General features: G+C 47.2%; 4 protein-coding genes and 1 non-coding gene across 12 annotated transcripts; 4 read left to right on the top strand and 1 right to left on the bottom strand.

Annotated features, from left to right (window-relative positions):
* Window positions 1-18,746: 18,746 nt before the first annotated feature.
* Window positions 18,747-22,396, top strand: TAC4 (tachykinin precursor 4). The gene is made up of 2 exons (XM_028165018.1): window positions 18,747-18,845; window positions 22,295-22,396. The coding sequence occupies exons 1-2, from the start codon at window positions 18,747-18,749 to the stop codon at window positions 22,394-22,396; spliced, it is 201 nt and encodes a 66-aa protein (XP_028020819.1).
* A 9,242-nt stretch (window positions 22,397-31,638) lies between these two features.
* KAT7 (lysine acetyltransferase 7) lies at window positions 31,639-63,503 on the bottom strand. 3 transcript variants are annotated; one of them, XM_007176418.2, is made up of 15 exons: window positions 63,371-63,503; window positions 60,755-60,902; window positions 58,005-58,181; window positions 56,578-56,817; window positions 50,940-51,022; window positions 47,886-47,975; window positions 46,362-46,460; window positions 43,682-43,792; window positions 41,882-42,073; window positions 39,010-39,099; window positions 38,638-38,778; window positions 37,445-37,538; window positions 34,752-34,898; window positions 33,948-34,054; window positions 31,639-33,318 (listed from the first exon to the last, which is right to left on the bottom strand). In XM_007176418.2, the coding sequence occupies exons 1-15, from the start codon at window positions 63,383-63,385 to the stop codon at window positions 33,217-33,219; spliced, it is 1,836 nt and encodes a 611-aa protein (XP_007176480.1). In that variant the 5' UTR covers window positions 63,386-63,503; the 3' UTR covers window positions 31,639-33,216. The 3 variants fall into 3 exon arrangements, with proteins under 3 accessions (XP_007176480.1, XP_007176482.1, XP_007176481.1); XM_007176420.2 differs by having other exon boundaries at window positions 60,755-60,850; window positions 63,371-63,501; XM_007176419.2 differs by lacking the exon at window positions 47,886-47,975.
* A 13-nt stretch (window positions 63,504-63,516) lies between these two features.
* On the top strand, window positions 63,517-131,734 carry FAM117A (family with sequence similarity 117 member A). Of its 3 annotated transcripts, none has more exons than XM_057536001.1 (8): window positions 63,517-63,644; window positions 113,422-113,591; window positions 122,033-122,128; window positions 123,397-123,507; window positions 123,929-124,063; window positions 125,246-125,447; window positions 126,837-126,987; window positions 130,487-131,734. In XM_057536001.1, the coding sequence occupies exons 6-8, from the start codon at window positions 125,354-125,356 to the stop codon at window positions 130,785-130,787; spliced, it is 546 nt and encodes a 181-aa protein (XP_057391984.1). In that variant the 5' UTR covers window positions 63,517-63,644; window positions 113,422-113,591; window positions 122,033-122,128; window positions 123,397-123,507; window positions 123,929-124,063; window positions 125,246-125,353; the 3' UTR covers window positions 130,788-131,734. The 3 variants fall into 3 exon arrangements, with proteins under 3 accessions (XP_057391984.1, XP_057391983.1, XP_007176574.2); XM_057536000.1 differs by lacking the exon at window positions 63,517-63,644 and adding an exon at window positions 85,781-86,016; XM_007176512.2 differs by lacking the exon at window positions 63,517-63,644 and adding an exon at window positions 86,113-86,243.
* LOC114236981 (U6 spliceosomal RNA) lies at window positions 95,084-95,190 on the top strand. The gene has a single exon (XR_003622812.1). It is a non-coding gene; the product is annotated as a U6 spliceosomal RNA (small nuclear RNA).
* Window positions 131,735-134,087: 2,353 nt separating the features above from the next.
* On the top strand, window positions 134,088-140,497 carry SLC35B1 (solute carrier family 35 member B1). Of its 4 annotated transcripts, none has more exons than XM_057536597.1 (10): window positions 134,208-134,345; window positions 134,788-134,926; window positions 135,026-135,129; window positions 135,733-135,842; window positions 136,135-136,165; window positions 136,757-136,914; window positions 138,257-138,383; window positions 139,128-139,234; window positions 139,402-139,555; window positions 140,253-140,497. In XM_057536597.1, the coding sequence occupies exons 2-10, from the start codon at window positions 134,877-134,879 to the stop codon at window positions 140,303-140,305; spliced, it is 894 nt and encodes a 297-aa protein (XP_057392580.1). In that variant the 5' UTR covers window positions 134,208-134,345; window positions 134,788-134,876; the 3' UTR covers window positions 140,306-140,497. The 4 variants fall into 4 exon arrangements, with proteins under 4 accessions (XP_057392579.1, XP_007176478.1, XP_057392580.1 ...); XM_007176417.2 differs by having other exon boundaries at window positions 135,712-135,842; XM_057536596.1 differs by lacking the exon at window positions 134,788-134,926 and having other exon boundaries at window positions 134,088-134,345.
* Window positions 140,498-141,505: the final 1,008 nt, after the last annotated feature.

Here is a 141,505-nt window from a genome sequence, read left to right as displayed (position 1 = left end):
TGCACACACACGTGCACACAGACACACACCTGTCTGTTCCCTCCTGCTCTTGCTCACGTTCATATATAAACCTGTGTACATAGATCCTCCCGCATCAGAGACCCAAGTCAATTCCCACACACAAACATACACACACACACACACACACACACGTCATGCAATCTCAGGTCTCACGCCGACACAACCCTCTCACTCATTCACATTTGAAATGACCTCACAGGGTTGCAGGCACTCACGAACCACAGCCTCTCACACCCTTATCTACGGAGTCACGAACCCTCGTTCCCAGGCACACAGCATGTGCACACACACACACAGTCACTCATGCTCGTGTACATACCCTCACACTCGCACCCGGAATCACACACTCCCTCGCAGCCGTGCACACACACACATTCACACACACAGCCACGCATGCTTGGGCTGCCAGTTCAGAGCGGGTGTCCCCCCCCCAGCCGCTCGAGCTCCTGATCGCCTGAGCATGCCCCAGGCATGGCCTCTCCTGGGTCCTGTCCACAAATGCCCCAAATCGGGGTCCCTGCTGAAGCCCCTTGACTCATGAGTTTGCAGCCACCCAGTGGGCGCCCATCTTTGCCTAGAACCTAGAACTGGCCAGAACTACCCAGGCCTGAGGGACGTGAGGCCCCAGCCAGGGCCATGTGTCCTGCCTGGCCCCCACTGTCTGGAGCCCGGACTCCCACAGGGCCCTGAGCCCCCAGTCCAGCCAGCTTGCCTTGCCCCTGAGGAGGGGTCCTGGATAGGGCACGTGGCATCCCTGTGCCTCAGTGTCCTCATCTGTAGAAAGATGGGGTCATCTCATTCCACGCCCCTCTCAGGGGTCACGAGGCTCCCACATGACCAGGAAAGGGCACTGTCAGCTGGAAAACGTGGAGTCCAACCTAGGGGTTAGTCATGTCTTTCTTAGTATCACCCCTCCTCATGGCATCCTTGCGAAACAGGCCCAGGGAGGCCCCGGGGCTAGTCCAGAACCGCAGCGTCAAGGGAGGGCTCTGTCAGCCCTGGGGGTCTCTCCACACCAAGACCACTCACTGCCCAAGCCTTGCCCCTCAAGGCCAGTCTCTCCAAGAGGACCTGGGTCTGTGGTACCAGGTGCCCTGGGGTTAACAGTGAGAGGAGTGTGAGCCTCTTCTCTGACGGGGATGAAGCCCTTACACCTGATGGGCAGATGCTGCTAGAGATACCTGGGCCCCGGCAGGGGTCAAGGTGCAGCCCAAGCCCCAGTGCCTTGGAGGGGAGGGGATGTGTAGGGTTCTTAATCCCCTATTTCCCATGTTAGGCCATGGAGAGGCTCCTAGCAAGCCCCGCCCTCTCCCGGGAAAGAGAAGGGACATGGCACTGCCTGCCATAGGGCCACAAAGGGGGCCCGCTGGGTGGGAGGTCAGCCTGGCCAGAAAAACCAGACGCGGGAAGGGCCTGAAAGAAGTCCAGGGAGGGGCAGGAGTCACGGGGGCTGTGCTGGGAGCTGAGGGCACCAACCAGGGAGGAGGCGGACAGCCTGGAGCTGGTCCAGCTCACGGCCCTGCGGGCTTGCACTGGGGCAGTCTCCACCAGGGAGGGGGTGGGGCCTGAGCCCCAGATTCTGGGTGGGAAAGGCCCAGATGAGGACAACCTTCAGGGTGGCGAGGGGATGCAGATCACATTAGAAATAAGGGAGAAAAAAAGGAGAGAGATGGAGACAGAGCTTGGTAGAGATGGAGAGAAGGTATGGCAATAAAGACCGAGAAGTCAAGTCTCCAGTCAGAGTGAGAACACACAGAAGGAGACAGAGAAGGGGAGGATTCGGGGGAGAGAGCGTGCATCCATGGGAACTGCAGCCTGGGGTCCAGACTAGAGCTGGTCCCTGATCTAGACAGAGGATCAGAGACACAGAGAGCCAGAGAACCAGGAAGAGAGGGAAAGAGAGAGATGGAGAAAGAGAGAGAAAGTAGAGAGATAGAGGCAAGACAGAGAGTCTGAGCCAGATCAACAGCAGGGAAGGGAGTGAGGGTGACAGGCAGCCTGAGCCAGGCTCTAATTATGGGCGGGCGGGCAGAAGCAGAGGGCAGCCTGTTTGAAGTCTGTGGTGAGAAGCATCAAAGGGAGAAGGGGGAGGCCAGCAGGCGAGGGGAGACACAGGAGGGGCCACCCTCTGCCACGGCCCACCTGGACCTCCCAGTCTCCACCCTTCCCTGCCCCAGCCGCCAGCTCCCCTCCACCCAGCTGCTCAGGACTGGCCAGAGGTCTGGTCACCTGGTCACCAGCCTGGAGCTCAGGCTCCCACGAATCCCTGCTGCCTTCTCAGCATCCCCAGGGGCAGGGCAGGCTTCTGGCCTCAGGGACTGCCTGGCTTGGGGAGGGGCAGTCTTCCCTTCTGGTTCCTGCAGCTACCCCCTTCCTGTCTCCCCAGAAATATGTCCTGGCATCTCCCAGCTCCCACTTTTGGGATCCTGAGGTGGGCTCCGAACTGCTCCAGCTTCAGCATCCCAGCACCAGTCCCCATGATTGGTCTTTCCTTGGATCCGGAAAGCTCCAGCTCTCAAGACTCCCAACTCCCACCCAGGCCATTTGGGCCTCTTTTGGCTGCAAGAGGATGTCCCAAGAGGACTTCTGGCCACCCCTTGTCTCAATCAGCAAATCAGCTGCGCTGGAACCGCCATAGGTCACCTTCTCCAAAGAATGTATTTTTCTGCCCTTCCTCTTCTGCCCTTTTCAGAGTTCTACAGCCCTCTAGGCCAGAAAGTCCTGCTGGTAGTCTCACTCAAATCCTTCATGCTGCCTCTTATTTCAAATAGAGGCCAGCAGGTCTCTGTACAAGAGCCCTAGAAACACTTAAAGGTCCTTGGCTATAGCCCATCTCCTTGGTCTCGAGCCTTCTCATTCTCTGGGGGCCTCACCTACATCCTTCTGGTGTGTCCTTCCAACTGCTGCTCCTTGAACCCGTTCTAACCAGTTGGACCAGACTGCAGGGAGGGGGTGGTGGGCTCAGACATGAGAGATGGCATGTGGCAGAGAAGTCAGGTCGACTTGAATAGGAATCCTGATTTTATGACCTCCTTGATGGGTAATACCAGGCACATTCTTTAATCATTCCGGGCCTCAGTTTCCTCATCTGTAAAATGGGAGAAATACTCCCTGCCTTGAAAGGATATTGTGAGAATTAAACATGATTACGTATGTAAAGTGCCTGGCATCCAGCAGGTTCTCAATGCGTGAGGCTCCTATAATTGTCATGGAAGCCAGGCCATCCAGAGTCCCCAAGGGAAGATTTTCCCCAAGAGAAGGGCAAAAGAGAATCCTCTTGAAGCCAAGAATAGGCCTGATACCTGGGAAGGGACAGAGAAATGATTCCACAGCCCACCACCCCCCCCAGCCAAGCCCACCCCCCCCCAGCCAAGCACACCCCCTCCTGGCATTTAACCTCCATGTGCCTTGTTACAGCTTCCGTTTGCCTCCTCTCATTTGGGAAAGCAGGTCAGTGTCCACCTTCTGTTGTCAGGGCAGCACTGCCGCTATCAAGTTCATGTCAGCATCCCACCACCTGGCAGATGCCAGGCTAATCTCTGTGGTCCTGGACTCCTCCAGTGCTGACTAAGCCTCAGAGAAACCTGAAGGAACAGCCCTAGACCCTCAGGAAGTCCAGCCACTGTCCCTGACCCTAGAGAAGGAGTGAGCCCACCAGAGAGCTACAGGAGAATCACAGCACACTGACTGCACTCTGTAACTGTCTGAGAGGAGACGCCGTCCTGCCCAGCATGGGAGGGAGAAAGATGATGGCAGGCTGAGAGGAAAGTAGGAGCTGGACTCCCAAGATGAGCATACCTATGCGTATGACTGACACGTCATACACAATGCTCAGACCCTCAGACTTCATAGGGGAGAGCCAAAACCCACCCCTGAGTGTGATATAAATCAGGTTGCAACCAACCAGCATCTTCTAGATTTTTCCATAACATGGTTTCTCTCCATCAGTTCAGATGAATTGAGGGCTGACCAAAACCAAGATACTTGTGAAAAATTCATTCCCTGTGTATAGCCTGTGTTTCAAAGGCTCCTCCAGGCTCCCAAATCTCTACCACAAATCCACTCACACACCTATCTACCCACTTTCCCATCTCCACCCTTCCACACATCCATCTATCCATCTGTCCACCCATCCATTCACTCTTCCATCCGTTTATCCATCCTTCCATGCATCCATCCATTCACCTACTCTTCCATCCATCTATCCATTCAACATCCTCCACACACCTAATAATCCATCTGTTCAACCATTCACTCATATATCCATCTATCTAAATACCCACCCAGCCATCCATCCTAACACCACCCGCTCACCCATCCACATATTCCACCTGCTCATTTATCCATCCATCCATTCACCTGCCAGCTGACACATGCATCCCCCACCCAACTCATCTGTGCATTCACCCTCTTCTGTATATTCATCCACCCACTCACCACTATATGTCCATCTTCATATATTGATCATCTCTTACACCGGAGGCACGGAGCCAGATCCCTAGCCTCCATGCCCTTTCCCAGTCATTGGGAAAGCCCAGCTTCCTTCTTGGCATGCTTGGCAGCTTCCCTTCAATGGAAGGAATGGGGTTGGTGCCTAATTGCCTCCACTGAAGACCAAATAAAAGGAGACAGGAGGGGACTAAACCTCAGAATAATATTTTGATAGAGCATCCATAAATACCTGCAAAAACACAGGATGGATGCAAGGACTGTCCGTGCCATGGGGCCCTGATTGCTTCAGGATGGGGTGTGACTCAAGGCGGGGCCAGGTCATCTCACCCAGCTCCCACTGGCCTATCTCCATTCCATAGTTTCCTGAAACAGCAGACTCTTCGAGGGTGGCAGGGACAGGGTACTGAGGAGGCAGAGGCCCAGCCATGGGGATTAGGAGGGGTCCAAAGGGTGTCCCTTGACACTTAACAGAGCAAGACCCTGGGCTCCGTCCTGGCTCTGTTGCTCACCAGTTGTATGATTTTGAGTAAATCCTTTAATTTCTCAGAGCCTTGATCTAAACACCTCTGAAATAGGAAACATAGCAATACCTGCCCTACCTGTTGAGAAAATCCATGGGTGTAAACGTGAAAGAACTTTGAAAATCACTTCTGGTTTTGCACAATACAAAGAAAAGGCTAGACTTAAAGCCTCAACGTCAGGAGGCACGACTAACAGACTAGTCACGCTCCCGATGGAGAAGCCACAGAAACATGAGACCCAATGTCATTCCCAAGTCTCCTGCATCGAGCTCCTTTGACCCCACACCGAAACAGACAGCTTCGCCTCTCTAGGGTGCGCCGAGCCCTCACCAGAGGGGCGCCCACTGCCTTCTCTCTCTTGCTCAGCAGTGCTCGCTGGCCGGATCACGCCTTCCCCCAGGAATGCAAGGGGAAGGATGGGAGGTCGGAGCTGCAGTCAACTGTGGGGGAGGGGCGCAAGGGCCAGGAATGAGAGGTTCAAAGACAGAGGGGTGCCGACACACATGTAGGCCTGCCGAGCACGTGCTGAGTGACAGAGAAGTAGAAACCCGGGGGAGACACGGCCCCGCCAGCAGTGTGTGTACCCCAGGACCCTCTTCTCATGGGGGCACCAAGGTGTGGGGGCAGGGGACACACACACACACACACACACACACACCCTCCGGGGCTGGAGAGGCTGCGGTGAGGGCACCGCCCCTGGGCTCAGAGGTGTCGGTGCCAGCCGGGTGGGCTGGCATGAGGTGGGGAGAGGGCGGCGCGGGCAGCTAATCCCCCCAGCGTCTCCCAGACGCCCACAGAGACCAGGGTGAGCTCTTTGTCTGAATGCAGAGACGACAGAGGGGCGGCGGGCAGGCGGGCTGGCTCCTCTTTCTCTCCCCTGCCTCACGCCGGGGGGCAGGTAGAAGCCTGCCGTCTGTGGGGATGGTCGGAGGGAGTGGGGGTGAGAGGATTAGGAGAGAGACAGGCGCTTACGACTTGTAGGGTTCCCTCCCTCAGGCCCAGAGGGCCTGTGGCTTTGGGGTAGGAGTCCCCAGAAGGGCAGTGGGGCATGACCCTCAGTGGGAACAGGACTCATTTGCAGTGGGAAGCTGGTGGGTGACTGACTGGTAGCCCCGCTGCACATTCACATACCCAGTCACACCCAGAATAACAATACACACACGCGCACACACACACACAGCCTGAGTCCCAAACTCTGCATCCACACATGCGTTTACTCCCAGGCTCACACACAGAGACCAACATCCAGGGGGATAATTACACAGCCCCACAAGATCAGAGCTGGACAGTTTAAAACAGCCCTAGTCCCTCATCTACCACCATACTCCTAGGCTGCCCCACAGAAACATCATGATGGGGTCACATGCTGTCCTAGTCACCTACAGTGGAGCAATGCCATAGCCACCAGTGGGTCGTCTCACACCCGTGTGCCACCAGAGCCCAGCCACGCAGGCACCCACACCACACGGGTCCCAGCCCACCGGCCCCCACACACAGTGAGTGCCCACCACCCCGAAACCCGCGGCAATGAGGCAAACACCTGTGTGCCTTCCGCACGCCCAGCACCGCCAGCACCCAGCACCACTTGGCACCAGGAGGCTGCCTCTCTGTGCGCCTCTCTTTCCCTCTTGCACAGTATCCCTGCCCCTCACCCTCACCTTCTCCAAACATTGATGCCCAAACATGTCAGTCTCCTTAGAGAGAATGGAAAGGCCACTGCCTTCCTGTCCCTGGAACTCTGCCCCCTGCCCACCTCCCTGATTAAGAACAGGCCCCCAGACTCCCAGGCCCAGCTAAGCCCCGTGCCACAGACACGCTAGGCCTCGGCTGGGCCTGGGCTCACCGGGGCAGGCAGCAGTTCTTCCCCCAGGCCTGCCCTCCAATGCCTGTAGGAGCCTTCAAACCTACAGACACATCCTGAGCGTGGCATTCAGAACTGAGTGGTCCTGACTGGCGTTGACACTCCCCCGACCCCAGCCGCAAAGATGGGCACGGCCACATTTGCCCCTTCTCCTCCCTGACCCCACTCCCTGCCCGAAGTCTGTCTGCCCTGCAGCCCAAGAGCCCAGCGTTGGCAAGCTGAGTCCGGCTGTGGCCAGCGCCTCCAACGATGAAAGACCTCTGGCTCCTCCAGAAACCAGGGCTAAATATACCCCTCGCCAGCTTTCTTGTGCCTAACTGGAACCAGCTGGGCAAGACCCACCCTTCCGCCTGCAGGACAGGCCATGGGCCACCAGACCAGGGACAGGCAGATTGACAGGCTGCTGCCCAGGAGCCGCGCCGGATAGAGTGTTGGGATCCAAGGAGTGGAGCCTGGAAGTAGATGAAGAAGAAAGCCGAGTCTCTCAGCACCCCGCCCCCAAACCACCATCGGAAAAGATCAGGATGCTCCCTGAGCCCGGAACACGAAAAATGGGCTCCTTCCAAGCCTCAGTTTTTCTATTTGTGAAATAGGGATAAAATAGCACGGACCTCGTAGTGTTGTTGTACACAGTAAATGAATTAATACAGGTAAAGGGCTGGGTCGGTACCTGGCACAGTAAGCACTTAATAAATGGCTATAAACACTCTGGGCACCCCTCTGGGACGACACTGTCCTGAAGGTGCTCTGGCCGCACCTTCTTGGACACACACAGCTGCAGGCCCAGGGCTAACTGCCTCAAATCAGCAGCGCTACAGGGAGGGGGCAGAGGGATGGGCCCAGGGGGGCAGATCAGTGAGGGGCCCAGGGAGGGGTCAGATGAGCCAAGGACACGCCCCCCCCCCACCGGGCCCTGCCCCAGGCCTGGCCACGTCCCGGTTCCCCTCACCCTGCCAGGACTCCGCCCCAGGCTGTGGTCTGTTCTGTGGCTGCAGCTCCCACGCTGAGGCCCAGTTTAGCGGCTCCAGCCCTCGGCCCCAGGACAGCCCACTCTCCGGCCCAGTCCAGAGGCCTGAAATAGGAAGGAAGAGGGGGCTAAAAATAGCCCTAATTACAGAGGGGCCCAAGGGGGTGGGGGGCGGCGGCTCCTCTCTGGCTCCTGGGCACTGCCACAGCCGGCCCAGGATCCTGCTCCGGCCCTGGGGAAGGGACCCCACCCTGGGCCTCCTGTCCCAGCCCACAGCAGGCCTCCCAGTGGGACAGGGGGTGAGGGGTGGGGCGGGGGGATGGGCCAGTCGGGGAGTTTAGCCCAAGTTAGGGCCAACGTGGGCCCTTCCCCTGACTCCAGGGCTGTGACAGCCCACCCCCTCTGCTCCCCATACATGAGGATCACTCAGCAGCTGCCATGGAGGGCATTGCCCTCACTCAGCCTACCTTTCCCTAGTCCTGGCCCCTGCCTCTTCCAGGAAGCCTCCCTTGAATACCTTCACCTGGCTCTGGCTCTATACCAGTAGGGGCTCCCAGAAAGCTACACCTCTGTGTCCCCCTTTCAATAGGCTTCTGGGGCAGGGTTGTGTTTCCCACTATCCTGGGGGCTCCCCAGAAGGCAGAGAGGGGCTGCCTCTTCTACATTTCAGCCTTATTAGAAAAGACAGAGCATGAATATACATAGAGAGACAAAAAGGAAAAGGAGAAAATGGTTAGTGTAAAGATGCCTCAATTCTGAGAAGACCCAGAGGCTAAGATAATAGCAGGCACTTCCCTGGGTGAAGGATCATTCTGTGTCAGGTTTGAAAGAAACAAACCAAGAGACACTAAAGGGACAGTAACGGGGCCTTAGCATGGGAGAAAGTGCTCAAGGGCCTCACCTGCTCTGGGGACCCTCGCACCATCCATTTCCACCCACTCCTGCCAGCCCAAGAACCCCAAGTTTTGGGAACCTGCAAAGCTGGGGTTCAAGTTCCCTCCCACTACACATTTGATGTCCCACCCGGGGCGACTGACTTCATTCCTTTGGGTTTCACTCTCTTCACGTGCACAGTGCACACTACCCAGGACCTCACGGGTTTGAGGTAGAAATGCTGTGATGTGTGAGAACACCCTTTGTGAGGTAGGTGTTACCCTGAGGGGCATTAGAGCCTCTCCAGCTCCGGGCCCCCACCCTGGCCCTGCCCATATTTTGTTGCATCTGTTTTCCTCCACGTTTAAAGTCCCAGGAAGGCGTTGGGCAGGGTGTGGATGTTGTGAAGGGTTAAGGGTGTTTAATCACCCTGGGCTGGGGGGAGGGGGTAGTGGTACGCTCATCTAGGATGGGACACATGGTGCACTGGTGCCATCTGGTGGCTACAAATAGCAATGCTAGTTACTGGGTTGAGAAGAGAGAGAGGAGGGACGGGAGGGCAGAAAAGTGGGTGTAAAAGGAAAGGAGGGAGACAGAGACAGGCATCAGGGAGAGAGAGGGGAGGAGGGACTGAGATGGAAAGAGAGAAGATGGGGCCAGGGGCCCACAGCAAGAGGGGGGACGCCAAGGACCGTGCCTCTCAGATGTTGCCGCGGGCTCCGGCAGCCCAGAACAGCAGCCCAAGAAGATTTGCAGTCTCTCAGAGGCTCCCAGGGGCCATAGGGCCCCAGCTCCACCCCCAGCACCTGAGTCTGATCCATGAGACCTGAAAGTCAGGAGGCTGAGAACCAGCAGGTCAAACGAGGTGTTAGTCCACAGGGACCCCCAGTTCTAAGGCCCAGCCTCATGAGCCTTCAGCTGTTGGCCCCCAGACACCAGGGATGGGGTGAAAGGTCCCTTGCTCCGTGGCCAACTTGGTCCCTGGAAAAGGTTGGCCACAGCTCCTCCAAGGACGCATGTGAAAGCAAACACGCTTCTGTACATGTCGCCCACATGCAAGAGCCCAGCACACATCCTACAGGCCCCGTGGACACCCATGACACGCACCTGTGTCATGCAGATGGCTTGGGCCTGGTGGAGTGCTTGTGAGCCCCCACCTCACCCTCTTCCTTGCTTCCTCTCAGGGGTGGGAGGCAGAGGGCAAACTTGTTTACCACTTCTGCTCGGGGCAGTGGTGATGAGCTCAGACTGGCCCATTGCCCTCCAAGGGCAGGGCCAGGCCTGAGTCATGGGGGTCAGATGACTGCGGAGGCTAAACGGGTCCGATCCTGCAGCCCTCAGGAGCTGCTGGAAGCCCCACCCTACCCCCGACGGTGGGCTGCCCTTCCAAAGCAATCAAGCACTCCCAGGCAAACAGGATGGGGGAGGTGGTGGTGGATCCTGAGGTTCAGGCCCCAACCGGCCCCTCCCCTGACCAGAGGACAACAGGGCAGATGGCCCCCTCCATCTCTGCCCAGCCAGGCCCAATCCTCTGAGCACCCATCCAGGAGCAGCGCCTGCCCTCTGGGGCATCCTGGTTCAGGCCAACGCCCTCCCAGAATGCCAAGCACTCCCAAACACATCTCAGAAATAAATGGAATGTTGCAAAAATGGTCATGCTGGAGAATATGTTACTTCTTCCTGGACCTCAGTCTGCTCCACTGTGAAATGAGAGGAGGGGGATCAATGTCGCCCAGGGGCACTTCCCAACTGACCTCAGCCTTGGCCTGCAGTACGTGTTCCTGAGCCTCCAGCTAATGACAGAGCCCTCAGCTCTGTCCCCCAACAGACCTGCAGGCCTTGGGATTATCTGCCAATAGGAGGGACCCACAGCCTGACCCCCCTGGACAGCAGAGTAACCAAGGTCAGCTCCAGGTACTTAGCACTCACCTTCATGATGTATTTTTGTCTTGTAAAATCCTTTCTAGTACTGTGGGATATTTGAGTTCCGTTGAACATAAATTCCTAATGGTTTTAAATACCTCCCTATTTTTTGGAGTTCCACCAAAACTACAATTTCCATGGAATCCCTCCCAAAGGTCCCAGCTCACAGGAGGTGTGCTCCACTATTGACCCAGAACATTTCCCCAGAGGCGCTCATGGCCTTCCTCTGCTGCCTGGGTTTGGATGTGTTTGGCCTCATCTCCCCAAGGACCACTGGTCTCCTTGGTCAAGACTGGAGCCCTTCACTCTCAGCACCCCTCACCTTCCAGCTCCCCACCCTACACCACACAGGTGTGGCACAGACTTGGACACACAGGCAGGTTCCGTCCAGTTCATGTCTCTAGACTCACTGGGTAGTCCTAGAAAGGCCAGTGCCCCACTGTGGACATCGCTGTCCCCATCTGTACAAAGAACGAATTGGAAAAGATGACCCCAGAGGCCCCTCTGAACCCTGAACTCTAGGGTTTATAACTCACCAATAAAGGCCTCTGTTTTTATTGCAAAGTGAATGAGACCTGGGGAAAGAATAAGTTTGAGGGCTCCCTCCCCCTGCCCCCCAGCCCCAAGTTGGCACTGACTCTTTCCCATTGCTCCTTTGGCACTGCCCACTTCCCCCCGGTGACCCTCTGTCTTCACTGATCTCCACACTCCACCCACCGCCACCCTGCCCCTGGCGGCCTCCTGCTTCAAGCCCCGACAGCGCCCCGGCCCTCCCCCATCCGCTCCTCTGATCTCCAACCCTGGCAGCCCCTAGCCCCAGCTTGGCATGGCATCTTTCAGCCTGCTGTCTGCCAAGCCTGGGCATCGCCCGCTCTCCATGCCTGGGCACCAGGATTTGGCTTTTGCCTCCCCAAACCTTCAGGCCTCAACACTATCCTCGCCCCCCCACCCCCTGGGCACCAGAGACTTGCTGACTCCTGCCAAAGTCAGCATGGTCATCCCCCTGCCTCGGGGCCAACCTACACCTCCAGCAGAACTGCCTGGCCTGGCCACTGTCACCGCTTTGGGTCCTCAAACAAATCTCTCCCAGAGTGATGACTCCATTTACTCTTGGGTAAGAGACGAGGACAGCTTCACTGTATCGTCAGCAGCAACATCAAAGGCTCCTCGCATGTCCCAGAGGCGGCAGGGCTGAGACCACAGTGGGAAGTCCCCAGGTGGACCACTGGCTGACGATGGGCTTCAGGTCCCTCTTGTCAGGACTCTTAACAGGAAAACCAAAAGCAGACCCTGAGCCTATGGGCCCAAAACACTAGTGGGAGCTCACCTACCTCAGGCCAGTCCAGGCTCTGCCCCCAACTCTGTCACTGCAGGACTTGCTCTGCATTTCATGCTGTTGACCCTTCCCTCTTTCTTATAACCCCTCTCCCCATACTTTTATATTTCTCTTCTAATCTGCCTTTTTCAAAATGTGTTAATTATATTAGGAACATAAAAATGTATACATAATACTAGAGCAAACCTGAACGCTCATTACCTAGTTTTTTTTGTTTGGTTGGCCGCGTGGCTTGTGGGATCTTAGTTCCCCGACCAGGGATTAAACCCAGCCCTCGGCAGTGAGAGCACAGAGTCCTAACCACTGGACTACCAGGGAATTCCCTCACTACCTAGTTTTTTTTTGTTTTTTGTTTTTTTTAAAACCAAGTTAAGTAACTTAGCAACTGTTTTTTTGTTTTGTTTTGTTTTTTGTTTATTTTAATTTATTTATTTATTTATTTATGGCTGTGTTGGGTCTTCGTTTCTGTGCGAGGGCTTTCTCTAGTTGCGGCAAGCGGGGGCCACTCTTCATCGCGGTGCGCGGGCCTCTCACTATCGCGGCCTTTCTTGCTGCGGAGCACAGGCTCCAGATGCGCAGGCTCAGTAGTCGTGGCTCACGGGCTCAGTTGCTCCGCGGCATGTGGGATCCTCCCAGACCAGGGCCTGAACCCGTGTCCCTTGCATTGGCAGGCAGATTCTCAACCACTGCGTCACCAGGGAAGCCCACTACCTAGTTTAAGAGAGGAATCATTACAGAGAAAATTGAAGCCACCTGTGTTCTCTCCCCAGCCTCCTCCCCATGTATATTTTCACTACATGTGTATATATCCATTTATAATATGGATATATGTTTTTCATGTTTTTCAATTCTACATAGATGGACTCATACTCTAGGAATCCTGCTGCAACTTGCTTTTATTAGCTCGACATTCTATGAGTTTTATCCACGTTGATAGACACACTCTAATTCATTTGTTTTCACTGCTGTGTAGTATTCCACTACCACAATGGACTTATCCATTTTCCTGTTAATGGACATTTAGATTATTTCTCATCTTGTTTTAGATTGTAAAGGTATATTCTTATCGTAAAATATTCAAATCATATAGGGTACTGAATAGATGATGGACACCTCCCTTTACTTACTTGTCCATCTCAAAAGTTAGCACCACAACCACCTATGTGTATTCTGCCAGCCCTTCTTCTAGACATTAACATACACATGTTTGAGGTGAGGAGGATTTGGGAACCCATGAAGGGAAAAAAACAGAATCCCACATAACGCCTTTGTTCTAAAACCTTCAGTGACTCCCCAGTGTCTGCCGGATAAAAGCCACACTCCCCAGCCTGGCATTCAAGCCCTCATCTCTTTGTTCTCCAGTCCCCAGGCAGCCTGTACAGAGTCTCACTGAACTCAGCAATCCTCTGAGAGCCCAGGTGTTCCAGACCACGGTCAGGGAGAGCAGGACAGGAGTCAATGCTGAGTCTCGTGCCCCGCCCCCACCAGCCAAGTTACCCCACCCGTGGGTACCATCTCCATCTCTGATTGGCCAGCTCTGGCGTCCTCCCTGACTTGAGAAACAAACTATTCTTCAGACAGCGGGGTCTGGAGGCACCACTTGGTAGACAAAGGACAGTGCATTATAACCATATTTTCAATTAGTCGTTCACTTTTCTGCCACACTCGCTAACCAAGATCCAGGAAGAAAAGGCTGATTGGAATCATGAGCTTCACCTCTCCCACTAATGGGGTCAGACTCTGGCGGCCTTTACTGCACAGAGGCTCTGGGAGACACAGGCACACAGGCGAGACTTCACCGCCACACATGAGGCAAGGGCCGGGCAGGACCCACATCCCCTTAACAAGGGGGGCTCCACAGGCCTCCCTCAGCACCCAGGCCTGAAGCTTCTGAACCCTAACTTTAAGGTTGGGCTCACTGAACCTTGTCTGAGAGACCTGGCTGCAGGGAGCTCCTAGTCTGATGGGAGAGACCCAGTTCCTGTCCTTAGGAAACTCTTCACCTGATGACAAAATATCAGGGAATGCCGAAAATGATTTTTCTTAATCTGGCTTTCCTATAAAATAGGGATGAGTGTTATTGTTTAATTATATTATTAACAGCAATAATAATTGCTACCATTTACTAAGACCTACAAGGTGCCTGAGGCCACATGAAGTTCTTTTATGCATTATCTCATTTAAACGTCTCAACAACCTTTTTAAGAAAGTATATTATTATCCCTATCATACGGTGAAAATCAGAAATGTTAGGTGCCTGAGGTCACACACTGGTAAGTGGTGGGGTCAGAATTCGAACCCAGAGTCTTATCCTTAGACACTACACTTTGCTTCTACTCTTAACTTAAATCCTTCTTATGGACAAACAACCCCCCACCATGCACATTTGTCTTTCCTTATAGAATCTAACTGCAAAAAGGATGTAGGTAGGTGGGGGCCAGGGCCCTGGGAAGAAAGGTGATGGAGAAGGAAGGGAGATGGCGTGAGAACCTCCTAGGGCCATAGGCCTGGGACAAGATGCACCTTTGGTGGGGGGGCAGGGGCCCGATGAAAAGGGCAAGGACAGGGACTGTTTGGAATCATCCTCAGGACTCTGAGAATTTCTGAAACTGGGCTACCTATATCTTCAGGCCCTCCCAGAGATACTTGGGATACTATTAAGAGGCTAGAAATGCCAAAAGCAAGGCAGGCTTGAGCCAAATAGTCTGCCATACCTACACAACCTGTGGGCACAGAGGATTATGGCTCCGTTTGCTCCATCTGTAATCTGTGTGTAGAGACCCACTTTTCCAACCCAAAGTGTTCTGTCTAGGACAAGTGTCTGAAGTGTACCCACACTGTAAATGTGGGTAAAGGGGGCCCAGGATTCTTTTTCTCTCCCCAGATACCCCCGCCATGGCACTTTGCACACTGTTTAAAGTGTTATAATGTTTGTCTGTTTCTTTCACCTGTGTTCTGGGGCAACTCCCATGTTGTAAGGTCTCAGCAAATCCAGAATCAATGAATGAATGCATGAATGTAACCTCAAAGATTCGCAGTAGAATTAAGCCATTGCCACCGAAAGGGTCCTAGCACAGGGTGCAAAGACTATTGCCCCACTTACACACTCCGAGCTACTTTTACCCACCACCCTGCCCCCTCCGTTGGAAGGACCGCGCTGCCCACCCGAAGGAGGCTCACCTCCTCTGGGGGCCCAGCCTCCCCTTTACCTCCCGTCTCTATCCAAGGGGTAGGCCGTGAGACTGGACCCAGCTCTTGCCCCTCCCGGGTCACCCAACTCCGAGTTCTAGGAAGGGGCGCGCAGACACGGGGAGGGCGGGGTAGATGGGGCTTCAGAAGGAGCTTCTACACGGGGGCGCTGGAAGGGCGCGGGGAAGACGGACGCAGGGTCCCTGCGGCGTCACCTGGGGCGGGGAAACCCAGAAGGCCAGCGCCCCCGGCTCCCCTTCCGGCTCCGGCCCGCCCCGCCCTTCGCCCGCTCGCGTTTGCGTTCTCAGTCGTGGGGAAAGAGGCTGATCAGGCTCCCGACTCTGCTACTTCACAGCTGGACGCCTCGTCCGAGGCACCCAGCCTCCCCGAGCCGGCCGGTAAAGTGGGGCCAGTCATCCCACCTCCTTTGGACGCAGTCGGCGCTCAGGAAACGTCAGCTTCCCGCCCTCATCCCGCCCTCGGCTTGTGTTTCCCTCTTCCCCGCTCTCCTCCCTCCTGCGCCCTTTCTCCTTTCGGCTCCGCAATCTTAGCCAAACCGCAGCCTTTAGCAATCGTGCGCGCCCACCCGGCGCCCGGGCAGCCTCGCCGCGGCCGCGACTCACCCTGCGGCCCGCCCGCCGCCCGCGCCCCAGCCCCGCGCGCCATCCGCTCCCGCGGCCTTGTCACCGCTCGGCTGCGGCGTCCCGACACCCGTCCAGGCCTCGAGGACCGGGCGAGGCCGGACCCGCCGGCCAAGGCCGAGCCCGGGTGGCCGAGGGCACAGGGCGGGGCGGCGGGCTCGGCAGCCGGGCCCGCGAGCGCCGGCCCGACCTCAGCCCAAGGGCAAAGCTGCAAATAGCCGCGGTTTCCAGCCCGTGCCCGGCCTCCCTCCCGGCCTTCCGGGCCTTTGGGATTTTCTCTCCCTTCTTCCCGCCGCCCTCTCCTCTGCCCCGTGGCCCCGCCCCCTCCCCGCTGTGCACCCCCCACACCTTGTCCCGCGCAGCTGGGGCCAGGAGACCAGCGCTGAGGTCCAGGGTTCCAGAGGGCGAATAATCACAAAACTTAAGTTCGGATTAATTGAGCACATACTATGTGCCAGGCACTCTGCTGAGCTCTTTAAGGGTGGGCATTTATGAAACCTTTACCACCACCAGATAAGGGGTGGCTCCAACTTCCAGATGGAGAAACTGAGGCTCAGAGAGGGTCCTTGGCTCCTAAGGTCACCTGGTTTGGATCTGCAGAATGGGAAGGCATCACCCCTATCCAGAGGGCCATGCTGTTACTCTGCCTCCACCCATGTGCTGCTTGCCCTTGTGGGAAGGTGGGAAGCAGCTGACTGGGGACCCGGGATGCTAGTCCGCCACAAATTCTCAGTGTAACCTAGAGCAAGCCCAACCTGCTGGCTTGTGAAACCCAGTGCCAGTTTCCACATCTGTAAAGTGAAGGGGCCGTTCATCCCTGTAAGGAAGAACTTGTTAACAACAGTGGAAAAACAAAGTGGATTGTGAGCTATTAAGTGCCCTGCCCTTGGGAAAGTTCAGCCAGGGGCTGTGTAGATTCAGACCCACAGACTAGGGTTGGCTGTGTCAAAAAGGGCTGAGCTGGGGAACCTGCATTTTAGCAAATGCAGGTATTCTGAAACCATCAGGTCGGGATTCACCAAAGAGATTCCTGGAAGGGGGTGGACGTGGTGTGTATGAAGCTGTCCTCCCCCAAACCTCCACACTTGTCCTTATTCATCTCTGCCTTCACTGGCCTGGACTCAAGAGTAATTGCACGTTTCTTAAGGACCCACTGTGTGCTAAGCACACATATATCACAGCCCCGCTCTCAGAGCATTTGTGACATAATACAGCAGCCTAGCAGGGCTGTCCTCAGCCCAGCTGGCCCCTCTGGGAGAAATGGAGCCAGGAACCTTCTTGCAGGGGGTGAACCCTCTAGCCAGGCTGTGTGGCGCAGTGAGCAGAGCAAGGGCGGGTTTCCACCTTCACTCCCCCGTCGGCAGCCTCCTCTGTGCAGGACACAACCTGCACAGTCTCTGACCACAGCCTGTGCAGAGCTGCAAGAGATATGAGTAGGAGATATTGGGAAAGCCTAGGAAAGGAGCCAACTAATTCTTGCTGGAGTCAGAAAAGAGACAGAGAAACTCTACTGGGGGTGATCATTAAGCAGACCTTTAAAGATGAGTGGGAGTTCACCAGGTAGAAAAGGAAGTCTAGGCAGAGGCAACAGCTGAGGACAAAGCATAGAAGCAGGGAAACTTGTCCTGTCTGGGAGCAGGTGGTGAAGCTGTCTGGGGGCAGGAAATGGGCAGACTAGGAAGGGGGGGCACGGCCTTCTCCTGCCCCCACCTCTGTGCCAGCACAGAGCAAACTGAACACAGCTTATCTGCCAACCAGAGGTCTCCTTTCCTAGAGACTGTGAGATGCTGTAGGACAGGGACAGGGACAGTGTCTTATTCATCTTCTGTGGCCCAGTGCCTCACCCAGTGTCAATAATAGTAACAGGAATGATAGTTAATGGGTATTAAATATTTATCATCATGTACTGTACTAAGTGCTCCACGTGCATTATCCCATTTCATCCTCAACTTTGGAAATAAGTGCTATTAATAATCTCATTTTACTGATGAGGATTCCAAGGTTTAGAAAGGTTAAGTAACATGCCTAAGTTCACATAGCTATTTAGTGGGGGAGCTAGGAATGGAATTCAGGGCTCTCTGACCACAGGACCCTTGTTCTACACTAACAGATGGACAGATGGATGGATGGGAGACAGGGAGGAACTAAGTGGAGAAGCGCCCTGAATGCCATGCCAGGGAGCTTGAACTTTACGCCACGGGCAGTGGGGAGACACTGGAAGGTTGTAAGCAGGGAGAGATAGGTCAGGTTAGGGCTTTGAAAAGATCCCAGCAGTGGGAAGATATTTTAGAGCTGATGACACTTGAGCAGGAGGCCATTTTTCTGGCAAATCCCAATTCCTGCCTGTGAGGAGCCTTATTTCTTTAGGTATTGCCTTACCTCTTAGGGCAAGACGTGTGCTACCATGTTCACACGAGGACTACTGATGGCGGGGAATGCGGAGGACGGGGTGCAGTGACCGGAAGGGGAGACTAGTCGTAGAATACTAAGCTCTGGGGAGAGGCCTCTCTTACCGGGCAAGGGAGAAGCCAGGCAGTTCCCCCTTCCCATTTCCAAGACGACGCGGCCCGGCTCGGGGCTTCCAGTCAGGAAGCTGGAAGCACCAGGCCCCACACACTGCTCCGTTGTGCACCTGCCTCCCGAGGGGAATGCAGCCAACGGTGAGGCGGTGTTGCAACAGAGATCAACTGCTGGGGGGCGGCAGTGGAGGAGACCTGGTCCCTTCTCTGGGCAGCTCGTGGTATCATTGGCTTTTCCAGCTGGCGGGGGTGGGAGGGAGTCACAGGAAATGGCCCGGGGGCCAGATAAGCTGAAGGAGGAAGCCGAGTAGCTGGGAGGACAGAACAGGTGGAGTTTCCCCCACCTGCCGAGAGGAGCCAGAGAGAGAGGACGGAGCCTGCTAGTGACGGTCTGTGGACTGAGAGGGGCTCCCCGAGGGTCCCAGGACAGAGCAGTGCTCACCATGCTGCTCTGCCTCACCCTGCTTCTCCTGATGGGGCTGTCTGCTTGCACTGTGGCAGGTGACAAGGAACTGGCACTTGATGCTGAAGCTGGGTCCTGGGTGACCGTGACCCTGGAGGTAGGTACCTTTGGGGAGAAGCAGGGGATGGATGATACATGGTGGAGGGGGCAGAAGATCCCCTTTACGGCTGCCAGGAGAGCAGGCTGTACACTGCAAGGCAGGGTGTCTGCCTCCCCTCTCTGGGCAGGTTCAAGGTCATGGCCCCTGGTCTGGCAGACCTCCAAAGAGGCACATGCATATGGAAGCAACAGTGTGTGTGTGTGCATGCGTGCACTCACGCTTCATTTAACAAACACTTATTTAACATATACTATGTTCCTGGCACTGTCCTAAATGCTTCATAAATATTAACCCATGTAATCCTCATATCAGCCAGTGGGGAAGGTATCATTACTATCCCCATTTCACAGATAAGGAAACTAAGGCACAGAAAGGTCAAGTAGTTTCTCCAAGGTTATGCAGCTTCAAAAGCACAACTGTACCGGGACTTCCCTGGTGGCACAGTGGTTAAGAATCTGCCTGCCAATTCAGTGGACACGGGTTCGAGCCCTGGTCCAGAAAGATCCCACATGCCACGGAGCCACTAAGCCCATGCGCCGCAACTACTGAGTCTGCGTTCTAGAGCCCGTGAGCCACAACTCCTGAGCCTACGTGCCACAACTCCTGAAGCCCGCACGCCTAGAGCCCGTGCTCCACAACAAGAGAAGCCACCGCAATGAGAAGCCCACGCACTGCAACGAAGTATAGCCCCCGCTCACCGCAACTAGAGAAAGCCACACGCAGCAACAAAGACCCAATGCAGCCAAAAATAAATAAATAAATAAATAAATTTTTTTTTTAAAAGGCACAACTGTACACCTTGTCCAAGGTCTGATTCTGTGTATTTGTGCCTCAGAGGACACTGTCCAGCATTTCCTTTCAAGGGGGTCAGCTTGGGGTGGGATCACTGTTTTGTCTCACATGTAGAAACTCTTATTTCCTGACAAGTACTGGTTTGATTGCCAGTCTCTCCTACTAAACTGACCTGAGTGCTGTCACTGGGAATAAATCTCAAAGTTAGAGACACAGCATCTGCGCCCCACCCTGTCTGGTCAGGGAGACAAAGATCTTGACCTCGGGGAGTTCCAATCAGACAGGGGAGCAAGGCCAGTGGATCAGAGACAAACAGGCTCAGTGCTCAGGGAAGGCCTCCAGGAGGGCAGATGGGACTGGGCTGGGCCTGGCTCCTCCAAGTCCTGGGACGGTGAGGACACTGGGGCCACAGGACGAGCCATCGAATAACAGCCGTTCCTGGTGGGTTTCCTTCATGGCAGGTTTCCTTCCTGGTTTGTCTGAATGTGGAAGTGTGTACCATTGAGAAGACAGCAGGCTGGAGAGACCCAGGTTCAAGTCTCAGCTTCTCCACTGACTCTGTGCGAACTGGGGAAGGTCACATCAGTTTCCTCACTTGTAAAATGGGGGCGGGGGAAGAAGATGATCCCCAAGGTTTTTTTTCCAGCTTTGACATGGAGTCTGTGCCCAGGCCCAGGGAAGCTGTGTGGTGGTGGCCTCTCTACATGGCCACGTGGGAGACATCATCATCAACTTCAACTAGTACTGCTGGGCACCTGCAAGCACCTCACCCTGCAGCTGGGGCTAATGCTTCTTCTCTGCTCACTCTCATTTAACATCCCTCTGCTTCCCGAGACACAGGGCTTGGGATACAGGAACCATTAATCCAAGTGAGGTGATGGGAGGAACGGTGCCTCTGTCAGGGATGATCCGACCGCCTCCCTAGCTCTCAGGTCTCCCGGCCTGCAGTTAGCCCTGGAGCTGGGGATTTGGGTTAAATGGATAAGGAGGGCTTCCGGTGAGGGCAAGAGTCCTTCCTGAGTAAAAGATGCCTCCTAAAGGCCTCCCAGAAACCCAGTGGGTGGGAGAAAGGTGAGTCTCATTTAATTCATAAAAAGCCATTCTCTCCAGCCTGCATTTGAAGACTGCCTTTTACGAAGGCAAAGTGCTTTTCATAAGATTTTCAGAAATGGGTCCAAAGACACTTTTCCGGTTCCTGGCCAGGCTAGGCAACTCCAGGCCAAGACAGCGGCCCCAGGCATTGATGTCCTGGGGAGGAGACAGATTGGAAGTGACTGAATTCGTCAAAAGCTCAGAAAACAATTCACTCCTGATCCCAAAAGTTGGGATGAACTGTGAGAAGCGAAGGGGTCTCCACTGCACCCCAGCCAGGTCCCTGCTGGTCCCCGAGGCTCCAGTTCTGCCCCTGGGGAAACTGGGAATGGAAGAGCAAGTCCCTGACCCAACCCCAGCTGCCAGGCTCCTGGCAGGTGGCTTGTGTTACTCTAGGGCTCTGTTCACCTGTCTCAGCCTTCCTGGAAAAGGAGACCCCATCCTCTTCCCTATTCCCAGACTACCAGAGAAAGGGCCTTTCATTCAGCATCCTGTATCCCACACATGCTGAGCTCCTGTGTGTACCAGGCACTGTGCCAGGTACTGGGGATACAGAGATGTGAAGACGGTCTAATGAACGTCACCCACTGTCATTCTCTCCACTAGCGAGCATCTCTCCCTCTCAGCAGAGCTAAGCAGGGCCTTCATCAGAGGCTGCAGTTAAGGCCAGAGAAGGAGAGGACTTTGGCCAAGGTCACAAAGGTTAATGGAGGAATGAGAACTTAAATCTATAGTCCTTGGTCCAGAACTTTCACCCCATCAGCTCAAGGATGAAGATGTCTTTGCCCAGGGGAGTGGCCTCCACCCCAGGCCACATGCCATGATCCTCACGGGAGACCCAGGTTCTAGGGCAGGATAAATCCAGGACACTGGTGGTAGTGCCGGGGGAAGAGAGGAAAATAGGAGTTAGAGAGGGGGTTGGAGGGGAAGCAGTCTCATCTCGCCAACTGGGTGCCCACCCCAAGTTCATCAGCTGCCCCCTCCTTGTCTATATTGGAGACATTTCCCAAGATGGAGCAGAACCTGTGCTCTGGAGTCAGACTTCCTGAGTGGCTCTACTGGCTCTACTGGCTCTACCACTTCCTGTGTGACCTTGAACAAGTCACTTAACCTCCAAAAGTCTCAGTTTCCCTACCTGTAAAACAGGGATAAACCACAGTCCCTACTTCATATGGTTGTTGTGAAGAGTAAATGAGATTATGACCGGAGTGTTTGAGCTTTGAGCCAGATGACATGGGTTTGAGTTCTGGATTCATCTCACATCCTTGCTGGTAATTGCTCTGTGCTTCAGTGTTTCCATCTGTAAAATGGTGACAGTAGTAGTACTTACTTCATGTGGTTTTGGTGAGGATTAAGTGAATTAATATATGCAAGTGCTTAGGAACATGGTAAAATGTTAGCTATTAATTATTATTATTATTATTTACAGTATTGTGTAAAATGTGCAAAAGAGCTCAGTGCCAGCACAGAGCTCGTGTTATTGAGATTGTTATTGCTCAGGCTGTCTCCTTGCCCCAACTCTAAGGAACTCTCTGCTTCTTCAGGAAGATGTTGTCCCCAGCATTCAGCCCCAGCTCTGGGAAGTGAAGAGGGGCAAAGCGAGCCAGTTCTTTGGACTGATGGGGAAGCAGATGGAAGGTGAGTGACAAAAGTGAGCGGGTGCCCAGTGAGGAGGTCTTCTGGGTGGGTTCTGTTACACCAAACAGAGACCCTAGCTTACAGCAGCTCTTACTCCAGTCCAGTAGGGGTCGCTCACGTGATGGGATGGGATAGAGTGTCCATGTCAATTATCATCCAAACCAGGAAACTTCAGAGAGTGGTAATTATGCCAGGCAACAGGTGCAAACCAGGGCTGTCTCCAGCATCCGGGGAGTGCAGTCACCCTAAGGGTGGGGACAAATGCTTTGCATCCTGCTGGTGCCCTTCCTTCAATACAATGGATGACTGTGGAGAGAGGTGGTGGTGCTCAAGATCAGCCTCTAGATGTGAGTAAAGGCATGGACTAAGCTTTCTAGTTGATTCTGTTTGGCTCAAATAGAATTATTAAAATGAACCTATGTTCCCTGAGGGCACGCTTGACGCGTGATTCATGTCCCGGGGGGACAAGGAGAAAACAGTCGGAACGGAGAGCCGTTTTCTTTTTCTTATTGCCAATATTGTATATTTTTTAAAGTAGTGTTGGTGAGGATATGAAAGAACTGGCACTTTGGGCTTCCCTGGTGGCGCAGTGGTTAAGAATCCACCTGCCAATGCAGGGGACACGGGTTCGAGCCCTGGCCCGGGAAGATCCCACATGCCACGGAGCAGCTAAGCCCGTGTGCCACAACTACTGAAGCCCGCGCTCCTAGAGCCCGTGCTCCGCAACAAGAGAAGCCACCGCAATGAGAAGCCCGCGCACTGCAACGAAGAGTAGCCCCCGCTTGCCGCAAGTACAGAAAGCCTGCGCACAGCAACAAAGACCCAACGCAGCCAAAAATAAATAAATAAATTTATATTTAAAAAAAATATATATATATATATATTGGGCACATCCATACCCTTTATGGCCATTAAAATGGATGAGGCAGATCTGTGGAAAGATAAAGATCTCCAAGATATTGGTTAAGTGGAGAAAGCAAGTTATATAACAATATGTAAGATAGGAGTTTACCTGTTTAAAAAGAAACACTACATACTTACACAGATATATATATGAAAACATAGGGAGAGTTCCAGAAGGATAAATATCAAACTGTCTACAGTGTTTATGCCTAGGATAGGAAGTGGAGGTGAGGGAGAGAGTTAAGAGGGACTTTTACTACACTATCCTCTACATTACCATTTTATAGTGGGCATTTATTCAGAGACAGCTTTTTTATTCTTTTCTTTTTTTTGTGGAGGGGGGAGGCGTGCCACATGGCATGGGATCAACCAGGGCTCAAACCCGTGCCTGCTGTAGTGGAAGCACAAGAGTCTTAACTACTGGACCACCAGGGAAGTCCCCAGAGACTGCTTTTGTAATTTAAAAAATGCATATAAAAATAGAGAAAACCGGGCTTCCCTGGTGGCGCAGTGGTTGAGAATCTGCCTGCTAATGCAGGAGACACGGGTTCGAGCCCTGGTCTGGGAAGATCCCACATGCCACGGAGCAGCTGGGCCCGTGAGCCACAGCTGCTGAGCCTGCGCGTCTGGAGCCTGTGCCCCGCAACGGGAGGGGCCGCGATAGTGAAAGGCCCGCGCACCGCGATGAAGAGCGGTCCCCGCACCGCGATGAAGAGTGGCCCCCACTTGCCGCAACTAGAGAAAGCCCTCGCACGAACCGAAGACCCAGCACAGCCAAAAATAAATAAATAAATAAATAAATAAAAAATTTAAAAAAAAAAAAAAAAATAGAGAAAACCTTCCCAGTACCTCCACACACACACACACACACACACAAATGGAGGAAATCAACTTGTGAGCAAACACTTTTGGCCTCAGTTTCCTCCTCTACAAAATGAGTTTTGGACTGGGCCATTTCAGAGCTCTCTTCCAGATCCAGCAACCCATGAGGAAGCAGGGGAAGGGATTATAAGAGAAATATTTACTGACAAATTCCCTGGCGGTCCAGTGGTTAGGACTCCGTGCTCCCACTTCAGGGGGCACAGGTTTGATCCCTGGTCGGGGAACTAAGATCCTGCGTGCTGCTTGGCGCGGCCAAAAAAAAGAAAAAATTTTATTGAACACTGTGTTCACATGTGATTAAATCTCACAATATCCCCTTTACCACCAGCAGGGAAGCTAAAGCTCAGATAGGCTATATACTTTCCCAAGGATGCCCAGCTGGTGCGGGGCGCAATGACGCCAAAGTATGCGCGCTTCCTACTACCCCACACTGCCTCCTACCCAGAGTGTACCTTGTGTGGCCCAGCCACACGAGGACAACAGGGAGTGACTGGAGTTCCACTGAAGACCCACCAAAGGTGCGGGATCCCAAAGAGCCATGAGCCCTTTCACCTCACTGGGCCCCCAGGGAAGCGGTGCAGCCCTCATTCCTTCTCTCTCTTTCCCCCAGGAATACCTCCCATCCAGCCAGAGAGAACAGGTAAGTGTTGTCCAGACCGTCCCCCAGCATGCTCCCTGGGGAGAACCGAGTTGTCCAGGGAGGCGGGAGAGATGCTCTGGCCAGGGCGCACCAGGCTGGCATTGTGGAGGACCGGGGCAGCATGGTTTGGCCGCATGCTCCCTGATTGTTTCCTTAGAGAGGTGGTCTGTGCATACCTGGGGAGTAGCTGCAGGGATATGGAAAAGATGGGGATGAATCTAGTTCTGCCAAAGGTCCAAAATTACCTTGGGTCTAAAGCCTGGAGTTGGAGAAACTAATCAATCCAGAAGGACCTTAAAAGTGAAAAGCTGTCCTTTTGGTGAAAAGGGAAAAACAATATCAAAAGAAAACAAACCAACCTTTACCCACCACCCTTCAGTGCTCTCAGGAGCAAACCTAACGCCCTAAGACTCACCACATCCTCCCGGGCGCCCTCACTGACAGGACTCCTAGCTCCTCTCCTTCCCTGCCTGCCTGCTTTACCCAGAGCTTGTCTCCATAGCCTGCGCACGGTGCCCTCCTTGGCACACTGCCTTGTACTGTTCTGCTGGGTCACATGGCTGGTGTCCCCAGAGCGGGAACTACCCCACAGACAGGTAGAGGTCTGCCATCTCCTCTGTCCCCACAGTTTCTATTAGAGGTGCCCACGAGGTGTTTGTGGAAGGAAGGGGAGAAGGGAGGGAGAATGGAGGAGAAAGAGGAAGGAATCAGTGAATGAATGAACCTCAGCTCCTAGGTTGATTGAGAAATGACTCCATTCATGAGGCCCCAGCTCTGGCCCTGTCTTTCTTGGTTCCCAAGACAGCCTTCCTCCGCTGCACTCTCTCTTTCTCTTCTCTATCTCCTCTCTTCACCACCAGGGTATCAGCGAGGACCAGTAGTCCAGGGCCACCTGGGCAGGGGAGGACCATCTACAGAAGGTAGATGAGAGCTTCTACTGGGTTGCAAGGACATGAGAAAGTGACCAGACACTTTGCTGCCAGTCTCCACGGTGGGGGCCAGGCAGCTGGCCAGACAGAACACGCTCCCCACAAGCTATTAGCAGAGGCCCCATGGAAGAGAGCAGTCGAGGTGCAGGGAGATCTTGATCCCTTTGATGATCCAGGCCTGTAACAGCTGTAGCCCTGAAGCTGCACCCTCTCCACCCCCAACACACCCATGCACAGTCTGCTCCCCCCTCTCAGGGCCAGCTGAAGCTACAGAGTAGTGTGTGGTTTTTCAGACCCTGGAACATCCCCCTTATTCCCTTACTAATCGTTGTTAGAAAGTCTTAAGGTATTTTCTGTCTTCAACAATTATAAATAAAGGCAAATCGCCCTGGGAGGGGTAACACCCTAAGTAGTTATCAGCTAACGCCTTCTGGCAGGGGCCACAACCCCAAAGGGGTTCAAGGGGACGCTCAATAAATGAACAGGCATGAAAGTAGATAAGTGAATCGAGCTGGGGAAGGATCCATAGCTCAAGCCAGTCAGCTCAAGAGGAAGGGCAGGGGGTGTCGCAGCTGATCAAAGACTCCAAGCTCAAGTCTGCTTTCCTAATCCTGACCTCTCCCCCCAGAGCTGCAGACCTGTGGACCCCTCTCTAGCTTCCCTGATACCTGCTCCTTCCAACATAGGATCTTGGGAATAAAGATGTCAGGGAATAAAGATGGGAAAGTCCTCTATATTCCAAGAGTTTTTCCTAAGTGTTTGAGCCATTCCACTTGAAGGGCCATGGAAGTCAACCCAACCCAATGCCAATATGGAAATGAATGTCCCTCCATGCAGAGTGTCAGCAGGAGCCTTAGAAATCATTTTTCAGGGATGGAAACAATTTGCCCAAAGTCACACACTGAACTGATAACAGAGCCAGTACTAAACACTGTGTCGCCTGCTCCCTAGGCCAGGGCACTTCCCGTGGCCCCAGGAGGGCCTTTGGAATTTTGAGTGGTGGATTACCACTCCCTTTCTTTAGAGAGGATTAGTGAGGGTTGGCTCGTCCATGCTCTGGAGGCGTTTATGGTTGAAAAATGGAAGCTATGCCAGATGAACCTGTAATTTGCTTTAGATATCTGCAGCTGGAGAAACGCGAGTTAGGGATGCGGAGGGCCTTGGGTGGATGACTAGGGAAGGCCTCCGAGGGTGGAGGAGGCAGACCAGTCTCCCCTAACCACCGGCCACGTGCAGCACTCTTCGCAGGCCGAGAGGATGAGGACCACTGGTCAGAGTGAGAGCCCCCGCCACGTGCTTCCCAGAGGATGAAACCCTTCTCCCTACCTGGACGTGACAGCCAACCAGCCCACCTCCGTGTCTCCTGTGCTCATCGCCGGCATGTCCCTCCCACCAGGCCCTCACTGAACTCACGGGGGCTCCTCCCAGGACTCTCGGTCTCAAGCAGCAGTCGTGCATAAGTGCACTGTTGTCACCACTGTGAGCTAGTGACCCTGCCCGCACCCCCCCTCACTTGGACCTCACTGCACAGCAGGATGAGTCTCCCCCGCTCCTCTATCTCCTGTGCCCAGAACACAGCAGGGGCTCAATAAACCAATGAACAGTGGATGGTTTCTTCTCCGGTGCAGGGCAGAGGGCAGGGATGGCCTGGGCTCTGCACCCTGCCCAGTGGCCTGGCATGTCAGCAGTTGGGAGACCTTTTCCAGAGTCGTAAAGGGAAATACTAAACAGTCGTGCTCCCCACCCGAGGTGGGAAAACAGGCTTGGGACACAGGTAAAGGTGACAGCCCCCGCCTGAAAGCAGACACCCACATCCTACCCACCATCATAACCTCAAGGAGAATTGGGTCCCAGGTCCTTCATCAATTCTTGTGTATGAGGTGGCCCATCAATGGACTGCTCTGCTTTGGGGACACAGGCAGCTAGTCAGGCTCCCAGCACTGGGAAGAGCTCTAGAGGAAGGAAACAGGTCCCACCTCAGGGAGCCGCCACCGCCCCTCCACTTCTGATGGGGAGACCATTGTCCTGCCCCAGTGGTTCATAGGCAGGTGGGACACAAAGGACCCCAGGATGCTTAGAAAGAGCTAGAATGAAATCCTAGGGGCCAAACCTAGGTAATAAGCATAAAGGTGAACAAAAGACTGCGCTGGGAGTTGTGTGGGTTCAGCGGTAAAGGGCGATTCATTAATTCACTGGGCTGCATAACATTCAGCTTCTCTGTGTCTCTCTTTCCAAAAAGAAAATGGGTTAGGGGCTTGGGGGGTGCCTGATTCTTTGGGGGTGGGGTGGTTAGGCTGTTTAAAAGGAGGGGAAGAAGGCATTGGTGGAGAGGCCAGGCCCTTCATCTGGGTGCCAGGGAAGGTTTTAGTGACAGCAGAGGCCCTGAGAGGGCAGATGGTCTGCACAACCAGTAAGAGTCTTCTGTTTGACCTGTAGTGAAATAGTCTCCATCTCAAGACTGACTGTTCATCATGAGGCGTCTCTCTTCCTCATTCTCACACCTTACCCGTGTCCAGAAATATGGGAGTAGGGGGCGATGCAAGCCTTCTCCTGACAGCAGGCCTCCCAGGGTCCAGCACCTGCCCCAAAAAAAGTCCAGCTCACACTCCAAAGGAAAATTAGCTCTTACTGGAAGGAGCGGCACACACATCCAGAGATGGGAGAAATTGTTGGTGGCCATCTCTGGAGGTGATCTAACACACCTTTTTTGTGAGATAAGGGTATAGGTTCCTAAAAACTTTGGAACTGATTAAACATAAGGCGAGTGGTTTCCAGAAACAAATACCCAGTTGAGAAAGACTGACTTCTTGGAATGGACATGACTTATCAAGGATAAAGGTGTTTACATCTCACATAGAACATCTGGGAGGAGCAATGGAGCCAAAGTTGTGCAACAGCACAGGTTATTTTCTCCACTCTTGGGCACAAATAAACAACCCCCCAAACCCCAAAATGGTAGCAGCATGACCTGCATCTACACATATTGCACAAGACGGAAAAGACAAACTGATATTCCAGCAAGGGGCATTTTTCACCACTGGGCAGTCTTTTTTTTTTCTTCTTAGTGACATTCATTGGCATTTTGTTGAAGATACCACAAAGGAAGTGGGCAATTAAACTGCCCACATCAGCAGGAGACAGTCTGGAAGAGACAGTCATACAAGTTCATAGCAGAAAGTGCTGGAGCAAACCCAGAGGTCCAATTATACAATTCCATATCAACGAATAGCAAAAAGTAGTTTCTAGAATTCCTAGCATACATCATATATATTTAGCAAAAGAGTTTTCACCTTATTCTATGAACATGCAAAACCCTGTATAGCACTGTGTATATATGCACACCTGTGAGGATCCTAACGCTGAGCCAGCGAGCCAGGCCTTCTCCCTCTGTCATCACTGTACCTCACTTAACGGGACCTGTCTGTCATCCTACACAAAGAACTAGTCGTGGGCTGGGAGTGACGGCAGGTAGGTGGGGTTCTTGCCTTTTCACTGGAGCTTTCTCAAACCAGGGTTTCTTATTTATTAACCCCAGTTCAGGAATGGACTTCAAAGGCTCAATTTCCTGAACTGTAGACAAATGTGTGCATATTTGCATTTATGTACATTTTTAAAAAAAGACTTGATGCTTTGATTAGATTCTCAAAAGGTCAGAAGGAAAGTAAAAAGGGTAAGGATCACTGAGAGCTACACTGCTTGATCCTAGCACCTTTCATACAAACTATGCTTCTTCAATGTTTGGCATAACAATCGCTCTTCAAAGGAGGAAAAGGCAGCCATGTTTATGACTACAGTTACTAATATACATTCAAAAAGCTGCTTTTCGTTGGTTTCATATTCCAGAAGGAATGTGTGCTGTAAGCAAGCTGTGGTATTTTTCTATACTGGCTTCACATGAACTCCATTAGAGGCCATTCCTAACCCCAGCGAGGCAACCTGCCCAGAACTACAGGGACAAACCAAAGCTGAGGACATGTCAAAAGCATCATCTTCCCTATAAAGGGCGCACCATATTCTTAAAAGTTACTGAATATGACTCACTGTTCCCCCTGTGAGAAATGGGAAAGCAGGCACAGAGGCATCAGATGACTCACAATAGCGTTGTCAGAAGCATGGGATTTGGAATCAGAGGAGCAAGGCTCTCGTTCTGTTTCTATAACCCAGCAGCAAGACCTCTGAGCCTCACATTTTCTCATGTGGAAAAGGGCTACAATACTCACCGTACAGTGGTGGCGGGGTAAGGACTGAAGGAAACCATGTAAGTAAAGGGACAGACAGTGCTTGCTAAACAGTTTATTCCTAAATCGGAAGCAGAGCCAGAATGAAGCACATCTTTGTTTCCTGGTTTAGGTCTCTGGCCTCCAAATGCTGCCTGTAGGAGCAACTAAAATCAATTCTTTCATCTTAAAGTTTTCACCAGTGTTGTCATTTTCTTGGCAATGGAAGCCACTAGAAGCATGGGGGTCTACAGTTGAAGTAAGGAAATCTAACTAGAAGGGAGATGATAAATCATTAAGGAATCAAAAAAGACAAGAAAGCAAATGATATAGGTTCTCAAGCTGGACAGACCAAAATATTTGTCTTTGACGCTTCCTGCGTCACCCTGTGCTCTAGGTTTCCTTCTGCAAAACCAGTGTGAATTTCCATGGCACTGAGCTAACGTGAGGGTCAAACAAGGCAGTGTGAAGGTACCCAGCACACTGCTGAGCAGATAGGAAGCAACCAGCACGTGCTAGGGCTCTCTGCCTCCCTCCAGAAATAGAGTAGGTGCTTCCATTTAGAGAGTTTCAGGAGCTAGATCCAGGAACGACTCCAGACTTTTGCTCTTCTAACGAAGGAGCCTAAGCAGCTGAGCTTCTTTTGTGCAGGTAAAAAGGAGTCAGAGGGGACAGGCTGACTCAAAGTAGCCAAGGAAGTGAACGGTCTGTTCCCATACCTGTAAGGATTTAAACCAGAGAAATCTTCCTTTGATTTCTAGGTGAGGGAAAGGGGGTGGCAATCAGTGGAGGCTTGGGATCCGCACTGGGCACAAAGCTTCAAGTGCCCTGACCTCTCAGCATCCATGCTCATGGTCCACATTACCCACCTCAATTTTTTCAAAATGTGAGAGAGAGCAGAATTTCCCTTTGATGCAAATACCTAGAACAGGGAGATGTGGGCGCACATCTTTCTAAGATGTGTAAGAAGGGTCTTTTTATAAGCTTGAGCTTCTCTCCATCCCATCCCCCACCTCCAGTCAAGTGACACACTGGATTCTAACCTTAGCGAGGAGGACCCTTAGCTCGTCTGCCAGGAGGAGTTCTCAGCATGCCAGCCACAGCGGGCAAAACCGCCGCAGCAAGTACAATTTCCACCCTCCTCCTCTCCACCATCTAGCCAAGTGCCCGGCCACACTCTTCCTGCTCTAGGTAAATGCTACAGGAAAATGCAGCTCCTTTAAGAAATCATCTCAACCTGAGAGAGACAATGATTAGAGGTGGCACTGCTCACTGCTGGCAAATAAGCCTGGAGACAAGAAGGGACCCACCTTTTCCCACCTCCCACAGCTATCGATTGTACCCCATGTATCCTAACTTCCTGCTGGGTTTTCTGTCCTTGAACTTAATGAACTTAATGGAAGAATGGATAATACAGACTACTTATTGCTATGCATACCTATTATCTGGAACCAGAGTGTGGCAGGGAGAGTTATCCCATCAACTAAACAAGCTCAGAGTAAGCACTCCCTCCATAGATACCCTGCATCACAGAGGAAGAAACAACCTTCCCCAGCCACAAACCACATCCCCCAACAGCCAGTTTACTGCTAGGAAAATAAATCCCAAGTGCATTACCTAGTAGAGCAGGTCAGTGGCACCATTCCGTACTCAAATGAGAGCTCCCGGGAGCAACAGACTTGCGCAGAGAACATGCTTTATTGAGGAGTAGATGAAGAACAGCACATTCTACCACATGTGGGGAAGGATTAGCTTCTGTAAAAGGCCTTTACCCCTTAAGAAAACCCCCAGTGAAGTTGCTTTTGGATAAATTTTAACAGTGACACTGAAACTGGCAGGGAGCTGCCACTGAACATGCTTAAAATTAGCTCCCCCCAACCCACAGTGAATATAAGTAGTGTACAAAGATGACAAGAGAAAGGCACAAATGACCAGAGTTGGGATTGTGGTGAGGGTTCCACATGAAGACAGCGGTGTTGTAGGAGACCAAGTTGGAAAGGGTGACATGTCATACATCAAAAGCTGCCCCAAGATAGCAGGTTATAATGGGCTAGAGAGAAATTAGAGGGAGCATCTCTTCCTTCACTTAAACAACACCAAAAATAGGAGACCAGAGAATGGGGAGATGGTGGTAAATCCCAAAAAGGAAATGGAGGAGGAGTTCTTGGAAGGGCATAAGCACTTCAGTCTTAGAGGGAGGGTGAGGCACTGTTGAAAAGGGAAGCAAACCTTGGCAGGGGTGGCCATTATGCCTTGCTGAGTCATGGGCTGAGACACGGAAGTCATTTTCAATCACTTCTCCAAGGATGTTCAGACAAAAGCAGTGTAACTTATGTGGAAGTATAGGTATGCTATATCAGACTGATACTGGTGAAAAGGTTTCTGTAGTATAATTAATCATTTAACATGCAGCATGAAAGGGAGAACTGGAAATTATTTTGGCACCTGCAAACGTAAAGACGGGCAGGGAGTAAAGAGAAGAAAACGTTTACTACTGGGCACTTTCTGGTGAGGCAAAAAGTAGCATTCCATTACCTTCCACCAAGACGTTGCCCACTGCCCACAGGTGAACTCAAATCCAAATACAGAATCACCACTTCTCAATTCTTTTCTCCATCTCATTCAGATAATGTGCTGTAACCAAGACGAATCCCTGCAAGTCTTCAAAAGTATTTGGCTCTGGTCAGCCTGATACTGATCAAAAACAGGTCTTTCAGTAAAAATGGAGGAAAAAACTTAAAGTGAGATGAAATCTAAAGGGAAGGGACCCCTCCCAGCACACACACACACTCAGAAGTGTTACCTCTTCCCTGCCCCTCCAAGAACACAGGTAAGGAGTAACTGGGAAGGTCCTGGTGGCGGTAACCGTAGTTGGTGGTCTGGTGACTGGGCAGCAAGAAGAAGCACTATTACAAAGTTTAGAAGACACGACACAACCTCATGGGGCCAGAGGAGAGAACCAGTGACTGGACAGGTACAGTACCAAAACAGAACACCTTGGGTCAGTGCTACGAGGGATCTGCACTCAAGTCTAATACAGATCCCATCCAGGCAACCTCACTGAGGCCGAAACAACAGTTCCTCAGAACCAGCGTCTGCAGTGTACACGAAGGTCGGAGCCAGGACAGTCCTGAGGGGGATGGCCTTCCCAAAGGATACTGTACTTGCCAATCACAAGAGCAACAGAAATGACAGACAGATCCCTAGGGTACGGATTCCTACTGCTGGGGTTCGCTGGCTCGGAGTAACCGGTCACTTTAAGTGCCCTTGGGAGGGGTCCATTTTAAACAGCTTGGATCCATGGTTTTATTGGAGTTGGATCTTTTGGCCTCTTTGGCTATCCACTCATCAATCAGGTCCTGAGGGAGAACAATGGGAAAAATTATTATATACATTCAACTTATACATGTTTATAAGTGGATTCCAAAATGATTATTAGCAAAGAAGAAATGGCCAAAGATTTAATAATATACTAAGGTGTGAGACAGGTATATAAAAAAAAATTATCTTTTGATTTACCTAGTGCTCTCCTACCTAATCCATTTCTTCCTACTACGCCCTCGGTAAGACCTGAAAATCATTATTCATCTTCCATCATTAAACGTTATAAGTCAACTTAAAAAAATTTTAAATTGGCATGAGTTGAGATGGCATTTGTTAAAGGAATTTAAAACCACTTCCACAGGACCTGGAGTTTATGAAGATTCTCCTCCACAGATAGGCCCTCTTCATCCAATCTAAGAAAATCATCAAAGGATAGAAGTATGACTGTGCAACATAAAGCTGCTTAACTGGAGCTGCTTACACGTCTGTCATTCAAATCTGAGACAGGAGCTTAAGATAAGCCTAACAATGAGACCAAGTAAAGGATGCAGAGTCAGACTCCTTTACGAAGGGAAGGTTACCTGTAAGGTGTGAAGGCCCCACTTTGCTCTGCTAGGCCTCAAGGGACATTAAGCAATGAGCAAGAGGCTGATAGTAACTTTACCTGTCTCTTCAAAACTAGGTGTTTTCCTTTCCAATATTTGAGCATCTGAAGGGCTTGCAGAGTGCTGACAATGTCCACAGGATTCACAGCTGTCTCCTGGCTAATTTCTGAAACAGAAGAGCTACTGAGAACTTGGCCAAAATGCAGACACCACCCCCGCCCCGCCCCACCAAGGCCCCCTTTCCCTTGGAGGAAATCTAGATGCAGACTCCAAATGTTTGGAATCTTCACTACTTGACCCAAGCTCTTCAGAAGAAATTTACAAAGCATTCATTTGACCAGTTAAAATAACTACAGAAGACGGATATTACAGCAGGAAACCACTTGGCCCCTATAGAAATCAAGGTCAAAGACAGACCAAACTAAATTCTTCCATCCTCACATAAATATTCAGGGATGTCAGAAGTTCCTGTGTGTGCCAAAAGACTTGAAGTTTTTCTTCTTTCTTGACTTTTGTTGAGAATTAAAGTGTCAGCAACCTGAGATTTGAGATGCAATAACGTATGCCTGAATAAAACCTATCTATAAAACACATTTTCTCTGTAAGAAACCAAATCATATAACCAGTCCCAAGAAACCAAATCATATAACCAGTCCCAAGGGCCAAACACTCTGGAATCCTGCGGCACCTTTAGTGAGTGGTCCACATTAGTGGGTCTTCTGCTCTCATATTCAGATGAAACACAGAATGGGGCATTTTCTTTGCAGGTTACAAAGCATGAACAGGGCCAAATAGAAAAGTCAGAATATTCAGTGGAGCTAACATCTTGAGGAACAACCATTTTCTAAGAGTCAAAAACCAACCTTTGATAGAAATCTCTTTGCCTTGGAAATTATGCAGGTAACGAAGAAGCACTTCTTTCCAGTAACTGCGGTAGCTTATGAGCCCCAGATCTGAGAGTGGACGCTCTGGGGAGCCAACTTTTTCTTCCACTTTGGAAAGCAAATAACCTGCCAGGGAACAATACAGATACTGTGTCTCACCCTAGTAAGAACAATGTACCAACATGGAAAAAGATTTAAGGAGCAGAGTCTGCTTTGCAATATCAATTAGGGTTCAGTCATTTAATGCAATACTATGTTGGCTGCCTTTGTACAAACAAAAGGGGATGAATGTGTATTTACATTTACTTCTAATAGACATTAAAAAAACTCTGGAAGCCTTCACTAGAAACTTATCAACGGTTATCTGTAGGTATGTGTTAAGAACACGGTAGATAAGGAATTCCCTGGCAGTCCAGTGGTTAGGACTCAGCATTTTCACTGCCTGGGGCCTGGGTTCGATCCCTGGTCGGGGAACTAAGATCCCACAAGCCGAGTGGTGCAGCCAAAAAAAAAAAAAAGCCGAAAAGCAAAAACAAAAACAAAAACAAAAAACAGGGTAGATGGGAACAGAGATTGGGAAGCCATTTCACTATACAGCTATTAATCTTTTTCAAATTTTTGAACTTTAAGAATGGGTTATCTCAGTACTGCCTATGAAATATTGGTGGGGGGCGGGGAGGGGGACGGGGATGGATACTATCCGAATTTCACTAAGTCGCTAGTTTTAACATCTAAACGTCTAACTTTCAACACCATGGGGATGCAGTCAGCAAGATTCATACCCCAGGAAACTCTACTGGATAATTAACCTGCTTTCTTCAACAAATAAATAGCAAAGAAAAAAAAGAAAGAGATGGAGTGGGAACTTTTAGACTAAAAGTGATTTATAAGCTACATCTATCAATCCCAATATCAGTTCTATCTGGATTTGAGTAAAAATAATTTTTTTTAAAAGAACAAAATCACAAAATAAGGAAAACTTGAATAGTATAATTTATGACATTAAGGAATTTTTTTGTTTTTTGGTATTTTTTAAGTATAACAGACCTTATCCTTTTAGAGATGCCAAAATAGTTGAGGGTGGGACTATAGGTAAAACAAGATTGGCCATAAAATGGTAATCATTACAGGGGAGTTTATTATACTATTATGCTACTTTTGTATATGTTTGAAAATTTCCACAGAGTTAAGTTTATAAAATAGGTGTTACCTATTCAAAGATATACAATCCCCTCACACCCTTAGTGGATTATGCCATTTCCTGATTCATCTCTTACCAGATGGCTTAAAAAAAAAAAGGATCACAAAGCTGTTTCTAAGAATTCTAATTTGACTAAAATATGTCATGTTACAGTGAATATCGAATAAAACACGGCTGAATCTCATTATTTACAGTAGTTATATTCTACAAAGTCACAGTGAACACTGAATTAGCGAATATTGAATGAACCACTGCTCTTAGGGGAGATACAGGGTTAGGTTCCTGTGGGCTGCTGGTCACATTTTTGTCAACCAATCAATACATAGCCTCGTTTTATGTGCTTTTGTTTAAAAATACCTATTTAATACATATCGTTGATTCATTAACAGTGAACTAACAGCCAACAGCACAATAACGTATGCCTGAATAAAACCCATCTATAAAACACACTTTCTCTGTAAGGCACATCACAGCCTTCCTAGACAGTACTTCAGCACTACGCTTAGGGACCATTTAAAATCAGCAACAGTGAATTCCCTGGCGGTCCAGTAGTTGGGACTCCACGCTTTCACTGCCAAGGGCCCAGGTTCAATCCCTTATTGGGGAACTAAGATCCCACAAGCTGTGCGGCGCGGCCAAAAAAAAAAAGGAAAAGAAAATCAGTAACGGAAAGCACAAAAATATGGGGACTTCCCTGGTGGTCCAGTGGTTAAGACTCCGCACTCCCAATGCAGGGGGCCCAGGTTTTGATTCCTGGTCAGGGAACTAGATCCCGCATGCATGCCGCAACTAAAGGTCCCGCACACCACAACGAAGATCTCGCACGAGGCAATGAAGATCCCACACAACTAAGACCTGGTGCAGCCACATAAATAAAGATTAAAAAAAAAGGCACAAAAATATGAATGACATGGTACTAATAGACCATGAAAAGGACACTTGCTTAAACACAGAGAGCCGAAACAAGGCACCTTGTTTAACCTCATCTGGGAATGCATGGTGACTTTTTTTTTGGCTGACATTGGCATGTTGGTTGATTTTGGGCTTATGAATAAATTTTAACGAGTAGGCAAATTCCCAAATACAGAATCCATGATTAATAAGACGACTGCCTCTAGACAAAAGCTTACAAAACTAAAATTCCTAACACCCAAGAACAAATTTGAAGCCTTATGCATGTATGTGCTGTTCATAAGTCTCAAACTGGGGTAATCCTAAAGAGCTTACTTTACTATCCTCTATATCTCCCACCGATAAGTACCAACTCAGGGTCCTGTATTCATTTGAGTGTTCAATGTGTATCAGGCCAACTGACAATGTTCAGATTTCTTCCACTTACTCATTCACTTAATCCCAGTGTAATTCCACTACGTGCCAGGAATTGTATAGACAGATCACAGGACAAAAAGACAAACAACAATATTCACATGGTCCCTGCTTGTGGAACTTATGACTTTCCTGTTTCACTTACTGAAATCAATGAGCATCTTGCCATAGCCCTGTCTCATGTACTGAGGCATGGTAAGGATACAGGATACATTGTAGTTGAGGAATGAATTCTTTTCCTAAAATCAAGAGTAAACAGATGAGCGGGTCATGAGAATCTGGAACCAAAGGTGTCAGGAGTCCCACAGATACAAAACAAGGTTGCTTGCAAAATATATGCTAACTAGTCCTGAGGAGTGGCTGTCAGGCTCACAGCTGGTACATCCACACCCTTTATGATGATCCCAGGGTTTCCCTAGCTCTAAGATTTCCAGTCTCATCTTAAGGGAGCTGACTATGGGTTCCTTACAGGCACAGAGCAAGGCAAGAAGGTTTAGAACGCTGAGTCAGTCTAGAGCAGCCCTCTTTAAAAGCAGTATTTCAAAAGACTGTTGCCTACTGGAGAAGGGAGGGAATCCAAACAGTAAGTCCCCATTCTGGAAAGGGGTCAAAACACAATTAAATCACATATTGCATTATTCCATTTATGTGAAATGTCCAGAATAGGCAAACTTATAGAGACAGTGGGGCTGGGAGGGAATCAGTGGAAATGAGGAGTGACTACTTATGGGTATGGGGTTTCTTATTAGGGTAACAAAAACTGATTGTGGTGACTGCCAGGTGGTTGCACAACTCTGTGAATATGCTAAAAACCACTACACCATACACTTTAAATGAGTGAATTGTATGGTAGGGGAATTATATTTCAATAAAGTTGTTATATTAAAAAGTCATAAGCAAAATCTGGCCTTGAGTCTTTAAAGGCACAGTGGCATTATCAACTGAAGGAGCCCAGCTAGAAAACCAGGCAAAAGGAACGTATTCCTGGTTTTAAGCTAATAACACAGAGGAGAGCAAAGCCAGGAGAGCTGGTTGGCTTGACTACAAGATGTGGGCTTGTGGGTTAGTAGGCAGGGCCCTGGCCAGTAATTAATGGGCAGCTTCAATCCACAAGTCCAGAAATGAATAAATCAGAAGCGTTTAATAAAGAATTGCACACTTTCATTGAATAATCTTTGATACTTGTATTTCCACCCCCCGCCCCGCCACCCTTTAAGAGAAGGGCTGTCATCATTGCCCAGGGAACTGCCTCTTTCCGTCAGTGATCTGAGTCACCATATGCCAACATCAATCACCCTGCTCTGGTCATCAGCTTCTTAATCTCCAGATCCTGCTGACCTTGGAAAAATATCCAATCAGGTGACAACCAGTGTTGTCTGCTTCTGTCATAACATAGAACAGGAAGGGCTCCACATCATAATATAATGTCTTGTGGTCCAGAAAAAGCTTGGCCAACAGGCACAGGTTTTGGCAGTAGATCTGGAAGTAGAGAAACAACGTTTACGTGTGGGTCAGTGATTCTTATACTTATCAGATAAAGGCCTAAAATTTAAAGATCATACCATTATTGTTAATGAAGCAGAAATTGTGTATTTTGGCCAATAGAAGAGCTCTATCTTCTTTACAAGGTGAAATGGAGATAAAACAAATTTCTGAAACCTGTGAATGTACAACACTATCACCCCTTTTTCTGATGTCAGCACTTTTTACCTTGTTTTTCTTGCCATCCACTTCAAACACAGAGATTGAACCTTTGCGATATATCTCATCTCCGGGTGGGTGTTTCCACACACACTTAGCCTGCAAGAGAATGGAATTCACATCAGAGAAACAAACCTTCCCAGTAAGACTGCTGCTCAAAAGGGAAAAGGAATCACAGGTCAAATTTAGTTAGCCGAGATGGACAGTTGGACAAACTTGAGAACATACAGCAAAACAGATTTTCTTTTTAGTGAAACAAATAAAGGCTTCTAAAGTCACTGCAATATATTTATGGCATTTTTATAGCAGTTTGGAACAGGTTTTCTGGATTATATTCTGGCACTGTTCCAACCCAGGAGATTAAAATCATCTACCACGTAAAAGCAAGATAAATAAAAAAAAATACCCCTAGCTTATTATAAAATGCCTTGTGCCAACAGGAAATTCTTAAGCAGCTTATTTCCAGCAGCTGAGAGTTACTAAGTAAAGGTACTCTCACCTTTACCAGAAACTTCTCATTACCACCTAAACCATTATGGTCTTCTTTTTTTCAGATTAGAAAACAGACCCAGTGATAAAAACCATGCCCCCCTCTCCAAGTGTTCACTTTGTTATACTATAATGAAATAGGAGCATGTCCTTCTGTGGCTTAAAAAAAAAAAAGAGGCAAGGAAGCCTGGTTGAGCAGCAGGAAGCAGGGGGAGCGGAGGGGGGAGGAAGACAGGACAACGGACACTGACCTGGCCACAAGGGGGCACAAGGTACTCCTTTCCTCACCCTCAATTGCTAATAGATTTAATGCAGCCGGGAAGCCACTGCTGTAAATAGGTGAATTTTTAAAAGGTTTTATGTAAAATACTTTTTAAAATATCATTTAAAAGGCATATGTATATGGAATTTTTTTTATTAAATTTTACTGTGACTCTTGGTCAACTCAAGAATCATGCCCCAATTTGTCACATGTAAGGCCACATATTCAGTAACTGGTCTTGTTTCAAGAAAGCTCCACCTGTAGTTTGTTCCTGTCTCCACACCTTTACACATGTTGGCTTTTCCCAACAATAAGCAAACTAACAACAATTATCTGTTCAGAAACAGAAGCCAAACTGTTGGCCAAATGGCCAAAGAAAGCCCATTTCTGTGATTATGCCTAAAGCAACAGGAATCTTCAGAAGTGTGAATTAAAATAGGTTTTTATTTCCTGAAATTCAATTTTTATAACTCATATAATACAGTAGAGAACCTCAAATATTCAGAATGTTTACTTGATCCTCAGATTTATCTAGGCCCTTTGTTTTCTCCCCCTACTACTATTTCTTGCCTTTTAGCTACTTCCTTGGTTAGTGCCACTAAATAAACAGAAACAAAAAGAAAAAGGGCATAAATAGTAAGCAGTTCATATCAATAAAAATACCAGTCTTTCACATAGCAAACCCTAAATTAGGTTATCTCCATGGTCTTCAATCATGGAGTCCAGTCCTCACTCATCACCCACCTGCCCTCCCTCCCCCCCCCCCCCCTCCCCACATCCTTCCCCACCCAGTCTAGTGGGCTGGAGTCTAGAGGGCTTAATTAGCAGTGGCAGTTCTGGGCCACTACATACTCCAGAGTTGGGAACACAAAAAAGCAGTTATCACCAAACTGGGGAGAAGAGTGTTATGACAGAAATCATAGGAAGTCTGGGTTATAGATTCTCAGCATGTGGAAATCCTGGGAAATAAAGACGGAAGGGGAAGGGAAAAGAGACACCCTAAAAGGCCTAAGAGCCACAATTACATTGTGACTATGGAAATAAGCAAAAAGATAGGTTTCCCCGCCTGACAGACTAATCTCCACCTCTGACCCTTCCCCAACCCTGCTCCATGGCAGAAATTCCCTTTAAGACAAGACTTTCCATTCCATAACTAGGGAAAGAAAAATGGCTTAAAACTGCAAAATACCTAGTGAGCACATCTGTCAACAATAAAATCAGATTCAAGTGTTTATTCTTTTTTTTTTTTTTAAATTTTTATTTATTTATGTATATATGTATGTATGTATGTATGTATGTATGTATGTATTGGCTGCGTTGGGTCTTCCTTGCTGTGCGTGGGCTTTCTCTAGTTGTGGTGAGCGGGGGCTACTCTGCGTTGTGGTGCGCAGGCTTCCCATTGTGGTGGCTTCTTTTGTTGCGGAGCACGTGCTCTAGGCACACAGGCTTCAGTAGTTGTGGCTCGTGGGCTCTAGAGCGCAGGCTCAGTAGTTGCTCCGCGGCATGTGGGATCTTCCCAGACCACGGCTCGAACCCGTGTCTCCTGCATTGGCAGGCGGATTCTTAACCACTGCGCCATCAGGGAAGCCCTCAAGTGTTTATTCTTATTTTCACAGGAATAAGACCGTTCAGAAACCAGAAAACACTAAGCAACTCAAGGGAGAGGCTGACCTAAGGACCCATTCTGTTAATTTCGTAATTTGTCTTTCTTAAGCAAGTGTTCATTTAACACACATTTATGGGGCATTAACTGCCCATGCTAGCTGCTAGGGATACAAAAGGTTAGTCGCGTCCCAGTTCTGTCTAATGAAGGTCTATCTAATGAAGTCCATTTATTTTCATCTCGTTGAGACACAGAAAAGCTGTGGGCAGAGGTAATTCATATCCCAAGGGAGAAACAGACAAGAGCAGGCAGCAAGAAAAAAGACAGGGAGATGAGTATGACAGGATGTGGTTAAGGGCCACCCAGGCTTGCCACAGGCTGTATGTCCCGACTCTGAAATGTGGCTTTCAATTTCCTGTGCCTTCGTCCCATTTCTGTGGACCACTTAGAGGTGCTTAGATAGATGTCTAAATCTAGAGATCCCATAGCTTATCACCACCATGGTCATGGACCCCCAAACAACTTACCATGTGTCGGCGGAGTATTGTTTGGCTCTTCATGTATTTTAAACAGAATTCACACATGTAAAGACGTCCCAGTCGTGCATATTCCTCAGGATAGGGAGAATGGTACCACGTATCAAGCTCATAGCGACCAAAAGCAATTGTTTTAATCATGTTGCTCCCCTCTGTGATTTGGCCTTGCAGCCTTAACTTCTCCTATTGTAGACAAGAAATTAAGTCCAAGGAGGATTAGAATTGATCATTTCTGTAGTTTTAAGCTGTGTGCACGCCACCATGCTAGGTTATGAGAAAAAAAAATATCACATTTGGCTTCTATCTCATGAGAAACTTGCACTGAAGAGAGCTACAGGAGCACAGATAACCAGAACCACGAAGCTTATAGAAAATGTACTATCTGCACTGCCCAGAGCACAGATCTCAATAGTGGCTTTTCTCTGCTCCCTACCACACTTTGGGCCTCATCTCCTGAACATCAGAACAAGTCCTCGGTAAAGTTTTATTTTTACCAGCCAGAACCAAACTGAATTATAAAAGGCAATCTATCTCCCTACACCTTTACGAAACATTCTAAAACTAAACAAAAGATTCTCTAGAATGTGCTTTACATATCTGCAGCTTTTATAAAGCTGCGAGGATCTGCATGACATACACCCATGGCAGCCATCTTCTCAACTTAGGTCCTTTAAAAAATATTTTTGAAAGAGGGATGATGCTTTAATTCTGGAATCTAAAGCTAGAAAGTAGAAGATATTTTTGGATGCCTGTCCCCACTCAGCGGCTATGAGTTGGCTACAGAAATAATTCTGAATAACCAGGTAAAGAGTTGTGAAAAGCTGGCCTAGGAAATGCTCTGTTCCAGGGTAGGACAGAGAAAACCAGCAGCAGCAACCCAGCCTAGCCAAGGGCAGCTATCAAACCCTGCCTCCCACATAACTTCCAACAAGTCTATTCGAGAATTTTAAAATAAAGTATTCAATATAATTTTTTTAAAGAGGAAGATGAAATTCACTTTACAAGCTAAATTTCCTTGAAGACATTTAATTCATTAAATCCGAGGTAAACTCAATCACAATTTTCTTTTTTTTGGCTGCACCGCGCATCATGAGGAATCTTAGTTCCCAGACTAGGGATCAAACCCATGCCCCCTGCAGTGGAAGCACAGAGTCTTAACCACTAGACCACCAGGGAAGACCCCTCAATCACAATTTTCTTAAAGCAAAATTGTTGAAAATTCTGCCTAGGGAATCAAAACTAAATGGTAACTATAAATAAAAATCAGAAGAGGAAACCATCTTAATACATGAAACTAGGCTGTGTCAAAGAATAATTCTAAAATATCTGACAACAACTGTGTCCATTATTCCTTTTCACCATTCTTTTTATTCTTTTATAGCTGTAATGAAGGGCTGAGGCAACCCTGCAAAGGGGAGTTCCTGTTTCGGTTAAGAGGACAACAGAGAGGGGTTATCTCCCAGTCTACAGGTTCTCGGAATTGCAAATTACCCACCTGACACAAAGGGATACCTGTTGTTTTACCCAGCTAACCACCTCCACCAAACAGGTCCTTCCAGGAGTTGAGGTGGGGAGGAAAAACTTTAAGGGACAAGGGAAGGGAGGAGGGGTAATTAATTTTAAATATGAATGGGAAGGAAGAAATTCTCAAATAAGGATGGCTGGGGGAAGGGGAAAGAGTCAACCAGCAACGTATATTTAATCCCCATCAAACTGACTGCTCATCATTTTTCTTGGCAGTTCCAAGTGCCCCTCCCAAGTGGTCCTCAGCTTGGAGGTTTTACTACTCACCAGATCCTCTGAAGCCCGGGCTTGTGCTCTTCGGAAAAGATCCAAGTCATACTCGCTAGTCAGGTTTTCCAAAAGAGGTTCCCGAGTGTTCCCATAGGTCTGCCTGTGTTCCTAGGAAAATAACCAGAGCGTGATACTCTCTGCTTCTAAGAACTTAATCTATTGCATTTCAATGGATGCCAACCAGAGGGCCAAGAACAACCGTAAGCTATTTATTTAGTGCCTACTATTTGCTAGGCATTATACTGGGCACTAGGGATTGAGTACAAAATAAACTATTTATCAGACAGGTTAATTCCAGAAGACACCCACTACCCACCCTAGTGAACCTGGAAAGGAAATGCTCTTATAATCTCTCCAAAAGTGAGTTTCATTCTTTGGAACTCTATGCTTCCATTTCTTTCTCTGAAAATGTGTGTGACAATACAAAGAAATAAAATATAACAAACCCAAAGGCACTACCAATTCCTAGAATCCTGAGATCTGGAAGGAACCTTGGTGGATACTCCCCATTTAAAAACAAAACCAAATAAAAACTAGAATCTCTAAGCCTTCGAGTCTAAGATTTTAGACTGAATAAAATCTGCAGGTAGGAAGGGGCAGTTGGACTAAGCAGTCTTTTGTAAACTCTTTCACTTGAACTGCTGCAGCACCCACCACTACACGATCCACCAAAGGTACCGTAATGCTCCCACTTTAGAACTCCAGCCCAAGTGCACTGGAAAAAAGGCTGGCCTCTGAGAAATGTTTTACTCAATATTAAGCAAGAACAAGGGACAGGACAGAGAAAATTAGAATCATAGAAATAATCCAGTTTTAAATAAGTAACAAATCTTACCATGGCAGTCACTACACAAATATCCTTTCACAAGAAATTCCACACGGGAAACTTGGCTTTTAACCTTTGATTCTAGCCCTTCCCACTCTGTCCTAGACTCCACCTCCTACCCAGAGAATAGAAGACAATGGTTGTTTAGAGGAGCAGATGGCTCATCCCAGGAAGAACTCAGTAGACTTCGCTCATATATTATCATATGAAGAAACCACCCACCAGCATCTTTACCCCTATTAAAATTTCTTCCGCTTAATCTGGCCCCATCTGATGGATATCTTTTTAAATTTGGGCTGTTATCTAATACTTGGGTTTTAAGTATAAGTTATTTCTTCTAGGTTCATGAATTTTTTTTAAAAAGCTTTAAAAAATCCTATCCAGCATTTTTACCAGGAAGGTTCAGTCCAAATAACCTAGCCCAAACTAGTGGAAAGCAAATATAAGGTAAATTTCAGCTTTTACTTCAGACACTCTCTCTACCTGTATGATTCTGGGAAAACTACCTCTCTAAATCTCAGTTTCCCATCTATAAAACAGGTGAAATACCATCCATCTTTGTAACAAAGATTATGGGAGCAACATAACCACAGTGCCTACCTAGCACATAAGCACTCAATAAATGGTATTATCGTATTATTACACCTCTACCCAACTTGTAGATAAAAAAACTGAACAAGACAGAGGGGAAGCATACAACTTCCCCCCAACAGCCCACTTCTAGAGCCTTCCCTCTCTCTACAAACCCAGTACAGTCTGGAGCAGGTGTTTAGCTACAAACTCACCCCACAGCCTCCACACATCTCAAACTGGACCATCTCCATTTACTCGTAAGGGTATCATTTTTAAGACAGTGATGACTACCACAAAAGCAAATACATAGTTGGGCATATTTCTGTCTTAATGAAGCCATGCTAAGTATTCACAATCCATACTTTTAATAATCTATTCTAATGACTAAATAAACAACGAGTCCAACTCCATGGAAAAATAAAAATACACATCAGAAGAAGATGCCAAAACGTTAACAGTGGTTTATATCTGGGAGGGTGATTTTTTTTTTTAATTTTTCTTTCCTACAGTTGGTATTTTCAAAGTAAACGTTATGAAGATATTTATAATAAATCTTTACTTGAAAATTAATATTTTGTGCAAAAATTTTTTGGAAGAATTTTTAATAAAATGGGGAAATCAGCTTAAGATAGGTAAATGAAAACACAGAATTAAAAGCTGTACTTATAGTAATATCCAAACTATGTAAATAAGGCATTGTAAAAAGCTAGAAAGTTATATCCCAAAATGCTAGCTGTGGTTATTTTTACGTAATAGGATTAGTGTTTATTTCTGAATACTTTCCTTAATTGTTCTATATTTTTTATTACAAACGTGCACTACTTTTAAAACTAGAAAAATAAATTAAAATACTACAAAAAGACCTATTATACAATGTATCACCCAATTAATACCTTTTATCATGTAGGTATTCTATTCTTCCATTAAAGGAAATGCACTACTGCTTAGCTTGAATATTCTTCCTTACACAGTCATCTCCAACATCATGAAATTTGTTCGAGCGGGTAAATTTAACCCTTTAAACCTAAAGTGAGGTTTACAAACTAAAAGGATTCAATTTTTTTTCATCTAAATTCTAACAGTATTTTGTTTTTCGAGGACTCCCAGTTCCACTCGTATTGGGGAAGTATATATAGTGAATTCTAACTGCCAGCGAAGAGTCCTGTTACTTACAGAGCACACCAAATGGCAAATGTGAAAAGCAGAATCTCAGTAACCAAAAGGAATCAAATGTGATAGCAAGAGTTCATGGTAATTAAATATTTAACTTTTTCTCACCATATATTTCTCTTTCTGTTCTTTGCTCAGCCCAGAATTTCTTTTCTTCCTAAGTTCAGCAACCTTTTCCTTATATCGCAACTGCCTCTCTGTTGGTGCCTAAAAAGAAGGAGAAAATTGAGGTTAGCTAGAAAACTCATTATGTAATTAAGTTTCTAAATGAAAGTAACATACACCAAAGACGGGGTGGGGGGGGGCCGGGGGGGGGGGAACGCCAGATGCGTTACGGGCACCCTGTGAATACTGCGGTAATTTTAAAACTCCAAATGGGGTTCCCTCATCACCTAGAACACTACCCTGTCAGTTAATACGAGCTCAGGAAATGTATAATATTTTAATATTAATCCAAACAGAATATAAACTAAGGATGGAAGCAACAGGAATAAAAGATCATTTCAATTCAATAGGCATTTATTGAATGCTTACAGTTTTCCAAGTACTGATACGAAAATGAATAAAAATTTAAAAACTGATTTAGAATCCAAGATAGACAATGAAGACAAGTGTAGAGTGCTTTCACCTGCCAAGCACTGGGAACAGGTACTTTACATGCATAATTTAGCTGACTACACTGCCAGGTAGGTATTATTCAAGGAAATAAAGTTTAGGGAGGTTAGCTGACCTGCCCAAGACCACACAGCTAGAGTAACACAATCGCCGTATTCAAATCCAGGTCTGTTTGGCTCCAAAGTCAAACTTCTCCCTCATCACCATGCCTCCTCTGCTATCCACTTATAATCTAACCACAGAAACAGACATCCATATGATGAGCTATGGGTATATAATATGTGCCAAAGGCTAAACTAACAATCTGAGAACACTGCAAATAGGAATACATGCGGAAGAAATTCATTAATGGTAGAAGATTTGGGAAGAATTCCTACAACAGCTAAGAGTTGCACAAGGCCTTGAAGGAGAAATACAATCTCTTCTTGGTATAAGTATAGAGTTCTAGGGAGAAAAACAGCAAGAGAAAGACCAAAGGCGTTCAGCGGGGAACAAGGAATTAAATGTAATCAATGGGCATGAATGTTCAGAGAGGCAGAAAGATTAGAGCGAAGCACCATCTTGGAATCCAACAGAAAAGAGAAGTAGAAGAAAACTGACATAAACAACAAGCGTCAAATGCTAAGGAAGTCACTGGTGACATTGGAAACATACCACCAGAGCAGAGGGGCCTGAAAGTAAATTATAATGGGTTAGAAAGTGGATGCAAATAAGGAAATAGAGCAGCAAGTATAATCTTTCAAATAATCAAGATTACCTATTATTACTAATATTATTATTACCATTATTATTATTATTCTAGGTAGCATGATTCCTTCTTTTATGAGGTAGAAGTTTTTTTCTTGAAAATTCACTATTTGGAAAAAGTATGATTCTAAGTTTATGACTGAAGACCCGTTATCCAGACACAGCATAGAAAACGAGGCATGGATATACCTAAAGACCATTACAGGGCAGAGGAGATCCAAGACTTGGCTCTCAAACTGTAAATGGCCAGAGCTTTAACAAGGCCCGTACCTGGTGCCTGGTTGCATGCCTGTTGTTGTCATCTTGCCTGTGGGACAGCATCCTTTCTTCTATCTGCTTATCCCGGCTCTGTGCTCTCACCTGCAACCATCAACAACGTCAATCAATCCACCTGCCTCTAAGACTATGTTTACTTAAAGCGCAAGTATACAACAGTAATCCCTTGAATTTACACTGTACTTTTACTTTCAAAGGGTCTTCACATTTATTATCACAATCTCTATAAGAAATAGATAAGGCAAGCTTCACATTCTGTTTTCTCAGCCATTATCCGAGAATCAGAGAAGTGAAATAATTACAGCTAGGTGGTGGTAAAGCTAAGATTTTAAGTAAGTCTGATGACTCTGAGCCTCTGTACTCTTTCCATTGTGCAACAGTATGTGTGAGGAAGTGCAAGAACAGAGTAAAGAAGTACAAAGAAAAGGTTAGATACTTGGGATCAAGTCTATAGAGAAACTTAGCTCTGTAGTTATGACCTTAGACAAATCACATTAGCTCTCCAAGTCTCAGATTCATCTTCTGGGCAGTGAGGACTCATATCCAACTCCCTATTCTACATCAACACTAAAACTCAGCATGGTCAAAACAGAGTGACTGACACTCTCCCACAAATCTGCTCCACCCCAAATCTTCCCTGTAGCAATAAATAGCAACACTTTCTAAACAACTATCAGGTCAAAAACTTGAACGTCATGCTTGATTGTTCTCTTTCTCTCCCACCTCACAATGAATTCATCAGCAACTCGATCAGGCTGCCCCCCTCCAAAACATATCCTGAGTCCAACCAATTCTGACCATCTCCACTGACAATGACACTAGACCAGGCCACCATCTACTGCCTAAGCCTCAGACACAGCCTGTCTACCCTGTGTCAACTCCTGCCCCCTCCAGTCCACTCTCCACATACCAGCAAGCTGTGATTTTTAAACAGTGTTTATGATATTACACCACGCCTCTGTTAAAGCCCTCCGAATGCCTCCCACGGCCGTCAGAACAAAAGCATACTCCTTTTGCCAAGGCCTACAGGTCCTTCATGATATGGATCCTGCTTCTTCATTTCCCATCACGTTCCAGCCACACTGGTCTACTTTCCACCCTTCAAATGCAACCATTTATCCCTGTCTCACGGCCTTTGTGTTTGCCCATCCTTCTACTCAGGACTTACACACAACTAACTGCCTCTTTGCCGTCACCCATGACTCAGATAAAATGTCTTTCTCCACAGCCCAAGCAAAAGCAGTGCCATACCCTGTCACCCCCAAATCAGTCACTCTCTGTTTAGCCTTTTCATTTCTCACATTACCACTACACGAAATTCTTAATTGCTTACTAATTTTATATGTTGATTTTGCCTTCCCCCATGAAAATGTAAACTCATTGAATTCAGTCTTTTGACTGAATAAAAATGGTAATATCACTGATTGCAATCATTTACTGGAAAACTCAGAGTAATTCTGTACATGCAAGTACTTTAAAAACTCTGGGGTTTTTAGTAAATGTGAGGAATTAGCCTAATCTTTCCATTTGGGATTCTAAATGTAATAAAAACATGTATCTTTCAGAAATTCTCCTGATCCTCACAAGCACATGGTCCAGTAGTAAAGACGGATTATGCTGAGCCTGATTACCCTTGTAAAAAAGAGCACAAAAGAGGAAAGTTGAGGAAATGCGTTCCTTTTTTCAGAATTTTCTTCCCCACACTGAAAATTTTCTTTTTCTTTTTTAAAAAATAAATTGCTTAAGGCAACATGTTCATACTGCTATTAGCCAACAATTTAAAAAGTTATACCTTAAGAAGACTTTTATGTAAAACCATCCATAGTATCAGATCGTTATATTTAAAGACAAGTGGTAACGGACAAGTCTCAAAAACCAGAGATCACAGTTATTTTCAGAGAAAGAAGCATCTAATGCCTTGTCAGCTTCTGATGCAGATGTTGGAAGAGCTGCTCCTGTTTTGCTCTGGTCTCACACTGATGGGAAGATAATGGGAAGACCTACCACTTCTACAGAGAGCAGAAGAAACGGCCTTGCTTATGTGAGAGATTTGGGATGAAGGAAGATAAGAGTAAGTATCCACAACCTCAAAATCCACGTAAGCATTGAAAGTATGCTACTTTGCTGAAAGACTAAACACAACACAGAACGAAACTTTCCCTCCTGTGGTCTACTTGTAAATAAGAGAACACATTCCTGAATCAGGGAGAATTAACGTTACCTGGGGAATCTCATTTTTCTCAGGAGGAAACTGGCCCAAACAGGAATAAACCTGTTATCCTGGCCTTCTTAGCAAAATAACAACCACAAAAACAACAATTAATACTTTGGTCTAACCAACTTGGGTAACCTGTCCAAATACTACCTGAGCAATGCATTTAATTAGTAACATTTTCAACTCCTGCTTGCCCATAATTAGTTTCTTGGTTCCTCCTTGGTAGCAACAACCCATACAGAAACATACAAAACAGGATCTTAGGCTCTACTCCTAAATCCATTATTCCAAATCCCAAAGGTTATTTAGAACTATATTTTTCAAGAATGTAAGACAAGAATTAGCCAAGAGTAGGTGTGATTGAGAGTAACAAAACGAAAAGTATTCCACAGAAACAGACAAAGAAAGAGGAAAAGAATTTTGAAAAACTTTTAAAAAGCAAAATGTCCTCATAGATTTATAAGAAGAGAAACTAATGCATAAATATTGAGATCACATATTTATGCAAATTATTCCTTATGGAAAAGGTCCCTAGCAATCTTTGAAGATAATTTTCAACAGAAAATATCAAAGCACTTAGAGGATGATGTTCCAAATATTCCATAGATAATCTCGTTGTTAATTTCTCTCAAAACACTCATTACGTAGAATAATTCATTTGTCCGTTGTTTTTTTTTTGAACACAGTTGTTTTTTATAATGCTTCCTCCACTAGAATGTAAGAACATAGACCTTGCCCATTTTGTTCACACTGTATCCCTACTGTTTAGCAAAGTGCCTGGCAAATGGTAAGCACTCAATAAGTATATGTTGAATAAATGACAATACAATTACCTTGCATTCATCAGCTGAGAGGTTATGATAAAGAGGGCATCCTGATATAGAGAAATGTCTCTCGTGTTTTCCTGTAAGGTGTCCTGTTAAAGGAGGAAAAAACTTAATCTCAAGATGAAAGATTTAAGCTTGTAAAGTCATATTTTTCTCTACCTTCCTCTACCTTTTTTTACGGTATCATTTTATCACGTACATGTCTGATTACAGATTAAATCCATCAAAGGTAAGTACTGTTAGGGTCATAACTTGCACCCACAATAAATTCTTTTCTTCCACAGGTTGGACCTAGCATCTTTGAACACATTTGCATATATTCAGTATAAATTATAGTTCCTTCTTTTCTGATAATTATTTCTCAAATTCCAAAATGTCATTAAGCCCATAAACTTATTTAAAAGGCACAAAGTTGGGCTTCCCTGGTGGCGCAGTGGTTAAGAATCCGCCTGCCAATGCAGAGGACGCGGGTTTGAGCCCTGGTCCGGGAAGATCCCACATGCCGCAGAGCAACTGAGCCCGTGTGCCACAACTACTGAAGCCCGCGCACCTAGAGCCTGTGCTCCGCAACGAGAAGCCACTGCAATGAGAAGCTCGCATACCACAACGAAGAGTAGCCCCTGCTCACCGCAACTAGAGAAAGCCCGTGCGCAGCAACGAAGACCCAATGCAGCCAAAAATAAATAAAATAAACAAATTTAAATAAATAAATAAAAATAAAAGGCACAAAGTTACAAGCAAGAATATTTTCTCTTGGTGGAATTTAACTTTCCTATGCTAAATTGATCAAGTCATATGTATACTAAGTACTTTCCTTTCTGTTATGCAATGTTATCCAATCTGAATTGAACTTTTTTTTTTTTTGGCTGTGTTGGGTCTTCGTTGCTGTGCGCGGGCTTTCTCTACTTGCAGCGAGCAGGAGCTGCTCTTCATCGCAGTGCACGGGCTTCTCATTGCGGTGGCTTCTCTTCTGTGGAAAATGGGCTCTAGGCACGCGGGCTTCAGTAGTTGTGGCATGTGGGCTCAGTAGCTGTGGCTCTCAGGCTCTAGAGCGCAGGCTCAGTAGTTGTGGCACACGGGCTTAGATGCTCCGCGGCATTTGGGATACTCCCAGACCAAGGCTCGAACCTGTGTCCCCTGCACTGGCAGGTGGATTCTTAACCACTGTGCCGTCAGGGAAGTCCTTTTTTAAAAATAAATTTATTTATTTATTTATTTTTGGCTGCGTTGGGTCTTCATTGCTGCACACGGGCTTTCTCTAGTTGTGGCAAGTGGGGGCTACTCTTCATTGCGGTGCACGGGCTTCTCATTGCGGGGGGCTTCTCTTGTTGTGGAGCACAGGCTCTAGGTGTGCGGGCTTCAACAGTTGCGGCACACAGGCTCAGTAGTTGTGACTTGCGGACTCTAGAGCACAGGCTCAGTAGATGTGGCGCACGGGCTTAGTTGCTCCACGGCATGTGGGATCTTCCTGGACCAGGGCTCGAACCTGTGTCCCCTGCAATGGCAGGCGGATTCTCAACCACTGCGCCACCAGGGAAGCCCCTGAACTTCTTTCAAAAATCAAAAGAAACTTATGAAAAATGGAGAAGGAAGTGGCCTTTTCTATCATATAAGGAAACATACCTTGATAATTTTGGACCAGATTAAATATATTCATTCTTTTGGAGGGGTGGCTGGTTTTGTTTAAAGATTTAGCCTTCTTCTATAATCAAACTTTTATATTATTCATTCATTCATTTATTTATAAAATACATAATCAAACTTTTAAACAGGCAGTTTGCACAAGGCCCTCTTAAGAAGGGAAGATGAAGATATTAGGAAAAACAATACAGAAAGCTCATTTTATCTAAAGGGGTATCTCTTCATTTTTCTATTTCTCATGTGGTTTGTGAAAATACACAGAGAATTGATTATTTCATTTTTATATGTCCCTTCAATCAAAAGGTTTATCAAACACCTAAGATTGAGAGGGATGGTGAGCCAAGGCTAATTAGATAAAAAGATAAATTAGCTAAGCTAAATTGCAAATCTACAAAAATCTTTATCTTTCTTGGGGTAAAGGAGACATTTAAAAGGGATTTAAAAATTATACAAGATTTACAGAGTAAGCTTTAAAGGGTAAAAACAGGGAATCCCTGGTGGCCCAGTGGTCAGGGCTCCATGCTCTCACTGCCAAGGGCCTGGGTTTGATCTCTGGTCGCAGAACTAAGATCCCACAAGCCTTGCAGCGCAACCAAAAAATAAATAAATAAAGGGTAAAAACAGTCCAAGTACTGGGGGAGAGGGGAGTTAATATATGATAGGCAGGCTGCCATTTCTCCAGGACTATATTATGTAAAACGTAATCTTAGAGATCCACACATTTATCTTAGACACAAAAAACTACCCTCACTGATCAAACACTATGTACAAAATGTAAAGTATCACTGCTATAGCAAGCTTTTTAGATACTACGCATCTATAACTTCTGAATAAATTACTCAAGTTTGTTTTATTTTATAATATGTAAACTACAACCAATATGTCTATATTAAAAGTTTAAAAATGGTAGCTGTTCTGTTGACCTAGCAATTCCACTGCTATGAATTTATCCAACAGATTTTCTAGAAAGACACCAAAATACATACATACAAGGCTATCAATTACAGTACTGTTCAAAATAGCTTTAAGAAAAAAAAGTTAAAATATGAGAAACAATATAAATGTCAATCAATACAGGGCAATTTAAATAATTTCTGAACTTTCAACATAATGTAATTCTCTATATCCTTTAAACAGATGGACCTGTGAGTGCCAATAAGTAAAATATCTAAGATGTCAAACCACTGTATATTTTCCTTTTTATAAATAACAAAAAAAGAAATACATGTACATATACACGTGTGCTATATATGTATAGAAACTTATCAGCATTCATAAAAAACTACCAATAGTAGTTTTATATCTAGGGCATGGTTCTGGGGATATGAGTGAAGGAGAACTTTTACTTAGCACTCAAGACCTCCTGTAGGGTTTTAATTTTTCAAAAGCACATCCTACTTTCATATCAAAATTACCAAAAAAAAAAAAAAATTAACGACACTGTTTTGCCTAAGATGAAGAGTGGAACAGGATCCAGAATAATTTTGGAAGCTCAGGTTCATACTTTTCAAACTTTGCCAATACATTAAAACCAAAAGTCAAAGTAACCTTTCCTGTGATGCAACAGATTTATATTTACCCTCTGGTCTACCACATTAAGGGTGCTGAGTCCAAGGCATAAATAACACAGAATCAGTCCCCCACTCTAACCTCATTCTGGTCTGTCTCCTCCTCCCCATTCTGGTCTATCTGCTCCAGGCATATTGGCCCCTAAAGTATTCCTCAAAGGGACGTCCCTGGCGGTCCAGTGGTTAAGACTCCGTGCTCCCAGTGCAGAGGGCACGGGTTGATCCCTAGTCAGGAAACTAAGACCCTGCATGCTGCACAGCACAGCACCCCCCACCCCACCAAAAAAAAAATACTCCTCAAAGTGGTTAAGCATTCTCCTGCCCCAGACCCTGTGCACTTGCTGTTCCCTCTACCCATAATGCTTATCCCCCAGATACTCAAATGGTTCACTCTCTCACTTATCTCAGGTTTCTGCTCAAATATCAGCGTATCAGAGTGGCTTTCCCAACTCACATACGCTTGTGTGTATGTGCGGTATCCTATCCTTCACAGCACACATCTCCAGCTGATGTATTACACATCTGTTTTGCCTTCCCCAGTTAGACTATAAGCTACCTGAGTGTAGGGAATTTGACATGTTCACAACTCCACCCCCAGAATTTAAAACAGTCAATAAATATTGAATGACTGATTACACATAGTACATAAAATAAAAGTAACAATCTAAGGATGCGTGGATAGCAACAAGCAGAGCTGAGGAAAATTCCTTCTGCTGCTGTGTGGCAACGAGATCCTCTTACTGTCTGAAAGCACATTAGCTATATCTTGTACTAGTGTTTATATACTGTCTATTCTTAGTTTTTCATTATTTATCTCAAGGAAATTGTTTTAGGCCTGAAACAACTACCTTGAGTAACAACTGGTATAGTGTTCAGGGGAACTTTTGCTTTATTTATGCATTTTGATGGCTTGAAATTACCTAAGAAACTGCTGTTAAGAACAGGAAAGGATCCAAATAAATAAAATACTAGGGAAAATGTACTGGTGGTCTGCAAAGCAGCAACTTACTCCGTTCTACTTTTTTTCTGAATCTGGTGGCCACATTCAAAGGCTAAATTTTTTTTTTTAATTAATTTATTTATTTTTGGCTGTGTTGGGTCTTCGTTGCGGTGTGTGTGCTTCTCATTGTGGCGGCTTCTCTTGCTGCGGAGCACGGGCTGTAGGCATGCGGGCTTCAGTAGTTGTGGCACATGGGCTCTGCAGTTGTGGCTCGCAGGCTCTAGAGTGCAGGCTCAGTAGTTGTGGAGCACAGGCTTAGGTGCTCTGCGGCATGTGGGATCTTCCCGGACCAGGGCTCAAACCCGTGTCCCCTGAATTGGCAGGCGGATTCTTAACCACTGAGCCACCAGGGAAGTCCCCAAAGGCTAAATTTGTAGATAGAAAGAGAGGCCCCTTATCTTCCAATCAGCACCTTTCAACTCTAGACAAAAGCTTAGCCCAACATTTGCACCTAATCTCACTTAAGGAGCACAAATAAGGTTTTTAAACCATTACTAGAATCCCTCAGTAAGGGGGAAAAATAAGTCGTAAGAAAACAATGAAATATTCATCTATCTGTGAAGAAATGCTTATCTAGTTTATACTTACTAAAGCACACAAAGCCACAAGACCTAAAACTACAGAAGTCACAAAAGGCCAGGGTCTCATCTGTACTCCTTACCTTCAGAGCCTCTTGAACAAAAAAAATCTGTTTCTCTCATTTCCTTAATAGCTATAGCCATACAACCATTATTCACCACTAACTTACAGTCTATTAGTCCTCAGTAAGCTTGAACTATGCACCGCACAATGAGATATTTAGAGATAACCGGTTTTCTGTTTTGTTTTCGCTGGAAAAATGAGAGTATTTTTCTCTTGGAAAAGCTCTCAATAAACTGAATGGCCCATCACAGTTAATTTCCTTGTAACCAAATCTGTTACTATGGATAAGAGTCCAAGAAGCAGAAATGCTTTTTTTTTTTTTTTGGCTGCGTTGGGTCTTCATTGCTTCGCGCGGGCTTTCTCTAGATTCAGAGAGTGGGGGCTACTCTTCGTTGTGGTGCGCGGGCTTCTCATTGCGATGGCTTCTCTTGTTGCGGAGCACGGGCTCTATGCACGCAGGCTTCGGCAGCTGCGGCTCGCAGGCTCTAGAGCGCAGGCTCAGTAGTTGTGGCGCACGGGCTTAGGTGCTCCGCGGCATGTGGGATCTTCCCGGACCAGGGCTGCAACCCGTGTCCCCTGCAATGGCGGGCGGATTCTAAACCACTGCGCCACTAGGGAAGTCCCAGAGATGCTTTTATTCAAGCGGGCAATTCAGAGTTATTCTGAGGCATGATCACTGAAGAGCCTAAGAAGCTAAGTCGCAATGGAACACTAAACATTTCTGGGTGATCCTAATTCCAGAGGGAGAGAGAACCACATATCACAGGGTGCCATGAGGCTTGGGCACACTTACCTAGGGAGTTACAGCCTGGTGTAGGACACTTCATATTGAAATTGTAGCTTTCATGGAAGCGGCGGCGCTTGGGGCGATGAGAGAGATCACTGCCCGAGTCCTTCAAGGACATGTCCTTGGCAATGCTCTCATCGTGAGAAACGTTGGGGCTGGAGATGTCTATATCAGACTCAGAAGAAGGGGCGTTTCCAGTTGGCGTTCGAGGTGGAGACTCATCATGATCAGCTGTATTTTTAGTTTCTAAAGTAAAAGCAATTGGTAGAACTCATGAATGGGGTTTATTTTATTTAGAGGGTTATTATATTCAGAAGAGCTTATGGGCTTTCCAAGATCCTCTTTCTACGATTTAACCAGTAACTTCTAGCCACTTATCTGCCATAAAACTGAATAGAAAATGAAGAGAAACTAATAACATCATTCCTCTTTTGCAACTTTAAATCCTGACTAAAATTCCATTTGGAGTTTACCTAATGCATTTTACTTATCTGTGTTTCTCCCAAGCACCAAATCATGGGTAATCAAAACTGGATGGGAATAAATCTTTAAAAAACATTACCACCCCACTCTCCTTCCAGGAGATACACAGGATGGAAGATAAATGAAAATAGTTCTTTCTGGATGACACTGAACAGACTTGGTGTGAGAGTGTGAATGGACCTGACTAACTCTAAATCAGGGGTTGCAAACCAAATGCCTACCGGGGCTGAGCAAGGCCAAACTGAGAGCTGATTGTCCCTCTCGAGGGGACAACTACTACTCAGTTCCAGCCAATTATTACTGTGGTGAATGGCCACCTAATGTTCCCAGAGCTTTCCATTTTTTAAAAGAAACTAATAACTCAGGTTTTTACATGAACTCTTTTGTTTTTTCAAATACTGGCAACAAAACTTTTTTGTTGACCAGACTTCCCTGGTGGTCTAGTGGTTAAGACTCTGCGCTTCCACTGCAGGGGCCGGTGGTTCCATCCCTGGTTGGGGAAGTTACACATGCCGTGGGGTGTTGGCAGGCTAAAAGCCTAAAGCCTTTGGTCTAAGGCCTCTGATTTGGGCTGCTGAATCACAACCTCAATACCTTACCATTCCCCATTACTGATGGGTCACTCCTCTTCAGAAATTCAGAGATTTATTTATAGCATGGCTATAAGAAAATCTGCTTTAAGCCTTCTTCATCTGTGGGTAAGAGGTTCCCAGTCCCTTTTGCCTACTGCAGGTCCAATCAAATATACTCCAGCTACTCTGGACCTCAAGAGTACTAGAGTACCAAACTTGACCTCAGCAAGACACAAAAAATGAATCAGACAAACAGCATTCACCTAGCTGAATTTTGTATTGGGCATCTATCTATCTGCAGTGGCTCCAAGCCTCCCTTAAGAGGAAACTGACTAGACCCTCTCTGTAATGGGTCCAAATCATACCACACCCACTCACCTCTATCTGAAAAGTCAACCACTTGCTCAGTTTCTGAGCCAGATGAACGAGTCTGCCGAAGAGGGTATTTTTTCGGAGTCACTGGGGTAGGCTGCTGCTGACTACGCGTCACTCTCCTGGTAGAATAAGCAGGCTCCTCAGTGCCAAAAGACTGCAAATTTCGAACAGGACTGGAATCTGATCCCGGTTTTTAAAAACAATAAAACAATTAAAGAAAAAAGAAGGAAATCTGTTTTATTTCCCAGTGGTATGACTTATTAGTACGTAGGCCCTCCTCTTCGTATTTCAAAAAATCCAACAAATCCTCAAAATATCCATTTTATTGAACTAAATATAAGCAAAATAGATCAGGTATAGAGATGCAATACAGCAAGGAATTAATAGTTTAGGCTCTGGAATCAAGACTGAACGTGATTCAATTCCACTTCATCATACAAACTAGATGTGGCATCTTGGGCAAGTTAATCTCTCCAAGCCTGTTTCCTGATCTATAAAAAATGGGGAAAAACTAGTAGCATATTCCTCATACATTTTGTGTGAGAATAAGTGGAATAATTCATGTAAGGCACCTAACACGATCCCTAGGTAGCTAAATCTAGTGCTTTATAAATATTAGCTACGTCCTCTCTTTCTTCCCTTACTCTAACCCACCAGAAAACAGATGCTCTACTACTAAAGGTATATCAATATACGAATATTTCCTTTCCTTAAGGATCTCTTTTTTTTCTTCCTGATTACCCTATCTGATACCCTAAAGCAAAATAATATTAGACTCATAAATGGGAAGGCAAGACTACAACTTTTAAAATTCTTTTGGATAGAGAAATCTATTCTGAAGCACCCAGTAGCCTTTTCTCATCTCCACTCTGATGACACTCAAAAAAGGAATAAAAGAAATTCAGAGCTAAAATTAAAGCATATTTTAATCAACAAAAAATCCTAAAATGTATATCTTACAGATTCTTCAAAGAAGAAAACGGAAATTCTCAAACTCTTGTGTAAAAGTTACCACACAGCTAGGTTTTCAGTTTGCATACCTCCAGGGGGCTCCATTCACAATGTACTGATAGTCTACATTTTGCTTTAGAGAGGGTCATCTTACATGGACCACACTGTGAACAGTGCCCCATGGAGTTGTGCGACTCAGTGGTCATAAAGTATAACTAGAAAGAGACCCAGAGCTCATGTAATTCCTAGCTATTTTGAATATTTACAACTTTCAGGTGTCCAGGGAATAACCAATTATACTTTCTAAGAACACTTATGCCCATTCCTTTGCATATACTGTACCCTCTTCCTATAATAACACTTTCTCATCTTTCAACTTGTAAATTCCTACTAGATCCCATAAGATTTCCATATCTGGGCTTCCACAGTACTCTATGCAAACCTCTCTCAGAGCCCGTTCCACAATGCATTACCATACCAGTTTACATCCCGAACTAAACTGTGAGCTCCTTGAGGGCAGGAAGTATGATTTTTCTATCATGGTATTCCAGTACATAGCATAGTACCTGAATTATAGTAGCCATTTATCAATATTCCCATTATGCCAAAAGATAAAAACTTAAAAGTTGAGAAATCAAGAGACAACATCTATACTTCAGCTCAAATATTAGATTCAAAAATAAAGTAAGGGGCTTCCCTGGTGGCGCAGTGGTTGAGAATCTGCCTGCCAATGCAGGGGACACGGGTTCGAGCCCTGGTCTGGGAAGATCCCACATTCCACGGAGCAACTAGGCCCGTGAGCCACAATTACTGAGCCTGCGTGTCTGGAGCCTGTGCTCCGCAACAAGAGAGACTGCAATAGTGAGAGGCCCGTGCACCGCGATGAAGAGTGGCCCCCACTTGCCACAACTAGAGAAAGCCCTCGCACAGAAACGAAGACCCAACACAGCCATAAATAAATAAATAAATAAATAAAAATTTAAAAAATAAATAAATAAATAAATAAAGGAACAGTTGCTGAGAGAGAATGTTCCCACTTTCTTGCTTGAAAAAAGAGATGTTTTTCTCTCATTTTGCAACATGCTTATACAAAGCACTAACCAAATCAATGCTGTTTAAGTGCTCTAAGTATAATTAATCTAAATATAATTTTTCCCTCTTAATTTATTATCGCCTGTTGATCATCAGCTTACAACTTTCCTTCTTCCCCAGGGAATCCCAGAGCAGAGCCAAGAGGGTTTAGGGGTACCCTCCAAATCTAAGCCCAGATAGCTAATTGCACTAGAGAACCTTCCGACACCAAGATTCTCTATTCTTTACTACCAAAGCAAAATTCTCGGTATTTACAATTGATAGTTAGGTCAACTACTTATATTTATTACCTGTACTTGACTATATTACAGAATTAAACGTGGTTTTAAAAGTATTGGGCCTCCTATAATAACAAGTTCAAGAGACTATTTTAAGCCCCTAGGCCTAAACCATTCTAACGAAAGTGAAAAGACAGCATTCTCATTTTACTGATAGGGAAACTGTAATCTATAAAAAATTAAATGACTCAGGACATACATGTGTCACACACCTATTAAACCAGACATAGTTCCTTTGGGTCTACAAATTGGACGGTACCCCCAACAGAACCATTTTTTAAAACCTGATACTTCGCAGTCATTTACTCTGCATTTTACCAGATTCTGTCATCAACATCAAGACATGGGACCAGTTTCCACAGTAACTAGCACCATAATGTGATGTCCAGTCAGCTGTGAGGTGTGGTCAGGAAGAAGGAAGCCGCCTTTTACCTTGGGAACTCTGGCTTAGTCGGGCTGAGGAGCGGGTGACTCGGGCAGATCGCCGGGACGTGCCATCACTCTCTGAACTGTCTGTGTGCTCGAGATCTGTAGAAAAATCGGAATCTTCGGTTCCATCTGAACTACTGCCTGCATTCCTCTGTAACACCATAGATCCAAACATTAGCACAGAAACCTTTACTCTGTGTGTTTGAATTAACACTGGAAAAAAAACGAACTGTGATACTGAAAACACCAAGTTCAAACCTAAGAAAGGATCCCACAGCCAACTTTCCTTTATTTAGAGCATTTAAATGAAACAACCTACAAATAATGCACCCTTATTAAATAAACACAGAAAGAGAATTCTTACTGTATTATCGTTAATTCTGAAACAAGTCCATCTGGAGGTCAGTACCACAAACTGGAAAGTATTCTACCCAAAACAGTCTGGTTGACATAACCATGTCCTTACAGAAAGTCCAGGGTAATGAGAAAAATGTTAGCACTAGACCCCATTGAAATTCAGAGTAGCTTTTGTACAAAGTCTCCATGAACAGCTATTACGTTTTTTAAAACTACACACTAATTCAAAATGTCATGGTCCACAACTCTGATTCCAAAAGAACTTAAGGAGAAAAAGAGTAACATTCTTCTTTCTTATCTACTTTTGAAGTTTCTCCACATGAATGGCAAAAGTGCTTTAACAACGGTGGGGAGGGGGGGAGGGAGGGAGCGGCTTGCACATGAAGACGCATAGGTATGCAAAAACAAAAGGTTTTAAAAAATCATCTTTTCAATTAATAATTGTCAATTGTTAGCCTCCTGAGGCATGATTAACCATAAAGATAACTTTTATCAACTGAGCATTAACACTATACCTTTTACTAAACCAGAAAGAGAAATGTATTTGCTAAAAAAGTAAAAAAAAACACCAAAGTTTCAAATTACAAGTCCCCAATTCTTTATTCAAAACCTTTAGGACCAGCTGTGTTTAGAATTCATAACTTTTTAGATTTTTGGAAAGGGAATAATTTGCATATATCCTGCAAATAACACCCTTTCTGCAGCAAAATATGTGAACAATCACACTAAATGAGACACACGAAAACTCAGGACAGTTTAGGACAGGTTTTGCCACCAAATAAGTTACTAAAAAATTTACATTTTCAAGAGCTCTTTGTATTTGGGAATTGCAGAAAGGGGACTGTGAGCCTATTCCAAGGCACCAGTACTATTCCTGCATTTGGTGAGCCTTAACATAAATACCACCTATCAATGTACGTCATTTTAGGAGACATTAAAAAGTGTAAATATTTTAAAGTCTCTGTGAAGAGAAACATTTCTGCAGAAATGAACAAGAATACCACCCAACTTTCCAAATATTTCAAGTCTAATCTGCCCAGATAATGAGTGGAGGCCCCAGAGAGGGTCACAGAAAATTGATAGGATAAAAGGGGAATCTTAAAGGTCATCTAGTCCAATTACCCAGATATCTGAATCTCTGATCATCTCTGACCATCCCTTCCTGGCTTGACCGTGGAACTCAGTTCTTCTCTCTGGCTTTCACCAATCTACTTCCCATCTTATTCCAGAACAGACTTAATTGCTCTCCCACTTCCCTGACATTAAGCTTTGTATATTACTGCCAAGTAGAGAATTTACTAGATCCTTTTACAGTTATTTATATGTCTGTTTTCCCCATCAGACTCTGATTTCCTTAAGCCAGGGATCACGTCTAATTAATTTCTGAATCCCCAGCAACCAGCACGTAGCAAGTAGTCAATAAACATTTGTTGAACTGAATTAGATTTGTTCTGTAGTCCTGGCTCTGCCATTGCCTAATTGAGGAGCTTGGGGCACTCCAATAAGCCTCTGTTTAGCTGAGAAAAGAAGGGATGGGAGTGTCCTTAGGTGATCTCATAAGTCCCATCTAATTCTACAAAGTTTCTGATTTTACGAACTGCATTTTCTAGGCTCTGTCCAACTAAGGAAACAAGGAATAATTACAGCTTAGGAGCAAAAGGCCAGAGTGAGATCCCTTAGGAGTGGGCGCTGGTTCTCCACCACCCAGTCCTCTGCTTTGTTGTGTCCCCCGCGGGGAAAGGAAGGATGCTCCAAAACCCCGCCTCTCCTCCTATGAGCATCTCCAGACGGAAGGGAGGGGGATTCGTGCCACCCAATCGCGGCCCCGCTAAACCGCGCCCCCACAGGACAGACTGCCAAGCCCAGCCAATCAAGAGAAAAGGGATCGTTCTCTACCGCCAGTCGGAGAGCGGTGGGGCCGGGCCCAGACACCGCCCCCACACGCGGGGAGGTGACCGTTGAGCCCAAATGGGCGGTGTCACCAGCCAATCAATATGCTTCTAGACGTTTCAGCGACCAATTAACGAGAAGAACGCCTCCGAGCCAGGCAAGCAGAGGGCGGGAATAGTTGCAAGCATAGGCCGAGGCCAGGATCGGGCCCACATTTTTCTGTTGGGTATGGACAGAAGAGAGGGTTGCTGAGCTAGGTTCGGGGTAGCGGGAAGTTGGAAACCAACCACTGTGAGGCGTGGCCAACTGCGTCACGTTGCTCAAAAGACTGTCCTTAGAAACCCGCCATCCCTCCTGTCCCGTTCCTCTCACCTTCCTTCGCGGCATTGCCGGCGGCTGCGGCCCGACGGTTCCGATTCGGGCAGCGGCGGCAGCAGCAGTAGGAACGGTGGCTCCGGCGGGCTCCGTGGCGGCCTCTGTAGCAGTCCCAATCCTGCGTACGATCCCAAGTGCCTCCTGCTTCACAGCGTCTACAGCCTTCTGCGCAGGCGCCGCGGGCTGAGGCGCTTTTTCCTCTACTTCCGGCTGGGGTTCCCGTCACCTGACGTTACGGGTCAGAGAGGATGCTGGGAGGTTCGTTCCTCTGGTGAGGCTACTGAGCGCCATTTTGGACTTGGTCAGGAAGTGACACCGATGGTGGAAACCGGGGTGAGCAGTGTTTAGTTAGGGGAATGGCACCCTTTGTAGGCGTGGGTAGCCATTCCTGTTCGGGGCAGAAGCCCGACAGTTGAAGTTAACGGTTCTCATCTTTACCTTGGGCGACATTTCCCTTCCCGGTTGTTTTAATTTACAGAAGTCGGGGAAGGAAAGCCCCAGAATCCATCAGGTTGCTGAGGCTTAACCCCTTCGTCGCCGAATTGGCTGAAGGACGTTTCCGTTTATGACATAAACTCAAAGTTGGGAAGGGATATTTTGCGGAAGAAACTATATTTTAACAGCCATCCTGTGTCTCAGAGTGGTGAGAATGGGGGCTTGTGAAAGGAACGAAAGGGTAGCGTCTATCATCGGGAAGTTTCTTGTCTGGTAGAGGAGACATTGTCCTTGTCCTTAGCGAACAGCAAGTAAATTAATCCGTTCACTCGCGAAAGGAGACAGAACCATTCTCCAGAAGCTGTAGCTCCAAAGAACTGCCAATTTAGTTCTGTGGTGAGCACATTCTGTATGGGTTTGAGAGCCTTGGGTGGCCCACAGGGTGAGAGTGTGGGTGTTTGTGTGCGCCATACCAGAGCCGGAGAAGCACTGAACGTTAGCCCAAGTGACCTCTCGAAATGCAGATGCTTGAGCCAGGAGTTGGGGGAAGGGGGAAGAGGAAGGAATATTTTTAGTAAAGCTGGAGCTCAGAAAGGCGTTGATTTTTAAATAATAGTGAGAGCGCCTTGAAAGGAGAAGTTGTGGAACATGTAAGGCTAGAAGAATCATAAGAAAACGCTGGGAAGTGGACAGCAGGCATTGAGGATTTAGCCTCGCTGGAAGAAAAGCCTTGAGAAGACCAAGGCTTGGCCCAGAGCGAAGGGGTGGAATCCAGGCCAGCTCAGTCATTAAGTTAGGATCCTGGACCCCAGTTTCACCTGAGGCTAGGTAAGATGGAGATTTCCCCCTGAAGCTGAGCTAAGGAACAAAGCAGCAGAAGGTAAACATCTGATTAATGTGCTGAACAGAGGACTCTGAAGAATTGAAGTTCCAGACCCTTGGTTAGTACTCTCCTTGGAGATATCCTGGGCTGGTGTTAACACAGGCAGCTTTTAGTATTTAGTGTTTAGCTTTTAGTGTTTACTATAAATACCTTTGAATAACTTACTTAGTGAATTGCACATAAGAGCTTATTTAGAAAGGGCTCCTGTTTCTTCTTCTTTTGTATCCCCTCAGGACTTAAGCGTTTAATTTCACACTATTACTGTTATTTTGCACTTACTGGAGTGTTCCTGAGGTTACTCTTGGATGTTGTGGCTCCCCGACTATTGGTAAGGAGCTCTAATGTTAAGAGCATATCTCATTTCTTTTATACCATCCTTAATATTACCCAGAGCTGGGCTTCCCTGGTGGCACAGTGGTTAAGAATCCACCTGCCAATGCAGAGGACACAGGTTCGAGCCGGGTTCCGGGAAGATCCCACATGCCGCAGAGCAACTAAGCCCATGCGCCACAACTACTGAGCCTGTGCTCTAGAGCCCGCAAGCCACAAGTACTGAGCCCACGTGCCATAACTACTGAAACCCGTGCGCCTAGAGCCTGGGCTCCACAACAAGAGAAGACACCGCAATGAGAAGCCTGCGCACCGCAACGAAGAGTAGCCGCGGCTTCCTGCAACTAGAGAAAAGCCCGCGCGCAGCAACGAAGACCCAACGCACCCAGAAATAATAAATAAATAAATAGTACCCAGACCATGCTCTATGTACAGTAAATTCTTGCTAGTCAATCAGAATATGTTTACTGTTTCACAGTCTCTGAATGTACAGCACTCAAAGATGGTGAAGTATCCCTCCCTAGAAATTAGTGTTTTAGAATAAAATCTTGACTTAACCATTCAAAATACAAACACCAGCATTACAGATGTTCAACATTAGTTAATCCCTTACACCGAATTTTCAAACACTGCAGGTAGCATTAAAAGAGTTTACAGTTTCCTTTAGACATGGTTCTTGTCCTGGGAAGGTGTACCCTCTGGCAGAAAGATGAAAAAACTAACACCAAGAAGGTAGAAATGTGATCGTAAGAAAGGTGTGTACTGAAGATGAAAGTCGAACAGCTAGGTGTATATATATATATATATACATTTTTTTTTTGGCTGCATTGGGTCTTAGTTGCGGTGCGTGGGCTTCTCATTGTGGTGGCTTCTCTTGTTGCAGAGCACAGCCTCTAGGTGCATGGGCTTCAGTAGTTGCAGCACGTGGGCTCAGTAGTTCAGTAGTTGTGGCGCATGAGCTCAGTTGCTCCCTGGCATGTGGGATCTTCCTGGACCAGGGATCGAACCTGTGTCCCCTGCATTGGCAGGTGGATTCTTAACCACTGCGCCACCAGGGAAGTCCCTTTTTTTTTTTTTTTTTTTAGCTAGGTATATTTAGAATGGGGAAGGGGAAATCCTAAAAGCTTTTTGCTCTCTTCCTTTCTTTTTTTGAACCAAACATAATCTTTACTTTGAGTTTTATTTTCATCATGATACAGTTATTGCTCAAAGCAGGAACTGATGTTCGTTTCAAAGCCTTTTACCAGTTGCCCCCTGCCCATACTCGTCCACCAGACTTCACATGGGTAGCTCCACTGCTCTTCCTGCTTTTATGCTTTCACACAGGCTTTTCTTCCTGCCTTGATGCATCTCGCAACCTTCTTTAATATTTACTTTCTTCAGAAGGTCTTTCCTGATTTATTCTTCCTAAGGTATTAGGGCATAGGGATTTATGTTATTTTGCACTTACTGCTTTATGTGTACTTTTCCTTATACAGTTTGGTAGATGTTCTGTTTCCCTCTCTCCTTCCCTAAAAAGTAAGAGGAACGTAACTCCTATTTGTTTTATGCATCAGCTCTTCTAGCGTCCAGTACAGGGTTTGGTGTCAGATCTGGATTTGAATTTTAGCTCTGTCACTTTCTGTCTGCATTGCTCTTGGACAAGTTATAAAATTTTACCTGTGCCTCAGTTTTCTCATCTGTGAAGTGGAGATGTGAATAGCCACTTCACAGGGTTGTTATAAGGATTAAAGGAAATGATTGTTACAGAGAGCTTAGCACAGTTCCTGACAGAGTAAGTGCTCTTACTTTGGCAATAAATGGCTGTTGTTATTTATTATTCCAGTTACCCTAGTTATGGCAGTAACATCTTAATGTTTGTGAATATAGATTTATATGGTCTCGATGGTTGTTTGCTTTTGTCTGTTGAGCAAGATGATTACCCAGGCATTATATATCAGGCATTGAGTCAAAGCAAGATGGATAAAACATCGTGTTTCCCCAGGCCAGTAAGCTTGTTGTGCCAAAACACTATAAGAGTATTAATGGAAAAATAGAAAGATGAGCAAGGTTCAGAAGTGTGGTACAGAGGAGGAAGTGGACGGTTTTATCAGGAGGGTTTAGGAAAGGATGCATAGAGGAGGTGAAACAAGTAGAACTTCATAGGACGAATGAGTTTGCCAGAGGACAAGGAGAGTAAGGGCTTTCTATGCAGAGGGAACAGCATGTGCAGAAGCACAGAGGTGTGGAGCAGTACTGTGTGTGGGTGACTAAGGGCATGACTGGAATTGGAGTGGTTGACATAAGAAGAGGCAGGAATGGTTTTGGGAACCAGTTCATGCAGAGCCTTGAATGCCCTGCTGAGGAGCCTGGGCTGGAGGTGAGGCGGAATCTCTGAAGGACTTTAATCAGAGGATTCCCACGATTGACTTGAACTTTAGAGATCTCTTTCTGAAAGCTGTGAGGGGGACTGATCAGAGTGGCAGGGAGACCAGTCAGAACGCTTCCATAATAATACCCTTACCCAGAGCTGAGGAGGAACCAAACAGGGCAGGGGTAGCGGGGGTAATCTTTTGTGTATGTTCTTGTGAAGTTTCTTTCTCATACCTGTATCTTGTCTCCTTAGTTACATTTGAAGCTCCCTAAAAGATCCCTCAACTTCCTTTCAAATGCTCCCCTTGCTAGTAAAATGGTGGGTACCATATTTCAAATACAAAGTGTAGTTGTCCATTGTTTGCTTCAAAGGCCTGGGAGTTCCTGGAGGTTGGGAGCCTTGCCTGGCTGGCCACATCATCTCCAGCTTCTCCCTTGCTGGCATCTAAAAGGGCTCAGTAAATGGGGTGGCCACTGCCAGGTGTTGGCTCAGAACCAGCCACCCTCTCACCTCTAAGCCTCTTTTTGACCAGGAGGGGTTAGGGATAGCAGTTTCCTCTGTGTGCAGATAACTGTCCTGTAAGGTGGGGAAGCATGCCTTGACCTTTTAAAGACAATGCTAGTGTAGCCAGGCCAATCTCGCAACTTCTGAGTAAAAGTATTGGCCTAGTCTCTGTCCCTCTGCAAGAATCTCAGAATTTGCTGATGTGACTATAATTCATATTAAAATCTTTTCACTTACAGCTGCCTTAAAAATAGAGTCAGTGGAAATAAATGAACAAACAAATAATTAAATTTTTTTTTTTAATTGAAAAAAAATAGAGTCAGTGAGGTCATTAGTGGTCCCTCCTTTCTTACTCTTGCTGGAGGTGGCCTGGAACTTCTCTTACCTTCTTGGTTACTTGTTAATTTGGTTCTTGGATCACCTTATCCACCACCCACCCCAGCCCCGCCCTGGGGGAAGGTATTGGACAGATCCCAGCAGGCTCAGTCACTGTTCCCCACCTCTGTAGCTGGGGTTATAAATAACGACCAAAACTAAACAGTCAAATAACTGCATTTTGAAAATTGCTAAAAGTAAAAAAAAAAAAATCACTCTGATCCTGATTCAGTAGCAGTTCTTCTCCCACTCCTGCCCTTCATCTCCTCCTTTCTTCCACTTATCTACCTCCCTTTCCCCAATCCAAGCTCCCTAGGGAAGCCAATCTGAGCACAAAGCCCTCATACAATGGAGACATCCTTTTCCTTATTTGACAGGGCCAAAGCCTCCAGGGCTGTAGTTATAGTTACGCAATGTTGTTATGGCAGCAGAGGCCTCAGGGCAACATATGTTCCTGGGTGGTAATTGGGTTTGCTTTAACAGACTGTCTCTCCCTGGGTTCTCCATGCCCAAATTCACTTATCAAGAAAACCAGGGAATTGCTGTTATGGATGGGCCTTCTTTTTTTATTTTTAATTCTAGCAAAACCAAATTCTTTATTCCCCAGGATGGAATGTACTCAGTGATCATGGGTTGAGACTTTTTAGACTGCAGACATTTTCATTTATTCATTCAACTTATGTTTATTGAGCATCTGATAAGTGCTAGGCATTGGGTAGGAGCTGAGTGCACACTGTGAATAAACACACATGGTCTTTTCCTCCTCCAGCTGACGATTTAGGACAAGTGTGTATAGGAGGGGGCGGGGGGAGTATGACGTTCACCGGCACCAACCCCCTCCACCTTTTCAAAAGTTACTAACGCAGTATAATAACACTAAATAAATGTCTGAAAAAATAAAAGACATCCTTAATCTCACTGGTGCCATAGAGCTATTTTTATTTTTTGCATATTGCCTTCCAATTTTTCTCCACATGTGTACATTTTATTACATGTACACGTTTTGTATAAATGCACTCATTGTTTACATGAAATTTCACATTTTTTACACATTCTCAATATTTCCCATGTTTCTCTGTAGTCCTCATAATTGTAATTGTAATTGCCGTGTGACATTGCAGTGTGGCTCTGTGACATAATGTGCTCTCACTCCCCTATTTGGGATTATTGAGGGTCTTTTAAGTCAATGCTGCCGTGAGAGTCTGCATGCATCTGTAGCTCTCCTGTTTTTATTTCTGCCTCTTACACATTGCTTTATTTCTTTCCCCAAAGACTTGCCTAAATTTAAAGTGTCACCATCATTGTGGGAGGATACCAATTTTAAGATGTTCCCAGAACTGAGTGTTACCACTTAATAAACTCTTGCAAGTTTAGTAAAAAAATGAAAACTGCATCTCAAATGTGCTTTTCATTTTATTTCTAGTTAGGATAGACTTCAGTCTTCCATGTGTTTCTTTACTAGTCCTGTTTCCTCTTCCATGAAATCCTATGTATTACTCATTTCTCTACTGAGGTCTTGATGATTTTCTTTTAAGTTTGTATGAAAGATAGATGCTTTGTCTGAGCCACATTCAGCTATGGAATCAGTGTTACTAAGAAAGCAGAAGATTTGCTTCATAATGATTTCTCTAGTAGTTTCTCCTCACTCTTTCTCTCTGGCTTCCCTGTTACCTCTAGTGGTAAACTCTGTCAAGTATGCATGCTATTGAGAAGGAGAATGATATTATGAACAGAATGTGTAGATGACATGGATGAAAGCAGTGGGGAGGCAGGTTATGTCTTACCTCAGCAAGAACTGAGGGGCCGCTTTAAAAGCTGTAGTCACTCTTGCCCACTATAGAAACTTTGAAGATGGTCGTGTTGACACTATTTTCCTGATGACCTAGGAGAAACTGAGTACTAGGAAAAAAATTCGCAAACCAGTCAACCTCAGGAGGGTGAAAAATGACCCTGCGTTCTGCCGTTTGTAAACTGAAGGTCATTTCATTTGTTGGGAGATGCTTTCCCAGGAACTGGGGCTAGTAATGGTTCTCTCTGAGTCACTTACACATGCTCAGTCAGTCTCCCTTGTGACTAATTGTACCCAAATGTGAATCAACTGCCAGGGTGAGGGATGCGGGCTACAACTAGGAAAATAATTTCTCTATTTAAGGTAAATCAGCACATACATGGTCCAAACTCACAACCCTGCTCTTCTTAGTCTTGCTCTAACCAACTGAGGTTACTGACCCAACCCAATCTCAGGGGGTAAGGATGATTTTCTTACTAGTCTGGAAATTACTTGAGGATGAGTGGGCATCTGGTCATTTTTTTTACCTGCCTAGCCTTGCCAGTAGATGTCACTACACCAGACCACATTCTCCAAAGATAGGCCTGGAAGGAAAGAGAGGGCTTCAGAAAGACCAAGTCCAACCATCATGACCCTATTCTCCCATGGCTTCCATTAATAACTCTGGAAAACTATCAGGGATATGTATATACATGGTTCCAGATAGTACTAAGGCCTGAACTCAGAAGGCCAAGACCTCAGGTTCTGGGCAGAGTCAGAGTTCTTATCCAGAGGCCTTCCCCAGATTGGGTGGGGCGCACAGCTGCTGTAGGAAGGGTGGCAGGGTGAGAAGACCATTTAAATGGGGGGGGTACACATGATAGACTTATCAAGGAACAAGAGCCATAGGCTTGGGGCTGTTCCAAATGTCACTGTGGGGCTGATACCTCAGGCAAAGCACTCCACCCACCTTCCACCCCTGCACCTCTGTCCATACTGACAGTGGCCATCCCTTGCCTGAGGGCTGCCAGGCTGGGGCCGGTTCATCAGCTTTGGGCCTCCCCAGGGCCAGCCAGACATAGCCACACCATGCCAGGAAACTGGGAAAGTTCCTAATAGTTCAGACTATCATTACTGTTCTCCTTTAAGACAAGTATAAGCAGCATTAATAATCTGGGGAAAAAAGCTCTTCTGTAAAGACTTTGGTTCCATGCTCTTCTGTAGGATAAAGACTGAAATTCTTACCTGGCCTGCAGTGACCTGCATGATCTGCCCTTTGGTTAATTCTCCAGCCCATCCCACACAACCTCATTCTCTGTGCTTTAACCTCACTGGCCTTCCTGCAATTCTCAGGAGTCCCCTGGTTCCTTCCACCTCAGGATCTTTGCACATACTCTTTACTCTGTCTGGAATGTTCTTCCCTCATTCTCTTCTTCACATCTTTCCACTGATCCTTCAGATCTAAGGTCAAATGTCATTTCCTCAGGGAACTATTTCCCGAAGCTTCCAGACTAGACCAAAGCCCTTATTTCTATACTGTTATAGCACCCGGCATTTTTCTTCATAACATTTGTCTCAGTTTATAATTACATATCTATTTGTGTGACTGTTTGGATTCTTTGCTTCTGTCCTCCCAGCACATACCCAGACTAGGTTTCATGAGAGCAGTGTCCATTTTACTTACCATTGCATTCTCAGCACCCAGCACAGTACATAGTGCTTAATAGGTACTCAGTAACTACTGGATGTATGAAAGAATGGCAATAATAATGATAAATGAAGGAAGTTAGACAACATAGCATTACTCCTGTACACACATTCATATAGCATTTGTATATGAAATATGGTGTCTAATTCTGGTCACTCAACACCTAGGAAGACATATCAGGGTCCAAAGAAAGTTATCTAAATTGGTCAAGGGGAAAATGGAGGTTACCATATGAGGCAAAATTTTAAAGATTGTGGAAAGATGGAAGCTGAGACTATGATCCATGCATATGAAAATATAAAGGGTATAGATGCAGATTTATTTACCAAATCCGAAAAGTCAGTGCGAAGGAAAATTTTTCAAAAACTAGACTGTGGACTCCCCAGAGAAGAGACTGTGTGTTATTTATATTCCCAGCACCTAGCACGATGCCTGGCACATAGTAGGAGCTCAAGAAATGTATGTTGAACTGTTTTGTTGTTGAAGCTTAAAAGAGGTAGACTTGGGTCTGGGGATAAAGTAGAATACAATTTTCACTTGGGAAATCCCAGAGGCAGAAAAGTATGAATAGGGTCAAGAAGGGTTCCTTTACATGTATGGACAATAGCTATACAATAGACTATTTCAGGGACATTAGGGCTATTCAAGGCCCATCCCTTGACCTTTTGAGATCATCCTTATGAAGAGCAATTACCATACACTCTCACAAAATGCATCTTCTCTCCACCAGCAGGGACCAAACTCTAAGCTATAAAAAGCATTGATCTCACCCTGCCTCACATTGTTATCTCCAGTGCCCTCCAGACTCCTGGGCACATGCCCCATTGGTTCCCTGGGCATATTCTACTCAGGTTTTCACCAAAGAAGGGAGAACCCCAGAAGGTGGTGCCCTTCAATCAGAAGTAAAAATGGCTGCATCTCTCAGGGCAACCAGAGCCTGGGGCTGGTATTCCTGAGCCCACAGCAGGGAGGCCAATAGCCCTGGTTCCAAGAATCCCTGCAACCAGCCTCCCTGGCATTTAGCCTTCCATCCCTGGCACTTACCTGCCCCCCCCTCCCCGGCCCCTTAAGCAGGGACATTTCAAATAGTTTTTCTTAGAGCCATGGAGGGTTCAAAAGAATTCTCGTACATTAAAAAAATAAATCCTCCAAAAACAACTACTGAGCTGCTCATCCTCACTTATTTCTTCCCTCTCCCAGCAGTGTGTGGTTTAAAGTAAAGGTTGAGGATTTGGTTGTATGTTCATTTCCAAGCCAGCTCTGCTGGTCTCATGCTACCTGGTACCAGAGGGGTAAGGGCTGTATCTTCTCTCAAAGATGGGCCTGAAGGCACAGGCATCAGGAAAATACTTAGACTCTTGTCAATGGTGTGCTGATGCATCATGGAAACTAGTCCCAGGGGTTTCCCCTGTCTGACATCCCCCCCTCCCCTTCCAGCAGCCTATAAATCACTAAGGATTAAATACTGTCTGGAGGACCCTTCTCTCCCACCCCTATTCTGGGGCTCCCTGCCAGGCAGAAGGCTGCAAACTAAGCAGGGAGAAAAAAAGAGAATGGGCAGCAGGCAGGGGTGCCCATCATTTATCAACCAAATGCAGCGGTCAGTGGCTCTTTCCAGCAGCTCTCTGGCAGGCTGGGCAGGCAGTACAGCCAGTGTTTTGTGTCAAAATGGAGAGCACAGTCCGGCAAGAGTTCCCCTTATTTGGCTGTCCCACCCCGGACGTAGGGAGTCAAGGGGTGAGCCCCTTTCTTTTTTTTGGTTTTGGTGGGTTCAGAATTAAACCACACTTTTGGTCCTGGATAGAGTCTGACTTCCTTCCCACCCTTTTCTGCCAAGTCTTCCCTAGGGCCTCCTCTTGTAGCTCCTCTTTTGACCCCAGGAAGAGCTTTCTCACTTTACTTGGCACATTACAGAAGTTTCTTAAGAGTCCAAGTTCCAGAGCTCTGGCAGTCTTTCTTAAAGGGCAGCACCACCCTCCTACCTCCTTTGATCGTCTCTGGTTTCTCCTAAATGGAAATCCCCCAGCTTCCCCATCTCTCTCCTTCCCCAAGGTAGGAAGCTTGGAGAAAGGAAGTGCATTTAGTCCATGCTTTTGTCAAGGAGAAGTTCCAAAAAATGTTCAACTCCCTCACCAAGAACAGCTGGAACCTGCCAGACTCACCTCCATAATTTCTGAGCACTGCTTCTCTGCACTGTAAACAAAGAGTTCTAGAGAGTTTAGGGCTAGGGGAGGTGACAGGGAGGCAGGGAAGTGGGTTATAGGGTCTGATCTGTATTCCTAACTCTGACCTTCAACTTCTGGGTAAGGAGTGGACCTCTAGGTCTGCATCCCTCTGACCTAGTCCACTGAACCCCCCAGTAGTGGTTATACACAGTCTTTGAAAGCAGATGAACCTGTCTTCTCTAGCTAGATAACCTCCAATACATTTCCTAACCTTTCTGAGCCTCAGTTTTCTCACCTGTGAATTGGGGATAGTTACACCAACTGGATAGGACTGAGGGTTAAATAATATTATGTGTGCAAATTACTTAGCCTATAGGAAGCTCCCAGTAAGAAGTATTCTTCTATGCTGTGTAGTTGGGGCACATGGTCTATAGCATCCTAATTATACTACCTTCTTTCTGGGGCCCTGATGTTAGTGTCTCCACAGGTGGCACAAGCTTCTTGGGCATTCTGAGGAATGCAGACCCACCACAGATTCAGAGATCCCAGGAAGAATTTTTGGGGAAGAATTCAAAATTGGGTGTATATGGCCAAAAAATTAACAGGGTTGAGATCTAGACCCTGACTTGACATTCTGGGCAAACACCCAGTAGGTCAGAGAATTGGATGGAGCTTCTGGGTGGGACTTCCAAGAAAGGTGCCAACTTGTATGATACTATCAGAGTGGCATGGAAGAAGTAAGACTAAGCTGCTTCCTACCCCAGCAGAATACACGCTACTTTGTAGATTACCAGGACTTTGCCCAAGTTTAATAGAAGCAGGGGTCACAGAGGCCACTGGTGGAATGTACTGGAACATTCCAGGCCCTTCTGCTGCATAACAACACAACTCCTAGAGGCTTTGAGCCATCAGGGTCTTCCAGGAAGAATTGGATACAAGGTCCTCACCCTCCACCATGCATAACAAGAAATCACCTGCTCTGAAAGGAGCATTATTCTAAGTGCCTCCAAGTTACTAAGTGGGAGGAGTGTTAATCCAGCCCTTTGGGACTTTTTCACTAAATAGAGAGACTTGGCTCCCAAGGCCATTTTGTTGAGCCAGAGCCTTCTTGTGGAATAGGTGTGCTGGGTACAGGATATCCACAGGAAAAGCCAGGAATAGGCGCCTGATCAATCAGGGCTGAAGAGTTGGATGGGATGTAACCAGGCTTCATTTTTTTCAGTCAGAAACAGATTTACAATGAAGCTAATGAAACTTAAGAGTCAGAGCCCTCACTTGCACAGAACCCTTCCAGGTCCTTCTCCCTAATTCTATAATTATTTTACTATTTAACCTAAAGAGGAACCCCCAAATTATGTAAGTATTAGACCTCACAGAACCTGGAGCCTTCCCTACTTTTAGTCTGCAGGGCTTTTATTTTATTTTTTTATAGTGTTGCTTTATTTATTATTTATTTATGTATTTGGCTGCGCTGGGTCTTAGTTGTGGCATGCAGGATCTTTGAGTTGTGGCATGCGGGATCTAGTTCCCTGACCAGGGATCGAACCCGGGCCCCGTGCATTGGGAGCATGGAGTCTTAACCACTGGACCACCACGGAAGTTCCTGCAGGGCTTTTAGCCTCAGCCTTCAGGAGTGATCAGAAACATTAGTTGGAAAAACAACCAACATTGCCTCAACATCGCCGGACGCAGTGGCTTGCACTAGTAGCTGACAAGAAATAACAGAGCAAATGGGTCCCTTTGCTCAGAATTGGGGAGAAAGGACAAACATATATAAAATGATTGAAGAGGAATTATGAAGCTACCCATAAGGTAGCACAAAATAATGGGCTAAAAACCGAACACTTAAGTCCTGGGGGCATCATTAGTGCCTCACAGGGTCAGTTGAGGAATGCTAGAAGGAACTGAGGTCTGATTAGAAGTTGAAGCTGGTGATGAAGATGGTGGAATTGCAGGAAGGGAGGGGGAATATCATATCCAAGCTCAGAAGATAAAACTGAGGATACATCTGTGGTGATATTTTGCAGTTGTCTATTACAAAAGCCCTTTAGGTAATATTCTTGGCTCTGAAAACAAGTTCTGAGCCTATGCCCTAGGACCGAAGGAAATTAAACTACAGACCAACTTTCACATGACTTGTCCCTTCTGTTATATTTATAATATATTTGAACTGGATTTCATGGTACTTGATTCCTGATTTGGTGCATGGTGTGAGGGGAAGGGAAAAGGATTAGGTGTGGAATTAGATGAAGAATGTTTAGGGTATTGTAGCTTCTTTGCTCCAGGGGTCATTGTATTTTTGAGGCTGACCTGGAGAAGGTAAATGGGAACAATAGCAGAGAAAGGAGAGGTCTAAAGGGGGTGAAACGAATAGGCCTTTTGGTTTATATACAGTCTCCTGGGAATGTATGCAACCAGCATCTCCTCTCCAGAGACTTTACTCTCTGAGGGGCCTGGGAGTGTGTAGGGGATGCAAACTCTTCCCACCGAGGTACTGCTCTAGAAACCAGATGGTCCCTCGAGGTACCCATAATCACATGACACAGCAGAACTAAAGTTTATTTTAATTCATTTTTTGTGAAGCACCATCTGCATGCTGGTCACAGTGCTAGGTGTAGTAATTAGCCTGAGGACAAAGACACGCCTGTTCTCCTCAGGAAACTTACACATTTTAGTGAGGAGGACACTTTTTATTTTTTTTATTTTTTATTTTTTTGGCCGTGCCACACGGCATGCGGGACCCTAGCTCCCCGACCAGGGATTGAACCCGCGCCCCCTGCAGTGGGAGCGCGGCGTCTTAACCACTGGACCACCGGGGAAGGCCCCAGGAGGACACTTTTTAAAAATGAAGAATGCTAACCTGGGTATTTCATAGGTCAAAGAACCAACTCTTATGTCTTTCACAGTGAAATTTTATGGATATCATGGGGGTAGGTATATCTTTTTCATTAGATGTTCCCTTAAGATTAGCAGGGTCTGACATACATCATAGATCTCTCATCCATAAACATATCTAAATCCTTTTTTTTTAAACAGATTGATTGAGGCATAAATTATATACCATAAAATTCACTTATTATACATGTATAATTCTATGATTTTTATTAAGTTTATAGAGTTGTGCAACCATCACCACATTCCAGTTTTAGATCATTTCCATCACCCCAAAAAGTTCCATTGTGCCTGTTTGCAGGTCATCCCTGCTTCTACTCCTAGCCCTAGGCAACCACTGATCTGCTTTCTATCTCTATAAATTTGCCTTTTCCGGATAGTTCATATAAATGGAATCATACAATATGTAGTCTTTTGCATCTGGCTTCTTTTACTTAGCATAATGTTTTTTAAGGTCCATCCACATTGTAGCATATATCAGTAGTTTATTCCTTTTTATTGCTGAATAGTATGCCATATAAATTCTTTTTTTTTTTTAATTTTTATTTATTTATTTATTTTTAATTTATGGCTGTGTTGGGTCTTCGTTTCTGTGCGAGGGCTTTCTCTAGTTGTGGCAAGTGGGGGCCACTCTTCATCGCTGTGCGCGGGCCTCTCACTATCACGGCCTCTCTTGTTGCAGAGCACCGGCTCCAGACACGCAGGCTCAGTAATTGTGGCTCACGGGCCCAGCTGCTCCGCGGCATGTGGGATCTTCCCAGACCAGGGCTCGAACCCGTGTCCCCTGCATTAGCAGGCAGATTCTCAACCACTGCGCCACCAGGGAAGCCCGCCATATAAATTCTTTTGGAAGTTATTTATTTATGTTTTGAGGCAACACTGACCAGGATGCAGGAGCCCTGGTCTCCTGTCCTGCCTCTGATTTGCCAAGCGGCCTCCGGCAATTCATTCCCTTGTCTCAGCACCCACTTCTCCATTTGTAAAATGAAGGGACTGGATCATATACACTCTCTAATGTCTCTTCCAGTTCTTCCAAAAAGATCTACTTTGTATTTTTCATGGAACGCCACTAGGTCCTGTATTCCAAAATTTTGATGTCTCTGATCCCACATTTACCCTTTACCTATTTTAAAACATCCAACAAATCCTTTATTGTTAAAGACGAGGAAGGTTCAGTTTTAAAAGGCTGCAGTTTAACAGGAAAATTTGATTCCCACCGAGAGGAAAAGAAGAATTAAGGAGTGAACATCACCCAGTCTGAAAGAAGGAGAATGAACAAGTGAGATAACTAAGCAGAGGATAGAAAGTGGTGGGCCGCAGCAAGGGACAAAGTGTGTCAGAGTACCGAAGGTCAAAATCCAGGCCACGGTTACCTCGGGAGTAATAGGGCAGGGATGTAGGGAGAGGGAGGCCACCAGAGTGGGAGAGAGGTTGAGGGCTAGGCCCCCCTCCCTACTCTGTTCCCATAACCTCATTCGTTCCCTCAACACTCCTTCCCAATCCCTCTCAGGCTGCTCTGCTCCTTTAGCTCTGACCCCATTTCCTCAGGATCTCGTTCCCTGAGGAACTGGGCCTGACATTTCAGACAGAGGCTGAGGGAAGGAGGTAGGTCAGAAACAGACACTGTGTGTCTGTGTCATTTTATTTTTCATTTTTATCATTTTGGAACCCAGGGGCCAAAGACGTAAGTACATAGACATTTACCAGGAAGTTCAGAGATAGTCCCCCAGGTACCAAGGAATGTCAAGACTTCTCTAGTCCCTGCTGAACAAGTGCTACTGAGTATCAGATTCTGAAGGGTAAAAATGGTGATTTAGAATTTCCATTCTTGTTGGTTATCATGGCATAAATGCACAGGGTGAGGGTCAAGGTGCCCTGGAAGTAGGGCCGGACAGCGCCTTCAGAACTGGAAAGCTGCTCTTGGCTATGACAGCCCCAGCCTTCTCTTAATTCAGTAGCCAGCAGGATAAGGCCTCCTTGTGGATCCTCTGATCTTCCAGAATTCTCCTCAGCCTTTCATCCTTGGTAGTCCCCTCAGACTTCTGCAGCTTTGAAGACCCCAGGCCTTATAGGGACTGTTTGCGGAGGGGCTGTATCTCTGACTCACACTTGTAGGAAAAATAACTCCAGTTCCTTGAGTCCTCATTTATTTGTGACAGCTATGGACATCCCAAGATCAGGCTGGGATCAAGGGACTAAGCATTTGCTGTTGGAACCCTCTAAGGCAAGTAATTCTCTCATAGATGAAAAACAATTTATTGATATACTTGGTGTAGGCAATCCTCCACTTTTGATGTTTTTGAGTGCCTACCTCTGACCTCCCTGAAAGCAAGACCCAGCTCATGTCTCAATCAGAACAGCATCTAGACCACTTCTGCTTACAGGCTTCAAGGCCTGCTGGGCTGTGAACTCCAGAATAGGAAGTATGTCTCTGAACATTATTGTCATTCCTTAGTGCCTAGCTCTATGTCTGGCATGTTGTGGTCATTTCAATAAATTTGTGACAAGTGAATTAATTAGTGACAATTATGTTGATAAAGATGATAGGGGGACAGTGACAAAGGTTTTCTTGCAAGCTAGAAGATGCTTTGTAAGGCAAGACATCTCCCCTTAGCAGCATGCAGCCTCCTCAAAGCCATGGCTTTTTTAATTGGAGGAAACAGACAGGGGTTAATTTTCAGATGAGGACTTTATCCTCCCATCATACCCATGCCAGGAGAAGCTATCAGTGATAGAGAAGGGAATAAGAGACAGCTGGTTGGGCATGATACCTGGGTAAGGAGAGGACAGGGATCTCCTCTACATGCCTGCCTTTGCATTCCTCCAGCTAGGTCAACTTAGTGTCTTTTGCCAGTTTATCAAGAAGGACCACGACTCTCTGGATTCAGAAGATCCAATTATTCAGCTGTGCCACCTCCACCAACTCTTCTTCAACTGTCCAGGCTCTCTACTCCTGGTACTTCGGCTTTAGAATAAAATTTAAACTCCATATCCTTGAGACTACCCACATTACCCTTCTCTCCAAGGGAAGATTGCCTCTGTCCAATAATATGCCATCTTATCTTTTTTTTAAAAAATAAATTTATTTATTTATTTATATTTGGCTGCATTGGGTCTTCGTTGCTGCGCGCGGGCTTTTTCTATTTGCGGAGAGCAGGGGCTACTCTTCACTGCAGTGTGCGGGCTTTTCATTGTGGTGTGCGGGCTTCTCATTGCAGTGGCTTCTCTTGTGGAGCACGGGCTCTAGGCACGTGGGCTTCAATAGTTGTGGCACTCAGGCTCAGTAGTTGTGGCTCGTGGGCTCTAGAGCACAGGCTCAGTAGTTGTGGTGCACGGGCTTAGTTGCTCCATGGCATGTGTGATCTTCCCGGACCGGGGCTCGAACCCATGTCCCCTGCATTGGCAGGTGGACTTTTTTTTTTTTTAACTTATTTATTTATTTATTTATTTATGGCTGAGTTGGGTCTTTGTTGCTGCGCGCAGGCTTTCTCTAGTTGTGGCGAGTGGGGGCTACTTTTCGTTGCAGTGCGCGGGCTTCTCATTGCAGTGGCTTCTCCTGTTGCGGAGCACGGGCTCTAGGCATGCGGGCTTCAGTAGTTGTGGCTCAGGGGCTCAGTAGTTGTGGCTTGCAGGCTCTAGAGCGCAGGCTCAGTAGTCGTGGCGCACAGGCTTAGTTGCTCCGCGCCATGTGGGATCTTCCTGGACCAGGGCTCGAACCCGTGTCCCCTGCATTGGCAGGCAGATTCTTAACCACTGCGCCACCAGGGAAGCCCAGCAGGCGGATTCTTAATCACTGTGCCACCAGGGAAGTCCCGCCATTTTATCTTTAGAACAGCTCTGTGAGGTTGATGAAGCACAGTTGATTCTGGCATAGAGAAAGGAAGCCATTTGTCCAAAGTACTTCAAGATTCCTCACTCCAGGCCTTTTACCTCTAACACACACTGTATGGCCCAACCAATAAAAATCACACATCATCTTCTAAGACTGCCTGAGAATTTACATGTTGGGTCCTAAAATGCACAAAGTTGTCAGGTAAGAACAGATTTCAAGAGACTAGCTGGCTCACACTTTGGCTCTCAGGCAGGTTAGTGGTCTAGAAATTGAGTGTTTGTTGGGAAAGCACTTGAACCTGAAGTCAAAAGACCTAGGATGTTAGTCCTGGGTCTGCCATTTACTAAGTGGAAAATCTTGGGCAAGTCATCTAGCCTCTGTGACTTAGCCTTCTGTAAAATAAGGACAATAATATCTGCATTTTCTACCTATTGTACATGTAATATTCTACCTATTTTTTTAATTTAATTTAATTTATTTTTTTATACAGCAGGTTCTTATTAGTCATCAATTTTATACACATCAGTGTATACATGTCAATCCCAATTGCCCAATTCATCACAGCACCACCCCCCCCCCCCGCGGCTTTCCCCCCTTGGTGTCCATATGTTTGTTCTCTACATCTGTGTCTCAATTTCTGCCCTGCAAATTGGTTCATCTGTACCATTTTTCTAGGTTCCACATATATGCGTTAATATACGATATTTGTTTTTCTGTTTCTGACTTACTACACTCTGTATGACAGTCTCTAGATCCATCCATGTCTCAAAAAATGACCCAATTTCGTTCCTTTTTATGGCTGAGTAATATTCCATTGTATGTATGTACCACATCTTCTTTATCTATTCGTCTGTCGATGGGCACTTAGGTTGCTTCCATGACCTGGCTATTGTAAATAGTGCTGCAATGAACATTGGGGTGCATGTGTCTTTTTGAATTATGGTTTTCTCTATGCCCAGTAGTGGGATTGCTGGATCATATGGTAATTCTATTTTTAGTTTTTTAAGGAACTTCCATATTGTTCTCCATAGTGGCTGTATCAGTTTATATTCTCACCAACAGTGCAAGAGGGTTCCCTTTCTCCACACCCCCTGCAGCATTTGTTGTTTGTAGATTTTCTGATGAAGCCCATTCTAACTGGTGTGAGGTGATACCTCATTTGTAGTTTTGATTTGCATTTCTCTAATAATTAGTGATGTTGAGCAGCTTTTCATGTGCTTCTTGGCCATCTGTATGTCTTCTTTGGAGAAATGTCTATTTAGGTCTTCTGCCCATTTTTGGATTGGGTTGTTTGTTTTTTTAATATTGAGCTGCATGAGCTGTTTATATATTTTGGAGATTAATCCTTTGTCTGTTGATTCATTTGCAAATATTTTCTCCCATTCTGAGGGTTGTCTTTTCATCTTATTTATGGTTTCCTTTGCTGTGCAAAAGCTTTGAAATTTCATTAGGTCCCATTTGTTTATTTTTGTTTTTATTTCCATTACTCTAGGAGGTAGATCAAAAAAGATCTTGCTGTGATTTATGTCAAAGAGTTTTCTTCCTATGTTTTCCTCTAAGAGTTTTATAGTGTCTGGTCTTACATTTAGGTCTCTAATCCATGAGTTTATTTTTGTGTATGGTGTTAGGGAGTGTTCTAATTTCATTCTTTTACATGTAGCTGTCCAGTTTTCCCAGCACCACTTATTGAAGAGACTGTCTTTTCTCCATTGTATATCCTTGCCTCCTTTGTCATAGATTAGTTGACCATAGGTGCGTGGGTTTACCTCTGGGCTTTCTATCTTGTTCCATTGATGTATGTTTCTGTTTTTGTGCCAGTACCATATTGTCTTGATGACTGTAGCTTTGTAGTATAGTCTGAAGTCAGGGAGTCTGATTCCTCCAGCTTCGGTTTTTCCCCTCAAGACTGCTTTGGCTATTCAGCGTCTTTTTTGTCTCCATACAAATTTTAAGATGATTTGTTCTAGTTCCGTAAAAAATGCCATTGTTAATTTGATAGGGATTGCATTGAATCTGTAGATTGCTTTGGGTAGTATAGTCATTTTCACGATATTGATTCTTCCAATCCAAGAACATGGTATAACTCTCCATCTGTTGGTATCATCTTTAATTTCTTTCATCAGTGTCTTATAGTTTTCTGAATACAGGTCTTTTGTCTCCCTAGGTAGGTTTACTCCTAGGTATTTTATTCTTTTTGTTGCAGTGGTAAATGGGAGTGTTTCCTTAATTTCTCTTTCAGATTTTTCATCATTAGTGTATAGGAATGCAAGAGATTTCTGTGCATTAATTTTGTATCCTGCAACTTCACCAAAATCATTGATTAGCTCTAGTAGTTTTCTGGTGGCATCTTTAGGATTCTCTATGTATAGTATCATGTCATCTGCAAACAGTGACAGTTTTACTTCTTCTTTTCCAATTTGTATTCCTTTTATTTCTTTTTCTTCTCTGATTGCCGTGGCTAGGACTTCCAAAACTATGTTGAATAATAGCGGTGAGAGTGGACATCCTTGTCTTGTTCCTGATCTTAGAGGAAATGCTTTCAGTTTTTCACCATTGAGAATGTTGTTTGCTGTGGGTTTGTCGTATATGGCCTTTATTATGTTGAGGTAGTTTCCCTCTATGCCCACTTTCTGGAGAGTTTTTATCATAAATCGGTGTTGAATTTTGTCAAAAGCTTTTTCTGCATCTATTGAGATGATCATATGGTTTTTCTACTTCAATTTGTTAATATGGTGTATCACACTGATTGATTTGCATATATTGAAGAATCCTTGCATCCCTGGGATAAATCCCACTTGATCATGGTGTATGATCCTTTTAATGTGTTGTTGGATTCTGTTTGCTAGTATTTTGTTGAGGATTTTTGCATCCATATTCATCAGTGATATTGGTCTGTAATTTTCTTTTTTTGTAGTATCTTTGTCTGGTAATATTCTACCTATTACATGCCTATTGTGAAAATTAAATGCGATGATGTACGTGAAAGCTGTGGAGTACTAGACAAGAGTTAATTTTAACATCTCAGCCAAATTGCATCTTTGGAGACTCTTTATGTAAAATATACATAGTAATCCTTCTATGTTCATAAGAAAGTTTTAAAAGAATAGAGATTAGGAGTTCATCTCTGGAGTCAGGCTGCCTGAGTAACCTTGGGCAGTAAGTAATCTTGCTTCTTTCTGAAGCCTCAATGAAGAGGAGATAATACCCATCTCATAGGTATCATGATGAGACTCAAATGAGATAATGTATGCCCGATGCTTAATATATACCTGGCATGGAGAAAGGAACTCACTGAATGTTATCAGCTACTATTACTGATTTTATTAATGAAGATGTGAGGCAGGGTGGTGCAATAAGATCTGATAGAGATCTGAGCTAGGAATCAAAAATATTCACCTATTTGGGCCTCAGTTTCTCTACTTGCACCATAATAAGAATCCATGGTTTTCTTTTTCCAAAAAAAAGTATATGAAGACTTTGAACTAATCGGAATTGAGGAATGTTATAAATTGCAAGATATTTTTTTAAAAACTGAGTTAAGTTTATACAGACTGAATTTTTATCAGTTCATCAATTTTTGTTCATTCCTATCTACCTTTGGTAAAGTTGTCCTCTTCATGGAAAAGGAGTACAGCATCTCCCTGTCAGTAAAAAAGATTTCAAATGTCAGACCTCGAAGTAAATTTTTCAAATCTGCAAGGATATACTCTTTGCAAAGAAAACCTTTCTTTAGGACGTTCCATTGCCTCAATGTGTTCTCTGTACATAGGCTGATTTTAATATTCATCCAGTTCATGAATTTCCACTTTGGGTATTTTCTGCTTTCAATATTTAATTCCAAGAATGACCTCTCCTTGCCTTGCAGCACGCTCCCAGATTACCTCCTTTTCTCTGATTAGTTAGTATGGCTTCAGGGAATACCTTCATTTTAACATTAAGCCGGGCAAAAACAGAAATAGAAAGATAAATCTGTAGCAAGATCAAAAATAGATATCATGGCTAAATATAAACCTGGAGGGAATTATCTAATTATTTGGATGGTCCCTTATCACAGACAATCCAGGGTTGATTGCCTTTCACTTTTTCCATATAAGAGAACAAAATGGTTAATGAATACCACGAGTAACAATTTTTTCTTTTGAAGAGTAATAATTTTAAATAGTAACTTAAGCGCTCTTTTCTTCCCCAAATCTCGTCATGTATATTATAGCATATGATTTTCACAACTGCGTGCATTCCTTTTGGGGACCGTCCAGTCTCATTTTGACTTGTAGGTCAGAGAGCATTGAACTGGGAAGACCAGGATTTGCTTATGGAGTCACTGTGCAAATTTGGTCAACTTTCTCAGTCACTTTGTTCCTTCCACTCTGCTGAGCTAGACTTGGAATGGACGACTCTGCTCCTTTTCAGTCTCAATTTAATTTACAGGCTAGCAGCTGCTTTTTTTTAGGTTGGACCAACACCAAGTAAGGACTTGGAAATGTGAAGAAAGACAAATGTGGTGTCACGTGAGGCACAGTAGCCATTAAGTTCACGGATATAATGCAAATCGCATGCAAATGTTATGCAAACTTTGCATTAATTTGTAGAAACTTACTTTGGAGCTTGCAAGCAGCGTTGAGATCCTATGAGGATTCAAAACTAATGTTTTTAGGTTAAACCAAAAGTAATGATTTTTGAAGTTATTGGTTTCTCCATACTTGCCGGGACTCAACTGCTTAAAGTCTGACACTCCTCCCTGCCCCCCATAATGATTTCACTACTGCTCGATTCCATTTTACACCCGGCCCCGCCCCCGCTTAGCCTGACGTCACGTGATATCGTATTTGCATACTACCTGGGACTGGGTGTGACGCTCCCCTTTTCTGCGTCTTCTCATTGGCGGCGCCGGAAAACCAGCCCCCTTCCGGACGGACCAATCAGCGGACCCTCGGACGTGGGACAGCAGGCAGGGGTGGGGTGGAGGTGGGGTCTTGGGTTGGATCGCTAGGCATATCGACCAATCATCCTCTGGTATGGGAAGAGCAAGCCGAGGATTGGTTGGGAGGAGGGGTCTGGGGATCCGTAGGCCAATGAGGGCTCTGGGCTGAGGGGGGCCGGTCTCCGCCTCCTAGGGCAGATAAGCAGCAGCAGCGGGGGTTGGGGGGGCTGTGTGGGGCTCGCTGTGGGGCCGAGGCAAGCCGGCAGTTGGGCGGGCGTGCGATGGCGGGGGCCGCAGTGGGCGGCAGAGGCGGAGGTGCCTGGGGGCCGGGGCGCGGAGGGGCCGGGGGGCTCCGGCGGGGCTGCTCTCCCCCAGCCCCCGCCGGCTCCCCCCGGGCTGGGCTGCAGCCGCTCAGGGCCACCGTCCCCTTCCAGCTGCAGCAACCGCACCAGCGCCGGGACGGGGGTGGCCGCGCAGGTGAGTCGGGCCTGGAGTGGGTGCGGGGGGGCGAGGGGAGCCGTTGGGGGAGGGGGGCGCGTGACGGGGGGAGGGGTATGGGGAGAAGTGTGAGGGGGAAGTGGATGGGGCGAAGGAAGAGCAAGGGGGTCGCGCAAAGTCTGCGAGGACGGAAGGAGCGAGAGCGAGGAGTCGTGAACGCGGAGTGCACCGCCGGGACAGACTGTGCAAGGAGTCGGGGCCGAGAGGTGAGGGAAGGAACCTGGCAGATGGAGGCTGGCTTTGGGGGCGTAACCGAAAAGTGGGCAGAGGTGTCGTGTGGGGGTGAGTGGAAGATGCAGGGGTGGCAGCGACGTGTGAGGAAGGAGTGAGTGGCGCGTGATGGGGGCGCCCTACGCAGGGTTTGAGCTGGAGCGAGTAGCCGGTGGGCGCTGGATGTCTGCACGGGAAGGGGGAGGGGCATGGAGGAGAGCCCCGTGGAGCTATGTGTTAGTTCTCCAACTTGAGTTTGGCACCAGCATCCCGTTGTGCAGCTCTAGAGTTCCTTTTCCCACCACTTCACGTGGGCTTCCCTTTCTGCCACCTCCTGGAGCTGATTTCTTCTGAGCCGTTGGAATAAGTTAGTTTAATGGCTTTTACTACCGTACAAACGCTCCGCTCCTATTCCCTACATTCCTCTTGGTTGGCCCAGAAGTTGTATGTTCCCAGATCACTGACCTGCTTAATATGGCTTCCAACCATTGTGTGTGTGTGTGTGTGTGTGGTGTGTGTGTGTGTGTGTGTGTGTGTGTGTGTGTGTGTAGAACCTGAGTAGTTTGCCCCCTGCCTTTCCCTCCTCCCCCCACCAAGGCTGTTTTGTCCTGGGCATGTCAGTCAACGTGGCAGTGGGGTGAGGGCTGCAATCGAGTACATTGTGGCAAATACCCCCACTTTCTGAACAGCACCAAAAAGATGTCTTAATAGCAGCTTAATAATGTGGTGGATATGGGGAAACTAGGGAAGAGCAAGCTTAATCTTGCTTTCACACTCAAAGTTGTAATGGATCCCCTGCAAATGCAGGCAGTTAGGAATGGGAAAAGGAACCTACTTGCATGAGGAGGTTGGCAAGAAGTAGAAAGTGAGACTTGCATTTGATTCACACCAAATGTGAAAAGATGACTGCACACTTCCAAAGCCTCAGGGTCTACCAAATGTACAAAAGTCATGGTCCCTGCCATCTGATGGTTAATGACAACATTCTCTAAACCAGAGTTTCTTGAGCTTTTTGTGATTACTAAACTTAGTTTCAGCACACCCCCTCCTGAAAGTATAGCTGCTACGGTGCCTTCCTAGGTAGGAATGGGATTAAGAGGGTCTCTGAAGTAGAAAATCCAAGTCTGTCTGGACTTCACTGTAAATGTTAGCATTGCATCTTGGAACGCAGAAACTTGGTTAAATCTGGTAGCAAGATGGTAACCAACTAGTAAAAGTATGCCTAGAATCTGTAGAGCAGGGCAATGCCCAGATAAACTCATGCCTATCGTGAACTGCTGTAAAGCAACCCAGAAGACTACAAACCTGTTGGTTTTGTTTGTGCTTCCTTTGAGTCCAGGGAAGTTAGTAGAACAGCAAGCACCTGAACCTTAGTTGCTTTTAGTAGAAATCAACAGAAAGCCTGCCTGTGTATTAGCTGGAAATCTATTAGCAGTCATTTTAAGAGCAGTTATTTTGTGTCTACTATAGAACTAATATTTAAAGGACAAACACTGGTGGATGCTGTGGAAAGAAGAGGGTAGCTTTGGATGACTGGGTTCTTCACATGGCCTGTTCCTTTTTTAGGGCCAGGGACCCTAAGATACTGGTAAAAAAATAGGAAGCTAGAGCTCTGCACAATTTGTTGGGTGATTTAAGGCAGATTGGATGATCTCTTGCTTATGGATTGGGCTGATGGATTGTTTCTCCACCTATTAGTATCCCAGAGGCACTAATAAGGCACTTACCTGGTCTGTAGTGGGATTATCTATAGTTTTCAGTGAGGCAGGAGAGAGGAAAGACAGGAGGAGGAAAGAGTGGCCTGAGCCTGTGGAGTTCTTTGTGGCCAGACATTAAGGAAGTGTTCCTGGCCTTTGGTTTGGGAGCACATCAGGTCTTCTGAATGTTAACTTTTACCTTTATGTGTGTTCAGATTGTTTCCATTCCTCGGCCTTGAGAAGTGGCAGAAGTGGTTTCCTCTGGGCCCGTAGGATATATGTGATAGAAGTAAAAGCCTTGCAGTCATAAACCCTTAAGAGAATGGCTTTGCGTGCCAGAGTTACCTGGGTGTCGAATCCAGGTTCTACCTTTTACTAGCTGTGTGGCTTGGAGGAAGTTAACTAACTTCTGTGCCTCAATATCCTCATCTGTAAAGTGTGAATAATAATATCTACATCATAAGAATCAAATGAGTCAGTAGCTATAAAGTGCTTAGAACAGTGCCTGGCCAGTAGAAGGTGCTCTGAAGTGTTTGCTGCTGCTTATATTGTTGTTATTCTCTCCACTCAGCCAAGGTGAGAGCACTGTTGGCCAGAGCCCATTGCCTTTTCAGGCTTCAAAGAGCAAACCCATATTGGTCTGAAACCAGTACTGCAGGTTTCAGAATTTCAGGGCCTCCCCTTGCACTTTTATTCGCTCATCTTTTAAAATGAGCTTTCTAAACAGGGCTCTGAAACCCAACTGTTTAAAAAAGCATGTGAGCTGAGACAGAGTTTTAGGAACAATTAAGTGTCGTCACTGTTTCTGTTTCCCATCTCAAAGTGACGTAGTGCTCAGGGCTGTGCAGTTATCTCTCCACCACACACCCTGTTGTGTTCTTGACTAGGTATATTAGATGTTGTTTAAAAAAAAGAAGGGTTATGGTGTAAAGAGCAGGATTTACCTTCTGTGGCCATTCATCCGTAAGGGATGTCTTCACAAAGTGAGGAATGGCTTCATTTTTACAAGCCTGGGCGAGGGGTGTGGAAGGTAGAAGAGAGTGGAGAGAAAAATGAAGGTCAACTCTAAGAAGCTAAGAGCTACTAGTGGGTAACAGAAACCCAGGATAAATTTCTTACTGCAATTTCCCCTTTAATTAAATTCTCGTTTATGTCTTTAGTCAATTGGAGGCTGCTGACTTTTATGTTCTTCCAGGACCACTGATGATGGACAAAACGGAGCTAGGAGGTGAATTGTTCTGGGTTCCAGTCTTACCTATTCTGTTCAGTGTCTCCATATCCATGTCCAGAAGCTAATGTTCAATACAGCTTTGCAAATTCTTCTCTAGTGGACCAGCCCCACTGGCCAGCTGGGTGCTGGGGGAGCCCAGTGCTGCCTCTGAACCTCCGCTGCCCACCAGACTCTTCTTTTTTTTTTTTTTTTTAATTTTTATTTATTTATGGCTGTGTTGGGTCTTCGCTTCTGTGCGAGGGCTTTCTCCAGTTGTGGCGAGCGGGGGCCACTCTTCATCGCGGTGCACGGGCCTCTCACTATCGCAGCCTCTGTTCTTGCGGAGCACAGGCTCCAGACGCGCAGGCTCAGTAATTGTGGCTCACGGGCCCAGTTGCTCCGCGGCATGTGGGATCTTCCCAGACCAGGGCTTGAACCCGTGTCCCCTGCATTGGCAGGCAGATTCTCAACCATTGTGCCACCAGGGAAGCCCCAGACTCTTCTTAAACCGGGGTTTGGCATTATGGCCTGCAGACCAAATCCAAGCCTCTGCCTGTTTTTGTAAATAAAGGTTTATTGGAACGCATGGAGCCATGCTCCTTCATTTAGGTATTGACTGTGGCTGCTTTTGCACACTGACAGAATTTGAGTAGTTGTGATAGAGACGGAATAGCCCACAAAACCTAAAATATTTACTACATGACACTTTTCAGAAAAAAATTGGCCTACTCCTTGTCTTCAAAAATGTTCCTGACCAGTAGTCCTATTAAAAAGATGAGCTTCAAATGTGTGTAGTATACACCTCTGCAGAAAATCCTAAGGGGGTAAAGAAAACTAAGAAGCCTGTATCCCTATTCATATTTTAGGGAAAAAGAAAGGGGGATCATCAGCTTCCAGTCAGTTCTCAATCTTTATAGAAGATCAGCACATGTGAATCCATGCTGCCCACCCCCACCCTTGTCAGGTGACATGTGTTCAGTAGATATAAACTAGTTTGGATTTACATAAAAGCTTAACTGTTAGGCAAATTTGCATCTCCTCCCCTCTTACCCTCTTTCCAAATCTAACAACCCACAACTGCAGTGAACACATTTCAAAATCAGATGGAAATTACTTTAGGCTTATCTCCGGTTTTGGATTTTTCTCCTTACCTTTTATTTTTCTGAACAGATCATTGAGAGCTGGTGGTAGTCATGGCTGCCCTCAAATACTGACTTCCTCACAGGGACATAGGAAGGGTTTATTTCAAATGTCCATTAGGTTCTCCAGGAGAGTTGTCTCAGTGAATGTAAAGCAGCATTGTTATTAAATGCTATTGGTAATTATTAAACTCCTTTCCTTGCAGTGCTTTTGTAAACTTAGGCCTTAGGGGATGGGTGTTTAGAGGGGGATGGGTGTTTAGAGGGGGATGGGTGTTTAGAGGGGGATGGGTGTTTAGAGGGGGATGGAACCACATAAAGGAGGTTACTTATTAGAAACCCTGAGACGAAGCCCTCATCAAACCATGGTCCTTGGTTTGAAACAGCCTGGAGACTAGAATAGAGTGTAACTTTTCTATGCCACGGAGCCATCTTGCTATAATGAAGCTTGGGGCTGCAGTTAAAATCCTTTAAGAGCTACAACTGTGCTTTGAAAACCTGTGATTGAGGCAGCTTCTGTTTGGGAGGCATTAAACACCAGGCACTTGCCAGCCTGACACTGCTAGCTTGCTTTTGACAGCTTTGCTAGCACTAGGCACGTGGTCAGCAAAATGCACTGCTGAAATATCTGACTCTTAAATGTTATCACCAATGATGGCACCCCTGAAACTGGGGGCTAAGGTGCCTAACTACTTTATCCTTTTGGTACCCAAAGGAGAGTGCGTCCATGTGTTCTTCAGTATTTTGGACAGTAAAGGATTATACATATGGAAGCTCTCCACTTAGGTCACATAGAGCGAGGATTTTTTAAACCATTTGAAGTCAGTGGAGAAGGGCTGAGAACAACGGTGGGGTGTGGCGGTAAGACGACATTGTTCTCTCTGGTTCCAGATGTAGATTGTCCTCTAGAAAATTTGAGGCAGGATTGCAAAATTTTCATAGTTGTGGTGGCAATATGAGCGTTGCCAAAGTGGTTGGTGGGCTTTAATAGCCAGAGAACACTTGACCTGCATTTTCTGCTAGTTTATAATGAATGATGTGATGGGCACCAAGGCAACACTATTCCTTGGCTCTTTTTAAAAAAATTTATTTATTTTATTTATTTTATTTTTGGCTGTGTTGGGTCTTCCTTGCTGCACGCAGGCTTTTCTCTAGTGGCGAGCTACTCTTCGTTGCAGTGCGCAGGCTTTTCATTGTGGTGGCTTCTCGTTACGGAGCATGGGCTCTAGGCATGAGGGCTTCAGTAGTTGTGGCACACGGGCTCAGTAGTTGTGGCATGCGGGCTCAGTAGTTGTGGCACGTGGGCTCAGTAGTTGTGGCTCGTGGGCTCTAGAGCACAGGCTCAGTAGTTGTGGCACACAGGCTTAGTTGCTCCGTGGCATGTGGATCTTCCCGGACCAGGGCTCGAACCCATGTCCCCTGCATTGGCAGGTGGATTCTTAACCACTGTGCCACCAGGGAATCCCTGTTCCTTGGATCTTTTTTTTTTTTTTTTTTTTTTATTTATTTATTCTTGGCTGTGTTGGGTCTTCGTTTCTCTGCGAGGGCTTTCTCTAGTTGTGGCAAGCGGGGGCCACTCTTCATCGCGGTGCGCAGGCCTTTCACTGTCGCGGCCTCTCTTGTTGCGGAGCACAGGCTCCAGACGCACAGGCTCAGTAGTTGTGGCTCACGGGCGTAGTTGCTCCACGGCATGTGGGATCTTCCCAGACCAGGGCTCAAACCCGTGTCCCCTGCATTGGCAGGCAGATTCTCAACCACTGCGCCACCAGGGAAGCCCATGTTCCTTGGATCTTAATGGAGCATCATCCTCTGGATTCTTACAGCTCTCACATAGAGCCTTGGTGCCAAAGGATTCAGACTTTAGGGTGTGACATATTGTGGGGGCAGGTCTGGTTTTTGAGTTCTTACTGACACTATCATATATATCAAATGCTATATGACACTAGTTCAAATGCTTTACTAGACTTACCTGGGCTTACTTTTATTCCCCAGGCAGCTTGGAGCCCTTTGAAAGGACTGGAAGGGAAAACCTTGTGTTTCCTTCCCGTTTCAGAGTGAAGGTGGGTGACCACCAGCAAGTTAGTTTAGTGAGACTGGACTGTCTCTTCGTGAGTCAGTAAGTTTTATCTCCCTCTGAGATGGATAGAAGAGGGAGCAGGGAAGAGTGGAAGCAAAGAAAAGATGAGTGGGGAATCTGGTCAACTTTGCACCTCTGCCTGAGTTGAGTCTTCACAGAGGGCTCCATTATTTGGTTTGCTGGTTTATGAATTAACCAAACATTAGCCAAATCCAGTCACATTGTTGGGTCCAAAACAAATCCTGATCTCAGAGAGGAAAGAGTTTTGGATTATATTCGAAGCTGTAAATTATCTGTTTTCCAGTTCCTCTCCAGTTGTGTGGAGCTTGTGAAGGGGCTCTTGTTCTTGGGAACAGCTGTCTGGTGGGAAGCTCTGCACAGCTGGCTGCTCTCACCCAGGCTTCAAGCTCATGGTCCTCAGTGAACCTCCTGGTTTTGAAAACTCTTCCTGGCACTTTGTTTTCTCCTCCACGCTTTTCCTCAGGGTCACTACAAAGCTGAATGCCCAGCTTGGAGTCATTTAAATGTTTATTCTTAGGCCCCGAGTACGCCTCAATCGACTTTTACTGTGTGGGAGCACCACAGCCAATCAAGGGTGGCTTCAACGAACTTAAAAGAATGCTATCAAAGTATTTCATAATAGAAAAACTTACAACTCCAGCCCCTGGGGAACCTGGAGCTGAAGTCTGGACTGTGTGCAGACACTTAACCTGCCCTGCTCTTGAGCCCCAGACAACTGACACCAGGGGTGGCGAGTGCCTTGGGCTCAGCTCTGCTTGCACATTCTAAAAGGGGGGAGGTTGGGGGAGGCCTGGGAAAACTCCTCCGGGGGCTTTGGTCGATCTGAAGCAGCAGGCTTCAGGGGTGGGGGAGTTTTCTCTCAGAGCCTGCCTGAATGTGGCTTCTTAGAGTTGGGCAGTATTTGGCAGGCAGAGTGATGTTTGGGGTGCCTCTTCTCTGACCCTGTACTCCCTATCTTGCAAATGGTGGGTGGCTTTTCCGGGGGGAGCTTTGTTAACGAGCGTAGGTCTAGATTACCACCTGCTCTGCCGCTTGCATCCCTCATCATCTGATCCTAAATGAAAACATGCAGGAGAGCGTGGAGGTCTAACCTCCTCAAGAGGCAAAGGTAGGATTAAACATACAACTCTAAAAGCAAATTACTAACACGTGCACCAGTTAATAAAAGATAAATTCAGGCTGGAGGAGGTATAGAATGAAGGAATATTCAGTGTTAGTTAGGGTTAATTAGAGAATTACTGAGATGTCTCTAGTAGGCTTTTTTTTTTAATTGGCCAGTATATTATTCTCCCTACCATTAAATTAAATTTTTACTCTCTCCCTTCCCTTTTTTTTTTTTTAATTAATTAATTAATTTATTTTTAGTTGTGTTGGGTCTTCGTTTCTGTGCGAGGGCTTTCTCTAGTTGTGGCGAGCGGGGGCCACTCTTCATTGCGGTGCACGGGCCTCTCACTATCAGGGCCTCTCTTGCTGCGGAGCACAGGCTCCAGATGCGCAGGCTCAGTAGTTGTGGCTCACGGGCCCAGTTGCTCCACGGCATGTGGGATCTTCCCAGACCAGGGCTCGAACCCGTGTCCTCTGCATTGGCAGGCAGATTCTCAACCACTGTGCCACCAGGGAAGCCCTCTCCCTTCCCTTTTGAAAGTGGCACTGGTGTGTCCTTGTTTGGTCAGCTGTGTTCTTTAACTTTCTCAAATCTCTTTAGTCCCTTCTGCCCCATGCTGGAAATTGTGTGCCTGCCTTTTTAAAAGGTAGGCACCTCATGTTTCAAGTTCAAGTGCAATGGAACTCACCCTGCAGCTTGAACAGATTTGAGTGTTTTTGCAGAGGGAGGGCCCGGGCAGATGGGGATTGTTGTGCTCAATAAATGCTTGTTGGATGGAGTTGCTGGAAAGGCAGCAGGGGTGGGGAGAGTGAACCACACTTCCCCAGGCTCATTTGAAATGGTTTTTTCCACTTGTGGCCCCCACACTCTGTGCCCCCTTTATAATACCTCTCTTTAGCTACTTACAAGGCCCCCCCACCCCGCCCGAAGTGTTAGTATTCTTTCTTCAATTCACTGGTCTCCCATTCATCCTGGTCATTAGGCTTGAAGCCCAGCTGGTGGCGAAGACGTGGCATTTCCATGGATGTCTTCGCTAGGCCTGTAGGTTCTGTTCCCCACACACTTAAAGCCAGAGTGTGAGCTTGGGCCGTTAGTTACCAGGTTGATCCATGGAAATAGCCAATGTTTAGGATTTTGTTGTGATTTTGTAAAAGAGCCAGAAGACCTGGCTTTAGGCTTATATGTGGATATGGGTGAGAGGCCAAGGAGACAGATGAATGCGGGATGTTCTTTCACTCCAGGTAGATTTGCACCAAATTCCTAGTAGTGCTATGATGTATAGCAAAGGAAAGCAGGAAAACAAAATCTGAATTAGCAGCTTTTCTGGGCTAGGGAGCAGAATTGCCTATTGGTTTTAGGGTGGTCTTAGAGGTATGATCAGGCAGGAAGCCCCCCTCCCAAGCCAGGCACCGTCCTTTATATGAAGCACTGCTGATTCTCCTTCTCTTTTCCCCACCAAATGGGGGAAATGCTGGAAAGAGATGCTCACTGTCATTCCCCAAGCCCTGATACCTACACTGTCATCCAGTGGAGCCTGTGTTCCCCTGCCAACCACGGGCCTGGTGGCTGAGTCAAAATGGTTTTATAGTGCTCGCTTCGGCAGCACATATACTAAAATTGGAACGATACAGAGAAGATTAGCATGGCCCCTGCGCAAGGATGACACGCAAATTCGTGAAGCGTTCCATATTTTTAGAGTGAAGTAAGTCAGAAAGAGAAAAACAAATATCGTATATTAACGCATGTATGTGGAACCTAGAAAAATGGTACAGATGAACCGGGTTGCAGGGCAGAAGTTGAGACACAGATGTAGAGAACAAACGTATGGACACCAAGGGGGGAAAACTGCGGTGGGGTGGGCATGGTGGTGTGCTGCATTGGGCGATTGGGATTGACATGTATAAAGTGATGTGTATAAAATTGATGACTGATTTTTTAAAAAAATGGTTTTATAAACCTGCTCAGCTGTGGGTAACTTTGAACAGAATGAAAATGTGATTGCAAGGAAAGAAAGGCAGCTTCTCTTCCCTCCTCCCCCCTTCTCTCCCCCACCTGCCACACTGCCTTCCCTTTAAGAGTTTTCTGTGCTCTATGTGTGTTTGATCGCCCACACGACTTTGAGAGAACCACGGCTGATAACACGTGCGCTCCCTGCCCTACACCTGCAAGCTGGCTGAGAACCTGACGCCCAGCCCCTATTTGGGGATTGTCTTTGTAACTCATGCCCATCAGATATGACACACAAATTGGAGTTGAGGGTGGAGTGGATAGCATTTGGCATGACAGAGGGGATGCAGCCAGAGAGCTTTCACAATATCATGTCGTCTGGATTTCGAAGTTGGGGAGAGGAGGCCCGTGTGAGGCTATCCATGTGGTATGTGCACATCTTAATGCTGAAGGCAGCACTTGGACTCTTTCTCATTAGAACCGTAATCCTGGGGAGTTTTGTGTTCACAGGAGAAGGCTAAAGCAGCTGCTTCTGTGGAAAGAAAGAGTCTGTGGATCCCAACCCTGGAAGGCCCCAAAATTCATCTGCATGTTTCAGGGAAGCTGAGAGTATGCATAGTGTTAGTTTTGACAACACGTTCTGCATGTTTAGCTCTTTGTTGCTCGCAGTCCGTACCCTGGAACGTTTCTCATTCAACCTTGCCACAGTCCTGCAGGTGCAGGTGGCATTTGCTTGTTTTTGCAGATAAGGAAACTGAGGCCCCGAGAGGAAGTGACTTGCCCAAGACCATGTGACTAATAAAGCCCTTTTGCTCCTGATCCAGGGCTCTTCCCACATATGTGTGGAGAGTCCGTGGGGAATTTCCCCCCAGGCTGGCATCCTCTGCTGCCTGCCCAGCACACACCCAGCCTATTTCCCTTCTGCTTATATACCTGTATTCCAGGAGCAAAACTTCGTTTGTTTAACTGACCAGAAGAGATTTGGAGAGGAAAATGGGCTGCAGAGAAGTCTGTTTGTTCCTTCAGCACCCCATAAGTAACTATCCACTTGGTGCAGCTGACTGGAGGGTGATGGTTATTACATTATATGTGTGAGGTGGTGGCAGCTTTTGAGTGTTTCCAACTGGTTGGAGATACGCAATTTTCACGTGGAATGAGAAGCTAACCAGAGACAGCTAGGGCCCAGGAGGCAGGGTTTTCCTGCCTCAGTGGGGTCATGGTCATGGTTACTGAGCTTGGGGCCATGTCAGGGAGATACTCTTAAGATGGAGCTTACAGGAAAGGGTGTCTTTCTTATGTGTGACTATGTGGAACCCCCCAAAAGCACTCAGGAGTAAATGTGGGTGGTGCATTTCTGTGGTGGGGGGGCTAGGTGCAGGTGGCATTGTGTCATAGGTGACACTTTAGTCCTCCATGTAGGGGACGGCTGGTGCAGACCTCCCCCACGCCTGCCATGCTCTGCCTGGGCGTGTCTCCCTCTCCTAGCTTTAGGTTAACTGGGAGTGGAGTCGTTGTGATACATGATAATGCCTTTATGAGACAAGTGTGTGCCCACTAAGGGGACCAGAAGGGACTTGAACTCAGGAGAAAGCTCCAACTAGGGACGTGGTGTCATGGAGAACTGCCTGACCTGTTTCATAGAGAGGGTTATGGGCAGCTTTTACCTCCTTATTTCTCTTTTTTTTTTTTTAATTTATTTATTTAATTTATTTATTATTTTTGGCTGTGTTGGGTCTTCGTTGTTGTGCACGGGCTTTCTCTAGATGTGGTGAGCAGGGGCTACTCTTTGTTGCGGTGCACGGGCTTCTCATTGCAGTGGCTTCTCTTGTTGTGGAGCACGGGCTCTAGGCGCGCAGGCTTCAGTAGTTGTGGCACGCAGGCTTCAGTAGTTGTGGCTTGCAGGCCCTAGAGCGCAGGCTCAGTAGTTGTGGCGCACGGGCTTAGTTGCTCCGCAGCATGTGGGATCTTCCCAGACCAGGGCTCGAACCCGTGTCCCCTGCATTGGCAGGCGGACTCTTAACCACTGCGCCACCAGGGAAACCCTCCTTATTTCTCTTACAAAACCAAATTTCGTATAGAATTCTTGAATGTTCTAATAACCATATGCTTATGTGGAACCTTCCTTTCCCAGTTATTTCCCAACTGCATAAGGTAAAGCCCCATTATAACAAATATTATAAAAATGATTCTACATAATAAAGCTATTTCCATGCTTCATATAAATGCTTTTGTTGTTGTTTTTTGTGGTTTTTCTCGTTCGGAGGAAAAGAGTGACCAACTACCTTATGTAACAAGTACTTCTCCTGGTCCCTGTCCGTGTACTCATTCATCTCTAAACCGGAACACTCGAGGGCTTGCTGTTTGCATTGGAGGCAGGGAGCGGGGAGCAGGGCTGTGGACCCATCACCAAGTAGCACGGCCCCCTTGCTTTCTTTTCGCCTCGAACCTCCCACTCTCCTGTCCCTCCTGGTTGTTTACAGACAGACCACCACACAAAACCCAACAAAGGACAGTATGTGTGTGTATCTGGATGTGAGCGTCTGTGTGTGTGTCTTGAGTGTGAATGTGTGGGTGCCGGGTGTGAATGTAGGGGAGAGCATGTGTATGAGTGTGTATGTGAGGAAAAGTGCATGCGAAAGAAAGCAAATGGTAAAGCAAACGGGGCAAATGTTTAACAATAGGCAAATCTGGGTAGAGGGCATATGGATGTTCTGTGTACTGGTCTTATTCTTACATCTATATGTTTGAAATTATTTCCAAATAAAAAGTTTTAAAAATGAATATATGCTAGACTAATTTGACTGTACCAGGAGTTCTTTAAAGTTTTCTTCTTTCATCCTTATAACATCTCTTATTCTCCCCATTTAACAGAAAGAACAACCGAAGCCCAGAGAAGTTAAGTGACTCGTCTTGAGTTCATGTAGCACACTGAGGCGGAGGCAGGATTTGGGCCCAGGTATTGACTGTTATGGTAGGAGACTGTAGCTTGTCCCTGCTGCTCGAGCTGCACAAGGTTGGCATCAGATTCTGAGAACCATTGGGCACCTGCGGCCGTGTGTCTGAGCCCAGTGCATGCCCCACATTGACCCAGCAGAGGGGTCAGCAGGGTTGCAGCAGGCTGCTGGGCCACACTGAGCATGTTCAGGATGTCCAGATACCTTCTAGGGAAAACTGCTTCCTCCTTCTGAGAAACGCTCTCACTCTGCTCTTCACTCAACTCTCTTCATTTCTTAAAATACACGAAATCGGAAGGCTCTCATGTGCCAGAGCCATAGAGTAATACTACTTCGCATTTTTATGGTAGAGATCCAAGGGGAAAAGGAGTTGAGTTTTGTCTAGAAAGCAATGCCAGGTTATGGGCCAGGCCAGACAGCTTTTTTGGCTGTGTACCAGTTGGTCTGTTGTGCCCACCGCCTTGTGAATGTACAGGAGCCTATGGCCTAGTGCAGCATGTCTCACCAAGTGGACAGGAGTTACAACTTCATACACAAAGGGAGGGCTTCACTCTTTGTCAATGAAAACTTTCCACTAACAGCAGGGCCCCAGAAGGGGTGGATCTGATAATCACCGCTAAGCGGAGTTAGGGGTTCAGACACTACTGTTTGTTCCCAGCCCCTATTCTCTCCCTCCAAACCGCATGCTCTGCATCTATCTGTGCTCCTTGAAGGCACTTGAATTATTCCTGACATTTTTGCTTACTGACATTTTCCGCCAGCTTCCAGAATTGGGGTAAGTGAATGAGTCTGACTCTACTTCTTAACATAGAAAAAACAGTTTTTGGAGAATCTTTACTATGTGTCCTTTATCTAAAATGCCTCCCTGCAGCCGCTCTAGAGTGTGAGACTGTGGTTAAGTTAGCATCAAAGGAATTTTTCATGGATTCCAGCCAGTTCTGTGAAATAGACCCATGAGCATTTACTATATTATTACACCAGTTTATACAGTTAGATTGTTTGTCCTTAGGCAGTTATCAAGCTATATAGGCTGTCTCCAGTATTCTCTTGGCTCTGTCCCACTCCAAAATCAGCGCCCGGTGGATGGCATCCGGAATCCGGACAAGTTGCAGGAGGATGAGAAAGGCTGCCCCCACGTCTTACTGGGTGGCTGCAGTGTAAGGGTCTGTGTTAGAGCTGCCATGCAAATGGCCAGAGCTGTCTGTTTGGAGGGGACTGGGACCACTGCGCTTTCCCTTCCAGTTCTTAGAGGCATGGATGGGGTGTCTTGGTAATTAACACCCCAGACTGTTTCCCTAGATCATATTCTCCTCTTGCTTCAGGAGGATAAGCCTTTTCTTTACCTGACTTATAAAAGAAGGTGTCATTCCTGTTAAGCAGCTTTTGATTTAGGAGCAGATACAAAGCCCATTGTATATGGGGGAGATGGTGTAACTCACCATCCAGTGGTATGTGTTGCCATGTCCTCCCTTGTGCCTCTCCTCTGTGGAGAGGTGACCTGACAAACATCCTTCTGCTATGAAGTTATCATTGGTCTCAGGCAGACATTGAGGGTAGGAAAAATCTTCCCAAGGTCATACCTTTCAAGGCTCTTTCTAGAGGGACCATCTAATTTGTGTTTCAGACAAGGTTTACCCTGGAGGCACTATATAACCTTTGAGCCTCCCTTAGGAGATCTGAGCAACCAGCAAGACCAGGGCTTTAGAGCAGGGGCTGCCCTGGAATGTTGCCCAGCACACACTGGGGTTTTTCCACCAGGCCCAGCCTGGGAATTTGCCTGGGATTTGGGGTCAGGGTGGATCAGTTCCAGAATGCCAGAGGCCAGGTAGGGAATCACTAGGTGGGATGTAGTGGTCTCTCAGGTATTTCCTTTTTGAAACTGGGGACGCAGTAGAACTTAAGTAAAGAGATGGACATAACCAGAGAAGATTTTGCAAGTGGGACAAAATGATCCACGCAGGTTTTCAAAGCTTTGAGGGTTGAGCAGAGTTAACCCTAATAAGATTTTAGACCCTGAAGGCAAAGCAAGTTCTGTGACTGTACCTTCATGGCCCTGAGGGACATAACTGTGTAACTGCTCCTTTAAGCCCCCCTCCCCACCCCCCAGCCCAGAGCAAAATGAACCAGAGCAGAGGTCCTGACAGACCTACTGAGGTGTAGCAAGTGAGCAAACCTGCCCTCTGAGCTCTGATGTCTACTCGGCAGTTACCACGTGACCAGCCCTTTTGCCTGTGGCGAGCCACAGGTAAATTGAGCGCTATTTATACTCTCCTGCTTGGGGGAGGAAGTGGGAGAGATGGTCTGGGAGCCCACAACACAGCTGTCTGATCAGCCTAGGTAAGGCATATCTCCTTTTGACTTTGTGCCGTTTTTCCCCCCTTAACTAATTTTGCCCCGGATAACAGCATGGGCTCTGGGGCTTTCAATTTAGCTGAATCGGTCAGTAGCCATCTCTTATTTACCCTTTAATAGTTGGGGAATTCTAGAACTAGAGGAGGCTCAAACTCTCTAGGTACAACCTCCTGCGTTCTGGGGGGTGAATATTGAGACCTCTGGGGGCATGTAATGATCTCTCCCTGGAGCTGTTCAGGGGCAGACTCTACAATCTCCCTCATTCATTCTGATGAGCAGGAAGTTCTTCCTTTTATCTAGCTGGAATCTCTCCTATTCTAACTAAAGTCTTTTTTGCCCTTCCTTTTTACACTCATGCAGAAGAAGACAAATTTTAATTCACTTCATCTTCCTCTTGGGATCTAGCTACCTTCGCTTTAGCTATTTTTACCCATCTTCCCTGGGATCTCACTGGTTTCTACGTTCCTGTAATGAATGAGCGAATGGATGCCCAGGGTAACTTGGCGGGGCATATCTGAGGTTATATCCAACTCCAACTGTGTTTCTGGATCATAGGAACTCTTTAATTCTGCGCACAATCTGGGTCTGTCTCCTGGGATGACATACCACTTCTTCTTTTTTTTTTTTTTTTAATATTTTTGGCTGCATTGGGTCTTCGTTGCCGCGCGCAGCCTTTCTCTAGTTGTGCTGAGTGGGGGCTACTCTTCGTTGCAGTGCGCGGGCATCTCATTGCGATGACTTCTCTTGCTGCAGAGCGTGGGCTCTAGGCGCGCGGGCTTCAGTAGTTGTGGCACGCGGGCTCAGTAGTTGTGGCTCACGGGCTCTAGAGCGCAGGCTCAGTAGTTGTGGCGCACGAGCTTAGTTGCTCCGCGGCTTGTGGGATCTTCCTGGACAGGGCTCAAACCCGTGTCCCCTGCATTGGCAGGCAGATTCTTAACCACTGTGCCACCACGGAAGCCCGACATGCCACTTCTTAATTTAAAGTCTCCTTCCCTTAGTATCTTTATTCTACCTTGTACTGATTTACATCCTTCAATTCCTTGCCTCCTAGTAAGCCTCATTGACTGTTTCATTTCTTCTTGCCCACCTTCTCTTTCCCCAAATTAGAAGACCAGAGCAGTGACCCAATTGAATTTGACTACAACCTGCCAAGATTGAACTGCTAAACAGTTTAGATCCTTGCTAAGGAGTGAAGTTAATTCTGTCTTCCCAAATTCCAAATTAAGCCAGTTCTTTTTTTTTTCCCCCACAGCTTTATCTTGGAAAATTTTAAACCTGCAGAAAAGTTGTAAGCCCAGTACACACCCATTTATCTTTCACCTTAAACTCATTGATAACTTTTGGCCACAATTGTCTAATCTCTCTTCCCTCCTTGTGTGTATTATGTATATGTGTGTCTAGACATACACATATGTGCATCCATAGGTACTTTTTCTGGTGAACTGTTTGAAAACAAGTTGTGAATATCTTGACACTTTGCCCATTACTTCAAGGGCATCTCCTGAGAATAAGACCATTCTTCTACATAATGATAATATCATTATTACACATAAGGAAACTATAATTCCATATTATCTAATATCCAGTTCATTTTCAGATTTCCTCTTTGTGGCTCTTTTGTTTTTATTTTTGATCCAGGGTCCAGTCAAGGTTCTCGTTTGGTTATGTCTTTAAAAAAAATCTGTTTAGGGCTTCCCTGGTGGCGCAGTGGTTGAGAGTCTGCCTGCCAATGCAGGGGACACGGGTTCGAGCCCTGGTCTGGGAGGATCCCACATGCCGCGGAGCAACTGGGCCCGTGAGCCACAACTACTGAGCCTGAGCGTCTGGAGCCTCTGCTCCGCAACAAGAGAGGCCGCGATAGTGACAGGCCCGCGCACCGCGATGAAGAGTGGCCCCCACTCGCCGCAACTGGAGAAAGCCCTCACACAAAAACGAAGACCCAACACAGCCAAAAATAAACATAATAAATAAATAATAAATAAAAATTAAAAAAAAAAATCTGTTTAAAATTCCCCTCCCATCCCTGTCTTTTTGTTTTTAGGTTTTTTGATTACTGACTTATTGAAAGTGTGGACAGCCTTCTAGCTGTCCCACATTCTGGAGTTTTCTGACTGTTTCCTCTCAATGGCATTTGACTTGTTCCTCCATCTCCTGTATTTCCTGTAAGTGGGAAGTTAGGTGTGGGGCCCAATTCGATTCAGGTAAAACATCTTGGGCATGAACATTTCATGGGTGAAGCTGTGTACTTCATAATACATTGCTTCAGGAGGTACACAGTGTCAGAATGTCCATCACTAGTAATGCTAAGTTTGATCACTTGAGGTGGTGACGACCAGATTTCCCTTTGTAAAAGTACATTATTCTCTTATATGTGGTACATTATGTAAGTGTTCTGTTCCCCTCAGTGTTTCTTCCAGTTGTTTTGGCATCCATTGCTGACTCCTCCTGACTGAGCTGTTACTTTGGGAGCTGTATAAAGCCAGTTCTAAACTAACACTGAAGGACATGAGTATTGATGTGAGTTGTTCTAAAGAGGAGTTAAAAAAAGTTTCTTTGGGCTTTTAGAATCATTGGCGGGAAGGCAACAAAATGAGGCCATCAAATTCTGTCAAACTCTAGGTATTTTGTGTGACTTGGGCCGATAGTAAATTGAGTATCAGCTGTTCACACATATGTTGCTGTCTGGCAGTTTGCGTGAGGTCAGGGAGAAGGCAGGCTGGATGAAGCTAAAAATAAGTCATGGTTTGTTCACAAAGCAGAAATTATTTTGACTATTTGAACATTATCTATAATTCTATTCTTATTTCCTTTTTATCTTTCACTTGATTTCCACTGTCCTTACTAGAAAAGGGATCCCTCCTTTTTAATTGTCTTCCTCCATTTGCCCTACATGCCCAGTGGGTAAAACAGTGTCCCCGAGACCCAGGTCTGATTGTGCTGGTTCCTAGCAGGGAAAATAATAGAACTCTTCCAGTCCGTGGGGAAGTTCCTGAACCAAGGCAGCCAGGCAGTCATGACAGTTGAGTCTGACAATGAAACGCAAGGGGGGAAATGCACTTTGAAAGTCTTCTGTGGGGGAAGAAAGGCCTGTGTCTCAAGTTGCTCTGTGGCGTTGGAGAAATCAGTTCACCTGTCTACACGAGGATGTTCCTGGGCCTCCACCCAGAGAATTCCTGAGAGTGTGTGGGGCGCACACATTCAGAACAAAAATCAGAGTAGGGTTTCAATCACAGTTGTCCTCTCACAGGGTTTACTGTAGATGAACCTCCCCAATCTTTGGTTCTTCCTTCACCTCTTTTATCTTTAAAGAGCTGAGCGGACATCATGATTTCTCCTCTACTTGATAAGAATCAGATTGTCATCTGAAGTGAAGATACTGAAGGGTTTATGCCCGTCCTCTGAGTTTATAGCCACCCAGAAATTCATCACTCCCAAATAGCCAGGCGGTGAGGATTGCTTTTAGGGGGAGAAGGCTAGGCTATGACTATTTATGCTATTCTTAACAAAGGCCAAATAGATCCCAAAGGAAAGCATGCTCCAATCAGTAACTGCTAGTATTTTGTCCTGTTTTAAGAATATTGAAATCCTTCAGAACTCCTCTTCATAGAATTCAGATAAAAGGTGAAAAGTTCACACCACTTCCTTTTTTTCTAACTGCAGCTTCTTGAGAATTGAACAAATGTCTAAGTAACTGCTGTCTACTCTTCATACACGCGCGCACACACACACACGCACGCACGCACGTACGCTTTGGGATCACCCTTTCCCTCCTTGCTGATAAGAAGAGTTAGGGTATTCCTCATTTTTTCCCCATAGTGACACCTCCAAATGGGTTTCTCCTGACCCTTCTCTCCAGCTGCCCATGGATGTGGTCTGCATCCTGGGGAGTCAGACACACAGCAAGAAAAGGTTTCACCTGAGCTACATACTTAAATATGGAGACAGTATTAAATACAGAGTTAATATTAAATATGGAGTTAGTATTAAATATGGAGTTAGGGGCTTCCCAGGTGGCGCAGTGGTTGAGAATCTGCCTGCCAATGCAGGGGACACGGGTTCGAGCCCTGGTCTGGGAAGATGCCACATGCCGCGGAGCAACGGCCCGTGAGCCACAATTACTGAGCCTGCGCGTCTGGAGCCTGTGCTCCACAACAAGAGAGGCCGCGATAGTGAGAGGCCCACGCACTGCGATGAAGAGTGGCCCCCGCTTGCCACAACTAGAGAAAGCCCTCGCACAGAAACGAAGACCCAACACAGCCATAAATAAATAAATAAATAATAAAAAATTAAAAAAAAAAATATGGAGTTAGTATTGAGGTCCTGGCTGAGAAGTTTTTCATGTGTATACAAATATCACTCTTTTTTTTTCTCTTCAGGTAAGCCTTCTTGGTAAGGGAAATGTGCTGTTACTCTTCATTTCTTCCTTTTTAATCTCATTTCTTTAGTTTCTTCTCCCTGTTATGATTGAAATGAGCTATTGCTTGGGGTTGAAAGAAGTGTTTAAAGCCCCAGGTTTAATTTTCCCAGCTGGGATGGATGGGGTCTCCTTGGGCTTTCCAAGGAGGGCTTCTAACTCTTGTACAGTCATGTTGAGGATTTCGGTTTGACCACAGCTTCCCTCCAAAACCCACATGTCCCTGAGTTAAGCAGTTAAGCGGCGCAGGACTGCAAGCAACTCAGAAGACTGCCTGCACTGTTTAATCCCAACACACATAGTGAAATGGAAAAGTAATCCCTGTGAAGCTGTGAGGAGGAACTTCCCCTACTTACTGCAAATCTGGTATTGGGGAATATTTAGAAATTCTGCATCCCTGTTTTACGTTGCTCCCCTCCAGGTTATCATTCCCCCCGCCTCCCCCACCCCCAACAAAAGTGCTGCATCACAGCTAGGAGACGGGACAGGACAGGGCCTGCTCCCTCAGTGTCTTAACCGTCTGCCCTGCCTCAGCCTCCTGGGTGGCCCTTTCCCTGCCTGCTTCTCCTGAAGTGAAGATCAGTGGCTGAAAAAAGCATATTGTTAGAAAAATGTGTAATAAGATCTCATTTTATTAAAAATACATATGCATACATAGGTGCACAGGGAGAGATCAGGAAGGATGTGCAGAGGTGATTTCTGAGTGGCGGCATGCATCGTTTTTATTTTTCAGTTTTTGCTAATCTGCATTTTTAAAATTTCCTTTGATTTCCTCCTATATATGTACAGCTTCTGTTATAATGAGAGTTGTTTTAAAGAGGGAAGGCGAGAAGATTAGTGCTAATAATGGCTCAAACCCCAGCGACATGAGAAAGTGACTGATAACTTGTTTGTTGAACCTGCCAGTTGCTGAGTTTTTGCCACCTGTGAAATCTCATTGGCTGTCTCTCTTCTTCCTTCTGTAGTCCTTCTTGGGTATTTTGGGGTCACTCAGCCTCAAGCTAATGGAGGATGGGTGGAGAGTAGCCTTGTCTTATTTCCCAGGTTTCTCTCTCCTGCATTGCCCCAAAGATAGTAAAATAAGTGAAGTAGCTCCCCTAGATTCCCAGCCAGGACCCTCTGGTCAGGGGCTGGTCTCTCCTCATAAGCTGCTAAGCCTCCACCCCACAGTCTATCTCTGGCCAAGTTGAGAAGGACAGCCACAGATGCCTCACTTCCTGCGTCGTCTGCTGCCTTCCTCCTTTCCCTGACCCCTCCTTCTAAGAGCTGTCGCCCTCCTCCTTCGGGTTCCCGCGGTGGGGGTTTGCTGGTGTGGTCAGGCCTGAGCTGATTTCCAGCCAGGAATATGAGGGAACAGCAGAGACCAAATGGGGGTCCTTCTGAAGAGTCGGTGGCTGGAGGAACCCCCAGAGGTTGAGCTGGCAGCCTGGCCCTTGGGGAGCGTATCGGCCTGCCCCACTTCAGCCTGGTCAGCAGCTTCTTGTCCGGCTCCTCCCGTGTCACCAGGGCCTGTCACAGGGCTGGTTTGTGGTGGGCACTCAGAATCTGCTACTGAAGGAATCAGTCAGTTTGCTGTGGCGTGCCAGGCCCCTCGTCAGCTGTTTGTGTGTTTCTGCCCTATTCACTGTCCCCCAAGGCGCAGCAGACACTTGACCGGCGGTCCTCTCCACTCAGAGCCCCCTCTCCCCAAAGCCATACAAATGTAGCAGTTGGGAGACAGGGCCAAGTGGCTCCGGAAGATAGCACCTAAGGCTTCTTATCTCTGGTGTGTGCTGTTTTGTTTTGTTTTTTCCATTTGCCGTTGCCCAAGAACCAAAGCATCCGCCACTGCTCAGCTGCATGGTGAAATGGCCTGGCCCTGTGCCAGGGAGCTTCGCCAGGTGGTTGGGCTGTGGAGGCTGCTGCATGCGATGGGCCGATAATACCCCACAGCGCTGTAAACAGGACACCCCACCCTCCCGCAGCCACCAGCCAGGGCCCCGCAACTTGCTGCTTTGTCTTGGCCTGTCATGATAGGGGCGTCTCTTCTCAGACAGGGCAGCCAATTGTCCTGTTTCCCAAATCTGAGAGGGGTACTTTCCAGAAATGAAACCAGTTCATCTTCCGACCACAAGCAACCGTTGTGACTTCTCAACACTTCTCCTTTAACCATAATCACACAGTTGCAGGGCAGAACCCCATCCCCAGATCTTTCCGGTGTGCCCGTAAGGGAGGGATAAGCCCAGGAGCCCCTGTTTCAACTGCACTCACTTGTGAGATTTCTTAGAGGACGTTCCCGGCTGACGGAGGTCTCAGTGCTGACAGCGCTGCTGCCGCCCACGCCTCCCAGCGGCTCTCTTTCGCCTGCATCATCCACTCCGGGTGCTGTCCTGGCTGGGTTAGACCAACACTAGGAAAGGAAAGGGCTCTGACACTGAAGCTGTGGGCCTTCCCAGGGGACAGTGGTGGCTGGAACTCACCCTGCTTGTCTCCTCTTCCTTCCCCACCTACACCTTCAGTCCTAAAAGATTGTGGTGTGGGGAGGGGCTAACTGACAGTAATTGGTTTGACATGATCTATCTAATGAAGACTTTAAAGCCTTTTTGCATCTCATCTTCTGTTCTTTACAGCGTCCCTGAGAGGTAACTGAGGCTGGGACTGTGCTCCTGCCTGCCGGATGGGAGAGCAGGCCCCGTGAGGGGGGAGGGCATGAAGTGTGGGCTGCAGTCACGTCACAGTGAGGGCAGAGCTGCAGTCAGAACCAGATCCCTCACAACTGAGCCCCTCCCAGATATTCGGGGGCCACACCGCTCCAGCCTGTGGCCCCTTCGAGGATGGCACAGAACATGTCAATGTCTGGTTTTGGCTTCGGTTTGTGTTGCGTTTGGGGGGAACCTGACACCTTGGTTTGGCCCTTAATCAGTTCTGGTGCCCAAATTAGCAGATCATCACCAAACCATTTGGGGTGGGGTTTTTAAAATAAGTGGTAGATTTGTTTTCCTGTCAAAATCTCATCTTTTTAAAGTGCCCCCCTCCCTTATTTTCTGGGCGTGAAGGAAACATGGCACTTTCGTCTCCTCAAAGGGTCTAAAAACGTGGGGGTTTGGGAGGGGAGCTGCGGCTTTGCTGAGGGCTTTGAGACAGAAGGGAATTCTGTCACCTTGCGGCTGGTCAGGAGCTGGGCCGGCACACTGTGCTAGGATGTGGTCACTGTAGAAATAAATCTGAGGCCCAGCAGTCTCATTTAAGGAAAAGAAACTGAGGCGAGTCCTCCAGTTTGTCTTAGATGCAGCGACATCCTTGCAGGCCTAGCAGAGAGGAGGGGGCTGGGTCAGAGGCAGCTGGTTCTGGATTGGGGTACTAGGTTTCTCCCCATCCGCCGTTCCTTCCCTTTTTTTTTTTTTTAGTATTCATGTTTTTGTTTTGTTTTGTTTTTGTATATGGAGGAGCAAGTCAGAACCAACAAAGCCCTCAGAGTCTTTATGAATAACTTTGGTCAGATTTGGATGTAGAGTTGATCAAAATGGGTGGTTGGATTCTTACACGAAATTCCAGGATCCTGGGTCCTCCCCAACCCTGGGGGTGCTGGGGAGTAAAATGTCATCTCTGATTACTGCCCTTGAAATTGGACTCCTCCTGTAACTCACGAATGAGGTGGGCTGTGAAGGGTATCAATGGGAAGATGTAAAATGAGCATGGTTTACTAGAATCCTTCCCCCTAGGTTTCAAAGGCTTCTCCAAAAAACCAACCAACCAACACCCCAAACAAAAAATTGCTATGGACACCCGGGTCAGGCCTGTGGTCTCCTTCTTTACTCCCCTCCCTGAAGGAGCTGCCAAGCATTTCTTCCTTCAGGTATGTAGGCAGGTGTCCCGCACCCTTGGAGGTGTTCCTGATGCAAAAGGGCCAAGAGCCCCGTGAACTGATGTAGGAAGAAGGAGGCTTGGATTTGGATGTAGGGCTGCTCCTGACTTTCTGGGCGACCAAGCCCAATCTGAGACTGGACTTCTCTGTGCCTTGGTCTCCTTATCAGTCTTTCTGGAGCCCCTTTAGGAGAACAAAAGACTGTACACACACAAGTACTTTGTGAGGAGGGGGCAAAACTTGAAAGTATTACACAAACAGAAGAGCATACTTAGGGTCTCAGGATGGAAAAAATTCTAAAGGAGGTTTTTTTTTTAAAAAAATTAATTTATTTATTTATTTTTGGCTGTGTTGGGTCTTCGTTTCTGTGTGAGAGCTTTCTCTAGTTGCGGCAAGCGGGGGCCACTCTTCATTGCGGTGCACAGGCCTTTCACTGTTGCGGCCTCTCTTGTTGCGGAGCACAGGCTCCAGACGCACAGGCTCAGTAGTTGTGGCACACGGGCTTAGTTGCTCCGCGGCATGTGGGATCTTCCCAGACCAGGGCTCGAACCCGTGTCCCCTGCATTGGCAGGCGGATTCTCAACCACTGCGCCACCAGGGAAGACCCTAAAGGAGGTTTTTGCAGCAATTTCTGCTGAGGGGCTGGGAGAGGTGGCTCCAAGAAATCTTTCTCCCCAGTGCTTTTTTCTCAGCCCTGGAGTCACAGCCCTCCTCCTTCCGACAGCGGTGAAGGAGCTGTTAGAATCATGGTGTTCTGGCCTCTCTGCCAGTCTCTGGCTCATCTGCTTCCCACCTGCCTCATTGCTTCTCTGTCATGTAATCTTGTAAACTTGCCTTCAAGGGCCCCCGCCTCATCAGTGGGCTCTTAGAGACAGTTTGGGAGAACCACAGGACAGCATTTTGGTGTCTGGCCAGGCTGCCGGCATGGGTCAGGAGCTCCCAGAAGTATCTAGATTGCCACCTTTTGATCTTAAGCCCAGGATAGAAAAACAAGTGGTTGAAATGCCAGTGTAGGGGATGCAGTTGGGGCTTGAACCCAGCGTGCCTGTCACTAACTTTCTGGGTGACAGGTGCAGGGAGGGGAAGAAAGAGGTTGGGCCTCCCTGAGCCTCAGAGAGAGGAAAGGGGACAAGCAGCTCAGGGGGATTTACTCACAGGGAGCAGGTGAGCATGGATGTGCAAGGCACACAAACCTAGAGTCCAGGTGTAATTAGAGCAGGCTCTCCCTTATAGTAACAGGGTTTTGATTTTATGCAAATACTTAGGCATCTGCCAATCTCCAACCCTATGCTCTAGATGCTGTGTGGGGTTCAAAGATAAATTAGACAGCCCTTGGCCACAGGTTGTTTATTAGCTGGGAGTTACAAATACTTGTAATCCAATAAAGGCTGGGAAGTACTAGAAGAGTACAAAGTACTGGGGAAAATCAGAAAATCCTGAGACATTCCTTCCAGGGGACTCAGGAAGCTCAGTGGAGGTGGAGATGTTTAGGCTGGCCCTGATGGATGGATCAGATTTCAGCCCTGAGCACATGTGCAAAACCTCAGAGGAGGGCAGGCCCAAGACATGGGTGGGAAATGGTGCATAGTGTAGTTTGTCCAGGACATAGAGCTTTTGAAGAGGAGTGACGTGTAAAGGAAAGGTAAGTGGGACCAGAACACGAGGCCTATGAGTACTGTCTTTGAAAGAAAGCCTTTGAAGAGTTTAAAGAGTGTTAAGGTCATTTAAAAGGGTGTGTTGTAGGTCAGTATATATTGATTTGGAAAGGTGTTTATGATATAAGGTGAAGACTCATTGCAAAATAATATGTACAGTATAATCCCATTTTTCATTTTAAAGCATACACACACACGCACACACATACATGCATGCACATAGAAGGCAAGGCCCCCAAGGATACATATCTAATAGTATTATCCATGATTATCTCTGGGTGTTGAGATTTGAAGTTTTTTCTGTTTGTTTGCATATTTCTTGAATTTTCCACAATTCACACTGCCTTTTTTTTTTTTTTTTGGCCGCAACACATGGCTTGCGGGATCTTAGTTCCCTGACCAGGAATCAAAACTGGGCCCACGATAGTGAAAGCATGGAGTCCTAACCACTGGACTGCCAGGGAATTCCCCACACTACTTTTATAAGTCATTTTTAATTTTTTTTTTTAAATTAATTAATTTATTTTTAAAAATAAATTTATTTTTATTTATTTATTTTTTGGCTGTGTTGGGTCTTCGTTGTTGTGCGTGGGCTTTGTTGCGGCGAGCAGGGGCCACTCTTCGTTGCAGTGCACAGGCTTCTCATTGCTGTGGCTTCTTGTTGCAGAGCACGGGCTCTAGGCTCATGGGCTTCAGTAGTTGTGGTGCACGGGCTTAGTTGCTCTGCGGCATGTGGGATCTTCCCGGACCAGGGATCGAACCCGTGTCCCCTGCGTTGGCAGGAGGATTCTTAACCACTGCACCACCAGGGAAGTCCCTTTAGTTGTTTTAAATGAGCACATACTATATGATGGCTGAGGAAAATGACCTAGAAATATGTAAGGAATTAGATAAAACCTGAGACTAAAAGTTATCCACGCAATAACATTTATGATATCCAAATTGGGGTGGGGGAAACCTCTCAAACGTCCAATAATGTGGGAGTGGCTAAGCAAACTACTGTATATCAACCTGGTGGAATATTATGTAGTCTTTAAAAATGACAGATATGTAGATTGTTGATACTTGGAAATGGGTAAAACAAAGCAGAATATCATGTAATATATTTTGTATTGATTATACTATGTCAAAATGTGTGTAAATATTTAAATGGATTTAGAGAATGTAGATAGTATTATTAGTGTTTCTCTCTTTTTTTTTTATTGTGGTAAAATACACATAACATAAAATTTACCATTTAACCATGATAAGTATATGATTCTGTGACATTAAGTACACTTACAATGTCGTGTAACCATCACCACTGTCCATTTCCAGAACATTTTCATCACCCCAAGCAGAAGCTCTGTGCCCATTAAATAATAATGCCCCATTCCCTTCTCCCCCTAAGCCCCTGGTAACCTCTGTTCTACTTTCTGTCCCTATGAATTTGCCTATTCTAGGTACCTCATATAAGTGGAATCATACAATATTTGTCCTTTTGTGTCGGTTTTATTTCATGTAGCATAATGTTTTGAAGTTTCATCCATGGTGTAACATGTATCAGAACTTCATCCCTTTTTGAGACTCCATTGTATGTGTAGAACACATGTTGTTGATCCATTCATCTGTCAGTGAACACTTGGGTTGTTTCTACCTCTTGGCTATTGTGAATAGTGCTGCTATGAACATGGGTATACAAATATCTCTTTGAGACCCTCCTTTCAATTCTTTTGTATATATACCTAGAAGCAGAATTGCTGGATGGTATGGTAATTCTATATTTAACTTTTTGAGGAACGTGCCAACCTGTTAGTGTCTTTTTAATATAAAGCTCTTCAAGTTTATTTATATCTACAGTCCCCAGTTCTTTCGTTGTGCTTAATGCACACATGAATTATCCAGAGATTAGTACAGATGTGAAAGCATTTTGCTCTGTTTAAAGGAAAGAGCCTTACAGACCTTAAGATCGTAGTGTGTTTTGAATGTGGCTGCGGAAAACATGGTCAACCCAGATGACTGAAACTTACAGATGATTCCAGAACGCTTAGATTTTAGCAACACTTTCAACTTTTACCTTCCCCCAGAAAGCTTTAATCAAGGTAAAAATAAAACAAGTGGATTTGTAACTGCTTTATTTTTGTTCTATTTAGCCAGAAGTCAGAGATAGAGGAGAGAACCAAAAGACTTGGATATTCTCCTGGATCCTGGATAGTTGAAAGTAGTTATGTCGTTCTCTTTGTCTCAGTCACCTAGGTTCCCTGGAGCTAATGGTCTTGAAGGAAATAGGAAGAGTCCTTCAGTTAACTGGATTGAATTTGTACATAGGAGCCTTGCAATCAGTGCTGGAAGAAGGCAGGAGATAAAAGGAAGTAAAAGGCAGGATAAAAGATGGAGGAAAACTTGGTTTTTGTTCACTTCCAGTTACTTCTTTAATGATGGGAAACAGTCCTGCTCTCAGGAAACTCAGTGCGGAGACCTGGGAGTTCACAGTCTGTAGTCCATTAGGAACAGGAGAAAGAAGACATGTGTAAAGTAACCCCTCGTCCAGAGTGAAATGGTGTAAATTGTTTCCAGTGAGAAAGACCAGCTGGATAAGTCAGGAGAGCTTTCATCACGCTGTATGTGCTTTTATGGGCTGCTTCAAATTCTGTCGGAGGGAGGTAAATATAAGTGAAGATGCGGCAGTCCGGTGAGGCTTCCTGAAAGAGGGAAGGTTGGTTACTGTGTCTGCTGCCTCCTTGCTGACGTCCAGGTGTGCGGGCTGTGCTCTCTTCCAGCCAGCGTCCCATGTTCCGTGGCCCCAGAAAAGCCAGTGTGGAGGCCTCAGCCACCCCAGGTCCGACGTACATTCTCCCTGGACACCATCCTCAGCTCCTACCTTCTGGGCCAGTGGCCACGAGATGCTGATGGGGCCTTCACCTGCTGTACCAATGACAAGGCCACCCAGGTAATGAAGCTCTCTGCTAATGGGATAAGGGATAAAGGTGGGGTGGTGGGCTGGTCGAGGAGGCCTTGGGTCGACTTACCAATACTCAGTCATTGATGTGACTTGTCCTGGGTTTTGGCTGTACATATGTACCATGTAGCTTTTCATCATCTCATGTTAACCTACTTGATTCTCTTCGTAAATTTACCTGAAAATGAGTTTGCATTCCACCTGACTGGTGGGAGAGAGAAGGCAATCTGGGTTTATCAGTTTGGCTTTGAGTATTCATGTGTGGGTATACAAGAGTTGATTTTGGAATTTATTCTAGGTTTTAATAAATGAGATTTACGTTGCTAAAACAGACCAACATTCAACTGAGTATGCACTCCCCAGACAACTGGAAGAGGTGGCCCGAACGTGTGTTGAGCCAGGATAGATCCCACTAGAGCAACAGGAGTGGAAAGTTCTCAGATAATGGAGAGTTGATCCCTAATCAGCAACCCTGCCTGGGATTTCGGTGGACCCATTTGAGTCTGATGGAGCCCAGGTCCCCTCTTCAGGGTTTTTCTCTTCATTAAGAATCCTAAACTTAGAAGGGATCTCTGTAATCATCCAGTCCATTGGTCAGTTTTTGAGTAAGGTAGTGTTAGCCTGAGCAAGAAGTCATCTCATATGTGAAATTATACAAAGATATTTCTTCATCTGACTCAGGACTTCAACATTTTCAGCAGTTAAGTTTTTAAGAGTCAAATCTTCTCCCTTTTGATGCAGTTTAAGCCCATTCCTGTTCAACTTCAGAACAAATGAGTTGTTCTCAGGAAAGAGGAAACAGGGTGGGGAGAACACAGGCTCAGAGGAGAGGCAGCCCACGTCCTGGGGGATGCTGGGCCAGTCACTCTTCCTTTGCATGTCGCTGGAGCGTGCCCGCCCCGCCTGATTGGAGGTGGGGTGCCGGCCAAATGGGAAAGGGTTTTGTGCGCTCGCTTCCCCTGTCCTCCTCTGCGGAGCACATCTCCCAGTCCCTTTTATTTATTTTTTAAATGAGATCCATTTTCAAATGTTATTAGTAAATGTTTGAATGCCCAGTACTGTTCTTGGCATGTCAGAGTAGAGAACAAGGAAATGAGAACAAGATTTGACCTTGGTGAGTCTGGATGCCAGTTCCATGAAGGCCAGTGAACAGGGAGCCAAAGGATGAGATGGGGCCAAATGTCTGGCACAGTTTACAGGAGGGGAATTCTCATAGGAATATGCCACCTTGGACCAACAAGAGTTACTGCAGTTAAAATTGATGGCACTCTTTTTTTTTTTAATTTATTTATTTATTTATTTTTGGCTGCGTTGGGTCTTCGTTGCTCCGTGTGTGCTTTCTCTAGTTGCAGCGAGCGGCGGCTACTCTTCATTGCAGTGCGCGGGCTTCTCATTGCGGTGGCTTCTCTTGTTGTGGAGCACAGGCTCTAGGTGTGCGGGTTTCAGTAGTTATGGCACGTGGGCTCAGTAGTTGTGGCTCACAGGCTCTAGAGCGCAGGCTCAATAGTTGTGGCACACGGGTTTAGCTGCTCCGCGGCATGTGGGATCTTCCCTGACCAGGGCTCGAACCTGTGTCCCCTGCATCGGCAGGTGGATTCTTAACCACTGCGCCACCAGGGAAGTCCAGTGGCATTCTTTAGATCTAGGAACAGACTGTGAAGGGAGAGCACGCTCCAGGTAGCACACCGACTTCCTGGAAGCCCCAGACACTGTTGTTCCCTGTGTCCCCTGAAAAGGGCAAGTAGGATAGGTTATTACTGCCCCTTCACATGCCTGGAGCACACACCCCTTTCTCTTTTGAGAGAGGTTTAGTCCAAATAATGCGTCTAGTCACGGAGGGCTTCCTGGAGGAGCAGGACTTGAGGTTGCTTTGGTTGTGTAAGCTCATGATTACATCCCCCTTCGTCAGATGGCAGGCTTCCATGCAGCCCACCTACCTATCCCCGTATCCCCGTCACTGTCATTTCCTGCTACCAGCCTTCTAGGAAGCCTCCATCCCACTCCTCAGATGGCGTTCTCTTTGTCAGCTCAAGGCAGGGTTGGCCTCAGATGTTCCCTGGCCGGATTTAGAGGCATGGGCTCTAGGCTGTGTGTTTTGCTCAGGCTCCAGCTGCAGGCCAGATCTTTTATATAACAAGTCCGGGCTTCTTGCCACAGCAAGGCAGAGGCCAGCGATGCGCCTCCGCGGGTCTGGCAAGGCCGAGCTGTGCAGCTTTCCTCTTTCCCTGGGCTGGGCTCCAGCCCTCGAGGAACCCTTAGCAACCTGTCAATATTGTGGCTGCAGTCAGGAGGTGGGAGAATTCTGATCAACGTGGGCATCCAAACCCAAGTATGTGCTCTGCCCATCTTTCATTCCTGGCCTTCTGGGAATTTTCTGCTTCTAGGTTTTGGGCTCCATTCAAATTCTTGCTTGAGCACCCTGGTCTGGCACAAGCTGCCTTCTTCAACATCTCCCAAAGAAATTGGTGCTCCTTCCCTACTGAGCACGGCTACATCACCCAGAAGGGACTGGAGATGAGGGAGAGGTTTTATGGGGGAGACACAAGGGGGTGCAGAGAAGAGTGGAGGGAAGGTAGGGAGGCAGGATCTACCAAAGTCCTTGAAAGCTTTTAAGTCACTAAAAATAGATGATGCCAGCACGTTTCCTTAATTCCTTTGAGCTCGAGGGGGGCTGTTCCCACCCCTACCCCCACCTTCTTCGCTTTCTCTTCTAGCCACACCAGTGAAGTACCTCCACCACACCTGGCAGGCCCTCACTTCTCTCTTATCTGTGCCCCCAACCCAGCCCCACACACACCCCAGCCAGCCGCCAGAGTGTGTGTTTGGAGACCTCATCAGCCTGGCACTCCCAGGGGCAGGACTTGCAGTAAGGACAGCAGCCATAGTCATGGTGTAGGCCGAGCAGCTCGGCTCCCCTCTCTGAACCCCCTAGAGCAGGCAAGAGCCCTGCAAGTTTCATATCAGAACACCTGCCATTTAGATAGCCCAGCACACTGCATCCTCAAGGCTTCTCCCAAGGCAGAAGATGGGTTAAAAGCTCTCGGTTCTCGAATTGCAGCAGGTTGCCAACAGTCCCAGTATTCCCTCCCTGGGCTTAGCTGTGTTTTAAGCCCTTAGGCAGGCGCAAAGGATAGCACGGGTGGTTCCCAAGCAACTTGCAGTCTGACATGGAGAGTGGGCTTACCCAAATATTTGGGGCAAGTGAGGAAGAGAGGTGGATGGATCTTATTTGGGAAATTGGTTCTCCTAAGGAGGTGTGAATGTGGTCATCGGGAAAGGAGGGCTTTGGAGCTGCTACATGTTCTGAGCCAGGATGGGTGATGGGAGCGGGATGACCAGGTCTCCCAGCGGTCAGCTTGGTAGGTGTAAGGAACAGCTTGGGTGCAGTGGGTGCTGGACGCAGAGGGGCCAGTCAACGAGGACTAGGAAGGCTCTTGTGTGGTTTCACCATCATCTGGAGGTTTCTTTGTGTCTCGGAGGACTTTGTCAGGATTTTCCAGGTAAATCTGAATCTGTTTTCCCCTCTCCTGACTGCCCTCCCCCAGGTCAGCTGGTCACTCAGAGCTGGCCATCAAGTGCTGTGGGCCGGCCGCTCCTGGCACTGGGCCCGGGGCCGGGACGGGAGATGGCAGCACATGCTGGTGGTTGCAGTCACCCCTCCCTTCTTGCTGGGAGTCTTCTCGCACTCTTCTGGAGGGAGGAAGTGGTCTCACCACAGCTGGAATGACTGTTGGAGCCAAGTTCCCCCGCTGGTGTTCTCATCCTGGAGACAGACGGGACCCTGGGTGCCTGCTGTGCCTGGCCCCCCGTTCTGCTCATCCCCAGCCCCATTTCCTCTGCAGGCTCCAGGTGAGGTAGGGATGCCCTTATGAGAGACTTTTTTTTCTTTAGGCCTGAGTTACCCTTTGGGAAAAAAAATTAGCTTAAGTCCTTGACAAACTTCATGGAGTGTCCTGAAGGGCAGAGGCAGAGGTGGCATGCTTTGTTTGGGAAGATTTCCCTTTCTGTGACTTTCCCTACCTGTGTGCTGTCCTCCTCCTTTTCCCAATCCAGTGCCTCAGCATTTGGTGATGACACACGATTCAGTCTGCTTATGATGGGCCTTTCTTTGCGGGTGTGAGGGCCTGGGCACAGTGCCTATTTCCCAAACTGGTGAGCAGGACCAGTTGTTCAGTATATGGTTTGACATCAGCACAGAATATTTGAAAATGGGTCCATGATGGAAAATCTGAGGGTTGCACAGTCACCGTAGGGCCACAGATGGTGGCCTTGGCCACCTGCTGCTAGAGTTCTCGGCGCTGGCCGGCAGACCACCCTCAGAGCCTTTCCTGCCTCTTTTTCTGGCCAGAGTCCCAAGAGGCTGATTCCCTGCTGAATTTCAGTTCAGCAAGTAGTTACTGAGCATATATACTAGGCCAGGCACCACGCTGCTCTACACATCCGCATAGGTACACTGGGTTATGTTCCCAGGGCCCAGCCAAGGTCACTGGAGACAGCAAGGACCAGGACTCTTCCTGTCTCAGAATCTGGGTAGAGGCTTAGTTGAGTGGGGGGCAGAGAAAGAGGTTCCAGTTTGGAGGGTTTGGGCTCCATCTCACCCCTGCCTTCTTGTTATAAAGCTGTCCTCGCCCTCACCCAGTTATCCCACATGTTGCTCTGGGACTTCAGAATCCCAGGCAAAGCTTCCGTGGTCTAACCCACATCCAGTTTTGCATAATCCGAGCATCATCTGCATAGTTGGCTGACGCCACTCGTGGCCAGTAAGTAGCCCTGCTTCTCCCTTAGCTGCTCCCCCTGGGCCAGGGTGTTAAAATAAATCTGTTCCAGTGTGTGAGTCCCTTTGACAAACATGACTGGCCTGCTGAGCTCAAGCTTTATCCTGCTTCCAGAGGACTGTCTGGAACAACTACTTAGGGTGCTGTCACACAGCCCGGCTTGACCCCCATTGTGCCATGAAGGGTCACTCTTTGAAGGATAACCTTCCTTAGCTGTGACTCTTCTGTGCTCCAAGGAGACCTTGGCCCAGATACCTGTGGTGAGACCCAGGAGGAGGGGCCTGTCCACCCAGGGGCACTGGAAATAAGGGGCCGGCATGGTCCCTTTCTTGATGCTCCTAGGTCACCTTGGAGGGGCCAAAGCCCATACCTGTGCATGTGCCTGCCTGAAGAATACTCAAGGCCAGCATGTAAACAGCTTCAAACACAGGAAGACCTACTGTATTCGGTTCCTGAGGCTGATGTAACAAATTACCTCAAACTTAGTGGCTTAAAACAATGGAAAGTTATTCTCTCATAATTCTGGAGGCCAGAAGTCTGAATTCATTCCGCTAGGCCAAGATCAAGGTGTTGGCAGGGCTATACTCTCTCTGGAGGCTCTCTGAGAGACCCATTCCTTGCATCTTCCAGCTTCTGGTGGTTGCCAGCATTCCTTGGCTTGTGGCCACGTCACTCCAGTCTCTGCCTCCATGGTCACATTGCCTTACCTTCTTCTGTGAGTGTCTAATCTCCCTCTGTCTCTCTCTCTCATAAGGACACTTTTAATGGCATTAGGGCCCACCAGGATAATCTTTGCATCTCAAGATCCTTAACTTAATCGCATCTGCAAAAACTTGACCATATAAGGTAACATTTACAGGTTCCAGGGACTAGGACCTGATTTCTTTGGGGGGCCATTTTCAACCTGTCACGCCTACAGACCTCGTCTCCTACTACTCTGCCCCTCACCCACTCTGCCCCAGCCACACTGACCTCCTTATCATTCTCAAACCCACCAGACTGGCTCCTGCTTGGGGGCCTTTGCACTTGCTATTTCCTCCATCTGGGTCACTCTCACCTCTGATATCCACATGTCTCACTCCTCATCTCTTTCATGTTTTCAGCAGATGTTCCCTTTTCACTGAGGACTTCCCTGACATTTAAAATCATGTTCCCCAGCCCAGCATTCCTATTCCCTTTCTTTGCTGTATTTCTCTCTCAGTACTTATCACTGTTTAAACTTTGCCTCCAGCTAGAATGTAAACTCAAAGGGGATGAGGATTTTTGTCATTTTGTGCCTTGTTATGTCCCCGGCACCTGGAACAGCACGTGACACACAGTTTGCATTCAGTAACTCTTTGTTGAGTGCATGAGTGATGTGTACCCTGAACCCATCTGATCAGAGAAGATGCAGAGTGAGGCAGCAGGCCGCATGAGGTGGACAGCTAGGAAGGGTTCCCTGATGGGAAGGCTGGGAAGAGCTGGTACGGCGGGCCGTCTTAGGTGGGGAGACCAGGCTCAGAGGTCAAGGGATAAGGAAAGAAAAAGGAGATGGAGCTACATTTGCCTGTGGGATAGAGAGCCCACGGATGGAGGGTAAGATGGTGATGTCTATGGCCAGGGGTGGCTGTTGAGGCAAAGCGATGGCCTTAGTAGCACAGTTTACAGAGTAGGCAGTAGTTGCTGGGAGACGCTGCTGAGCAGATTGCGGTGAGATGGACTGAGAGAGGAGATGATCCCAGCTGCCATGAGTTTTCTCATGCATTCCAGCCTCCAGCGCTAGCCTACGCTTCTCCTTCCACCCCCTCACGTATCTCAGAAGAAAGAGGCAGTTGAAGAGTTTGCAAGAGATATTAGTAGAACCGGTGGCAACCTGAATGTGGCTGCTTTTACCTCCTTCTCACCACCCACCTGTGAGTGCAGTATCTTCCCGGAGGAGGAGAAACAGGCATCAACACCTTAGCCTTTGTCACCCTTCCTCTGTAGTCTCTGCCACCTTTCCAGGGACAACAAGCTTGTGTGGAACGCAGCTTTGATGAGCAGACCTAGTTATCTATAGGTTTGGCTTGGAGCCCTGGGAGGGGAGGAGTGTTCGTGCATCTGCTCCGCTCAGGGCGCTGTGGGCTTCTCCTCTCTTTTCAGTATCTGCAGCAGCCTTTTCTGAGGCTCTGTCTGCCAACACCCTGATAGGCATTTGGAAGTAGACCAGCTGCTTGGTTTCCACTGTCAGAGCCAGCTCCACCTCGAGGCTTTGGGGTATAGGCCTGAGGATATGCTCTCTGCCCTTTTGCTGAAGAAGGAATAGTGGGGACACATCTCTGGAGGGTCTCCCTTGCGGTGCTGGCCTCAGGGAAGGGAGGCCGGCAGTTGTCTCACCCTGGCGGTGTCGCACGGCCGGGTAAAGGCCCTGATTGGTGGGCAGCTGGGAGAAGGAAGAGGCAGGAAGGCTCGGCATCCCCGTGGACCCTCTCCCCTGCAGCTGTTGCGCGGGGCAGCCTACTCCCACAGCCCCGCGCAGACTGCCATCACCGAGCTCTTCTTAACAGCTGTTGGGTGGTGAGTTGTTGGGCTTTTTCCCTCTTATCCTCCCCCTTTTCTGTTTGTAACAACCTCTCGGGGGAGGTCAGCGGATCTGTTGGAGGAGACAGTTCCCAGGCCCTCATGGTTTTGGCAGCTTGTGCAAAGAAGTTAGAGAGGAACTGGTTCCACCAGAGCCTTCCCCCTTGGGCCCCTCCCTTGGAATGGAAGTAGGGATGCTGGTGGGGGGGGAGGGACTGTGTCCTCCTCTGCCTCGTGCTTAGAGCCAACCGCTTCCTCCCTCTGGTAGGGGCTCAGGAAGTGGGTCTACAACTCCCCCTGCCTCCATCCTGGGTCCTCTGTCCTCTGTGCAGTAGGGGAGGGAGGATGGCAGACTGAGAGTCACGTTCTCACAGGGGCAGAGCAGGGCCCAGGAGAAGGAGCTGTGATAAAGCCAAGAGGGGTCAGGAGTCAGGGCTGAGTTCAGAATTCTGGCTCCCTCCTTTGCGAAAATGTCCCCTCCCTATGTATTCAGGAGGACTTTGGGGACCCTAACCCTCTGTGGACAGGGAAAAATCACGGAACAAGCTTGAGGTACTGCACTGCACAGAAGTCTTCTGCTTCGGTTCAGGATGGCGCATGGGGCATCTCTGTTGAGCTTTTTCCTGTTTTACCAATTAATGATTCCTTAATGGAGTCCCATCTGGTAACTTGTTTTCATTAGGCTGCCAGGAAGCTGGGCCCCTGCTGGGCACATAGACGGGGAGGGAATCGAGGAGGCCAGTGTTTCCCTGAGCCTCCAAAAAGTGCTCTTTTGGAGCTGGTCGGGATAGGGAGGGACAGTTCTGGTCCTCGCTGCTGGGGAGGAGCACTTGGAATAGTTGGGGCTGTAATCCATGTGTAAAAGTCATAGGAGAGTAAAGAGCAGGTTGGCCTTATTGGCTCATCAGGGAAGGTTTCCTGGAGGATGTGGACTGGGAAAGAGGCAGTGCAGGTGGAGAAGCCTGCAAGAATAAAAGGGGCTGGCAGTGTCCAGGAGGTTGATGAGCAGATGAGAGAAGACTTCAGAGAGCCAGCACCTCTGTCTGGGGAATGGTGTGTCTGCTTCCCCAGAGGCAGCCTGAGAAGCTGCTCTGGCTCACTGGGTTTCTCTCCCTGCAGACTCCCCTGTCCTGGCAAGAGCTTGAAGGCGAGCGGGCCAGCTTGAGTACACACAAGCGCTCAGCGTCCTGGGGCAGCACAGACCACCGAAAAGAGGTAACTGCCCCCTTTGACTCTCTGGCCCAGGAAACTGCCTCTCGCCTACCCCCAGCACCATGGACACATCCGCTCCAAAGTGGACCCACATTTCCAGTCTCACCTGCCTCGACCTAGCCTTTTCCTAATGAGATGGCGCCTTCATAGCTGCCTCCCAGCCTCCTGGTGGCCTGGCTTCATGAGCCCAGACCCTCCTGCAGGCAGCGGCTTGGCCCTCCAGCAGCCTAGCTCAGGGTGGGGGTGGCCATTGTTCTCACTTCACCTTGAGGTTGGATCCAGATAAGCGTTTCAGAGACTGGAGAAAGAGAGCGAGTTTCTGGGAGTTGGAAGCCCCCAACCTCATCTACTACTTAACTACTCATCCAGCCTTATTTTTAAAAGAAGAGATAAATAATGATGTGTCCTCAAACACTTCTTCCTGGCCCTCCCTCCCTCTCATGAGGGCCGCAGGGGTTGAGGGTGAGAAGAGAAAGCCATAGACTGGATTCCAGGGCTCCCAACCCAGCTCTGCTTGGCATGCTGTGGGGAGCCCCCAGGAGGGCCAACTCACCAGGGGTCACCCTTTACAGGGCAGTAGCTTCTGCCCTCTTGCTTGCAAGAACAGAGAGAGAATATGAAGTATTTAAGGCTAGTGGGAAATACAAAGTATTTACAGTTTGTAATTATCAGAGTATTTACACTAAGGACCAGTAGGTCCAGAATTACAAATACGACTGGGACAATATTTAAAATTGTTGATGACGCTCCATACTTGTTACAGGACGTGAAGTTGGGACAGAAGCTGACATTCCTTCTGGAGAGGCTGCTCCTTGCTCAGTGCAGTCTACTTCAAAACGGGGGGGAATCCTTCCATCCTTCTTGGTCCCAGGGCCTTTGAGATAGCTGTGAATGTATTTTGAGGAGTGGATTCAAAAACATCATTTTCCATTTCTATTAATAGAGTAGTATTCCATGCCTTTGGAATCTGCGAAAGACAAAAATGGTTTCAGTGTTGTGTATTTTTAATTTTTTGGAACGTGAGCCATCTGTGGAATACATGGTAATTCAAAAAATCCAATAATCTGGTTACTATGGTGTCCAGCTTGCCTGATGAGCCTATCCTCACAGTTTTGAACACCACTGAGGTATTTTGAGATGGAAGATTAACTTCCGTCTTCCTTTTACGTATTTTCATGGGCTTCTGGCAAGAGTCACGCCTGGGAGGGAGGACCCAGTGCGCTTTTGCTTTGCTTCACCTGCCTGTCCTCTCTCCCTCTCCCTGCCGCCAGATTACCAAGTTGAAGCAACAGCTGCAGAGGACAAAGCTTAGCCGCAGTGGGAAAGAGAAGGAGCGGGGCTCCCCCCTCCAAGGGGACCATGCTGTGCGGGGAGCACTGAGGGTACGTCCCTTCCCCAGCCCTCACCCCTCTGTCATCCTCTGTGGTGGGGCCCCTGGGGTGGGCGGGTCCTCTGAGCCCTCCTGCACTGCAGGGCCTGTGGCCACGTGGGTGCCAGGTGAAGTTTTGGTGCAACTTTGGAAAGGGTTTCTTGCTGTGCTGCATGCCTCTGTCCTCCATCCCCACCCCCTGCACAATTGAGGCCATGATGCAGACTCTAAAAGCACACTCTGGGCCCCTCAAAGCTCTGCCTTCTGGAGAAAACCCCACTGAATGGACCTATTGCAATTGGTAACTGTCCCCGAATTCTCCTCTACTCACTTGGTTTTGCTGTGTAGACATGACTGTTACCCCCCTGGTCAGAACTGATAACTGCACGGGGCTTGGTGGGGTTCAGTGATGGCTTCATTTACCTCCTCCTCAGGCGTCCCCTCCCAGCTTCCCCTCAGGGTCCCCTGTCCTGCGACTGAGCCCCTGCCTGCACCGGAGCCTGGAAGGGCTCAACCAAGAGCTGGAGGAGGTGTTTGTGAAAGAGCAGGGTGAGGAGGAGCTGCTGCGGGTGAGTGGGGGCCGCACCCCGGATGCACAGATAGGCAGCGTCTTGCTGAGTCTGGACACAGGGAGTTGGGACTCGTGCTGTCCGGGGGCTCACAGGCTGTGCACATGTCAACAGAGCAACATGCCAAAACCGCCCCATGGGAGGAACACAAATTGAGTTTATTAGACTCAGATGGACTTGACCACAGGAACAGCAGAGCTGGGTGGGTGAAGTTGGGGAAGACGTTGGGGCATTGAGTGGAAAGAGAAGGAGCAGGGGTCAGCAGGGAGGAAGGCACCTGGCTGGGAGGAAGGGACTAGGCATCACTCTTCAGCCAAAGCCCCAGCTCAGTGTTCCTGGCATACTCATCACTGTCACTGTCACCATCACCCAGCTGTGCCTCAGTTCAGGTGGCCCCAGTACTAGAGTTACTGCTTCCCTTCCCTCCATCTCTACCTGCTGACATGCGTTCATCCTTCATGCCCAGTTGCCTTTGTGCAGCCTTCTCCCCCACTCCACTCCCAGGCAGAGTTATTTGCTCCCTTTTCTGCAGTCTCAGGCACATTTTTATACTGACACAGGACAATTGGGGAATGCCAGTTGGGCAACATTAATATAATTCTAATGGGCACACTCCTCAGTTTATGATTTACTTGCTGGTTGATCTTTAATGTGCGTATATGTAGGATTTTACACGTGCACACAGACTGGTGAGCTGTGGACACAAGTACCATTGAATGTTAAAAAAATGAGGTGGGGGGGGTGTATTTAATACATGATAATAATCTGCATGTTCGTCCTGCAACGGCCTGTAGCTGTTACAGTGTCCTGGTGGTTTGCCCCCTCTTGTGCCCCCATGTGTTATTCACCTTTGTGTTCCCAGAGCCTGACACACAGGAGGCCCCTGCCCTCGTGAGGCTTACAGCCTTGTGGGGGCAACACCTTGATGAAACCATAAAATAAATATGTAGTCATAAAGTTCTATCTATGAGGGGAAAGAATGAAGCACTCTGGGAGAAGCAGGAGGAGGTGTCTCTTGGATTGGGGGTTGTTGGGAAAGTCAGTGCCGTGAGGAAATGGTGTCCTGCTGTCACTGTGTCTTGTGAATAGAGGACAAGGACAATGGCAAGGGGATGACCCTAAGGGTCACCGCAGCCCTGCCCGCCTGCAGAGACAGGCCTGACCCCCACTCTTCCTCGGCAGATCCTTGAAATCCCTGACGGGCACCGTGCCCCAGCTCCCCCCCAGAGCGGCAGCTGTGATCATCCCCTCCTCCTCCTGGATCCTGGAAACCTTGCCAGCTCTCCCTCCATGCCCCTGGCATCCCCCCAGCCTTCTGGTCAGACTAGCCTTGAGGAACACCAGGGTGCAGCCGAGGAGCTGACGTCCATCCCCAGTGACAAAGGTAAGCTGGGGAGGCCCAGGCTGCGGGGCCCACATGGAGTATGGGGTCATCTCCATGCCCTTTTCCAACTCTCATCAATTTCTGGCCAGTCATTTTATACTTACTAACCAACTAGAATATCTTTGGGAGTCTTCTATATTCCGTACGTTATAGTGGTCCTTGATACAGATTCTAATTTGTAATTTATATGAAGTTTCTGCACTTACAATTTTATTTAATCCTCACTGTAATCCAAAGAAGCAATCCCTCCCACCCCCAGTTTTTGGCTGAGGTTCAGCATGCCATCGTGGAGAGCCCATGAGCCCGTTCAGGTGTCCACTGTACCCATTACCAGCAATACATCTCAAGGCGGGTGTGAACGCTGTAAATAAAAGAATGTGGTCTTTTGCCCAGGGTCACACAGTTTGACCCAAATCGAAACCCAAGCTTTCTGATTCCAAATCTCCACTTTCTATTCTGCCGTGGCTGCGTCACTGCGAGGACAAGATAAGAGTCCCTCCTCCCCGTCATAATGATCCTGACATTCTAAAGCACTGTTGCCTGCATCACCTAACTTGATCCTCACAGCAACCCCATGAGGTAGGCTGGTCAAAGGCGTGATCTAACAATACAGAGGTAAACAGAGCATACAAAATAAAGAATAAATGTGAGATAAATACAGATAAAGTCAATATTTGCAACCTAGGCAAAGTACATTTGCTGTGTGGAAAGTGAGAGGAATCTTATCCCACAAGTTGGGTTGAGTAAAGATTGCTTGTCTGAGTCAGTACAAGAGCTCTTCCTGGAAGAAGGGATAGATTTTCAAGACCATGGAAAGGAAGAAGCTGTGGTATGCTGGCAGGCAGGGCGGTGCAGTCTTGGAAGAAGGCAGAGATAGAGATGTTAGGATTCCTTCAAGTCTGAGACTTGGAGTTCCAGTCGCAGTCTGCCTCCGGGGAATATGGAATTGGTATTAGACCCAACTTTTCCCTCAGTTCAACTGTAATTTTTTATCCTGTATAACAAGGTCTGTATTTTTTTTTTCCCTTACAATTCTGGTTTTATTTTCTTTTTTTTTTTAAATTTTATTTTATTTATCATCATTATTTTATTGGGCCTCTTTTTATGGTATCTATTTTTTTTTATTGGAGTATAATTGCTTTACAATGTTGTGTTAGTTTCTGCTGTACAGCAAAGTGAATCAGCCACACATATACAAGGTTTGTTTTCTTGTAAGGCTGCCTCAAAGATGTTTTAAGGTAGAGTGTAGACAAACAACCTGGATTAACATAACCACTGCCACCCACCATACCATATCTCCCAGTCCTGCCCCTTTACACCAAGGCCTGAGTCCGGGAAAGCAGAGACCTTCCTTTAGCACCATGGGACTCAGCCTTACTCTGTTTGCAGCTTCCCCTCCAGGCCACCCAGCCTTCCTTGAAGAGGGCAGCCCATCTCCAGTCCTTGCCTTTGCCGCCTCCCCTCGACCCAATCACAGCTACGTCTTCAAACGGGAACCCCCGGAAGGCTGTGAGAGAGTGCGAGTGTTTGAAGAGGCCACGTGAGTACCTCAGCGGGTCGGTGGGGGTCAGGATGTGCGAGGGAGGAATAGGGATGCGGGCTGAGCCCTGTGGCATCCCACCTGATAGGCCTCTCTTTAGTCTGACTCCCTCTTGTCCTGGAGACATTGTCAGCTGTAGATGATCAGTATTGCAGTCTTTCCATGACCAAACTTGTTGACATTACCTCCTCTGAGCACCTAAGTCTTTGCTTATCATGATCTCCATAGAAACCTGCTCTCTGCCCACATGCCAGCCACAAGCGCAGCAGGAGCTGGAAAGGAAAAAGATCTGAAACCTAAATCCTTTGTTTCTTCTATTTTTTTCCATCCCCGGGGAAGGTGTGAGAATTTGCTAGACCATAATCAGAGAGAGAACATACTAGTAATTCTCTTCAGGCAGAGCTTAGAAGCGCCTCATGCCCACCGGTGTGGCAGGGGGAGCCTAAAAAGCTTTCTGATTGCTTCTGAGTCAAATCTTCACCCTGCAGCTGCAGTGGTTCAAGTGTCATGAACTCCCAGACAGAAATTTCCAGTCCTTGCAAGTAAGGACTATGGAATATTCCCAAACCAGACTGGACAATTCAGAAGTCATTCTTAAGTTGATTTCTTTACTACAGTTCCCTCCCATTAGCAGAGAGAATCAAGAGCCAAAACTTTCCAAATGCCCCACAGTCCCCCTTAGCAGGAGCTAAGAAGAGAGTTCATCATATTCCCACTGCCGCTGTAATATTCATCAGGGCCGATTCACATTGGAAGCTGTGGATTCGATGGCAGTGAGGAAGTTTAGTTATGGTGTGTGCGTGGAGATTTAGCTAGGACAGGGGGTGGGGGCTTGATGGCTCCATCTGTATATCAGATAAGGGAGAGGACAACCCATGGTAGTAGCAGGAGCTACATAGATGACCCAGAGTGGGAATTATGGAGAAAACCAGGGGCACTGAGGGTTTGCTCCCATTATCACTGTTGCCTGGCATCTCTCCAAGAACCCTCGATCCTCTGGGGTCATGTGGGGGGAAGAGGCCAGATCTCGTAGCTTAAGCAGACTCTGGGCTCTTGTACCCTTCCCCAGTCCACAGTATAGTTGAGTAATTACAACCTGGAATTGGTTGTGGCAATTAGGCTATTGCTTGTCTTTATTCTTTTGTAGGCTCATAAGGCCAGAAGAGGTTTAAAGTCATCTCATCCAGCTTCCTGCCCCTATGTTAACCCTTTGAGAGAGGTAGTGATCCATCAGTTACTTTCTTAGATATCCTGGGATAGAAATTCTCAGCTCATTGGTGTCTCTTCATTGTATGAACTTTCCTACTGGGAAGTTGTTGTGTTTAGTGGTTCCTCTGCCACATTTTCCTCTTCCTGGCTGTCCATCGTGTAAGATTCCCAGGGAGGGAATCAAGCCGTTCAGGGTCACGCTGGTTGCCCTCACGTCCTTCGAGTGTTACTTGGTCTCCCCTGGGTCACCCTCCTCATGCATGCATGCACACACTGAGAGCATTCCCTCTCCTGCCCATCCCCCACCTCTTCCTAAAGTGGGATTCTTTTTTTTTTTTTTTTAATGAGGAGTCTTTTTTTTTTTTTTAATTGATTGATTGATTGATTGCTATGTTGGGTCTTCGTTTCTGTGCTAGGGCTTTCTCTAGTTGCGGCAAGCGGGGGCCACTCTTCATCGCGGTGCGCGGGCCTCTCACTATCGTGGCTTCTCTTGTTTTTTTTTTTTTTTTTTTAATTAATTTATTTATTTATTTTTGGCTGTGTGGGTCTTCGTTTCTGTGCGAGGGCTTTCTCTAGTTGTGGCAAGCGGGGGCCACTCTTCATCGCAATGCGCGGGCCTCTCACTATCGTGGCCTCTGTTGTTGCAGAGCACAGGCTCTAGACGCGCAGGCTCAGTAGTTGTGGCTCACGGGCCTAGTTGCTCCGCGGCATGTGGGATCTTCCCAGACCAGGGCTTGAACCCGTGTCCCCTGCATTGGCAGGCAGACTCTCAACCACTGCGCCACCAGGGAAGCCCGTGGCTTCTCTTGTTGTGGAGCACAGGCTCCAGACGCGCAGGCTCAGTAATTGTGGCTTACGGGCCTAGTTACTCCGCGGCATGTGGGATCCTCCCAGACCAGGGCTCGAACCCGTGTCCCCTGCATTAGCAGGCAGATTCTCAACCACTGCGCCACCAGGGAAGCCCCTAAAGTGGGATTCTTTTAAGCCCTTCTCATTCAGTGGGCACCTTGCCGCTGCGGAGTCCTCTGGGACCCCAGGCTTCCAAACACACCCTGCACACGGGCCTTCGCTTCCCTCTACCTCTCCTCCCATCTCTCACGCTAGGCCAACATCTGCCCTCCTCTGCGTGCCTCGCTCTTCTTCCTGCATTTGGAATGATTAGAATTCTACAGTTAAAATAGTAATCAATTTGTCAAGCTGTACACTAAGTGCATTCTTCTGTATGTATACATTACACTTCAAGAAAAAGTTAGGCGATGGGAAGCATTGGTGCAGAGCTTGACTATCTTCCCACACTTTTGTCTTCTTGCCCAGAATCCTCATAACCAGCAGCTTCTCAGGGCTCTTCACCCTTGAAGCATGGCCAGACATTCTTCTTCCTTTTTTATCATAAGGATTCCTTGCTCTAGAACTCTCTGACCTGACCTCTTTTAATCCTTTCATTTCCCCTACATTATCAGAAGGGTAGGGATTCTTTCCCCGTTAGAGGTGAGGCAGGTTAGGCCAAGAGCACATGGTGAATCAGAACCTAGATCTCCTGATAAGGTCTAGCTGCTGTCCTTTCCTCCCAGCAAGGGTTTTGAAAATCACACCTTTCAAATCTGCTCAAGAATTAGATTCTTGAGGTCAGTAGATTTCAATGGGGGATACTTTCCCCCCCAGGGGACATCTGGCAATGGTTGTTGCAACTTGGGGTGGGGTGCTACTGGCGTGTGGTGGGTAGGGGCCAGGGATGCTGCTAAACATCCTACAATGCACACGCTAGCCCCCACAACCAAGAATTATCCACCCCAAATGCCAGTAGTGCTGAGGCTGAGAAGCCCTGCTTTAGGCTATAAAAAGTCACTCTGCTTGGATCTCTGCTTTCAGGCAAGTGGTCTGCCCCTAAAACACTGTTCACTGATGAAACCTCTCAAATTAAAAGATCTCTTGGTCTCCTCTTCTAGAATCACACTGTGAGGAAGTTCTCCTTCCCGTCTAGCTTTAATCCCTCCTGTTGGGATTAAAGTAGATTTCTAAATCTGCTTTAGATTAGATCTAAATCTAAAGTAAAATCTAAAGTAGATTTCCTGTTGTTTAGCCATATTTCTAAAACATGGAGAGCTGAGGGGCCTACTGAGCACTGGTTGTTGCTCAGTAGCCTGTCGTTTTTTTGGTCAAGTTACCAACATGTTTGAACAGAGACCTAGCTCCCTTGCTCCCCTGACGCTGTGACACCTCTCATCCCTTCTCACTGGCTGTTTGTGTGCATGCACACACGTATGTCTGTGTTTCTCTCTCCGTCCTCCAGGTCCCCAGGTCCTGACCTGGCCTTCCTGACTTCCTGTCCTGACAAGAACAAAGTCCATTTCAACCCGACCGGCTCGGCCTTCTGCCCCGTCAGCTTGATGAAGCCCCTCTTCCCCAGCATGGGCTTCATCTTCCGTAACTGCCCCTCAAGCCCGGGGTCCCCCCTTCCCCCAGCCAGCCCCAGGCCACCGCCTCGGAAGGATCCAGAGGCCCCCAAGGCCTCCTCGCTGCCATTCGAGCCTTGGCAGCGCCCCCCACCGTCAGAAGAGCCCGTGCTTTTCCAGAGCTCCCTGGTGGTCTGAGGGCCCCACCCCCACTTCATCACGGAGACCAGTGCCTTGGTGGCAGGCCCCTCCCGAGCTCCCCTGAGATGGGGGATGAAGGAGCCCTTCCTTCCTGGCCTTTGAGCACTTTCATTTATTGTGTCAAAGCCCTGGGTCCTCTTTCCGATGGACCCCTGCCCCTTCGAATGTGAGGGGACCTGCCTTCTCCACTAGCAGCTGGGCAGCTCACAAGTCACACCCGTGTTCTTGTCACCTCTCTCACTTGGTGGAAAACTCACCCAGCAGGTCTTGGGTCCCCCACCCCTGGGTGTGAGTCCAAAGGACTGTGTACGGGGCCCTTGTCTTTATCATGGAGCAAGTTGGCCATGATTAAAGGAGAGGGGACACCACAGATTTCCTTACCTCTCCTCCCCAGACACAGACGAGGAGACCCGAATAGATTCCCCCATCCTCTCAGTCCCATCCCCATACCTCCCTCTCATTGGAGGAGCTGACCAAAGCAGCCCGAAAGGGCCATAACACTTGACCAATCCAGCTGCTGGCAGAGGGGGAACCAAGCGTTTTCCTAAGTGGCATTTTCATCTCGCTTTCACCCTAAGATTGTCTTAAGCAGCAGCCCAGCCTGCCCAGCCCCACGTGGGTAGTAGGGGAGAGGGAGAGCTGGCATTCCTCCGGGTGGCAAGTGGTGACTCTCCACCCTCCACCTGCCCCAGGACTGGGTTGGATTAGAAAAATGCCTATTTTTCTTGTATCGATGTAGAAACTCTATTTTCTCCCAAAGACACTATTTTTGCAGCTGTTTGAAGTTTGTATATTTTCCATACTGCAGAGCTTACACAAAATCGAAGAAGAATGTTAATGTTCAAGTTTTATTATCCTGTGTTTAGAAGTTGTGTTTTTTTGTTTGTTTTTTGTTTTTTGCAGATCTTGGTGTTAATAGACCAAATAAATAAGTATTCCCAGCAGCTTGAGGTTCTGTTAAATATTTTTGGGGGGAGGGAACGGGATGGAGATTGAGGGTATCATATTAATCACTTCATCCTTGTCTTTAAGAGCAGCCTTTACTTAACACATAATGTTGGGTGGATGGATCCTGAGTCTGTGTCCTCAGGACAGCAGGCTTGCAGTCTCTACTTGGACATAGAAACAGTGGGGCCAGGGAGAGTCTGTCCAGAATGAAGAGTGTGGTGGAGGTGGGGTGAAGGAGTCAGAGGGGAAGTCATCCTTTCTCGGGTGAGTCTGGAAAAACACCCTAAGGGAGAGCAGATTTTAGCAGGGACATAAGGGTGACCAAGGGGAGACAGTTTGGCATTGTGGGTGCTCCTTGCACCAGCAAGGAAAACAAGATGAGGGAATGGCATTCAGATCGAATCTCTGGGCACAGTTTTGGGGAAGCTTTAGCTCCTTGTGAGTGTTCTTTTCACATCAGTGAGTACCCACAACACAGAGGGTAGAAGAAACTGTTCCTCAGCTTTATAGTGCCCCCCCTGTAAGAGCTCTTAGGCTTTTGGGGAAAATGAGAATAACCATCTGAACATTCTGATAGTGCTTTGCAATTTACAAAGCATTTTCACAAAAGACACATTACCCCCACTGTATGGGTAAAAAGTTGACTACTCCAAGGGCAGTCATAATAACTACAATTATATCTATCTATCTCATAAAACCTCAGAACAAACTCTTAAGCCAGGCTATCCCAACTACCATGTATTGGCTAGGTAAGCATCAGATACACTGCAAAATGCTTTACATAAAATGTCATTGAAATATCACAAACCATCTGATGTGATAAATCCCACTGTACTAATGAGGGAAGGACAAAAAAAAAATTGATAAACTTTGCCCCCAAAACACAGGTACAAAGCGGGGAAGCTAGGACTGGGAACCAGATCTTTTGAATCCAATGCCTGTGCTTCTAACCACAGTACTCTACCGCTTGTTATTATATTTCCATTAATTTCTGATGAGGAAACTTGACTCAGAGGTCAAGTGAATTGTTTGAAGTCCCAGCTGGTAAAGAGGTAGAGCTGGGACTGGAACCCCAGCTCCGTGCCCTGGAATCGTCGGCTAACACAGTAAAGTAAGCCACTGGGCAAGAAAGCAAATGTGTGGGGGTCCCCCTCCCCAACTTATATAAAGGACACAGGGGGTTGCAGACAGACCCTATCTTCTACTTCTTACCCCTCCCCTGAAAGATGTTTGGCCTACCCCCAAAGTCTTAGTGAGTCAGGCCCGGAGGGATGGGTGTGGTGCTGCCCCGAGTTTCCTTCCTTTGCCTGAGGCTGTGCCAAAGGAGCAGGCTGCTAGAAGGGGAGAAGGAGCCTCTACCCAAAGAGCAACCCAGAGTCCAGTGATTACGTTGGGGCTTGAGGCCGGTAGTGGCAAGCCCTGGGGTCAGTCCGGCCCTAGCTCTTGGTGTCAGCAGGTGGAGGTCCGACACTGGGATGAGAGAGGGGCTCCAACAAGGAGCTCATCAATGCAGGAGGGTTTGCTCCCTTGTTGGTGAGTTGTAAGACCCTGAAGAAAATCCACTTCGGCAAGCTTCCATTTCCACCTGGAGGATGCGAGGAAATAAGATTAGAGTTGAGAAAGAGTAATGACTAATAAATACCTTAAACTTGCACAGCACACTTTACAGTTTATAAGACCGTTTCACCAACCTCAGCTCAATTGATCCTCAGAACAGTCAAGAGGCGACAAGGTGGCTATTATTAGTAATAATATAGACTAGGAAAACTGTAGCTCGGAATTTAGGTGACATGCGTAGGTTACCCTGCCTTTAAGTGACAGAACTGAAACAAGAGCCCTGCCGCCCTTGGGAGCCTAGTGATGTGCCCTAGGAGGAGGACGGCTCCCCAAAAGCCAGGCCTTGAGCAACGCTCTTCTGGTAGAGGGGTTAGAGTCGGGGACGCTGGGCAGCAGCTAGGGGGCGCTAAGGCTGCATTGCCATTTACGGGCGTTAGGACCCAGCAGAAGCCTGACAGCCGACCGGGAAAAAGACTCTCCGATTTGCCGGGCCGGCGCACTCCTCCTTCCCGCCCACCTGTCTGCCTTTGCACAGCGCAGCCAATTGGTTACCTCCACATCCTTATACGTCATCATTCCACGTCCGCCTACCTCCTAGGCCAGCTGTCGAGCTCCGGGTCTCAGTTGTCCTCGGAGTTGCCTGGTCGGAAAGTCTCGAGGGTAAGGCGTTACCATCGGGATAGCGGGCTCCCCTGGCCACCAGGGACGAGGCCAAGGCCCCAGGGTGGGTGTCCTTTCCTTGGAAGCGGGTTCAGGGTTCTGAAGAGTTTCACCTCGGCGGTTCTGAGCTGGCAGTTCTGGCGGTGGCTGCTGAGGCCCTGCTCAGCGGCGGTCGCATGCAGCTCCTATGAGGCCCCTGTCGCCGGTCGGCGATGTCCGGCTGGACTTGTCGCCGCCGCTGCTGCCGGCTGTGAGCGGGTCTCCGGTCGGGTCGTCCGGGCGTCTCATGGCCGCTAGCAGCTCCCTGGTGCCCGACCGGCTGCGCCTGCCGCTCTGCTTCCTCGGCGTCTTTGTCTGCTATTTCTACTATGGGATCCTGCAGGAAAAGATGTGAGCGGATCCCCGGGGTCGGAACGCAGACCTCCGCCCCCCTGCCCAGTCCACCTTGTCTCCCCAGCCTGTGGTCAGTTTCGCGGTCCTCCCGCCCCTGGCCCCAGTGTTCCCTTTTGCACCCCCACGCCGCCCCGCCCTCCCGGCATCCTGACCGCCTTTGCCGCTGAACCTTCCTAGGTTTCCAAAACGCGAAAGTTGGTCTCTGGATTCTCGGGAGCTGGTTATTTTTCTTCCCTTGGTTGCTGTTTTTTCCTGTTGGTTCTAAGGAGCTAGGTTTTACAGGCTTAGGTTTCCATGACCTGTGCCGGCCCCTTTTTGGAACTCCCAGATGCTTGCAGGTAGTGGATTCCTTTGCCCTCGGCCCTGCTGCTGTAGCCCAAATCCCTTCTTCTGCCCGGGGTACCTCGTTTCACCAACTAATTTTTCACGTTTCCTCTAGCTCCATCCTGTACGGATATTTTTTTCCTTCGGCTACGGGATCAGCAGCCTGGAATGTCTAGTTTCTAGATCCAATAAAATCAGCTCCTGATGTCAATGAGCCCGGTGATCCTTACCAAACTCTCCCTACGTCTAGAGAGGCAAGAAAATTTCAAAGCGTTCAGTGGCTGTGGATTAGTAGATGGCACTGAGGGAAGTATACTAATTCCTCCCCTCTTTCTCATGCATTTCATTCTTAGAACAAGAGGAAAGTATGGGGAAGGAGCCAAGCAGGAGACGTTCACTTTTGCCTTAACTTTGGTCTTCATCCAGTGCGTGATCAATGCTGTGTTTGCCAAGATCTGTGAGTACTTAGATAGTCATCTGTTGTGTGTCTCCTCCCCTTTGTATCCTAGGCATTAGATCTAACTCTCAACACCCTCAGCCCCTTTAGTGCTTGCAACAGCCTCTCTGTTCGATTGATAAAACTAGTGGCTTTGGAAAAGGGTGAAACCCCATTTCCTTAGATTAAATCAACTTCTCAGTCAGAAATGTGCAGGGAATGGGTCTTCTGTGTTCCAGATCCCCATGAGAATACTTAAAGCTTTTTCCTTTGTCCTTCTGATTTTCCTTTATGTGTCAGCTTCAAGCATGTTCTGAGCATTCTCTCTTTGTTCCCTGGGGGCTAACAGCAGGGCTAACTAGTCCCTTGAACTGAATGGACACCCCACCCCTACCCCTGCCCTCCATGAGGTCTTGTGTTAGGGTTAGGTGGGATTGGAGAATTGGAGAATCTTCAGAGATTTCCCAGTCTAAGAGGACAGAAATAGTTTGTGCTTCTCATCTTATTTGACAGGCAAATTCCTTTCATGTGGCTTCGACTTGCTCAGTGGTCCATCCTAGGCCCACCAGCTTTCTCTTGTATGTTTCTTTTGTCTTCTCCCAGTGATCCAGTTTTTTGACACAGCTAGGGTGGATCGTACTCGGAGCTGGCTCTATGCTGCCTGTTCTGTCTCCTATCTGGGTGCCATGGTCTCCAGCAACTCAGCACTACAGTTTGTCAACTACCCAACTCAGGTGAAACCTTAGGGTGGAATGAGGGTTGGCTCAGAAGTTGCTTGAAAAGGATGAAAGATTCTTGCCTCTGGTCTGTGACTTAAATAAAAAGAGAGTGTGTTTGGGAAGTTAAGAGTGTGAAGAACCATAGATCTGAGGTTTAGTGGTGGTGGGCTGGCCGTGGTAGGGCTGCTTTCTGAGGCTGCAGTCTCTGGTGCAGGCCCCACACTTAACTCATCTTATCGTAGCACCTAGTACAGTACCTGGCGCATCAAAGACGCTCAGAAATTATTTTTGCTGAATTTAATTTCAGGTCCTTGGTAAATCGTGCAAGCCCATCCCAGGTAAGCAGAAGAAGATGGTCGCCATCTTCCTTCCTCACTCTTCCTGCAGTGAGCTTGATCCTCCTCTGCTAGAGCTCTATTCCTCTGGGCTTTGTCATCTCACCATAGCTATCTCTAGGGTTCCCTCCATCCCTTCCTCCTGCCCATCCTTTATCACTTCCTGTGGTGTTGGGTGTTCATTAGCTGGTAATCCTCACTGTGAGCCAGAGGCTGACCTAACCTGCTTCACATAGTCAATCATTTTGGTGTCCCATGTGTTTATGTTGTCATTAGACATCCTAAATCCCATTTGATCATCAGTTTCCTTTTCCTCAAGCTGTCACTCTTCCCTACTGCCCCTCCCCTGCCCTGTTCCTTCCTGGAACTTTCACCTTTGTTCTCTACCTCTTCCCTTCCTTATACTCTTTGCGCAACCTTGTTGCTCAGTCGTCTCTGTCTAGGTGCCAGCATTGCACCCTACTTTTGTCCTCTGTCGGCTTTCCTTCTCAGACATTCTTTTTTTCCCATGAGTCTTTGGCTCCTAGGAGGAGAGTGTTGGGCTTGTCAATGCCTATGGGTGCCTGAATTTTCCACTCTGTTTCTTCCCTGTAGTCATGCTCCTTGGAGTGACCCTTTTGAAGAAGAAGTACCCAATGGCCAAGTACCTGTGTGTGTTGCTAATTGTGGCTGGAGTGGCCCTTTTCATGTACAAACCCAAGAAGGTAGTCGGGATAGAAGAACACACAGTTGGCTATGGAGAGCTGCTCCTGGTATGCAATCCTGTTGGGAAAGGAAGCCTTTTCCAGTAATCTTAACAAAGGAGTATCCCCAGCTGTGCAGGCAGAAGGCCGGTTATATGTTTTGAGGGAGGTTGTGATGTTTCTTGCCCCACATTTCTGGTCTTTGTCTGTGGCTGCAAAGCCCTTGGCTCTGCTAAGGCCATAGTGGGGAGCCTAAAATATTTCACTATAGGTCAGCTCTCCTTCTGGGGAAGGGATGACTCTGAGGCCTGTGTCTAAATGCTGGTGTGAGGTTCCAGAGACCTGAGAGCAAAGAGGAAAGGAATAGTGTGTCTCTCACTGTGGCTTTCCAAGGAACGTGGAAGCCAGGGTTAAAAATAATACTACAGGGCTTCCCTGGTGGCGCAGTGGTTAAGAATCCGCCTGCCAATGCAGGAGACACGGGTTCGAGCCCTGGTCCGGGAATATCCCACATACTGCGGAGCAGCTAAGCCCGTGCGCAAACTACTGAGGCTGCGCTCTAGAGCACATGAGCCACAACTACTGAAGCCCACGCGCCTAGTGCCCGTGCTCTGCGACAAGAGAAGCCACCGCAATGAGAAGCCCGCACACCGCAACAAAGAGTAGCCCCTGCTCACCGCAACTAGAGAAAGCCTGTGCGCAGCAATGAAGACCCAACGCAGCCATAAATTAATTAATTAATTAATTAATTAAAAAAATACTATATAGTAGCTATTACTTACTAGGTGTTAGGCACTGTTCCAAGTGTTCTACATGTAAACTAATTAATTTTTACAACAATAACCTCATAACTTAGATAGCATTATCTCCATTTTACAGGTGAAGAAACTGAGGCAAAGAAAAGTTAAATCACTTGCCCATGGTCACATGGCTGTTAATTGGAAGAGTTAGTGGCTTACTTTACCCCGGATTCTAATCCAGGCAGTGTGACCGCAGAATCCAGTCTCTGGAGCACTATACTCCAAGCCAGGAGGCTAACGTGCTGGGACTAGATTTCCTCTCCCCAGCTTTAGTGGAAGAATGAGTGTGGCTCACCATGGGTCGTTCTAGGCCCCTGCACGCCAGACTTCACGGCATTGCGTTGGGAAGTGGTAGGCTTCCTGCCCTGCTCTGATCACACTACATCTATGTGGCTCAGATCGCCTGTCATTCTGGTGCCTGAGGAGAGGAGGGAACTCACATGGTCTCTCCCCACCCTCCGCCTGTGGATGAATGGCAGCATTTTGTTCTGAGGACTCTGTCTTAAGGCAGTGGCTTTCTGAGGGGTCTGAGAAAGGTGAGAGCTCTGTGTCCTGCGTTAGGAAGGGTCCCGGTGGCCTTCTCACTGCAGGCTGTACTCTTTCTTTCCCAGCTCTTGTCTCTCACCCTGGATGGACTGACCGGCGTTTCCCAGGACCACATGCGGGCTCACTACCAAACGGGCTCGAACCACATGATGCTGAACATCAACCTTTGGTCGACATTGCTGCTGGGAGCTGGTAAGGAGCAGTTCTGCTATTCTTTCTACGTATCAGCAGAGGGCAGACTGCCCTCAGTCCACATAATCTCTAGCTCTGGTGCCAGCTGCTAACTTTGCCCATCGGTTCTCAGATGCCTTTATGTCCAAGCCCCTGAGAAGCCTTCTTGGAGAAACCTTCACCAGTTGGCTCTGCTTGCTACTTGTTACTGGCACAATCAGGGGTAGACCTGTGCCAGGTATCATGGGAGGACACACAGTAGTAAAATGCTGGGGTGCCCTGGGAACTCGCCCTCTTCTGAGGGAGATGAGACATTGGTATGCGGTGAATACTGAATATTGTTCAAACATGGATGTATTTGCTTTTAAATCAGTGCTTCCTAACTTTTTTCAAATCTGGGCACACACAGGGAGTATTTTTCATACAGCACACTAGGGTTAACAGAGGAGGCTACTGATGGCTGGAATCGACCAGTGCTTGGGGCTGCCTTGAGCTAGAGATGTGTGGGTCAGTATCTTCACAGCATCTGAGGTTTGCTGCTTTCAATCACTTTGGCAGAAGTAACTCATTAACTTCCAAGTATTTCCCAGAAGAGTCTTTAGTTAGTTTCTCTAACCAGAAAAATAGGAGATGCCTGATGGGACAATACAAACTCACTCCATATGTTTTTCCATGCCCTCCTTCAGAGTGCTTTAGGAGGCCTCTGCAGGTGTGTGAATATGGGCACAAAAGATGCACCGTTCATCTTTTGACGTTTCTTTCTAGGAATCCTGTTCACTGGGGAGCTCTGGGAGTTCTTGAGCTTTGCCGAAAGGTACCCTACCATCATCTATAACATCCTGCTATTTGGCCTGACTAGTGCCCTGGGCCAGGTGAGTGCCTTGATGGAGGGTGGCTTGGATTCCCCAAAAGAGACTGGCCTGGCTGCGAGAAGAGGGGTGGCAAGATTAGCCGTGATGTCCCGTTACAGACTTTAGGCCTCTTGGCAGATAGATAGCTAAGAACCAGCCTGACCTAGTCTTTCCCTGTCTTTCTCTAGAGCTTCATCTTCATGACAGTGGTATATTTTGGTCCCCTGACCTGCTCCATCATCACCACAACTCGAAAGTTCTTCACCATTTTGGCCTCTGTGATCCTCTTCGCCAACCCCATCAGCCCCATGCAGTGGGTGGGCACTGTGCTTGTGTTCTTGGGTAAGTCCTATCCAGAGAGGGCAGCTCTGGACCACACAAAGGGACAGTGACAGAGCTTTATTCTTTTCCCTTAATATTTACTTGTATATTTGTGAAATTTATTAGCTTATTTTAGAGAAAATTTTTTATAAGAGAAAAGGAAGCGTTACCTCTACTCCAGCTTTCCTAAGGAACATTTCATTTGAGTGATTTCTTTCCAGTGATTCTGCTTTCCCCAGATACTGAGCAGGGTAAAATTATTATACTTATTCCCTACTCATTTATGCTGCTGTGGGTAAGCTGAGAGACGTAGCTTAGAAGTTTAATTCTTAAATTTCTTTCAGTCTTGCTGTACTTTTTTTTTTTTTTTTTTTTTTTGGCCACACCACACGCGGCATGCGGGATCTTAGTTCCCCAAGCAGGGATCGAACCTGTGCCCCCTGCAGTGGAAGCGTGGAGTCTTAACCTCTGGACTGCCAGGGAAGTCCCTGCTATATTTCATATATACATGTAATTACCAGTATCTTGGTGATTTTTTTTCATTTGATACCAATCTCTTTTCTCTGAGGAGCTTTTATAAAACCAGTGTTTGAAAACTAGTTTTATTTAAAGTTCCAATTTTGGAGAACCAAGGCTCACCCCCACCCCCCTACCCCCAAATCATTTGTAGGCTTCATTTCTCCCCACAAAGTTAAGCCCGTGTTCTCTCTCTCTATAGGTCTTGGTCTCGATGCCAAGTTTGGGAAAGGAGCCAAGAAGACATCCCACTAGGAAGAGAGAGACTACCTCCACTCCAAGAATATTTTAAGTTATTTTCTCGAACAGTGACATCTTTTGGGAAAATGGACGCAATAGAGATAAAGGACTAGGTTTCAGTCTGGGTATTTTTTGTTGCTGTTGTTATTTTTTTTTTAAGGAAGCAAAATCACATACTCTAAAAAAAGCATTTGGATTTTAACAAGACAGAGTTGGCTGTTTCTGTTTTTGATGGCCAGGAGCACAGCCTCACACAAGTAAAGAAAGAAAGAGAGAGGGAAGAGGCAGAGCTTGGTGCTCATGGCCCAAGCTGCTCCCTCGTGGGTGTGGTTAACCTGGCTGGGTGGCCAGTTCCCCCAAGAGCTGTTGTGCTTGTGGCTTCTGTTCCCACAGGCCAAGGTCTAAATATGCCAGGACAGGTAACTGTCTGTCAGACCCAGAGAATGTAAAAATCACTTTCTCTCTTAAAGCTCTGGTGGGCAAATATTTCTTAAAAAACTACAGATATATTCTCTCCTTGAGAATCTTGTCTCGAGGTTGAGATAAAATGAGCCCAGAGCCTCAGAGTCTGCTGCGTGTTCACATTTCCCCACTGCCTCCCAAAGCTCAGCCAAAGTCTAGAGCGGAGACTCAGTGTGTATGTCATGAACAGCTTTGGAAGGCCTGATTCCCTTTCTCCACCTCCACGTCTGTTCTTGGTCCTCTCAGTCCTCTCCTGGGAAAGCTGGATTAATCCCTCCTATTCCCCTGCCCCCTTCAGCGGCTAAAACATTGCAGTCCTCTGCCATCCTGGCTGTGCCCTGGTGTCCCCATGCCAGCTCCTGCCTGTTGAAAGGGATGCTGGTGGAAGGCACGGTGGCTGAGTCCTGGCGTAGAGCCGCCGCTGTCGAATTTTCTGTGTGGCAGTGGGAGGAGAAGGCGGAGCATGGAGCAGAGCCACCTGCCCACTGCTGCCTTCAGAGTTGGAAATCGAAATCCTCCGTGGACCAAACTTTACACATGAAAGTGCATTTCCACCAGCTGCAACTTTCACTCCATCTGTTCAGCAGCCCCAGCCCCTTGGCTCTCCAGATGGGAGCCCAGCCTCCTTCCTGCGCGGCTGCCTTCCCACCCCCCGCCCAGCCTTTCAAGACCTGCCTCACTTGCACTCGTCTCACTCTCTAGGGGCCCGAGTGTCACTGCAGCTCTGCCCCGAAAGGCCCCCTCTCATCTTGA

Source organism: Balaenoptera acutorostrata, chromosome 20 (assembly GCF_949987535.1).
Source record: "Balaenoptera acutorostrata chromosome 20, mBalAcu1.1, whole genome shotgun sequence".
In the NCBI taxonomy this organism is placed as follows: domain Eukaryota; kingdom Metazoa; phylum Chordata; class Mammalia; order Artiodactyla; family Balaenopteridae; genus Balaenoptera; species Balaenoptera acutorostrata.
This window is presented reverse-complemented; position numbering and strand designations above follow the sequence as displayed.

Bases quoted from the DNA above. Each gene is read 5' to 3' on its own strand.
- TAC4 (XM_028165018.1), top strand. From the start codon at position 18,747: ATGCTGCTCTGCCTCACCCTGCTTCTCCTGATGGGGCTGTCTGCTTGC. The intron at 18,846-22,294 runs GTGACCGTGACC...CTGCTTCTTCAG, and splicing joins ATGCTGAAGCTGGGTCCTGG to GAAGATGTTGTCCCCAGCAT.
- KAT7 (XM_007176418.2), bottom strand. The intron at 42,074-43,681 runs GTGAGTAGTAAA...TGTCTACAATAG, and splicing joins CCCGGGCTTCAGAGGATCTG to GAGAAGTTAAGGCTGCAAGG. The intron at 33,319-33,947 runs GTAAAGTTACTA...GTTCTCCCTCAG, and splicing joins ACCTAGTTTTGAAGAGACAG to GACCTGATTGATGAGTGGAT.
- FAM117A (XM_057536000.1), top strand. From the start codon at position 85,821: ATGGCGGGGGCCGCAGTGGGCGGCAGAGGCGGAGGTGCCTGGGGGCCG. The intron at 123,508-123,928 runs GTACGTCCCTTC...CCTCCTCCTCAG, and splicing joins CTGTGCGGGGAGCACTGAGG to GCGTCCCCTCCCAGCTTCCC. The intron at 124,064-125,245 runs GTGAGTGGGGGC...CTTCCTCGGCAG, and splicing joins GTGAGGAGGAGCTGCTGCGG to ATCCTTGAAATCCCTGACGG.
- SLC35B1 (XM_007176416.3), top strand. From the start codon at position 134,143: ATGAGGCCCCTGTCGCCGGTCGGCGATGTCCGGCTGGACTTGTCGCCG. The intron at 134,346-135,025 runs GTGAGCGGATCC...TTTCATTCTTAG, and splicing joins GGGATCCTGCAGGAAAAGAT to AACAAGAGGAAAGTATGGGG. The intron at 136,915-138,256 runs GTATGCAATCCT...TTTCTTTCCCAG, and splicing joins GCTATGGAGAGCTGCTCCTG to CTCTTGTCTCTCACCCTGGA.